This window comes from Mytilus edulis, chromosome 13 (assembly GCF_963676685.1).
Source record: "Mytilus edulis chromosome 13, xbMytEdul2.2, whole genome shotgun sequence".
Classification (NCBI taxonomy): Eukaryota; Metazoa; Mollusca; class Bivalvia; order Mytilida; family Mytilidae; genus Mytilus; species Mytilus edulis.
The window spans coordinates 49,616,024-49,738,963 of NC_092356.1; the positions used below are offsets into that span (position 1 = coordinate 49,616,024).

The 122,940-nt window shown below is 32.3% G+C and overlaps 5 protein-coding genes across 8 annotated transcripts; 3 read left to right on the plus strand and 2 right to left on the minus strand.

The window, feature by feature from the left end:
- Nucleotides 1-2,222: 2,222 nt before the first annotated feature.
- LOC139500377 (uncharacterized) lies at nucleotides 2,223-12,693 on the plus strand. Its single transcript, XM_071289119.1, has 7 exons — nucleotides 2,223-2,355; nucleotides 5,293-5,917; nucleotides 7,952-8,097; nucleotides 8,912-9,074; nucleotides 9,519-9,655; nucleotides 10,541-10,688; nucleotides 12,362-12,693. The coding sequence occupies exons 1-7, from the start codon at nucleotides 2,223-2,225 to the stop codon at nucleotides 12,630-12,632; spliced, it is 1,623 nt and encodes a 540-aa protein (XP_071145220.1). The 3' UTR covers nucleotides 12,633-12,693.
- A 1,965-nt stretch (nucleotides 12,694-14,658) lies between these two features.
- LOC139500766 (uncharacterized) lies at nucleotides 14,659-72,499 on the plus strand. 2 transcript variants are annotated; one of them, XM_071289603.1, is made up of 12 exons: nucleotides 14,693-14,768; nucleotides 19,781-20,493; nucleotides 21,445-21,538; nucleotides 24,227-24,325; nucleotides 24,992-25,051; nucleotides 27,211-27,276; nucleotides 51,262-51,333; nucleotides 52,804-52,875; nucleotides 57,777-57,977; nucleotides 67,005-67,225; nucleotides 69,595-69,802; nucleotides 70,762-72,499. In XM_071289603.1, the coding sequence occupies exons 2-12, from the start codon at nucleotides 19,798-19,800 to the stop codon at nucleotides 71,466-71,468; spliced, it is 2,496 nt and encodes an 831-aa protein (XP_071145704.1). In that variant the 5' UTR covers nucleotides 14,693-14,768; nucleotides 19,781-19,797; the 3' UTR covers nucleotides 71,469-72,499. The 2 variants fall into 2 exon arrangements, with proteins under 2 accessions (XP_071145705.1, XP_071145704.1); XM_071289604.1 differs by lacking the exon at nucleotides 52,804-52,875 and having other exon boundaries at nucleotides 14,659-14,768.
- A 12,932-nt stretch (nucleotides 72,500-85,431) lies between these two features.
- On the minus strand, nucleotides 85,432-88,814 carry LOC139500868 (complement C1q and tumor necrosis factor-related protein 9B-like). The gene is made up of 2 exons (XM_071289761.1): nucleotides 88,443-88,814; nucleotides 85,432-85,920 (listed from the first exon to the last, which is right to left on the minus strand). The coding sequence occupies exons 1-2, from the start codon at nucleotides 88,786-88,788 to the stop codon at nucleotides 85,511-85,513; spliced, it is 756 nt and encodes a 251-aa protein (XP_071145862.1). The 5' UTR covers nucleotides 88,789-88,814; the 3' UTR covers nucleotides 85,432-85,510.
- Nucleotides 88,815-92,595: 3,781 nt separating this feature from the next.
- Nucleotides 92,596-107,399, plus strand: LOC139500003 (alkaline phosphatase-like). Of its 3 annotated transcripts, none has more exons than XR_011658286.1 (10): nucleotides 92,596-92,783; nucleotides 94,558-94,793; nucleotides 96,266-96,443; nucleotides 98,160-98,335; nucleotides 98,743-98,844; nucleotides 99,225-99,327; nucleotides 100,252-100,392; nucleotides 101,582-101,773; nucleotides 103,242-104,290; nucleotides 105,203-107,399. XR_011658286.1 is itself a non-coding variant. In XM_071288692.1 (10 exons), the coding sequence occupies exons 1-10, from the start codon at nucleotides 92,723-92,725 to the stop codon at nucleotides 105,987-105,989; spliced, it is 1,617 nt and encodes a 538-aa protein (XP_071144793.1). In that variant the 5' UTR covers nucleotides 92,596-92,722; the 3' UTR covers nucleotides 105,990-107,399. The 3 variants fall into 3 exon arrangements, 2 of the variants coding, with proteins under 2 accessions (XP_071144793.1, XP_071144794.1); XM_071288692.1 differs by having other exon boundaries at nucleotides 103,242-103,370; nucleotides 105,691-107,399; XM_071288693.1 differs by lacking the exon at nucleotides 103,242-104,290 and having other exon boundaries at nucleotides 105,691-106,093.
- A 204-nt stretch (nucleotides 107,400-107,603) lies between these two features.
- LOC139500004 (heavy metal-binding protein HIP-like) lies at nucleotides 107,604-110,560 on the minus strand. The gene is made up of 3 exons (XM_071288694.1): nucleotides 110,361-110,560; nucleotides 109,254-109,416; nucleotides 107,604-108,054 (listed from the first exon to the last, which is right to left on the minus strand). The coding sequence occupies exons 1-3, from the start codon at nucleotides 110,514-110,516 to the stop codon at nucleotides 107,639-107,641; spliced, it is 735 nt and encodes a 244-aa protein (XP_071144795.1). The 5' UTR covers nucleotides 110,517-110,560; the 3' UTR covers nucleotides 107,604-107,638.
- Between the last annotated feature and the right edge of the window lie 12,380 nt (nucleotides 110,561-122,940).

Sequence of the window (122,940 nt, forward strand, 5' to 3'; positions counted from 1 at the left end):
AAATCAGGCCGTTACTTTTCTCGTTTGAATGGTTTTACCTTATTTTATTTCGGGGCCTTTTATAGCTTACTGTGTGGTATCAATTTTGCTCATTGTTGAGAGCAGTACTGTGATCTATAATAGTTAAATTCTTTGGTACAGAATTTCTCATCGGCAATCATACCCATATTTTTTCTATTATTTAAAGAATTTCCGAGGTCTTGTTTTCCGAACGATCTATGAAGTATATCTGTACTGATCACTAGGATGTCAACATCGAGGTTGTAAATTCAATGTATCTTATTTACTAGGAAGTGTCGGTTTCCGGGCAAATATCGCCATTGCTTTCTCTGTGCACTGCGGCTTCCTCTGCAAATAAAACAAATTTTTGACGCAATTCTTTTGTTTTTTTTCTGTTGGTGTCTTAAATAATGTATTTTATTGTACATGTCATATGCTCTTTGTGGGCCCATTGGATAGAAATAACTTATTCTTCTCCTTCAGTAGACTGATGAAATTGCGTAAATCACCAACACTTAATCAATTTATTTTCGGCTAAAGCGTGGGTAGAGTTAAAAATACTTGTTTACATAAGGGAAATCAAAAAAATACTGAACTTCGGGGAAAATTCAAAACGAAAAATCAAATGGCAAAACCAAAAGCTAACACACATCAAAAGTTCAAAACTTCATACTAGTCTTCAATTTAACCTTTTCAAAACTCTACAAAACTATAAAAAAAACAAGAATGTGTCCAAAGTACACGGATGCCCCACTCGCACTATTATTTTCCATGTTCCATGGACAGTGAAATTGGGTAAATATCTAATTTGGCATTAAAATAAGAAAGATTATACTATAGGGAACATGTGTACTAAGTTTCAAGTTGATTGGACTTCAATTTCATTAAAATTTACCTTGACCAAAAACTTTAACCTGAAACTCCCACTTTCATTTTCTATTTTAAGTGGACCGTAAAATTGGGGTCAAAAGTCTAATTTGGCATTAAAATCAGAAAGATCATATCATAAGCAACAAGTGTACTAAGTTTCAAGTTGATTGGACTTCAGTTTCATCAAAAACTACCTTGACCAAAAACTTTAACCTGAAAATCCCACTTTCATTTTCTATGTTCAGTGGACCGTGAAATTGGGGTCAAAAGTCTAATTTGGCATTAAATTAGAAAGATCATATCATAAGCAACAAGTGTACTAAGTTTCAAGTTGATTGGACTTCAGCTTCATCAAAAACTACCTTGACCAAAAACTTTAACTTGAAGCGGGACAGACGGACGAACGAACAGACGAACGGACGGACGGACGAACAGACGGACGAACGGACGCACAGACCAGAAAACATTATGCCCCTCTACTATCGTAGGTGGGGCATAAAAATTTAACTCTGAATGTGATACCGTAAATATCTTAACATTGTAAACCAAGATTTTTTTTACAGCAAACACACGACTTGATCATGCCACTTATCTGGTTGGATTTCTTAAAGCATATCACAGACCATTGTTTACTCTCAATGACGTATTTTCAAACATGACGAAGGTGGAAGTTATACAATACAACATTTTTATTGTCAATCAAGGACGCCCTAAGAGAGAAGTATACTTGCAAACAATTTATTACAATGATTATTATTAATTCTTAATGATATATAATGACAAAATATAGAAAAGAGAAAATAAACAGAAAAGCAAAATTAAAACCGCAGATATTTATATATATTCAACATATAAACATGTTATTTTACTGTTTATGGATACCATTAGTGCCATATAATTTAAATTTGATCTATGAATGATTCACTACGACCGCGTTTTTAATTCTGTTTAATTGCTCTCGCAAGATGCACATTGAATTAAGTATAACAAAATAATATTATATTTTTCGATAATGTCTTAATAATGTCTTATTTCTTTTTTAAAACTTTCTTTTGCAAATCATTTATAGAATTTGCACAAAAAATAGATAGATATAAGAAGATGTGGTATGCTAATGAGACAACTCTCCATCCAAGTCACAATTATAAGTCAAGGTACGGTCTTCAACACAGAGCCTTGGCGCACACCGAACACCAAGCCATACAGGGCCCTAAAAACACTAGTGTAAAACCTTTCAAACGGGAAAAACAACTTTTCATACACGGTAAATAGTTTGTTTACAAATTCATTTACGCATGAAATTGACAATTCCACCCCAAAAGTTCCTTGTAATCCATCAATGTCAAATACTGATGATTTCATTCGCTAATACTGTTGGCGATTTAAGGACATTTATGTCTTGGATTTACCGAGAAAGGATCAACTATTCAAAAATTTTGAAAGAAAAAATGTTTGTTTATGGAGTTAAAGTATTTTCTTTTATAGGTAAGATAATAGTATTTAAAAAAAGGGGAGAAAGAGATTATCCTTGGTTTGATACACCACAAATATATATTTGTTTAATACATCCGTACACAAAAATTAGTGATGTATTTCACAAAGTTAAAGAATATTAAGCCCTCAGCTTTCTAGTTTTATAGGACAAAGTGTGAGGTTGAAATTAAAAAGAATTATATAAACCATTAGATAGAAAATATCTCTGAGTATTTGTCTCTCAAAACACATACAAAAGAGAAGCAGAATTTATTTCAGAATTCGATATTATTGTTTTCCAACTTTGTAGTTACCGGACTGACAAAGTTCAAGTGAACCGTATTCAAAGTACAGAAATCTGTTATAACAAACACAAAACAATAATTCATTATAATGTTGTATGAAAGTTAAATGATTGTTGTTATAAGTTGAGACAACTTCTTTGAGAGACTCGACAGACTCGCTCGCCAAAATACTCATTAATTGTCCCTTTTCAGTTTTATATCGTCGGGTATTTATACAATCTTTACTGTTAACTTTGCTTGTTTGTTTTTTCCGTCATACTCCTTTTATTCAAATTAGTCCATCAAAATAACAAAATAAAAAGTAAAGCAGAACATTAATGCAAATGTAGAATAAAGTCAATCCTTACACTATAATATTACTTAGCCGTTGTTCTTCTTAAAATCAAAAGCATCGGATTACCATTTGTAATTTGAAGCGATTCGTTTAGTTTTATCAGTCGTAAGTGACCTTCGGCTGTTGTCTGCTCTATGGTCGGGTTGTTGTCGCTTTGACACATTCCCCATTTCCTTTCTCAATTTTATTTGTATTGTTTTGATGTTTGCCGGTCTGTTCTTATATTTTCTTTTTCTAATTATAATGTCTGGATTTTGTATTGCCCTTTGCCATTTTCACCGACCTTTTTATAGTCTTTTTTATTTGGTTAAACATTACTGTGGAAATATTTAGAGGAATAATTCGCAATTTTTAACTTACCATTTAAACATGTTCATTATAACATAAGAAAAACACATTCACAACGTTTGAATGTTCATTCCCTTTAGTAACGGATAATATTGTACATTTGTAATATTTTTGGTTTTAACTCGTTTTTGAATGCAAATTAGCATACCTTTATCTACTGATTTCAAAAACCTACAATTATTGATGCTTTCTATATTTTTTTTGGTAATTGGTAGGACGTTTTTTCATTAAAAGAAGCAGTCATCACACACCTCCTTGGTTTTGTACTGTAACTATAATGAAGTTGTGGTATGATTGCCAATGAGACAACTCTCGGCAAGAGACCAAATGACACTGAAATCAACAACTTTAGGTCACCGTACGGCCTTTAACAATGTGAAAAGCCCATACCGCATAGTCAGCTATAAAGGCCCTGAAATGACAATGTAAAACAATTCAGACGAGAAAACTAACGGCCTAGTTTATGTACAAAAAATGACTAAAACACAAATATGTAAAACACAAACAAACGACAACCACTGAATAACAAGCTCCTGACTTGGGACAGGCATATACATACAAAATGTGTCGGGTTCAACATGTGAGCGGGATCCCAACCCTCCCTCTAACCTGGGACAGGGGTATAACGGTACAATATAAGAACGAACTATAACTGAAATCAGATGAAAAAGGCTTAACTCATCAGATGGATACAAATACAAATACTACAAATGCAAATGGACATTTACTTTCGCGTATACCTTATAAATAGGTTATGTTTCGATTTTACATATTACTATGGTTCTGGCATTCAAGTATACAGGTTGTTTTCGAAACGGTATTAGAGGGACATACACGTACTTCGTTAAAACATGTTTTCGCAAACGGAGATTTTATACAATGGCCTCGCCTCCAGAACTATAATTACAACTTCCTACATGTTATAAATCAAGCGCAGGTATTGAATGAATTTATTAAAAATACATGTTTATCAATTTGTCATATTAATATGTAAACAGCTTGAATGAGAAAATCTCACGCTATTTTTTAATATGAAGTCGTTGAATTCTTCGTGAACAACAAGCCATATTAAATTCGATGTTTCAAACTGTTAAACTCTAAAGGTCATTCCAAAGTAGCCACACATATTGCTTACTACAAATTGCTCTTGTGTTGTACTGTAAATCATCTATCCCAGGTAGGGGGAAGGGTTTGACGCCTAAAAAAATAGTTCAACCCCTTCATATTCTGCAGATGCCTGTCCAAAATCAAAAGCCTGTGATTCAGTTTTTGTCATTTCTTGCTGTGTATCACATGGTTTTGTACATAAAAATACTATTAGTTTTCTCGTTTGAATTGTTTTACGTTTGTCATTACGGGGCCTTTTATGGCTGAGTATGCTGTATTGGTTTTGCTCATTGTTGAAGACGGTATTACGGTATATACTTGTTAACTTCTAGGTCATTTGGTCTTTGGTGGAGAGTTGTCTCATTGGCATTCATACCTCATCTTCTTAATTTTATATAACCTGTTTTATAGGGGTTTTCCCCTCACAATTTAGAAGTACAATAATGCACTTTGAGAAGCAAAAACATAATTGCAGCAATAATTTTCAGATCACTTTATTATGAGCATATTAACTTATCCATCTTATGACTTGAATTGCTTTTTACTGTAATATATATATATATTCAAAGATTTTGTTTTTAAAAGACATACATTTTATAGGGTTTTACTGTTGTGATTCATATCAATTGTTTTATAATGACACGTTATTTGTAACGTTATGGTTGTATGCATGCAACTATGTTACAATTCCAATGCAAAATTCCCAAATTATTTGAGGGTCTCATTTAAAATATAGCACAATATTTTAAAAGCTTAAATTTTATAGGGCCGAAAGCAGGCTTAATTTAGTTACACAAATCACCGGTACACAAATCAGGGATAATTTATCATTAAACTGACATATCTTTCATGCAGGATTTGCAGTAACAACTCTGTTGATAAGTGTTACGAATGGTCAACCTGGTCCACCACCATGGCAAGGAGGATCAATGAATGCTATCCCGGATGCCGATGGTAATTGGCAGTATGTTGGTGAACCGAATGGACAAGACGACTCACAACCAACAGAACCCTTTACAGGAGATAAAGTTCCAATACGACTTAACAGTCCAATGCCACAAGGAGGCAGAAGGCCGAGACCAATGAGATTAAATGGTGTTGGCGCAGTAAACACTGGGGAGACAGGCTTTGACAATCAACAAAGTCCTGGTAGAAATCCTCAAAATTTAAATAACAGATTTGGAGATAGCAAAAGTAATATGACACAATTTATGCGAGGAGTAATGAGGAAAGGCAAAGGTGTCATGAATAAAATAATGCAAGCCATTAAATCTGGGAATAATAGCAGTGTGTTTATCTCACGACAATCTAGACAATTCTTACCATCAGCATGTACACAAGAAATGTTGCAAATTCAAACTGACTGTTTCTCTAAGAATGGCTACACTATGGACTCTTTCTTTCACACGTTACGAAATGGTAGTTTTTCTGACACCAAACAATCGAGTTCCCTGGATGGTCTCAAAGAACAACTGTGCAAGTAAGTGATCATGTTTGTTTTTCTAGATGACCAGCAATATATTCATACATTAATTAACCTGAATCACCCCGTCACATTCTGTATGTATATACCTGTCCCAAGTCAGGAGCCTGTAATTCAGTGGTTGATGTGTTACATAATTGTTTTTCGTTTACTTTTTTGTATATAAATTAGGCCGTTAATTTTCTCGTTTGATTGTTTTACATTGGTCATTTCGGGGCCTTTAATAGCTGACTATGCGGTATGAGCTTCGCTTATTGTTGAAGGCCGTACGGTGACCTATAGTTGTTTAAAATTTGTGTGTTATTTTGGTCTCTTGTGGAGAGTTGTCTCATTTGCAATCATACTACATCTTTTTTTTTGTCGTTACATACAAACGTTCACCTAAATTGTCCCAGTCAATGGATGAATTTAATGTGTCAATCAATGGCCACAGCCACACTGTTTTGAATTTCATTCTATACATTAATTAACCTGAATAGGTATCTAAGATTTATGAATTGATTTAGACGCAGAAATAACGATGGGTGACGCATTTAACATTTAGCAGGTAACATATACTTCTCTAGAACACACGATTTCGCCACTTGTTTTTCTAAGTTTTTTTTTGTAGTGTGTGGTTTACAGGAGTATATATCTTTGTGTCCTTTATAAATTATGTCGAACTCTGTAGCAAAGGTGGACTAGTTATAACACCAGTGTCAGATCCAGAACTTTTCAACCAAATTTTTCCCTCGAAAGGGGGGAGCTCCCACCCTGGATCCGCATATGAACACCCCCATGTTGTAGTAGGATTCTGAAAAAAATGCTTTAGTTTTAATTAAGTTAGATGAACCGTATTCAAAATGCACGGGTTGTGTGAGAGGAAACATTTACGATTTTACTACCGCTTGGTCGTTATAAGTCCCAAAGAGTGCCACCCACCCAATAGACAGTGCTTCAGTATTGATTGAATTAGTTCATTTTGACTAGAGATTCTAGATTATTAAACAGTACTAGTAAATATAAAAATGTGCCGAAATAAAAGTCAATGTCACAACTCCCGCATACAGAGTTGGATAAAAAGACTACATGTATGTTAAGACTCAATCGTTATTTTTTGTCCTTTCCAATGTTTTTCCTTTTGTGGTTGTTAGCATTGCAGTCGCACCGTATATTAATTAGTCTTTATAGCACATTCGTTATGTATGCTCATATAACAACAATATTTGGACAATAATCATCAAAGCTTTCTAATAGAAATATCGTTTTATTTAAGGTGTTGATGACTATCTGTTTGGGTATCTTTTGTTTAACAGCTCAGTCCTCATGTACTTATATAATTATGTTTTCTAGCCTCTTAGCTCGAAACGATTCTGATGAAGGTAGTGATGGACTGAAAGTACGCCATGTATCGGATTTAGCATATTAAAAATTTAAACAGCGGATATTTTTCTAATATATACAAGATTCCAGCTTGCAACCATTTAAGACAAAATTTACCACAAACATTTCTGGCTTTTAAGTTTACATGTACTCTTTTTTTTTAGTTTTGACAATCTAATTAAAATATTGATCTCTGATTACGTAATACTCATATGTAGTATAACGTAATCAGAGATCAATATTTTAATTAGATTGGAGTTTTGATATCATGCATTTGGCATGTATGGATTGGCTTTCCTTATCATTGGCTCGCGATCTATTGACTAATCACAAAAAGCATAACATATTCTATACGTTTAAAATTACTTTTCCAAGGGAAAGGACATATCGATATGTTTGAAAAAAAGGTATTATAAATCTTTTAATCTCTAAGACTGAGACAGGGTTATTCCTAATTTTAGTTTTGCCACAACAAAATGAGTTTAGAATAGTCCTGAAAATTTAAAAAAGAAAGTTTCCACCAAACTAAAATTACTAACATGGTAATAAGTGATTGAATATTTTCTACAACATTGAAGAAAAGGTATCCTAAACCGAATCTTTAATTATTGATTCGTGATTTGAAAGGTTGTTAGGCAAAATTGATTCACATAGCGTTCCTTCTTTCAGAAAAAGACAAGGCATCTTGGATTGTGCCATTCCAGCCATAATAGGAAAACGAGACAAACCGCCATGCCTTGATGTTCATGATTATAATTTTGGACAAGAAATGGCACTGAAAGGTCTACGAATCGTGCAGGACGTATGTGAAACAGGTTGGTTCCAAAAACTCTCATTTATTGCCAATAGGAACTACAGTCAAACCTGCTTTAAGAGACAACTTAAGGGAAAGCGAACAAGTTGTCTCATAAAACAGGTGGTCTTCTAATACAGGTTAAATTCTTATGAAATGTTCTACAGAGGGATCTAAAATTGGTAGTCTTTTGACATAGGATTTTGCTTAATTACAGGTCGTCTTTTAAGCAGGTTTGACTGTAAACTATAAATGAAAGTGACGTTTTCCATATGAACTGAATACCTTTTTATTAGTTTTTCGTTTGTTTTCAATAACAACCATATTCACCTAAATTCACAAAAAAAGAAATATCTGAATTGTTTGATGAATGAAGTTTGCAATTAGCATTGCTAGTGATAGTGTATATTTTAAGTATACAAATTAAATATATGTGACCGTTTTCGGACTTTATGAAGTTAACTATTATTTACACCTTCTAGGCATGTGTACAATTACGTATTCTTAATTTCTTCTACAAGTTTGCTTTCATCAACATTCACGTAAAGTCTCAAGAAAGAAGTGTATGCACAACCAAAAAAGGTAGCTTGCAATTACCAAACTAGTTGTTAGTTTCTGTGTTCTTTTGGTCTCTTGTGGACAGTTGTCTCATTGGCAATCATACCACATCTTCTTTTTTATACTAACAACATTATCTAGTTTTGAAAATTACAACAATGTGAGCAATTTTGATATTCGTAACACTTTCTAAAGCATATATGGGCTTGTACAAATACATATTCTTAATTTGTCCTCCAATTGAAATCTTAATTTCGACACTGTCTGTGTAATTCTAGGACTGTTACCCCCATCACCAATATGTGTACCGTTGGTGAACAGAGAAATGCAAAGATGTTATACCAAAGTAGGTTTTAGTCCCGACATGTTTATCTCGGACGACAAAGATGTGGAAGGAGCAGTCATTGGCAAAGATATGAATGCTGCACAAAAGTTTTGTGGGTACGTAGATATTCAACAACATGCAATTTCCATCATAAGATGAAGAACAGCAATAAATACTATATTTCATTGTGTTTTTGTGACCTTTGTATTTTTTGTGCTGTGGGTGCACTGGCTTCGTGTTTTAGATGAAGACCCCTGGCCATATACTTTCGTTTCTATTATAAGAGACATATTTTTTTTTCAATTGTCACTTAAACGGATATCCTGTTTTACCTTTTTTTGTCATCTGTGCCAGCATCATTTTTTTTTATCTCTATTTTGTATTTTATTGTATTTTTTTCTTTTTTTTATTGGATCATTAACAAAAATACGTCAACTATGTGTAATGTTTTTTTTTGCCCTGATTTAAACTTTTTGATTTAATTATTTTTTTTTTAAATCTTTTTAAAAATTATTGTTTTCAATGATAATAGTTTGAAGTGATTCTTTTTTGGTTTACAGATCAAGAAAACAATTATATGATTGCATGAGACTAGTCATGAAGAATTGTCCTCAGGCAGAGGAATATTTAATGATGTCAGGACATGATCAGACAGCCATTGAAAAAAGTATAGATGTTCTCTGCGACAATAAAAAAGGTGAGTTTAGTCTTCCCTACACGTTTTATCATAATACCATACATGAGTTAAACCCTGTTTGACTGTGCATGATGTTTCTACCTACCTAGTCCTTTTTATGCCCGGAGGCACACAGGGAAAGATGTCACAGAGCAACCAACTTTAAAACATATAAAGTCAAAATACCTTTCTTTCCTTTATGAGCTTTTGAGTTTATTCCATTTTTACAGAAGTTTACTTCTCAAGAACAATTTTCGATATTCTTTTTTGTTATTTTATTAATTTTTTCTTAATCTCTTGCAATTTTCTCTCCAATCTGAGGCGTCTAATGTCCAATTGTATATTCAAAGATCCTTTATTTCTATTTTATGTCTATTTTATATGTCTAATTTTTGCCTTTTACATCTCAATTTGCATAACATCTTCTAAATATGATTCTCTAATGTGTATTGCCTAATGAAAACCATTTTTTTATCTTTTAAATTATCTATTATAACTCCTATATGATACCATTGTTTACAACTATTTCATATGTTTTTACACAATTTCATGTTAGCCTTTTTCTGTGTGAAAATTATCTTATTTTCTTGACATTATCGTTAAATCAAGGTTATTCTTAATTTTGGCAGCGCTGTCTTAATAATGCATTTATTTATGCAGTTAAAATCAGTGGCAGATCCAGAACTTTTCATAAAAGGGGGTGGGGTGCTGACTGACCTAAGGGGGTCCACTCCAGTCATGCTTCATTGATTCCCTATATAATCAATCACATTTTTCCCACGAAAGGGGGGCCCGGGCACCCCAGCCCCCTCCCCTGGATCCGCCTATGAAAATAGTATGTATTAACATGCCTTGAGAGGAAACAACAAAGTGTATACCCTAAACACAATGTATAATATTTTGCAGTGTATGTTGACGGATTAAATTGCTTCCAGACCCCGAGCGAAACTGTACATAACTGTATTGATGTAATGTCATCTCAGACATTAGATCTCGAGGCTAGACAAATGTGGAAGTCCATGAGTAAAGACGATTTCTTAAAGGAATTTTGCAGGTAAATAACATTGCTGTAAACAACAAGAACTTTTCATAATAAAAAAATATTAAAGATATCAACTCCCAATAAAAAGAACGATAGATTAAAAAAAGAAAAAAAATACTTTTCAAAACAAAAAGCTAAATTTACTTTTAACTGTTATATGTATAGAGTCAATGAAACCTGATTGAAATACAATTAAAATATTACTGAGTCTATTTGATAACCTAAACAATACAATGCACCTGTCCCAAGTAAGGAATCTGATGTTCAGTGGTTGTCGTTTAATGTGTGGTTCATATATTTCTTGTTTCTCATTTTTTGAGCCCTTTATAGCTTGCTGTTCCGTGTGAGCTAAGGCATGGCATTGAAGAACGTACTTTAACCTATAATGGTTTACTTTTACAAATTGTGACTTGGATGAAAAGTTGTCTCATTGGCTCTCATACCACATCTTCCTATATCTGTATAGTTTGACGAGCTGTATGCAACCCGCTTATATTATATATCTATGGTGTATTTATCCTTTAGATAACTCTTATATGTGCAACTTCATTTTCCCGCTCTCGGCTAGTTTATTTCATAAAATTTTAGTCAATTCTCTCGATTATCTCCCTTTTTTCACATGACATTTTCTGCCTAGTTATCTAACATATATATGCATCTTGATGTTCGCCGTTGGTTTTCTAAATATGTGTATTAGTATTGTTCCTGTATTTGCACGGACACTGTCTGCTTTTCTATGACTTATTTGCCAGACAAATTAACAGTGTTGTTCAATTCTTCGACTTTGCATGAACAACATAAAAACCCAAAGATTGCTCAGTGTTGAATTTGAGACAAAAAAAAAGCTTTACAATAACTGTTACGTCCCTTTTTCATTAGCTTTTAGTAATTTTGTTTCATGAATTGTTATATCATGCTTTCCATCCCATTATAAAAAAGGGGGTTTGTTTTTATGTTCCTAGTGATTTAGAAAAAAATATAACGATATGAAAGAAGCATAAATCTGATTATATTCACGTACTAGTATTCGTCTAGATATTGTAGAATTTCGAAAATACTGCACAATATACACATTGCAGATCCTCAGGAACACAGACAACAACTTGCTATTATGACTATTATTAAGTCACCTCTTATCTTATTGATTTGAATTTGTATTTACATTGTATCGTAGCTCAACTTTATTCGTTCAGTGTATATTCACTTGTGTTAATAAGTTTCTTTTGATTGAGTTAAACCATTTCAATTGATATTTTATAATGTGTTTTTCTTTTTTGTGATGTTACACTATTGTTTCAGATATGGGTGGACGTTGTTACCTATTAAAACGTTTAAACTGGTGGCATTTGTTTGCACCTGTCCAAAATCAGGAATCTGATGTTCAGTAGTTGTCGTTTGTTGACGTGGTTCATAAGTGTTTGTCGTTTCTCGTTTTTGTATAAATTAGACCGTTGGTGGTCCTGTTTAAAAGGTTTAACATTTGTCATTTTTTAAATCCTTTATAGCTTGCTATTCGGTGTGAGCCCAGGCTCCGTGTTGAACACAGTCCTTTGACCTATAATGGTTTACTTTTACAATTGTGACTTTGATGGAGAGTTGTCTCATTGGCACTCATACAACATCTTCTTAATATATCTTTAATGTTGTTAACCCTTTTATCAAATAATTAATTCAATATTTTATAGAATTCGTGTTCAGCATATGGAGTGCGACACCACTGCATGGAAGGAGAGTTGTCATGAAGTTACTGTAGGGCTGAAAAATGAATTTCAATGCGCCATGTTGCCAGGGATATGTCATAACATCACAGAAATCGATGACATACTACACAATAATGTGTGTAGACGTCAGGCGTTTCTTCAAGCTTTAAGAAGTTCATACGGTGGAGCAAGTACTCCAAGCTCTTGGGTTTTATCAATTGCACTTGCAGTGGGACTTAGTTTATTCCTTCTATAATTGCAATAACTATGGCATGAAAAACTATATTTAAAAATAGATGGTTTGAAATTTTTATGTAAGTGCTTTTGCAGTAAAAAGAATGTGTACTCCATCATTAAAAAATATTCGATGGTGTAATAGTGTTTAGTATGTTGTCGTCATGTCTTACATAACAAATAGAGACACGCAAACATTAGGTCTGAAAAATCTAAATGAATTTTCATCAAATTCAAAAATATCTATGAACTCAATACGACAATATTGCAATTTTGTATATTAGAAAACGAAAAAAATCAAAACGGTTTAGAATTTAGAAGGGAAATATGATGTCTAAGTAATGCAAACATAGTAAAATTAGGTAAACCGAAAGTTCGAATAAGATAACCTTCATATATTTTCACTCTAAGTTGTATCACACACAATTCACAATTCTAATAACAAACACACTATGCTGCAATCACTATCTAACTTTTTATAAATTTTTGAAATGTCTACGATTCAAAAGACTTAATGATTTACGTCCTGTCGTCGTTAAAGAAGTAATTTAAGGTATTACCAATATTATTTTCAACTGATCGGGCGGATCTTACATTTTAATTTGCATAAGGACAGTCTATTTGAAGACGTGTGTGATAAGGAAGATTGTCGTTATAATTATCATTGATTTCTAATCACCTATCAGTGTTTCCAAACGAATTAACAATGACCATAATTGGACACTTCATTGATGAGTTTATCCCGAAACACCGATCAGTAGATGGACTGGTCAATGATGAGCGAATAGTTTTAACTCCGCCCAGTCAAGTGAAATTAATCAAGTAATATCAACAGTTGAAATCATTTTCTTATTTGATGGAAGCATACATTTAGCTTTTGATTAGACCTGTACATATGGTCGAGGAATATAATTATTTCTTTTATCTTATTGAAGTCTTTCTTTGAACAGCTTTCAATCATCTGTTATCATATTAACCACATAGACATACATTCGATTGGTAACTTTTTTTTGTATATATATATATATAATTTTTTCCTATCTATGGAACATTTTCATGTTGTAAACAGTTTTGGAGGTCTTACATGATAGTAATTCTCCAAAGATTGACAAATAATCACTCAGTTGAAATCATTATATTATTACAGTTGTAACAATTCTGTCATTTCTGATATTGTGTAGATCGGCATTATTATTTGTATATTAATTTTGTAATAAAGATGAAAAACGAAATACTTGATCTTAACTTGTTATAAAATTCTTAATATATGAATCTGTGTATGTTAATATTATAAAGAATGCACTTTGGACCCACATATTCATCTCTGAATGTGGATTGGTATTGCGGATAATGCATGCATAGTTGGAGACGTATAATCTGTAGACACAACCGATATCGCTCCTTTTTGCAGTCCACGCGATTCCCTCAGTACTTGTTAGTTGCGTTTTTTGTCTTTTCTGAATTAATTTACAAGAGTTGAACATCAGTAAACTATAGTCACCTTTATCTAACATTCACAGCAAAATGTATTTACTTTTCCAGTACACTGATTGTCACTTAATATCAATCTACTCTCGGGTTTTGGTGGTTAATATTACCTGTAAGCATTCTTTATTTTCTAGAATTTGACTACTATTGTAGGTCCGTACACATGTCTGTTTTGTTTTAATTTGATAGTCTACCTGTTGCTTGTTTATCAAATAAAAGATATAGGAAGATGTAGTATGAGTGTCAATGAGACAACTCTCCATCCAAATAACAATTTATGAAAGTAAACCATTATAGGTAATACCGTTTTATAATGAATTTGTATACCATACCTAGACCACAATCAGAAACATATTTTTATCTAAGCAAAGAACTAGACCGAATCCAAAATGGCGGTATACAGTTTTTGTTTTGTACACTTATATCTCATTGTGCCTTTTATATCATAACGGGTTTTACTTGTGAGATCGACTCCAACCTATTTAATAAGTACATTGCTATTTCAAAGTTTTTAAATTGTATATACAATGGATGAATAAAATTTTCTTACTTGGTTGCATAGACTTTAAAAACTGCTATCGTATATTTTGAGCACTTCCAACTGTGAGTGCAATAATAAAGATGTGAATTATATTTATTGTGTACTAAGTGTAGTATTTTGATTAATAAGGTAAGACAGAGTAGAAATAGTTACAAGTGTTTTTTTTTCTCCTGACAACGACACATTTAATGTTTTTCCCCATCAAAATAGAAATATTTAGAATGAAAATTGGTCGAGTTTTTTTCGGACCCAATCTGGTGACAAACATGGAAAACACATTCTGCTTCGATTCAAGTTTTTAACAATATTTATATTGCAGTGAGACAATTTTAGTACTTTACGAATATAATGATGATCTTTATCGCTATTTTGTTAAAGTTATTTATGACGTATGTTGACTAAAGATAACACTATCGCCGCCAAGTTGTGTATGGGATGAACAGGTACAATGAAAAGATGTCAAACTTTACTGTTTTGAACTAGAAAGTAGAAATCCAGTCAAAACCGGGTACAAATTGACATGACTGGTAGTCACTAAAATTGATGATAGCTTTAAAATTGTGTAGAAATTTAAAATAGGTTGCTAATAGATTTCAATTAGGATTATTACAGTTCTTTTCCATATTTGGATACGCAAAGGTGAGCTAAGACGATTTGCGAACAAGGAGGGAATGTTAATGTATATTCAACTTAATTGTCAACATTTAATTCTATCTACGAGATATATTAGAAAATATGTTTTGTTTGACTGTAATCACTGTGTATCATCGCCACCGGAAATTGGGTACTAACGAAGCGGAGAGAAATAGAAAAAAAAAGTAAACAAGTTAAGAATTCATTCAATTTAAAGCATTTCCACTCATTGGATGAGGGTGCTGCTTAAGAAATGATTTTCTGATATATAATTCTTTAAATTATTAGGCAGATAAGTACAAAATTAATACAAGATTGTGTGTAATACTCCAAAACTTGCCACTTAGTACCGGAAAATTTCGAGGTCGATCGTCCTCTGTCGTCCCATTCTCAAGATATTGAACTGTTTTTCATTATTTTTCCAGACACGTTTTTAGATTATTATAGTGTGGCATCATATTTACTGAAATTTGTTGTCAAAAACATGTTTTTTAAAGAATATGGACAAAAACATTGTTTGTTTGTTGTACGGCGAATTGCAGGACGTTGTACGGCGAATTGCAAAATAACAACTTTTGTCTGTACGGCGTCTTGCAATATATTATAATTTTAAGAGGAAATTAATCACTGTTCAGATAATATCAAATGACGATATTTTGTTGATATAAAAGCTTTACAGGCTTACAAATATACAAAATGTCTTACTTATCAAATATCATTAAACATATGCCGTTAATTCAGTTCAGAAGGCCTCGTTGCGTACCGCTTTTCGATTTTGTACAAAAAGGTTTTTTTCAACCATATTATCCTAAATACATTTACATATCGTTATACTACTAACGACTGTTGTCTTATTTGTTGTTAGGTTGAATTGTGTAAGTTCAATAAAATAAACCGTCCATTCATCTTTTGTTGGTGCTAGCTTTTTTATAGATAAAAACAGTGGAGATGTGGTATGATAGCAAATAAGATAACTATCCATCAGGATAAAATAAAGTGTATGCAAGCAATTATGCTATCCTACGGCCTCCAACAACGAAAACTCGTACCTTATAGTCGGCTATAAAAAGCACCGACAGAAAAATATGGAAGGACTCAACAAGCAAACTAACGGCCTAACTTATATACAGTGTAACAAAACAATTTATGAAAACAACAAATAAGATAGAGATGAAGCAACGACAACCACCGAACCACAGGATCGAGAATTCGGACAGACAAAATTAAGAAAATACTTTGTTTTCATCGAAAGTAAGGAAAAACAAATCGTGAATTGCATTTCGAATTAATTTTCTTGTCAGTTTCGTTTTGATAAGAGTTAACAGCAAATTTAATTACCATTTTTTCCAAACGAACCCAAAAGCAATGAAAAGGGGAAGTGCATAATTATCTTCAATGTATTCAAAAGTTTGAAAACCACTGTTCAAAGTCGCAGAAATGCCAAGCTCCATAAGGAATCTTTTATAAAGCTGACTAGTTTTCAGAAGACACACGCAAGTACCATATTTTTTATTGACACATGGACAGACAACTGAACGGATGGAAAAGCAGACGGAGTGATCGACTCCAAGAAAAAGGACTATGTCATGAATAATCGAAAATGCTTCAAACAGCAAAAGGGAGGCTTCTTCTGGTTATGTATATTGTTGAGTAAATGTTTTATGTCAATCAGTCGTAGTAAACTTGGGTTATCGTCATGACGTAGGAAAGTGTAACAAACAGTTAGAATGAGTGAATACTATAGGGCGTGAACATTAATTTTTTTTATGGCGGGAGCTCTTTTAAATTATGGTTACATCTCAGTCAGGGTATTCATACGACTCATTGCTTACATGATTTTGTTAAAAGGAATTACGAAGGTTTACTCATTTTTATTTTAAATCATCAAAACCGGTGTATAAATCAGAAAGTAACATGTAAGGTGTCACAAGTTAAAGCGCTCTTTCGTCTCCGAGTCCCAATTAAGAACTCTGAGCTGATATAAAAAAGCCTTGGTCCATCTTTACATTTCTGAAGTCTTAGACTAGCAAATTTGACATCAATTTGAGAACCAAGTCCTCATTTTTTGGCCTCTTCTACCAGGCCACACTGTTCAGTTATTTTACGAATTGCAAAATGAAAAGGTACTTTATTTTTCACGATTCCGTCCAGGTACTCAGGGTCAATATAACTTATCAAACATTCCACATACTTCTGAATTATTTTCATCATAGGACTGACCAGGGTTTTAGCTAGATAAGAAGTGGCCTTTCCTTTTAACGTTTTTGATACATAACAAATAGAAGGTTAGGCAGATATAACTACATTGGTTTGACGTATAAAGAGGGGTATGAGATATCCCTAAACATGTTTAACACTGCCGCATTTGTTGCACCTGCATGACCCAACTTGAGTCTGTAACCTTTGATACATTTGTATATAGTCTTGTATTTATTTCATTTTTTAAATTTTGGTTCATTTATATGTTTCAAGAAACAAACATTGAACTTCTAGCCCCTTTTTGTAGTTAAATGATTGATCACTTAGGAGACAGCTTCGGGTATATCAATGCACAGTTACAAGTTTAGTTTCGCATTATAGCCATGGTGAATTTTCTAAATATGAAAGTTTTTGTACAATTGAATTGATTTTTAGATAGTTAAATAACAATATAGCCTTCCTGGTGAGTTTATATGAACATTTAGATTGTTTTTAACATGTTTTAGAAGCCATTTTTTTCAGTTTGAACGTCCGTACGTTCCTATCCGTACCGCCATAGATTTAAAAAAAATTGTATTGTTTTTCAACAAAGATTTGACGCTCGATCTTTTCAATTCAATTTTATGGAGAAAAAAACAGCAGAAATACATATATTTTGTTTTTACCTTTTGATAGATATATGTCTATGGTTTCAGGAAAGGTTTCACTCTTATTGATTGACATTTTCCTTTGGACCAAATTTTTGAGATCTTTGTGACATGTTCAACCCCCTATCTTGCAATATTTGGTATCAAATAAATGCTGATTGTTGCCATGGTTACACAAAAAAAGATTATATTTCACCATTATTACTATTGGAAATCAAATCTATGGACGATTCTCTTTCCATAAATATACACATGCATAGCATAACTCAAATAGTTATTTATTAGGAAGGAAGGGAAAGAGGGTGTTTAAAAATTATGAGTGTCAATTCTAAGTTTTTTCCTATCTGTGAATTGACACCCCATCCTAGTGCATAATCTTCTCGTTGCGTTGGGTAGTTTCTTCTATTTGGCCGGGCGTCAGTTTCTTCGACATTTTCCTCATTTCCATTCTCAATTTTATCAAGGATTAACAATACTCAAAGATTTTTTACTTTGCGGAAGCAACGTAAAAAAGGGAATGGACAGCAAATGTTCATGTGATTCTTGTAAATTACAGTTAAGATCAGTTAACAGAGAAAATAATGTCAAAAACAGTGAACACTTTAAGTATTAAGTAACAGATAACTGGAATCTCAATTTCAAATAAACAGTTAACAACATTGCAAATTTTAACAAAACAGATTACAGACAGTGTTAACAGATTAACAGTTCAGGGTTTTTAAATTTATCAGTCAAATAACAGTTTTAAACAAATAAAAACCTTGAAAAAGACAAAAACAGTTTAACATAAATGGGTAACCCCCCACCCACCCCTTAGATATTTGAACTTAATACTTTATTTTCTTTGAAAGGACGGTAAATAACTATTCTAAAATTAGCAAGTTGCCATACAGTTGAAAACAAGTTGCCATACAGTAAATTTGTCAACACGAGCAAGTTGCCGTACACTAGACTTTATTTTTCATGGTCTATATTCTTTAAAATACATCTTTTTGACAACAAATTTCAGTAAATATGATGCCACACTATAATAATCTAAAAACGTGTCTGGAAAAATAATGAAAAACAGTTCAATATCTTGAGAATGGGGCGACAGAGGACGATCGACCTCGAAATTTTCCGGTACTAAGTGGCAAGTTTTGGAGTATTACACACAATCTTGTATCAATTTTGTACTTATCTGCCTAATAATTTAAAGAATTGTATATCAGAAAATCATTTCTATAGCGGCACCCTCATCCAATGAGTGGAAATGCTTTAAATTGAATGAATTCTTAACTTGTTTACTTTTTTTTCTATTTCTCTCCGCTTCGTTAGTACCCAATTTCCGGTGGCGATGATACACAGTGGTAATATATTGAATCTTATTGTGTGGAGTTGCCCAATCCAATTATACTTTTTAAGATAATATTATTTAAACTTCCGGATCCCATACATCATGAGGTTAAAAACTAGAAACATCGTTTGTGATAGGCAAAGGCAAAGAAACAAAATCATCTGATTTATTGTATATGAATACCAGGTTTTTAGATTTTTTTCTTCTTATTGGAGACCAATTGAAGATCCATGAAAGGTTGGTAAGATAAAAATTAAAGACTACATTAAACTATTTAAAGATTTAAAAACGATACTACAAATTTACCATTTTTCTTTTAAATAAAGCAAGCATAAACCATACAATGGAGGCTTTTGCATCTGATAAAGAGTGCTGTTATTACACTAAACTTTTGACATTAATCCTTGGAATCGGAATGGATGTTTTGCATAATTACTTTGAACGGAAAATTTTAGATACCAAAGATTTTTGCACTTTTTTAAACATACATAAACATTGTCTGTTTCATGAACGCTATCCTAAAATTCAGTGTTGTGAGTGTTCTAAAAAATGTCTTGTCTCTTCAAAAAGAGGAAGTTTAAATGAAACGCAGTTTCAGCAATTGTTTGATATTACTCCTCCAACTGAAAAGGACCATTTTCAAACCGGAAGAAATAATGTAATAACAAAGGACTGTTTGTGCAGAATCAAGGCAAATGAATCTAATGAAGTTGACTGTATGGATATAACACTATTGTGTGCAATTATCAATTCGTGTTTTATAAACAGCAACCAATCTATACATGGATACCCTATAGATTTTGAAACTATCAAAGCTACGAGAAATTTCTTGTCACACCGACCTGGCAATCGCATTTCGGAGGCAGAATTTAACACTAGATGGGTTAACATGGAGCAGGCTATTTTAGGGATAGCTAGCACTGTAGGAAACTATTTTGCTAAAGCGAACAAACGGAAAATATGTGCATTGAAAGAAAAGGCATTATCAATCGAAGGCTTAGTAGAAATTATCAAGAACAATGCTGATGTAATTAAGAAGGTAGAATTATCAGAATATATTTCCTATATAATTTATTTATCAATAAGAAATAATTTATTATAATGTATTTTGCAAATAATTATAGATAATTAATTTTCATATGTGCTTGAAATCTTTCGTGCATAGTTTTGAAATTTTGTTTGATTTTATTTCAGGTCTTATAATTCTCTAAATGCAAAATGTTAGAAGCATGATACGTGTACACTGACATTAATATCTTGCTTTAATATTGTAAATACGCAAAAGAAAACGATTAATAATATGATGACATTAAAGTTATCAATGCGCGCAAATACAATACGCATTTTAGCCATGCATATATCGTAACATCTTGAAAACTAAACGTAAGAAAGTTTTGAGCTAAAAGCTAGTTACTACTCTAAGTTAACCTTAAAAAAACCAGAATTGATATAGGAAAATAAACTTATGTTAATCACAAATTGATATACAATTCCGCTCAGTAATCGATCCCGCAAATGCACACAGTCGCAACTGACATTTATAAAATTTGGTTTTTCGCCGTGGTTCGGTTGTTATGATTTCAATATTGGATAATATACTTTATGGTATTATAAAAATCGATCGGGATTTCGCATACAGGACTATGGAAAATAACAAAAGTGACAAACAGTGCACATTTACCATACACGAAATGACACACACTATGAAATTTGTGAATCAACAAAGATGCATCAAGAACAACTGCATATAGTAAGTAAAACATATGGGATTTCTGATGAAGAAAGGCGTAAGATATATAATGAATATTCAAACGCATAAGTCGATGATAAAATGACAACATTATTGCAAAACACTTTGGGACAAACAACAGTTTACACTACTCAGCATAGAAAACGAAAGACTTAGCAACCTGATGTATCGTGCTATTTTGCATCATGCAATAAACATCCTTTCTAATATAGTACACATTTAATTTGTTATCCATTTTAGAACCTTCTGGACCCTCTTGAAATCCAAAGGAATAATACAGCATTGGTTACAGATGTTAAAGATGAAATCACCCAACTTCTACAAAAATACAAGGGTAAAATTTGTTGTTGTGTTAATTATTTGTTTATCGTTCATTTTTATTTTGGTACATTAATTAGGCCGTTAGTTCTCTCGGTTGAATTGTTTAACATTAGTGATTTCGGGGTCTTTTATGTATAACTATGTGGTATGGTCTTTGCTCATTCTTGAAGACTCTGCGGTAGCCTATAGCTGTTATTTTCTGTTTCATTTGGTCTTTTGTGGAAATTTGTCACGTTGACAATTATACCATATCTCCATTTTTTATACATGTATATCAAAGTGTTATGAAATAATTGCATTTGATTTAAAAAGTAATCAAAAACTAAAACATTTAGGTATGAATGCAATCGAATTGTTACATAATTTCTCCACACAAAACTGCTTTGAGAATTTCTTACATTAGCTAGATTCCTTAAATACCAAGTATTCTTCGAATGCTTCAATATGTTTATCGTTACACTTTGTGACCTGTTAAACCTGCTGTTTGTGATTTTATGCCCCATACCTCAGCTTTTATCAACCTTTTACAGAGTTTTCTCCCCTTATGTATTTCAAATCAGTATTACTCCGCAACCCTACATGTAAATGACCTGAACTCTTTCTATTTGAGATCACCGACCTTTGACCTTGAAATTGAAGTCAAGATCAAAGGTCAATTTGACGTTCTAGATTTTGACCTTTGCTAAAAAATCCTACTGGTTCATTATAAAACAATTTAGTCTTTTGTATTTGGCTGAAGACATTTTATCATTTATCAGGTAAGCCGGAAATAATCGTATTTTAACCGGAAGTAGCCTATTTCAGACTAATCCTATGAAACAGAACATAGAATTTTTCTTTTTTAAATATCAGTAAGAAGTAACAAACTGCATGAACCAGGAGTGACATTTTCCAACACCGCATTTTTAAATTCCATTCTTTTCATTGAGGTGGAATGACCTTCAATTGTTCTCTGAACAATTAGTTTTTAGATATTATCATTATTCTTTCTGCAAAACGTTACGACATTTCCCAAATGAGGTACGCAACATGTTAAAATGATATTAGGTTTCTAGTATCGGTTGACAAAAAGCTATCTTTCGGTTAGGGCACCACATTTTCTTTATAGCGGTTATCTTCCATAACACCGAAAACCTTGTTATCATTCAAACACCATAACCATAAAAGGTAAAAAAAAAAAAACGAATGTGAAATTTGTTCAGGACTAGACACTTGTTCTTCGTTACATTTGGATAGAAAAAAACCAACACCTCATTGCTAGGGTTATACCCCTTTGAAAATTAACCGATGTCGGTCACCAATGATAATCAATTCATGTGACCATGAAAATGGATAAAGTCAAAGGTCAATGTCATGACCTAGTCCTTTACCTTAGCTTGTTATCGGATTTACTCAAAAACCGTAAAAGATGACTGATAAAACGTAATGGAGAAAATGTGTGTGTATTTGAGATCTACATTTGTTATATTGAGTCTAACATTGATAGATCAATTATTATGGACCTGTTTTTCGAGGTCTAAAATGAAGATTTTTTGCTTATAACACAAAAAAGGTTAGAGATAGATAGAAACTGTGAATGCATAAATGTTCAGCATGATATGATCTACAAAGTTGGGTCAAGGTCCCTTGCAACGACGTAAAAAACCTTATCAACCATATATTTTTAAACTTAGATGGCTATAAATAATATAAGTATGAAATAATTTATCCTGGAAGTGACATTTATGACACTATCAACAACATATAAGTCCTTAGCAATCACTTATTATTTTAACGTTAAAGGATAAGGATAGAGCATATGACATTTTTGATACTTAGTAACCACTTGTTTTGAACATAAAAGTACTAAGCAACCATTTCTGTTTGAACTAAGAAGGCTACCAATGAATTGAACAATTGAATTTTAATTACTATATCGTTTTCTTAATTTCGTGTTATATTTTCTTATACAAATTGTGACCAGTGGTATATCGTTTACAGTTGTATTTGATTGTAAACTGTACAATCAAATCTATTCAATTTTCTTCTTTTAACTTTGTTGTAAAGCATTTCTGTGTTTCTTTAATTTAAAATTAGGATATAAAGAGGGGCGAAAGATACCAGAGGGACAGTCAAACTCATAGATCCAAAATAAACTGACAACGCCATGGCTAAAAATGAAAAAAAGGCAAACAGAAAAATAATTGTACACATGACACACCTGTCGTTAGGTCAGTTTATTACAAACCCAGTAAATAGTCTAATTCGGTAGATCACATTCATATAAAAGGGAACGGGATTGTAGTGACGACGTTAGGAAAATATCAGATACCATATGTGAAGCGGTTATTTCCATAACGGTTAACCAACTAGTGATGGCGTCTGCTAAATTTACGAAGGGATGATTTCAACTTCACCATTTAAGACTCTTGGTTCAATAGGTTCCTTGTATGATTTATTTCTAAGTCTATTTGAATTTACGTTGCAGTGATAATTTGAACCCTTTGAACCATAAAGATCTGCGTATTAAAAAAATACTCCAACTGCCAGGTGATTACTAGCTGTTAAAAATGATTCTCAATTGTTTTTTCTTTCGCTTTAGTTATTTTTTGTAACGTTGATTATTCTTTCAACTTTTATAAATACAAGTGCTGCGATCAAACTTTCGATTTGATAATGGCAAATTGTTCTTGAAACTTGAGATATTCGTTTATCTTTCCAGATGAAATGTCAGTTGATATTGGAAATCTAAGATTTGAAGTAAAGCAATTCACTAAAGCAATGTCAAATTCTTGCCCGGAGGTAAAAGTCGATACACAAGGTAATTTTAAAGTAATGTAAGGTATTCGTGGTTGAATATATTATACAAAATTGAAATCATAATGTTTTTTTTGTTAATATCGACGCTGACAGAATTAGATTGCTTATGAACAAACATACATCTGCATAATGTAAGAATCGAACACGGGTAGTTTGGTTCTTGTTACTTACGATACAAGTTAGTCAGCGACTGAGGCTTTATATCACTGAGCTCTAAATACGTTTTTAAATCAGGGGTTACTGCAGTGGAATACATTGTTTTTAGTTCTATTTTAGAGTCTTCAAGTTTAATTATAACAGCATTCAAATTTCCTATAGAATAAGATTAAAGAAAACAAATTAACAATGAGTCTAAAAGGTAAGATGAACATTTTTCAAACCAGTGTGAAGAACATAAATATTTTGATTTTTGATGTCAATGGAAAAAGATGGCAAATTTAGATAGGGGCCAAAACTGAGGTTACAACAGCACACATGAACATTCATTCATGTTTACTTATTCACAAAAACCAAACGGTGTGCACTACGATCCTTTATTGCATAGGTTAACTCCAAAATGGGAGAATTTGAAAGATGATCGTATTTGGCTAAAATTCATAAATAATTCTCGAAATGCAAATTGAAAGTACATGAATCATGTGAGAACAAATGATTGATTTTTGGTTAGGTCAAGTTCCTCACATGGATACTGCAGTTTGCGTTTCTGACGAACAAATGACAGAAGAAGGTAAGAGTGTGTACAAATATTAAACTGCGGATATATTTTTACATAAGGAAACACACCGCTGATAATATTTGTTTCAAAGGATGCTTCAGTTAAAAAAACAAAATTATACTTCAAATTATATCTACAAAAACATTTGACTATATTTAACCTAAACTCATGATCCGCTATCAAACAAAATTAATTCTTTAAAGCACAAGGACTATGGCATAATTACAAATATTTCTGAATATCTTCGTTGATTAGGACCCCTATTTGTTGCAATTGTTATAACCAAATTATATTCTGACGAAATACTTTCAAAGAAATAAGATATTTGAGATCCAAATATTTCATTAATTTGTAGAAGTCAATACAACAGAGGTTATCATTGTCATATTTGCTTTCGTTAAATATTTCATATATAGTGTCTGCAAACGTAATGATAACTCTGTCTGATTATTTTTCGTTTACTTCAAAGTATTTTATGATCGTGTTATCTTCAATCCATACTCAAATATTACTAGTGAGCACATAAAAGTAGATTATAAGAAATGTGCAGTCTTTGAATTGTCCATAGACAAAAAAGATATCAAAAACGTTCTGAAAGAACTCAATTGCTGATGACAAAACTAAACTAACATCTTCTAATGAGAATACAATCACGGGCATTACGTGCACATATATACGATTCCGTGATTTATGATCAGGAGTGAGTACTATGCGATTCATACACAAATAACAACAAGCTTTTATAAGCAACAAAGCAACATTGGCCAATTTAATATCAGATTTAAACAAAGAAAGCTAATTTGACATCTTCAATATAAACACCCTGAGGATTGCTTGTTGCCGTCTCAACGATTTTTGCTAATAAAGTTCAGGTATATTCATGACGAGACAAAGACAATAACAATCAAAACCAAGGACTAAACAAAGACTCACAAAAAAAGGACATTTACATCAACAGTTATAAATAATAAATAAGTAACAACACGAACTCCACAACAAAATAACAAATGAGTTAAAAAAAAAATAGGTTAAGTTGTTTTTTCCAAACTGAAATGAGGAACAAAAATATTTCGACTTACAGTGTCATCTGAAAAGGAGGTAAGAATATGAAACAAAAATCGTTTTACAAAAAACAATATAAGGACTTTTTTATTCACACATAACAAATGAAGTGTTCTCCCTCATCGGATCCTCGAACTAGGAGTCCCTATGGTAATCAGACATAACAATTTAATATCATATGTTAATAAAGAAAAGCTAATATGACATCCTGAGGATTGCTTGTTGCCGTCTCAACGACTTTTGATAATTAAGTTCATGCATATTCATAACGAGACAACATAACAAATACTATTAAGTTAAAAAAAATGAGGTTTAGTAGTTTTAGGTGTCACACCACCAATTACTCCCTCAAATTTAGAACGTATGTGAAAGTAGGCTTACTCGGAAAAAATAGTGCATTTGATGTTTGATGTCATTGTTTACTTAAACTAACCAACAAATTGACAGAAATGAAACTTTTGGTGAAAGAGAAATATATTAAGACCATTTTGAGCTAAAACTTACTTGTTTTTGAGTTTGCATTCAAAATTGAGGATTAATGGACTCCATAGTATACTAATTTAAGATTTCCAGAAAACCAGGGGTTATTTTCATTGGTACCTCTATTCGGAAGACCTTTTCTTTTTTATATGACTTTAAACATCTGTTGAAAATTGGCATGTAGAAAGCTGATACATGTATGATTCAGGATATACCTGGTTTCTATGAAGTTAAACTTAAGGTAAAATATTTAGAAAACTGTGAAAATGGCAAAATTTGGTTGAACATATAGGGACTTTTAATTGGTGGTGTGACAACCGGATTGAGGAACAGATTTGTTTTGATTTTCAGTGTATAAGGATATGAAACAAAAATCGCTTTATAAAAGACAATCTAAGGATTTTTTTATTCACACATATAACAAATGAGGTGCTCTGCCTCATCGGTTCCTTGAATTAGAAGTCCCTCTACTGATCAGACATAACAACGACCATTTATTGCATGGATTAACTACACAATAGGAGAATATTAAAGATGATCGTATTTGGTTTAACATTATTTATCATTATCGAAATACAAATATGCAATACCTGATTCCTATTAAAGCAAAGGCTTGTTTTATTTGTTAGGTCAAGATTCCCTCATAGATACTGCAGTCTGTGTTTCTGACGTGCAAGTGACGGGACAAGATAAGAGTGTGTACAATTATTATTAACATGTTAAATGAGTTTTACATAAAGGCTATACATATATTTCTACGTAGCTTTTTATGCCTCAGTTATGGGCATTATGTTTTCTGGTCTGTGTATCGGTTCGTCCGTCCGTTCATCCTTCCGTTCATCTGTCCTTTCGATCGTTCATTAATTCGTCCGTCCATTCACCTTCCGTTTATCTTTCGTCCGTCTGTTTCGCTTCAGGTTAAAGTGTTTGGTCGAGGTAGTTTTTAAAGAAGTCCAATCAACTTGAAATTTAGTAAACATGTTTCCTATAATATGATATTTCAAATTAAAATGCCAAATTAGAGTTGTTAACCTAATTGTACCGTCCGCTGAACATAGAAAATGATAGTGCGGAAGGAAAATACGTAGGTGTACTATGGATACATTCTTTTTTAAAATGTTTTGTCGCTTTTTTTACTCAAGTAAAACAAACCGTTGATAATATTTGTTTTAAATCATTCTTGCATAAACCAATTGATATGTATACGAAAAGCAATTAAGAGAAGGAGTTAAAATAAATGATAGCTACAATAAAACAGATACATTTTTACAAGTTGCGTCTATTGATAATATTACAATTAAAATCAGAATGCACAACAACAAAAGAACAATCAACAATCAAATCAGCAACAAGAAAGTTTTCTATCGCTCAGTAACATGGAGAATGGTTTCTACTATATAATACGTCTTTATAAATCTCAATTTCTACTTCACATTATATCTTTAAAGACGTTTTACTACATTCAACTGAGACTCAGAATCCGCGACCAAAACACACTTCATTCTTTAAAGCACTAGGGGTTGAAGTCATAAATCTTTGCTCAGTGCTCGGAGCATGAAAATCATGCTCGAAACATGAAATCCAACGTTTTGATTGGTTGATTTTGGAGTATGAGTACAAAAAACTGACTCGAAAAATTTATGACTTCAAGGACTATGACTATGGAATAATTACTAATATTACTAAGATATATTTCTTGATTAAGAATTCCATTTAAGGCAGTTTTTATAAGGAAATAGTTTCCCGACGAAAAGTATTCAATGAAATGAAGTATCTTAATTTCGAAAAATTTCCATAAATGTTTATATGTCGATCGATACTAAATGTATTATTGTAATTTTGCTACATCAGATATTTCATATATAGCGACTGCAAATGTGATCATAACTCTGTCTGATTTTTTTTTAATTCCCAGTATTGAATGTTTATGCAATATTCAGTCCATACAAACATATATAACTGATGTTTATAAAAAAGTAGATAATTATTACCATAAGAAATATGCAGTCATTAAATTGTCCCTCAAAGTACAAAAAGTTATCAAAATGTTTTGATATAATTCAATTGCTTATGACAAAACCTGCATCTTTCTTATATAAGATTTGATCACGTGCACCTTTGGTACATATGTTATACGATTGCATGCTTTAAAAAAACTACAATACGATGCAAACTTTTACAAGACCTATCGTAGGATCTAATAATTGATTCTTAGAGCAGTCCTACTTCATATTATTCCACGTATATTATAACTGTAAGCTGTAATAAGCAACAGTGGCAAATTAAATGTTAGATGTAAATAAAGAAAAGCTTAATCAACGTCTTTCATATGAACAATTTGGGGATTGCCTTTTGTTTTCTTAACCACTTTTTCCAATATAGATCATGAATATTAATGACAAGAACGACTGAAACACAACTTTTAAAAATTGAATAAGGAACAAAAAAGTTTGGAATTTCAGTGTCATTGGAAAAAAAAGAAAGGAATATGAAAAAAAAAAAAAAAAAACAGCTCTACAAAAGAAAATTTAAAAAATGTATCTATGTTTTCTTATTCTGTGACCAAACAAAGTGCTCTCCCACCACGGGTGCTCTAAATAGAAGTCCCTATGCCGATCATACATTACTTCGATCCTATATTACATGGCTTAATGTTGTGTTTCTGTTGTGTTGTAGTTCCCCTTTTAACGTTGTGTTTCGGTTATGTTGTAGTTCTCCTCTTATATTTAATGCGTTTCCCTCAGTTTTAATTTGTAACCCGGATTTTTTTTTTTCAATCGATTTATGAATTTCGAACAGCGGTATACTACTGTTGCCTTTATTTAACTCCCAAATTAGGGAATTTTAAAAGTGATCATATTTGATTTAAATTTATAAATCCTTATCGAAACACAAATAAAAAGTATATGCTTCATATAAGAATAATGTTTGATTTTTTTTAGGTGGAGTTCCTCAAATTGATACTGCAGTCTGTGTTTCTGACGTACAAATGACGGAAAAAGATAAAAGTTTGTACAATTATTAACATGTTAATCTATTTTGACATGAATATATTTCTATTTTGCTTTTTATAATGTTTCGTCGCATATTTGACAACAAAGGAAAAACATCGCTGGTGATATTTGTTTCAAAGCATCCTTGCATCCTTGCATATACACATTGAGACCTTCATTTCAGGCAGTGTTTATAACCGAATGATTTCACGACGAAAAGTAAAGAAATAAACTATTTAAATTTCGAAAATTTATATCATTAATTTGTCAATGTGAATCAAAACAAAAAATGCCATGGTCATTTTAGCTATAGTTTATATGGCGTTTAAAAACGGGATCATAAATCTGTCTTATTGCTTTTTTTAATATCAATCCCATTATGATATGTTCGTGAAGTCTTCAATCCATGCAATAGACTAGTGTGCATTACATTTGAAGTCTTTGAATTTACTATCTATCAATATTCCAATGTAAACATTTCTTGATGTTGACATATTTCAAAACGTCCTGCATCTTATATTATTGATATAAAATTCATGCTTATAGATTAAACTTTAAATCTCATATATTATTTACGAAAACGTATATCAAAATGGCAAAATGTCTTGATAACAATTACAAATGCATAGACTGATTAAAATGTATCGGCTTTTTGTGCGTATTTTAAACAATAGTTGGTGATAACATTCTTTGAGGGAATTCGATGTTTGCTATACCATGGTTCATTTAAGCGCACTTGATAAGAATACCACTATACTAATAAGAATGTCACTGTTTGCAGTGTTGTGAGAAAGATTTTCATTTGTATCCATGTAATATCTGTGAAACAATATATGTTTTAAAATGATGATTTTTCTTTATCAAGTATATAGTAATGTAAACTTTTGAAGCCCAAACTTTCTATTGTCTTAAATTTGCAAATTATCCGAAAAGATCCAAAACTATACCAAAACAGAACGACATGTATTTGAAATTAAAGCAAACGTATTAGTGGACCAATTTGTATTCTTCTGTACAAAAAATGAACTAAAAATATCTGTTGCTTTCGCCCTACCAAGTTTACCCATGTTACTTTATATGATTTCGACCGATCATTAGTTATTGAATCTTACACATTTTGATTGGATTAAGCGATTAATAATTTACTTACAAACTGTTTATTTTCTTCATACACGTATATTGAAAAATTCAGAACCTGCATGCTTGTGTACACTAGCTTCGTTGACATTCAAACTAGACACCGGAAGAGTCCATATTGTTTTTTATCATTGAAACTTAAAGAATATAAGGTTATAAATGCAACTTCATAAAATTATCACTTATAGAGTAAATAAATTATTTTTTACAAGCATTTTCCGAAGAAAAGAAAAGACATGTTTACAATGCATACGTTTTATTTCATAAAAAAATCGAAAAAGGAACTGGAGTATGGAATCTCAAGCCGGTAATGTTTTTGAGTTTATTTGTCAAAATTTAACCAAACTCATTATATAAGGTAAAAAGCAGTTGTTCCCTAAATCATGTTGATACCTCATACACTCTATGATACGTAAAGAAATCACTATAAGATGCATAACATTGAGAACGGAAATATGTGATGTGTCAAAGAGACAAAATGCCGACCAAACAGTAGTAAACAGACGAAATCCACCAATGGGTCTTCAACACAGCGAGAAAACCCCGCACCTGGAGGCGTGCTTCGGCTGGTCCTTAAACAAATTGTACTAGACAATAGTCAGTTATAATGGACATCATACTTAACTCAACAATAAATAGATGAACAAAAAAAAATCACACAAGACTTCAATCTCCGGCGCAGAGTTCATACCCGTTCCATACATGCTCCGCAATACTGTATTTAATATTGAGGGTAGTGTTACAAAGTATTGAACGGAACGGATATGATATCTGCGTCGGAGATTAACAAGACTTAACAAAGTTCAGAGGCTCCTGACTTCGGACAGGCGCAAAAGATACAGCGGGGTCAAACATATTTTGTAAGATCGCAACCCTCCTCCTATACATCTAGTCATGTAGAAAAACAAACACACAGCAATACTGACAGTAAAACTCAGTTTAAATGAAGTCCGAGTCCAATGAATATCGGTACAATCCCTCCCGTAAGGGTTTTATTATCATACAATCATCAAATATATGATAGGAATATAACCCGTATCATGCCAACAACTGTTTAAAGAATAAATGTGTTGATTTCCGATGCAAAGATCCAATAAGTGAATCAATATTAAACCAAAATGTGCCATCTTTATTGATCTCACAACAGTATCGTAACTTTTTCCTTTCTTAATGAGTCTGTTAAAAGGTTTGGTAAGCTTTTAAGATGAATGCCGAGCATAACCACTAAAATGATTCCAAACTCACATGAAATGGAAAGTGATACAGCAAATAATACTAACAGACCGGAAACAATGTCAGATTGACTTACTTGAAATGTGAAATTAATGTATAAATGAGCAGAAACGGTAAAAAAAAACTGGATATCATTGTTCCTAGAAAATTTCAATCTTTGTTCCTTGTAACATTAAAAGTAGTCCTTCATCCCTCATCCTTAAAAACCTTTAAACATTTTTATCATTTTAACGAAACTATAGACAACTGTCATCAAAGTTGGAGGATGAGCAAGCTGTAAAACCAGGTTTAATCAAGTATTTTCTTCGGAAAATGCCTGTACTATGACAGGTACAGTGTAACACGATAGGTTTTTCCTGTCGTTTTGTTGCATTGTGTTTATTATATGTTTTATTGACCTCCTCTTTCTGTATCCCTCGGATCAACTAATGTCAAGGTTTTCATGTTTGATATTGCATAGGCTGTAAGTTATTCAAAACTCCGAGGTGTAACAAAATGTATTTCCTTGCACTTACCCAACAAAAATTTAAGAAATCCAATACGAAATCATTACTTTACAGGGAAAATTAAAACAGGGATACGTTAGAGTCTAAAGTACAAATTATTGTTGTCAAGGGTGAAAGGCATACAGTTGAAACCTAAAGCAAAACAATATAGTTATGTTTATTTTGTTTTGAATTTGTCTTCTGTAGACGTCAAGAAATGTCGTGTGGAATGGAGACTCGAAACACCAGAAACATGGAATTTAAAAGAAATAAAAGAAACTTTAGTGAAGTTTTCAGAAATGTTACAACCATGGTTCGAAATAGAATTTGTTCATGTTGGATCCTTAATTATAAAAACATTAGTACAAAAGAAAGTTCTTGATAATCGGGATCAGATGCGAACATCAATACATTCATTTTTGGAAAAAGTTGTTGAAGTTTGCAAGATCAATTCCGATGAAAACTCAGTAATCAGGGTAGATTTGTTTATTCAGCTCGATGAAATTAATAACAAAGGTAAGATAAATTATAAAATTTCCCGAATTTAGAGTTTGCAATGTATGTTTAAAATAAGTGTTTACAAAAAGTTTACATTTGTAACGTAACCTAAAGCTAGGGTCACACTGCCGATCAGACCAACTCGATCAACCCCGATCAAGATAGATTAAGCGATCGGGAAACTGGTCTGAATCAATCGACAAAAATGTTCGGGGTGGTCTACCTTGATTGTCATCGATCTGATTTTCTACCCCGAGAGTTATTGATATGTCAAAAATATTCGAGTAAGGATCGAGAAGCCAGTCACTCGAGAAGAGATCGAGAATTCGTCGAGTAGAGGTCGAATTGATCGAGAGAGGATCGTGCGGAGATCGAGTTTAGTCGGAATACCAATATTTCACTGATCAGATCATCTCGAACTTTGCTCGACTAATATTCGATCATTTCCCGGAAAGACACATTTTTTTTTGATATCTTGATATATATGTAAAGAGTTTCAGAAAAAGTATCAGTCCTGGGAATTGAACCTCTATTTTAGGCCAAATTTGGGGAATATATGTGTACATACCCGATCAATGCCCGACTATCCCTACAACCCCTTTACGATGAGGTCGATCTGGTCTGGTCGAGATCAGGCTCAGATCGAGTATCGTTGATTTCGTCTAGCTAGTCGAGTGAAGATCGTGTAGAAATCGCGAATAGTCGGAATTATCGAATATGTATACAATTAGTGGTCGGATAGGGGTCGTGATGGAGTCGTTCAGGAGTCGTGAGTGGTCAAATTAGGGTCGCGTACAGCCAGATAGCAGTAGTGTAGAAGTCGTAAACAGGCCCAATCAATAATGTGGTTACGCTTGGTCGTGGAATTTTGACAATCGCGACCATCGAGTTGATCTAATCGGCAGTGTGAAACTAGCTATAGAGAGATACATGTAATTATGTTTGATACTATATATAGACGCAACTGTCGAGATGACCCCCGAAAACCTCAGATTGCCATATAAGCGATATAGACATAAATAAAGATATAAATATATAGCAGACTCGTCTTTTTTTTTTCGAGGTTTGTTTAATTTCATGTTAAAGATGATAAAATATATGTTAATCATCGTTTTTACCTGTAAAAGAATTATTTTTCTGGATCGAATTAATTAATTAAGTGATCTGTCATTGTTTAACTTTCAATGTTGACATTATTTTCCTTTAAATATTTGAACTCGCACAATGAATGCGGTATCCATTTCTACCCATGGGATTAAATTAAAGTTTACATGAATACGGATTCATGAGGTCGAATTATTAATTGAAAGTGAATCATTCATCATCATTGTTTCTAAGATTATTTAGACCAAATCGAGTCCTAAAAACGACATATAATTTCCATTAATTATTGAACAAAATAAATGTTATATTATATTTTTCATATGTATCGTAGCTAGAGCTCCTTTAAGAGTAGAAGATAAATGGAAACATTGTTGTTTGACATACACGGTCATCTCAGTACCACACTTTATGACAAACGAGACGATTCTAATTTTGAAATTATCAGTTTCCCACACCTAAGTTGCAACAAACCAATTTCGCCTGCAAATGAGATATACATTTTCCACTTATTCAAGAGCATGTAGCTCCTACTCAGGCTTTGTAAAACGTCACCAGTGATTGAGCCGAAAGTTAATAAAGTTTATATGTCAAAGAGGGTCTCGTCATTTTCTTAAAGAGTTCATCGGGTGGTACCTAGACGTAGTTGATAAATATCCCGTATCAACTTCAAAATAAATACACGATGGTCTTGAAGTAAAGATTCAGGTAACTGCCGTTGTTTATCATCTTAATTACGTGTTATACATTCTGTTATCTTTCTTTATGAATATTTCTTATATCTGTTTTTATAGATATCCATTTGAGGACGCTCGGTACTTGTACATCCCGTCATTGTGTTATTATTGTATGATAATTCTATTGTTCTTGACTTTTATTTTTCATTTTTACCGTTTGGTGTTTCTTTGTTACATATGACGTTGGTCTGTACATCCCATTATTGTGCTATTGCAAAACATTTCTGTATTTTCGTCTTTCATTTTTGCTAATGCGCTTTGTCTATATGCCTTTTCGTATTTCTTTGATACAGGTTTATCAAGCTTTTAAACTATGATTAATCCAGAAATTTCTACATAAGAGAATGCCTGTGTCAAGAATATGATATTTTGTATCCATTTGTTTGTTCGTTTGATTTTTCCAATTGATTAGGGACTTTCCTTTTTGAATCTTCCTCGGAGTTCAGTATTTATTGTGATTTTGATTTTTAGCATGAACATTTCAACGACAGACTAAGGCTTGAATAAATCGTTGACATTAAATTGAAAACTTGAGAAAGATACTCTAGTCTCACTTACTCACATATTTTAAAATATTAAAATGATAAAAATGTCGTCCCTGATGCAGTGACCAATTAGTTTTTGAAATAAAACATCACGTCAAAACAAGAACATAGTTATAAAATAAAATAAAAAAAACCCATTATCTTTGTACACTGCTCAATGAAAAAGTAGAATTTACTTTTAGTTAGGTTTTTCCATATTTCCGTGGCAAGATCTATTGCTTTTGCTCTGATTAGGAGTTTCAGGATGTTGAGTTTGGTCTTGCCCGAAGTGTTCCGGAGACTGCATATATTCCCCATATGCATTTGATATAGGTGATATGCATTATTAACTAGTAAACCATCTGTGAAACAGACCTAGAGTCGTTTGATTTGAGGTCCTTAGTCACACAAAAAATATAGTTCTAGGTCAAAGGTTAAGGTTGTACTCATAATTTTGTTATATTTTCACTTCTGTCAGAAACCATATAATATATCGACAACACGTTTTAGTTGAATGAGTACGCTTACATTAAAGGGTTTATCCCCCTTATATTTTTTAAATCACGCAAATGGTCATGAACCATATATAATAAAGACCAGTGTCATTTGGTTTGAGGTCCTTTGTGTAAGACCTCCAAATTGAGCTCAAGGTCATAGGTAAATTTGAAGTTTCATATGTTGATCTTTGCTTTTACTTCATATGAATAAATGATAAAAATTGTGGGACGTATCGCCTAAGGTTGCAAATATATGACTTTGAAAAGGCCAACTGGAAGTGGCTTTGTGTAAACCTGAAGTAGCTTGTTTTGTTCTTTTTAATGTAAAAGTATAAAGAACCGTATAATTTGGAATCAATGTCAACAGAACTATCAAGAAAGAGCGGGAATTATTATTTTCAACTATAGTCGCCGTCAGCTGAAATTCGTAGCGGTTATCGGTAAAAATAATCTAAACTATCAATCGCGTTCACTCGAGATATAGTTTTTCACATTCCATTCATAAATCGCATAAAGAAAAAACCACTACTGACCTACCTTTTAAGTGATCGCACTGTAATAATCCTGACCTTCACTTTTCATAGACGATTTTGAATGGTGGAATCAGCCATTGTTTTTACCGGAAGTGTTTCCGTGGAGTTCAATTTCATAAAATTTGCATAAAGCGCGGGAAACCTTATCACATCAATGAAAGGAACATTTCAGGAAACTGCGTACAGTGACGAATGTCATATGTAAACAAATGATCCTCATAGAAACGAAGATGGCGGAATTACAATGGAAAATATTCTGGAAAATGTGAAGGTCAGGATTATTACAGTGCGATCACTTAAAAGGTAGGTCAGTAGTGGTTTTTCTAAATGCGATTTTTGAATGGAATGTAAAAAACTATATCTCGAGTAAACGCATTTGATAGTTTAGATAATTTTTACCGATAACCGCTACGAATTTCAGCTGACGGCGACTATAATAGGAGAAAAAGAGGTAATATCGAAATAAAAAAAGAACTTAATTACAGAAATCGCTCGAATTTTACAATGAGCGTCACTGATGAGTCTTATGTAGACGAAACGCGCGTCTGGCGTACTAAATTATAATCCTGGTACCTAGGATAACTATTTACAAAAGATTTGTTAAAGTACAGCTTATTTAAAAATTATAAAACAAAATATAGGTCCCCGATGAATTAAAAAAATATCTTTCAATGTGTGTGCCAAAAAATGGCATTTTTGCACCAAAGGGAGATAATTTGGAGCTTTTTCAATGATATCTACAGTTTAAAAGTCATATGGAGCCGACACGAATTAATTTTGTTGAAATTTTTTTTGTTCCATATGATAAACTAACAACTACTGAAGGTAATAAATGAAAATGTTTATTAACAATAAATATTTAAATGTTTTCTGAAATTTTTATATCCTCTAACCTCCTTAAACTTGATTTTATTATTTTACAAATCAAATATGTGATATTGATATCTGAACAAATGGTTTTTAGATATTAGAAGATATGGTATGAGTGCCAAAGGGACAATTTTCCATCCAAGTAACAATTTAAAAAAGTAACTCGTTAAAGGTCAAGGTACGGCCTTCAACACGGAGCTTAGCTCACACAGAACAGCAAGCTATAAAGGGCCCCAAAAATTACTTGTGTAAAACCATTCAAATGGGAAAACTAATTAACAGTTTTCATTTTTTGTGTGTATATATATATTTTTTTTTATCTATTCAAAACACATTTAAATCTGAATAGCTATACATTCATTAAAACCTATGGTCCTATATCATATCAGTATTTATGTGGTTTCTGAAGGTTAAACACATCAAAAAATAAAAACATTCCAATAGTAAAGACACCAGGAGATGTTCATCCTTAGTATGTGCTTATTTTTTTTAATAGATCAGTTAACTCGAACGTGACCCATTAGACTACAATTTAAACAATTTTTTTTTATTTAAATCTTATCCGACACTTCAAATAAGTACTTCTTGACAATCTAAGCAAATATCTAATAACCTGTTCAAAGACATACAAAATTTAGTCCTGGTATCTACGATGAGTTTATTTACAACCACTGGGTCGATGCCACTGCTGGTGGATATTTATTTCCCCGAGGGTATCACCAGCCCAGTAGTCAGCACTTTTTGTGGTGACATAAATTAGCACTGATATGGTTACATTTATAAATTAACTGTTTACAAAATTTCAAATTTCTGAAATATTAAGGCTTTTCTACCTCAGGCATAGATTACCTTACCTGGATTTGGCAAAACTTTTAGGAATTTTGGTCCTCAATGCTCTTCAACTTCGTACTTTATTTGGTCTTTTTTACTTTTTTGGAATCGAGCGTCACTGATGAGTCTTTTGTAGACGAAACGCGCGTCTGGCGTATATACAAAATTTAGTCCTGGTATCTATGATGAGTTTATTTACAACCACTGGGTCGATGCCACTGCTGGTGGAGATTTATTTCCCCGGGGGTATCACCAGCCCAGTAGTCAGCACTTTTTGTGCTGACATGAATTATCATTGATGTGGTTACATTTATAAATTAACTGTTTACAAAATTTAGAATTTCTGAAATACTAAGGCTTTTCTACCTCAGGCATAGATTACCTTACCTGGATTTGGCAAAACTTTTAGGAACTTTGGTCGTCAATGCTCTTCAACTTCGTAATTTATTTGGCCTTTTTTACTTTTTTGGAATCGAGCGTCACTGATGAGTCTTTTGTAGACGAAACGCGCGTCTGGTGTATATACAAAATTTAGTCCTGATATCTAGGTTGTATTTCTGTAAATATTGACAATGCAATTTCCCATAGGAACTCCTTTTACGGCTAAAACTGTACAACTTTTACTATGAAGTTTTGAAAAAAATCTTATCCTAGAATTGAAAGTTCATATGCACCACAATTTTTTTCAAAGGTCAAAATATAGGGCTGTGCGGCATATTTTTAACGTTTATATGCCCTGAAAATCTCAGAGTTTAAACTTACACTAATTTTCTTAACTACCCCTACCTCGAATGAAAGGTTACCACAGATTTCAATGTAAACAATATGCACGTGTTTATTTACTGATAACATTCCCAAGTTCTGTCTCTGCGATATGGAACACAGAGAGCATAACTGGGAACCAGTATGTAAACAAAATTAATTTTCTATGAATATTCAATTACTCCCCAAAAGAGGCGTGTTTTGAGAAACAGCTGTATTTACAAAGTGCAACCTATACAGACATTTATTCAAATAGAAAACTCTCTAAAATCAGTTTTTCTCACATTAATACTCATTTATCAGAATTAAAGTCATAAAGAAATCACTGTGTATACGCTAAGGTTTTCTTTACTTTACATTTTATACCCCCTCCCCTGATTCAATTTTTTTTTTATTTGAAAACAAGACTTTAATTATTGCCAGCTTACCCTATTTGCATATTTTCTGATAAAAAAAATGCCTAGAACCTGTTAAAAACTGTTTTGATAACATATTGAAAGCATATCAGAATATCATAAATGTAATGTTTAGCATTCAATCATTACAACATTCAAGATTATATAAAGTATCCAATCCAGCCTCTATCTCCAGTCCACATCTTACTGTATGCCTATTTGTCAATTAAAGAACACATTTTCTGCCTCAAATGGTCAATTTAGAATTCTTGTCACAACAGTATCATCTGTAACCATATATCTGACACAATTTAGCTACTATATATACTAGAAGTGTTCAAACAAAGCCATATTTGCAATAGTTGTATGTATGCAGATACCAGTCTGAGATATAAATTCACTTAAAATGTTGTAGAGATGACTGCTAACATCTGATTTTTGCATAACTTCCAAGCATAGTTATTGTTTTCTATATCAAGAACTTTAAAATCATAAAATCATAGCATTTACAAGTTAAATTATTTGTTTTATGACCCAGGGGGTAGGCAATTTTCTATGATTTTTGCCCCTGGGGCCTCAAATTTCCTAAATCATTCTGCTGTTTCTAGCAATTTGGAATATTTAGTACATATTAAGGATAGAACACACTATTGTAAGTTTTCTTGAGATATTTTTGTTTTTCTAGCTTGTATTTATTATGCCGTGGTGACAAAAAAGCAGATTTAGGTGTTGCGGCTTACTTTTGGGTTATCGAAAGGACACAAATACCCCATAAATAATATTCAGGAAGGATCTATGAGTTTCAAAGACTGCGAAGAGTAAATATAAGCACTTCTTAACAATTTAACTTACAAATATGCAAATATTATGATTTAATTTTGTATCCAGGACTTTAAGTAAACTATGCATACTGTAAACTGTGAATTTATGCTGAGTCATCATATTTAAGGCCCAGGATTCTATCAATCTTCATTAAATATTTATAAAACTTCTTATTTGAGTTAATTTCTTTAAAATCTGTGAAATAAAGCAAATTTGGTTAAATTCTCAATGTTCCCCTTTTTCACCCTATATAGGTTGCATTTCTGTAAATATTGACAATGCAATTTCCCATAGGAACTCCTTTTACGGCTAAAACTGTACCACTTTTACTATGAAGTTTTGAAAAAAATCTTATCCTAGAATTGAAAGTTCATATGCACCACAATTTTTTTCAAAGGTCAAAATATAGGGCTGTGCGGCATATTTTTAACGTTTATATGCCCTGAACTTCTCAGAGTTTAAACTTACACTACTTTCTTAACTACCCCTACCTCGAATGAAAGGTTACCACAGATTTCAATGTAAACAATATGCACGTGTTTATTTACTGGTAACATTCCCAAGTTCTGTCTCTGCGATATGGAACACAGAGAGCATAACTGGGAACCAGTATGTAAACAAAATTAATTTTCTATGAATATTCAATTACTCCCCAAAAGAGGCGTGTTTTGAGAAACAGCTGTATTTACACAAAGTGCAACCTCTATGATGAGTTTATTTCCTAGGAAATACTTTAATAAATATATAGTTAAAAGTAATTAAAATTATTTTTAATGCTATAACATCAAATTATTCACTAAAGGACTTATTGAAACTTCCTTGGAGACAGTCAACTTTAATATGGATTGTTCATTCTGCTTGAATACTTCAATTACTTATTTTTTATAACATTTCTATGAAATTCTTATTCAGAAGACAAAGTTGTCCATTACTGGTATTTATCTTCCTAAAATCCTCTTGTGTATCCTATTCAACTGTTTGTAGGCAGATGAGATAAATATTTTATAATTTATTGGTTCACACTAAATTCTATCTTGATGCGGCTTGGTTTGGATTTGTCGAATAAATTTTGCAAAAATGACAATGATACATACATTAAACTGATGAAAAGATTATTTCTTCATCATATGAATACCACGTTCAACCCTTCTCATTAAGGGTTTAGTATCATACCATCATAAAATATATGAGACAAACCCGTATCATGCCAAGAAATGGTTTTAAAATCAATGTGTTTATTTCCGATGCAAAAAAACATATAAAAAGTAAAGTCACAAAAATACTGAACTCCGAGGCAAATTCAATCGAAAGTCCCTAATGACTTGAAAAAATCATCAAATGACAAAACACATCCAACGAATACACAGCAACTGTCCTATTCCTGACATGGTACAGGCATTTTCAAATGTAAAAATGGTTAATCAATATTAAAGCCAAAATATGCCATTTTTAATGACCTGACAACAGTAACGTAAATATATTCCTTCTTAATAAGTCTTTTTAAAGGTTTTGTTAGCTAAAGAGATTAATGCTAATGTGTTTGTGCTTTGTAAAGAATATTACCATAAAACATTGGATGTTGAATACCTGAACGTATAATATGTCTGCATGTTGGTTTATATTGACGAGTAATTTCCATGTACCGATGATAAAATCTAGAAAACGTTTTGACTAGTTAGTCGTATCGAAAACCCTGGTGTAATAATTTTTCAGTAAGACATAGATTTCTTTCGCTTGAATCTAATACGTTGTTACATACACGAGCGAATCGTACAAGAAGAGATATATAAACACCAAAAGATCATGACAAGGGAACGTCACTATCTAAAAATGGATAATTAACAATAGGATATAAAAAATCATCTCTTTTATCATATATTTTTATATTAAGATTCCCGTTCAGGAAATAGATCTAGGAAAGGACAGTATTCGTCGTTAGTATTAGCTTCTTTTAAAGTTTGTATGACAGATCAATGTCTCGTTTTAGAACATGTTCGCGGTGAGTCACACACACATTAAATACTTGATCTGATCATGTTATAAGAGTTCATGTGAATTCGTCCGTTTTTGTTTGTTACCTTAATTTGTAACCGATTTAAGGAGATTTCTAAAACTAAATGCATTAATTTCATATAAAACTTCAAATTAGAAAAAAAAATGTTTTATATAGTTGAATGGCTGAGTTTTAGTTTTTAGAAATCTACGTAAACTTTTTTGTAAATAAAAATCAATTATAATATCAAATTAGTATCTCAATTGTTTGTAAAACAATTGAAAGGTCTTTCCTGTAAAAGTGATGTTTTCGTAATGTACTTTGTACGACCTTTCGTTTGATATACAACAAGCATACCTTCTGAAACTTTTCACTTTTTACACTTAATGACCTCATCAGCCTACATTTTTGAGATCGGAAGTATGATATATGTAACACAGGATAGATGAGGTTTCATTTGATATGCGACAACGCCATGTTCTAGAAAGTTTGATTTTTGCACTTAATAATCCCATCCAACTAATTTTTGGAGGTCGGGAATTTGATATTTCAAATGTACACATCATGACCTTTCATTTGATATACAACAACCCAATCGTAAAATTTTTTTTTTTGCACTCAATGACCCCATCCAAACAATTTTTGGGGGAGTCAATTTGAAATTTGAAATGTACGCTTTATGTTCTTTCATTTGATATGCGACAACCTTACCATCTGAGAAATTTGAATTTTTGCATTATATGACCCCACCCTTCCCCCTGGGATGAAAAAGAGGTTTAAAATTTTCATTTTTAAGCAGAGTTTATTGAGACCTTCAATTTGATATATCAGTTGACTCCATTTGACAAAGTTTCAAAAATGATGCAATATCAACGATATAAATAGAAGTTATGAAACTTACAAAGTCAATGCAAAATATGAAAATTTCTAAATTTTTTTTTTGTTTTTTTTCCATGGAATGTTTTTGGTATTTGGTCAAACATATACCTATGTGAACCTCTTTAATTTCTTAAACATTTTAAGTGGTAAGCTGTTGTTGATTCAGAAATACATGCCGCCGCTCGCAAAATTTCAAACTGCATTATCTCTAAAACGACAATAGATATCTCAAATCTGTTAAATGGTAAGTGATCTACAGTGAAAGGACAACACTATAGAAAAAGAATTGGGACAATTTCAAAGTTCACCAAGGTCACAATTAATCATCAAATATATGATGCAATACCAAACTTGAGAACCGGAAGTCGAAGAGACATGGGACTATCACCTTTCAACTCAGGACCACTTGACCTTTCAAATATCACAAGGTCAAGGTCATAGTACAATGTGAAGGTCAAGGTGAAATTTCATCAAGACCTGACATTGACCTCAAATTGAAGGTCTTGAATTACTGATCATCTTTGCAGTTTATAGTAGGTTGATATATGTTAACTTTAAAAAGATATACACAAAATACTATACTTTTAAGAATCATCCCGTTGTAACTTTTGAACAGACGGTCGGACATTTTTGGGCTTATCATATAAAATGTAGAGCTCGTCGAGGGGAAAATTTTATACGCTGTATGTAGGCAGCAAAGTCTTATCGTTTTCCTAATATGTAAGCTTGAAATTGCAGCGTAATTTTTTTTTGCACTCTGTGACCTTTGACCTTGGGTGCATATTGAAGGTCACATGCATTTAAGATTATTGTTGAAGGTCCCAAGTCTCTACGACTTACGGTTCTCGAAATAGATTTTTTCTAAAATTGTGTACAATTTTTCAAGGGGATTAACTCCTTATAAGGGTTAATAACAAAATGATTGTATATGTTCATTAACATTGCCATCTGTTCCTGTACACGTTGCCGTTTTCAAATCGATTCTATCTCTAATACTTTTTGAGAAAAATGCAAAGAAAGAAATTGTTTCAAGGGAATGTAACTCTCATAGGGGACGATAAAATCCTATTCAGCCTCATATGGTAATACATCATGATGAGATGTACCTATTGTTTGAATAAGGTCATGATATCTTCAGAAACAATGAGGAGGGGCTTTGTTGAAAAAAATCAATAAAAGGGAGATAACTTCTGAAGGGGATGAGGAAATCCTTAACAATGTCATCTGGTAATACTTCATGATGAGGTCTATCGATGGTCAATATAAGAAAAAAAAAACATTAGAAAAACAATAAGGTCTTTCCTCACGTAGAGGAAAGACCTTAAATATTCATAAATGTATTGCTATTGATTAGTCTACCCATACACTAATTCAATGTCACAATCTGGTAAATAAACTCATCATAGATACAGGAAAACAAAGTTCGGAAAGACAGTTAGCTTGCGACAAACACGCCCTGAATGAAATATCATATGTAGATAATACGCTATATATTGATAATAAATGTAAATAGAAACAGTGGTTCAATAAGTTCGATAACGTTATAATAAAAAGAAACTCGTTTCATATGACTTTTAACTACACGATTTTGTAAATCCTTAGAGCTGCAGCAGGAAGATTGTTATCATTGTGCATTTGCATATAACGTAGGCAAACAGTATGACCAAGCTAAATGTGCTTGTAATGGAAGCTAAAATATCTCAAAATAGTTTCAATATTTCAAAAATATATTGTTAAACGTGTCCACCTTTTTAGCTTAGTCACACTTGTACTGAAACTTATTGTTACTCCTCTTCTGACTAAGTTGTTTTTGTACTCCTGTACTGACTGTTTTGTTGATAATGCAAAAAGTGAAATTACAAAAATACTGACCTCCGAGGAATATTCATAACGGAAACTCCACAAACTAACGGCAAAATCAAAAGCTCAAACACACTACATGTGTCAATTGTAATATTCATGACTTGGAACCGGCATTTTCTTATGTGTAGAAAATGGTTGATTAAACATAGTTATATCTACATGTAGATAGGACCGTGTTCACATTGACCAAAACTCGGTGTTGTGTTAGAGAAATTTACACGTAAACAAAACACAATTACGTTCCAATTGATAAAACTCAAGGTTTACATGTAGTGTAAATGCAGTCGATAGTCACTGTAGGCCTTCTGTAGGTTAAGTGTACACATGTACAAAACTAGGCATTTAGAACATTATTTTTACCATGTATATTTAAGAAAGAAACGATTTTTGAATAAAATTGAAATATTTGTCTAAACTTTGTTATAAAGACAATTTTACGTAGCTTTATTAACCCATTATCAAGACTCAAAGCATCATCATTGCTTTTCACATAATTCATTTAAAAAGGTCTTCCCGAATCGGTTGGACGAACATAGAAATATTTTCCACTGACCTTTACTCAAAGAACGATTCACTTATACATCCACCACTAATAAAAAGTGTGTGGTTAACACTTAGAAATTAAAAAAAACATTACCACCCCCCTTTGCCAAATGCTCCTTAGAGAAGAAATACCATTTGAAACAAACAGAAAAGATAAAAATGTTGTGATCCTTTACATCTTCATCCTTTTTTCTTCGTCTGTCAGCATGTCTGGTATTTTTTTTTCGTGTGAACGTTTTTATTCAGGTTTTTTAAAATGCTAGCAATCAAAATTTTTTCCCAATATTTTATAACACTATAATTTATGGCGAAACTGGATTTAGAATATTTTTTTATCATCTGCATGACCTGAATATTTTGTTTTATCAAATTGGGAATCAGAATATTTTCCAAGAAAAAATCCATTCCTCTCCCTTTTAAAGTCAAATGGTCGTTTCCTTACTTCTAGAAAAGTTGTCTGAAAAATTTGCATTCGGTTCTACGTAATAAACATTTAAATGACATATAGTTTACAAGTGTGAACAATCTTATGTACAGGTAATTAAACAAGGTGTATAGATGTGAACAAATTTAATGTGAAACCAGTGTACACGTTAAACGTATTGTAAACCTGTTTACTGTACATGGCGTTTGGTGTGAACACGACCTAAACCTCTCAGTTTAGTAGAATCGTAGAATCAAAGTCAATAATATTGACATCGATGTGTGAACAAAACAAACAGCCATTTAAAGGTAAAAATATCAAAAATATGTCCACAGCAGTCAACCTTGTATTATAATTATATCTCTATAAATACAAACAAATAGGTAACAAAGATTCACAAAAAGGCATATAGGCAAAGCACATTTATTTAGCAAAAATGACAAACAAGAATACAAAAATGTATAATAGCACAATAACACGATGACGAGATGTATAAGTACAGAGCCATGTCATATATGCATCAAAGAAACACAAAAAGACTTGAAGGCAAAGCACATTAGCAAAAATGAAAGATAGGAATTCAAAAATTAATATCACCAAAAAACAGACTAAACAGCAAAAGCAATATTCATAAAGACAAATGACAGAATGTTATAATACGTTTTTAAGATGATAAACAACGTCATTACTATATTATATTATACTTAGATCATCGTATATTATTTGTGAAGTTGATAGGGAATATTTATTAACAAGGTCTTGGTAGGAGCCGATGAAATCTTTTGGAAAAAAAGACGAAACGTTTAGCATACTCCTGGTTCATCAATTTCTGCTCAGACACTGGGGACGTTTTACAAAGTCTGAGTAGCAGCTGCATGCTCTTGAATACCGAATAAGTTGGGAAAAGTTTATCCCATATGCAAGTTATCATATCACTTTTAAAGCTTGCCAGGTGTAACACATTCGTGTAGAATTTTGAAAACCATCTGGATTCACATTGTATTGGTAAATGCATTACGATGTCGCTCTCGTCGTGCCAGTTCTTTTTTTATTTTTTATATATATATAAACAGCCATAAACATTATAAAGGAGTTGGTGAGTATAATATTCACTCCTGATTCTCTCATTTTTCAAAATTGCAAACAAAAGAGAAAAACAATTATAATAGATATAAGAAGATGTGGTATCAGTGCCAATGAGACAACTCTCCATCCAAGTCACAATTTGTAAAAGTAAACCATTATAGGTCAAAGTACTGTTTTTAACACGGAGCCTTGGCTCACTCCAAACAACAAACTATTAAGGGCTCCAAAATTACTAGTGTAAAACCATTCAAACGGTAAAAATCAACGGTCTAATCTATATAAATAACGAGAAACAAGAAACACTGATGAACCACATTAACAAACGACACTTATTGAACATCAGATTTCTGACTGAGGACAGGTGCAAATAAATGCATCTGGTTAAAACGTTTTAATAGGTACCAACCTACACCTTTAGCTGAAACAATAGTGTTACTTCAAAACAATAGAAAGACACAACTATCATTTCAAATGGCTTTACTCAATCAAAACGAACGAATATATTTGATGATTGATTCAATATAAATGCAAATTAAATAGAAGAAGGCGTGAATAAATAAAGGCAACAGTAGCTTTTCGCTGTGTGATGAAAAACAATAATAAAAAAAACAATAACCTTACAAAAGGCCGCCATAAACAATCATATACTATACTCAACCGACCCCGTGATATAAGATGCTGACATTCTATAGAATATAAGAATATGTTATCAGTTGATGTATATATAGATGTACAAAGTGAAGATTCACGATGACAGCACGAAATCGCGATTCATGTACATGTTACACGAAAATAAATATCCATACATTAGGGTCAAATATAACAAAGGAGATGTGGTATGATTGCTAATGAAACAACTCTTCACAAGATACCAAGCTGTTTACCAAAGGGCTTTCGTTCGTACTCTTTATGTCACACATATTTATGTATGTATGGTATCAGGAACAATTGCTCTATCAAATATTTTATCACAATGTTTCAAGTTTAAATACATTGTCCATACTTTCCCAAACGGTTCATGGCTTGACCTTTGTTGTCGTATCAAGATGCGCCGAGTGCAGCATTTTATTTAACTTACCTTGAAGGTTGGTAAATTTGTAAATGTCTGTCTGTCTGTCTGTCTATAAATATATGTATGAAATGTATGTATGTATGTATGTATGTATGTATGTATGTATGTATGTATGTATGTATGTATGTATGTATGTATGTATGTATGTATGTATGTATGTATGTATGTATGTATGTATGTATGTATGTATGTATGTATGTATGTATGTATGTATGTATGTATGTATGTATGTATGTATGTATGTATGTATGTATGTATGTATGTATGTATGTATGTATGTATGTATGTATGCATGTATGCATGTATGTATGTAGTATGTAGTATGTATGTATGCATGTATGTATGTATGTATGTATGTATGTATGTATGTATGTATGTATGTATGTATGTATGTATGTATGTATGTATGTATGTATGTATGTATGTATGTATGTATGTATGTATGTATGTATAAAATTGAGAAAGGAAATGGGGAATGTGTCAAAGCGACAACAACCTTATCATAGAGCAGACAACAGCCGAAGGCCACCAATGGGTCTTCAATATAGCAAGAAACTCCCGTACGCGAGGCGTCCTTCAGCTGGCCCCTTAAAAAATATGTTTACTAGTATAGTGATAATGGACGTCATACTAAACTCCAAATCATACACAAGAAACTAAAATTTAAAATCATACAAGATTAACAAAGGCCAGAGGCTCCTGACTTGGGACAGGCGCAAAATTGCGGCGGGGTTAAACATGTTTATGAGATCTTAACCCTCATCTATACCTCTAGCCAATGTAGAAAAGTAAACGCATAACAATACGCACATTAAAATTCAATTCAAGAGAAGTCCGAGTCAGATGTCAGAGGATGAAATAAAAGAAAATAAACAAAATGACAATAATACATAAATAACAAAAAAGACTACTAGCAGTTAACTGACATGCCAGCTCCAGAACTCAATTAAACTGATTGAAAGATTATGTCTTCATCATATGAATATAAGGCACAATCCCTCCCGTTAGGGGTTTAGTATCATACTATCATAAAATATATAAGAAGAACATAACCCGTGTCATGCCAACAACTGTTTTTTTTAAATAAATGTGTTTAGTTCCGATGCAAAGACCCTATAAATGAATCAATATTAAAGCCAAAATATGCAATCTTTAATGACCTGACAACAGTATCGTAACTATATCCCTTCTTAATAAGTCTGTTTAAAGGTTTTGTAAGGTTTTGAGGTAAATACTGACATCTTTGTGCTTTGTAAAGAATATTACCATAAAAGATTGGATGTGAAATACCTGAACGTATAAGATGTCTGCATGTTGAGTTATATTTACGAATTATTTCCTTATACCGATGATAAAATGTAGTAAATGTTTTGACTAGTTTGTGAGATCGAAAACCCTGGTGTAATAATTTTTCAGTAATACATAAATTTCTCTCGTTAAAATCTAATAAGTTGTTACAAACACGAGCGAATCGTACAAGTTGAGATATATAAACACCATAAGATGGTGACAAGGGAACGTCACCATCTAAAAATGGATAATTAACGATAGGGAATGAAAAATCATCACTTTTATCATAAATTTTTGTATTAAACTTCCCGTTAATGTTATAGACATCAAGATCCAGGAAAGGGCAGTGGTCATTGTTAGTATTAGCTTTATTTAAAGTAAGTTCAATAGGATAAATTTCTTTAGTAAACATACTGAAGTCGTCATTATTAAGAGCCAATGTATCATCCAAATATTTAAAAGTATTGTTAAATTTTTGTATCAAATGTTGTTTCGATGGGTCTTTGCTAATTTTAGTCATAAATTATAACTCATAACAATACAAAAACAGGTCCGCAATAAGTGGTGCACAGTTAGTCCCCATTGGAATTCCAATAACTTGACGATATACGGAATCTCCAAAGCGAACAAAGATGTTATCAAGTAAAAATTCAAGCGCATATATAGTATCAAAGCATTGACATAGTTCTTTTGTTTGTTGCTACTAAAAAATGAACTAAAGAGTTTGAACATATGTACTCGCATTCTGACTTTTTAAATGCCTAGTTAATTAGGGATGTGATTTTTTTCTTAATGAGAATATGAGGCAAAGTGGTATATACATGTATGTATGTATGTATGTATGTATGTATGTATGTATGTATGTATGTATGTATGTATGTATGTATGTATGTATGTATGTATGTATGTATGTATGTATGTATGTATGTATGTATGTATGTATGTATGTATGTATGTATGTATGTATGTATGTATGTATGTATGTATGTTTGTATGTATGTATGTATGTATGTATGTATGTATGTATGTATGTATATATGTAATCTTTTTATTTTTCAAAAGGGAAAATGTCGATATCGGGTGAAGAAGAAAACTACATGCGTAAAAAGACAAATCCAGGAACTACTCCTAAAGGTAAGAACATTTTAAACTGAGGTATTCAATGCACACCTAGCTGTACATTATTCAGATAAAAGCACAGTAAGACAAAGAAATTTTACCTATGTCATGTGTTTTGAATCTTTATAAACTAATTATAGAAAGAAAGACAAAAAGGAAAGTTTATGAAGAGAGAATTGAAAATTAAATTTTACTTTCTTTGAGACTACACAAAAGTCACATAATAGATTTAATTAACTGACCTAATTACAATTGGTTCATTCATGCGATGACCTCCAACTATTATCAAGGAAAATAACCATTTTGTAAATATCAACTTTCATAATACTAATTAAAGTGACAGATCTATTTTAAAATTTTGTGTTTTCTAAGTCTTGGTGGTGATGACCTCATTTTGGAACAAACATCATATTGGTGCTATTTTTGAAGATAGATGCAGGATTGGGCCTTGTTTAAATGAAAAATGAAATTTTGAATTTCCCCCCGCAAATTTTGGACAAATTTTTCTATTCTTTGACCACATTCATTCACTGTCAGAAATAAATGCTAATCAAATATTTAATCCCAATCCAAATTCAGAAACGTTTCAAGCTTTAATACAGTGTCCATACTTTCCGAAACGGTTCATGCCGTGACCTCTGTGGTCGTATCAAGATGCGCCCAGTGCAGCATTTTATTGAAATTACCTTGAAGTTTGATATTTTTGTAATTTTGTTTTGTTTTATATGAGTTATTTCTTACTATTCACAGTTTGTGTGTATGTTTGTATTTATGTATGTATTTACTGATATTTTTTTTGTCAGAAACAAATGATCTATTGAATATTTTATCACAATATTTCAAGCTTAAATACATTGTCCATCCTTTCCCAAACGGTTCATGGCTTGACCTTTGTGGTCGTGTCAAGATGCGCTCAGTGCAGCTTTTTATTCAACTTACCTTGAAGGTTGGTAAATTAGTAAATACCTACTAATCTTTTTATTTTTTAAAAAGGGAAAATGTCGATGTCGGGTGAAGAAGAAAACTACATGCGTAAAAAGACAAATCCAGGAACTACTCCTAAAGGTAAGAAAATTTTAAACCGTACAATATGATGTGGTAGTCAATGCACAACTAGCTGTACGTTATTCAGATAAAATCACAGTTAGACAAAGAAAGTTTACCTATGTCATGTGTTAGCATCTTTATAAACTAATAATAGAAAGAAAGAAAAAAAATGGAAAGTTTATAAGAGAGAAATTGAAAATTAAATTTTACTTTCTTTGAGACTACACAAAAGTCATATAATAGATTTAATTAACTGACTTAATTACAATAAGTTCATTCATGCGATGACCTCCAACTATTATCAAGGAAAATAACCATTTTGTAAATATTAACTTTCATAATACTAATTAAAGTGAAAGATCTATCTTAAAATTTTGTGTTTTCTAAGTCTTGTTGGTGATGACCTCATTTTGGAATACATCATATTGGTGCTATTTTTGAAGAAAGATGCAGGATTGGGCCTTGTTTAAATGAAAAATGAAATTTTGAATTTTTTCCCGCGAATTTTGGACAAATTTTTCTTTTCTTTGACCACACTCATTCTCTGTCAGAAATAAATGCTAATCAAATATTTAATCCCAATCCAAATTCAGAAATGTTTAAAGCTTTAATACAGTGTCCATACTTTCCGAAATGGTTCATGGCTTGACCTCTGTGGTCGTATCAAGATGCGCCCAGTGCAGCATTTTATTGAAATTACCTTGAAGTTTGATGTTTTTGTAAATACTTTTTTGTCTATTATTTCTTGTGTTTTACATTAAAAGTTTTTATGTATATTTCTTTTATTAACCAATACGTGTAACAATGTACGAATGTGGTTTTTTTAAAATTTTGCAAGGCGTGTAACTGTTTACCAAAGCGTGTTTGTTCGTACTATTTATAAAAATAATGCCGTATAATAGATTTAATTGACTGACTTAATTACAATTAATTCATTCATTATCAAGAAAAAAATACATTTTTGATATCAACATTCATAATACTAATTTAAGTGACAGATTTATCATAAAATTTTGTGTTTCCTAAGTCTTGTTGGCCATGACCTTATTTTGTAGCAAACATCATATTAGTGCCATTTTTTGAAGATAGATGCAGGATTGGGCCTTGTTTAAATGGAAAATGATATTTTGAATTTTCCCCTTGATTTTTTTACAATTTTTTCTATTCTTTGACTACATTCGTTGTCTGTCAGAAATAAAGCCTAATCAAATATGTATGTATGTATGTATGTATGTATGTATGTATGTATGTATGTATGTATGTATGTATGTATGTATGTATGTATGTATGTATGTATGTATGTATGTATGTATATATATGTGTGTGTGTGTGTGTGTGTGTGTGTGTGTGTGTATGTGTGTGTGTGTGTGTGTGTGTGTATGTATGTATGTATGTATGTATGTATGTATGTATGTATGTATGTATGTATGTATGTATGTATGTATGTATGTATGTATGTATGTATGTAATCTTTTTATTTTTTAAAAGGGAAAATGTCGATATCGGGTGAAGAAGAAAACTACATGCGTAAAAAGACAAATCCAGGAACTACTCCTAAAGGTAAGAACATTTTAAACTGAGGTAGTCAATGCACACCTAGCTGTACATTATTCAGATAAAAGCACAGTAAGACAAAGAAATTTTACCTATGTCATGTGTTTTGAATCTTTATAAACTAATTATAGAAAGAAAGACAAAAAGGAAAGTTTATGAAGAGAGAATTGAAAATTAAATTTTACTTTCTTTGAGACTACACAAAAGTCACATAATAGATTTAATTAACTGACCTAATTACAATTGGTTCATTCATGCGATGACCTCCAACTATTATCAAGGAAAATAACCATTTTGTAAATATCAACTTTCATAATACTTATTAAAGTGACAGATCTATTTTAAAATTTTGTGTTTTCTAAGTCTTGGTGGTGATGACCTCATTTTGGAACAAACATCATATTGGTGCTATTTTTGAAGATAGATGCAGGATTGGGCCTTGTTTAAATGAAAAATGAAATTTTGAATTTCCCCCCGCAAATTTTGGACAAATTTTTCTATTCTTTGACCACATTCATTCACTGTCAGAAATAAATGCTAATCAAATATTTAATCCCAATCCAAGTTCAGAAACGTTTCAAGCTTTAATACAGTGTCCATACTTTCCGAAACGGTTCATGCCTTGACCTCTGTGGTCGTATCAAGATGCGCCCAGTGCAGCATTTTATTGAAATTACCTTGAAGTTTGATATTTTTGTAATTTTGTTTTGTTTTATATGAGTTATTTCTTACTATTCACAGTTTGTGTGTATGTTTATATTTATTTATGTATTTACTGATATTTTTTTTGTCAGAAACAAATGATCTATTGAATATTTTATCACAATATTTCAAGCTTAAATACATTGTCCATCCTTTCCCAAACGGTTCATGGCTTGACCTTTGTGGTCGTGTCAAGATGCGCTCAGTGCAGCTTTTTATTCAACTTACCTTGAAGGTTGGTAAATTAGTAAATACCTACTAATCTTTTTATTTTTTAAAAAGGGAAAATGTCGATGTCGGGTGAAGAAGAAAACTACATGCGTAAAAAGACAAATCCAGGAACTACTCCTAAAGGGTTCATTCTGGCTATTCCTACATTATGAATTTTATAGGTAAAATACTAAAATTTTATGTAGGAATAGCCAGAATGTTTATTTAAACAATGGGATTATGTAGGAAAATGTTGTAACAACACTAGACTAATTAATCAAGGTAAATCCAGGTAAATCTTGTGGAAAATAAAGAAAAAGAATAGTTTATATTACAATATTTTATTTAATAATTTCATAGCACATATTTTGTAAATAATATTAACAAAACAAAATGAATTCATTGGCATAATGTTATTTGCAAGAAATTGCAATTATTTAAGTGCACATATTAATTTATGCAAGTAAATAATACCAATTGAAACATAAATTAAATTTTAATGATTATTCTTTGAATCACAGCACTAAATTTGATTTATACCTAACAGAGCACCAAACATACACAAAATTGACATTAAGCATACACTCACACAGTGATGCATTGCACTGTCTTATAAATTGAATATACAAGAGACTACAAAGTCGTAATCGATGTACAGGACATAAAAAGCAACATGCATCTCCATACTCGACTGCAGTAAGCTCACAGTTTTGTAACCTTGTTTCAGTGTTTGCAGTCTGTAATCTATTGCCTTTTATTTTCTTTTTCTTGTAACACGTTTCCCACCGGCTCTGTACTGGATAAGTTTGAGAACATTGAAGGCTTCTTTTTGTCTCAACAACTTGGTCATGCATGCTGAAGATAATTTTGTGAGGTGCCTCAACTAACTTCTTTAGTTTACTATGTCAGCCGTCTAGATGGTTTGTTGTTCTATGACCTTCTGTTGCGTAGTTAGTTGTTTTCTACCCAGGAGTAGGTTTCAAAGTCTGTAAAAATAATGGTTAGGGTTGGTGTTGCTAATATCTGCATCATTGATGTCCCCCAGTGCGTTAAATCAAACATCTTCAACTGTATTGGGTGGTAAAAATGGTAGAACTGCAGCTCTTCGAACAAGTTGGTGAATGTCGCCCTTTTCACTGTATTCAGTCTTTAAACCATGCTTCTGTGCAATCCTCCAGATACACTGAGTGTTGTGGAAAAAGGACCCTTTTCTATTGATTCTTGGAAAGATTGAGGCGACTGTGAAAAAGCTATTTTGTAGTCGAGGAACATCGCGGCTATTTGTAGTAGAATGTTGAAGGAAATTTTAAACCAGTTCAAAGTTAATAGCTTGGCTTAATCTATTAGGCCAATTTGTATTAATAATAATTATGTACTGTTAGCGTTACTTTTGATAATATATTCATTTTAAAAAATCGTATTTTATTAAAAAAAAAAATGGCTTTTACTAATTTTTTATTTCTAGAAATTCTACAGTAATTGAGAAAAAAAAACACTTAATTTTAATATTTGATGCATGTTTGCAAACAAACAAATTCCATTTTTTACATATACAAATACTTTTTATTTAATTTTCACATTTAAATTTACCTTTGATCCAATTAGACATTCATGACTAAAACAATATATCTTTCAATAACAACATCTATTGTTCTTCCACTAATCCCCCATGTAGGAATAGCCAGAATAGTAAAATACAAAATGTAGGAATAGCCAGAAGACACCCTCCTAAAGATAAGAAAATTTTAAACCGTACAATATGATGTGGTAGTCAATGCACAACTAGCTGTACGTTATTCAGATAAAATCACAGTTAGGCAAAGAAAGTTTACCTATGTCATGTGTTAGCATCTTTATAAACTAATCATAGAAAGAAAGAAAAAAAGGAAAGTTTATAAGAGAGAAATTGAAAATTAAATTTTACTTTCTTTGAGACTACACAAAAGTCACATAATAGATTTAATTAACTGACTTAATTACAATTAGTTAATTCATGCGATGACCTCCAACTGTTATCAAGGAAAATAACCATTTTGTAAATATTAACTTTCATAATACTAATTAAAGTGAAAGATCTATCTTAAAATTTTGTGTTTTCTAAGTCTTGTTGGTGATGACCTCATTTTGGAATACATCATATTGGTGCTATTTTTGAAGAAAGATGCAGGATTGGGCCTTGTTTAAATGAAAAATGAAATTTTGAATTTTTCCCCGCGAATTTTGGACAAATTTTTCTATTCTTTGACCACACTCATTCTCTGTCAGAAATAAATGCTAATCAAAAATTTAATCCCAATCCAAATTCAGAAATGTTTAAAGCTTTAATACAGTGTCCATACTTTCCGAAATGGTTCATGGCTTGACCTCTGTGGTCGTATCAAGATGCGCCCAGTGCAGCATTTTATTGAAATTACCTTGAAGTTTGATGTTTTTGTAAATACTTTTTTGTCTATTATTTCTTGTGTTTTACATTAAAAGTTTTTATGTATATTTCTTTTATTAACCAATACGTGTAACTATGTACGAATGTGTTTTTTTTTAAATTTTGCAAGGCGTGTAACTGTTTACCAAAGCGTGCTTGTTCGTACTATTTATAAAAATAATGCCGTATAATAGATTTAATTGACTGACTTAATTACAATTAATTCATTCATTATCAAGAAAAAAATACATTTTTGATATCAACATTCATAATACTAATTTAAGTGACAGATTTATCATAAAATTTTGTGTTTCCTAAGTCTTGTTGGCGATGACCTTATTTTGTAGCAAACATCATATTAGTGCCATTTTTTGAAGATAGATGCAGGATTGGGCCTTGTTTAAATGGAAAATGATATTTTGAATTTTCCCCTTGATTTTTTTACAAATTTTTCTATTCTTTGACTACATTCGTTGTCTGTCAGAAATAAAGCCTAATCAAATATGTATGTATGTATGTATGTATGTATGTATGTATGTATGTATGTATGTATGTATGTATGTATGTATGTATGTATGTATGTATGTATGTATGTATGTATGTATGTATGTATGTATGTATGTATGTATGTATGTATGTATGTATGTATGTATGTATGTATGTATGTATGTATGTATGCATATGTGTGTGTGTGTGTGTGTGTGTGTGTGTATGTATGTATGTATGTATGTATGTATGTATGTATGTATGTATGTATGTATGTATGTATGTATGTATGTATGTATGTATGTATGTATGTATGTATGTATGTATGTATGTATGTATGTATGTATGTATGTATGTATGTATGTATGTGTGTGTGTATGTATTTCAGAAGATTATTTTGAGCCCGCTCCCTCTTTTTGAAAGTCCGTTATTTTTTTGTTTCTTATTAAATGCCATGATTTTCGCGTTTCTGTATACTATAAAGAGGTTTGTAAAGGGTTATTTACGTGAAACGTGTTTTGCCTTTTTTATTTGTTATGCAGCCGTGTAATAGGTTCGTAATCCGCCGTGTTTCGTGAAATCCGTAAAAAGATCAACGTGCAAGGAATTGTTCGTTCATCGTGAAATGGCAATTGTATTTCGCGTTCTACCGATCAAATATCCCCCTTTTTTTACTCCCCTCTATGAACATACGTATATTATAAATAAAGTGTATTTGCTATTAACTTTCAATTCCAAGTTTCTTCTCCACGGCGATCACTGGTATAAAATATTTGTATAAAGAGTCTCTATATATTTTAGGAGTATAATCATAGTACATGTAAACATGCAGAATAACGCGAAAATAATTGTCCTGTCCCCGAGAAACTACTGACGAAAATTATGTTTAAAAGTTAAAAACCGGAAGTCTTATCTTTGACTTAAAAGACGGTCTGATGACGAAAACAATATCTGGACGCCTTTACATAGTGTCTATACATTTATGTAGGACACAGAGGTATGATGAATACTTTATTGCGAAAGGTAGAGAAGCGAAACATAAAATGAGATTTTCTCGTTTAATAGTATAGATATATTTGTTTTAAAGGCAACATGTTATCGGGAGAAGAAGAAAACTACATGAGACTGTTCATGCTGCTTGATATTTGTAAAAAGGCAGTGAAAATATATTTTGATGAAGAGTTTGATCCAAACCATTTGAATCAGACAATAAAGAAAGCAGGGCGCAAATTACTACAGCTGAAAAAGACAAATGTTCTTTCAGAGACACAGTGGATAATATTGCAAGGTAGGCTTACTCATAATATTTTTCAATTTCTGTACAAAAATATACTGGCATTCAGAAACAAGGGCGTTTATATATATTAATGAACTATTCATTGTTGATGTTATTTTGGTTTGTAGAATCTGTCACCCTCGTCTCTTATCACCGGAAGAAAAACCTTATCGGAAATAAAAATTATAATAAATTTTTAACTCGAATCTAAGCTTTCTGATTTTCGAAAATCATACTGTAATCGTTTTTTTTTTATCTCAGAAATGAGAAGCAGAGAGTGATCAGTTTAAGTCAACCTAAAAAACCTAAGGCCCTAAGGCCAAAGATGACGACCACTCTGAAATCCCCCATAAAACTAAATATAGATGATATAATCCAATTAAGAATATATGATGTATGACACATTACTAGACCAATAGAAAGACTGGACTGCAAAATTACATGACCAAATAAGGATGGGCCAGCGAGGAATTCTCCCCACCCAAAATATAGATAATATAATCCGATTAAAAACGTATGACGTATGTCACATTTTTGAACCAATGAATAATCAGTTGCCAAATAAGGATGTTTATCAACCATAAATCAATCCATTTAAGGACATATTTGTTTTATCATATGATGAAATGCTTTATTATGAAATTAAATATATTTGACCAACTAAATCTATTGAATATTGAATAGTGGTAAAAGGAGCTGGAAATTAGGTAAACCAGGTAAACCAGTGGAAAGAGAGCTATCATTTGATTTGTGTTCATTCTCAAAGGAGACTAGAATGGTTCAAACATCAGTAGATAATTCAAGAATTAAGGCAGCACTAAGGAAATCCATTTCATGGTCCATCTTTCATGCTTAAGCTTTATGGTTATCAGATGGGAACAAACTACCTGCAATGGCTGCCTTTTAATCTCTTTTTCACTAGCAAGCTTCATTTATTGCAATGAGACGACATTCATTGGACACTTATCAAAGAGCAATAAGGAAGCTAAATTGAGGTCAAACTCCCCTTGCGGCTTTAGACTAACCACTTTTTAAAGTAGCATCACTAATACAATGGAAGTGGCCTCTGATGAATAAGTGGGCTTGGAGATAGAATTTGTGGATGGACAAGTGTTTAGTATATAACCATGTTACATAATCCGGTACAGTAGATTCATTATTGAGGACTTCTCATTGTACATAATAATGTAGAGCACATCAAGTTACTGCATGCACACTTTACCGTTTATTGTCAAACACTTACTGCTGGTACATATATTCCTTGATTAATGGTAAGGTGATTTAAGAATTTGAAAGGTAGTGCTTGGAAAGTTCTAAAAATCTTTTCATTTTATATTAAAGTATTTTACCATGCGATTTGAATTAACAGTATTGGTATTCGTAAGGTATATGTATGTAATACTACCCTTTTTGTATATATAGAAGCTCTTGCAAATATTATTCCTTGTTTTTTTGCTTTGAATCACACTATAAACTGTGGGACCATTCATTAACGTGATATGCTTTATTTCTCGACATCAAATCAAGAAATTCAGATAGCATTCCTTGACTGAAATTGTGTGTTTTACCAAACAGAGAAAAAAATTCTGGCTTTTGACAAAACCAACGAAAAAAATAAAGCATGTTTTAAAACAGATGGTCGTGATGTTGGATTAAAGCGAAATCCAGGAGCACCTGGATTTCAGTTCATTGATTATGACATGCTCAAGAAACATCAAATTATAGAAAGACTTAACATTCTGCAATGCCTTCACTAGTTGTGACATAGTGTCAATTATTTTTCAGAAGGATAAGAAATCAGAACCGGACCCAATGTCCATTTATTATGAATCACGAGAAGCATTTTTTCAGATTTCAAAAATTCAGATAAAGTTGAAATATTAAACGTGGAAAAAAAATAAAGCAAGGCATGTTGTTCTTCTTTGTGGTCGGTCTAGTTTATTTAATAAACTGAGTGAATATAGAAGAAATCATACACACAGAAGACAAAAACAATTGACAATATTTCTCCGACGCGACATGCACTACTTTGACACAGGAAACGCTGCGATGTAATGTTAAGAACGAATCCACTGTACTATACGAAATTATAATGATGTTCATGCAAATGCTTGAAAGCAGCATTATGTAACCGCTCACCAGACTGTGAGAGGGAAACTGTGCTAAATTTGATTTCCTACATTTGAATCTTATTTGATTATCAATAATTTTAATGTGTTTCTTAAAGTAGTTATGCCAAATAATTATTTTTGATGCACCCGTTTTTATTTTCGCCCCCATCCAAATATAATACTTGTCTTATATTTTTGTAAGGTTTAATATATGTTTTTTATCGATACATTTTCGGAAGTCATGTAAATATTTACTAAAACTGAAAAAAAAATACAGCTTGTCAGAAACGCCATTATGTTAGGTATCGGCAATATGCATTTCATAGTTTATGTCTTCTCTTACATATATATAAAAGATTCGTTGGTATTGGTATCCAAATAAATGTTTTATCATTCATGGAGATATTTGTGTATAAAATTTACGCCTCATTATTAATGTACAAATTATTGTCGGCATTTTTCACGGCGCTATTATGAATTTTGCCGCCATTTTGAAAGCATGTTCCCTGGTATTATTAATACACTGTAAACCTGTGTCTTCATCTCATGATCAGCTTCACAAATCTGTTATCTTTCTATTCATTATTGATAGAGAATATATATAAATTCCCTCAAACTTTGACACGTTGTACTTTGCCATTTTGAATTTAGACGCCATTTCGATTAATTTTATATTTCATGAAGTTTAAAACATATTTATTGATATGTCTTACATGTATTTCCTTAGTTTTGTGTTATCTTCTGGACTCTTACATATTGGTAGACTTTATCAAATGAGTGATGTTGTAATCTCTGTTCCTTATGTCAGCCATCTTTGATTTGGCGGCCATTTTCAACTTCAACTACTGTTTATAAAGGCAACAGTAGTATACCGCTGTTGGAATTCATAAATCGAGAAAGAAACAAAAAATCAAGGTAACAGACTAAAACTTAGGGAAACACAGCAAATATAAGAGGAGAACTGATACACAACAGAAACACAACATTACAAACACAGAAACGAACTATAATATAACAATGTCCATTTTCGTGACTTGGTACAGGAAATTTAAAAACAAAATGGTTTGTTGAACCTGGTTTTGTGGCATGCCAAACCTCCCGCTTTAATGGCAATGTAAAAAATAACATTCAAATGACACCATGATATGACTACAAAAAAATAAATGGGAGAACATAAAGGACAGAGAAACATACAAAAAACAGCTAACAAAAGGTGCCAGGTTTAAAATTTGATACGCAAGACGCGCGTTTCGTCAACACAAGATTAACCCGAAAAGCTCTGATGAAAAAAGTTCCAAAGCAAAAACAAGTACAAAGTTGAAGAGCATTGAGGACCAAAAGTTCCTATTCGGCTAGGGTTTTCTGCCTGGGATAGAATTGAGGACCAAAAGTTCCTATACGGTTAGGGATTTCTGCCTGGGATGAGAACATCCTTTTTATTTAGAATATTTCATACTTTTGCAGACAGAATTTTTTTTATAAAATGACTATATAATTGATATAAATGATAAAACCGGTGGCTGACTTTAAAATAAAAATGTATAGATGAATAACCTAAACCAGCATATAAAAATTCACAGCCACGTTAGCCAAATCGATAAACTCACAAGTTTAAGTGACGTCACATTGAATTTCTAAACATTTCCCAACAATAGGATAGAATTAGGAATTAGGATTAGATTAGTTTTGTAAGGTTGATATAGTTATCAAAGGTACCAGGATTATAATTTTGTACGCCAGACGCGCGTTTCGTCTACATCGTCTACATCGCATCAGTGACGTTCATATCAAAATATTTGTAAAGCCGAACAAGTAAAAAGTTGAAGAGCATTGAGGATCCAAAATTCCAAAAAGTTGTGCACAATACATCTAAGGTTATCTATGCCTGGGATAAGAAAATCCTTAGTTTTTCGAAAAATTCAAAGTTTTTTTAAAAATGACCACATTATTGATATTCATGTCAACACCGAAATGTTGACTAGTGGGTTAGTGGTACACTCGGGGACGAAACGTCCACCAGGAGTGGCATCGACCCAGTGGTGTAAATAGTTATCAAAGGTACCAGGATTATAATTTAGTACGCCAAGCGAGGGTTTCGTCTACATAAGACTCATCAGTGACGCTCAATATTTATAAAGCAAAACAAGTACAAAGTTGAAGAGCATTGAGGATCCAAAATTCCAAAACGCTGTGCCAAATACATCTAAGGTAATCTATGTTATCGCTTTTTTGTTCGTTTTTCCTTTAATCTTTTTTTGTGATAATTTTTCATATCATGCCACTCGCTTGAGATGGAAAATTATCGCTAGAAACTAAGAAAGCACAAGGCGTTGCTAACGAAATTGACATGAAATTGAAAACGTCGTCATAGGTAAAATAGCGATAAACAGATTATCATTGGTCATCTCAACTCGATTGCCTTTTTCGCTTTCGCCGTCCCGGCTCATGCGAGAAAATCAATCTCGTTGAGATGATCAACGATAATCTATAAATATAACATTAATTAAAGGGGCACTAGCTACGAGATATATAAAAAAAATAATATCATCCTTATTTGCTCTACAATAATGAAATGCAAATAGTGAAATGATAATTAACATTTAGCAGCCAGTATGGTTCAATTTTGTTGAATTAAGCTAATAGACAGAAAAAATATTACAGTCATTTCTTATAATTTAATTCTAAATAAACCGTAGAAAACCATGAAAAAACGTTGAAGACGTCACGGTCACATGACTAAATTATGGCTATGGGCTCATAACAAAATAACGTCAGCCAATCAGAATACGCGTTACATCCAAAACTAAATTATATAAAAATAAAAATAAAATTTCTCATTTATATGTAACAATAATTAGTTAAATATTACATGGAAAGGAGACCAAAATTTTTCACACACTTGGACTATTTTTCTCTGCAATATAATGTCCAAGAACTTGGTATTTCTTTATTCTATTCTTTAACCCAACCATATTTGGTTTTATTTCATTTAATTTACATTTGTATATATAATTCTTTGTAATTATGACTAACAGATTCAGTAATAAACTTTCATGTTTGCAACCAAGAAACACATTCTCTTTGTTAAGAACAAAGTTTACAAAAAAAAGATTTACTACATTTGGAAAAGACTGCCACAAATATCACCATTATCAGGCTTATCCAAATCTTACTTTTAACAGTTCTCTTTAAGGCATTTTTTCATATATCGAGGGATTCTTGAAATCAGACCATGATATTTGATAAAATTGTTGATTTTTACTCTTTCTTGAAAATGCTCAAATTTATAAAAATTCATATTTTCTTTATTATTTAAGGTCACTTACTGACTGCACATCTCCTTGTTTCCATTGAATATAATATGGGAAATCATCCAAAGAAGAAAAGTTCAAAATATCTAATGATAAAATGTCACTGACAGAATTCTCAGTATTAGGTTTTGCTATAGAAAAGCATAGTAAAACAGCCTTCCAGAAAGGATTTTTACATCTTTTAGAAATCTCAATCAGCTTTTCTTTCTGTAGATGTAAAACCCTTTCACCCCATACTTTGTGAGGTCTGCCAGTAACAACTTCTGCCAGCCACCAAGTGGGTTTGACATCAGTCTTTTTATCCAACTAATTTTTAAATAGATGTTAAAGGAATGAAGATGTACCATATTAAGTCCACCTTGTGAAAAATCACAAAGTGTGTTACGCTTAATTCTGTCTGGTTTGATCCTTGGATACATGGAAAAGGTCCACAGGTATATGTAATATCCAATTTGGACAGTTTTTGAGGATGTATACCAAACGTTTCGCATCCATATTGGAATAGGACATATATCTTTCCATTGAGGCAACACATCATTTTTTTAATAAATGAAATAAAACCCTTATCTTGGGGATATTGTTTCTAATGGTGGTAACCATGGAAACTAAAAAGTTAAAATTGCACATTTTTCCACTTTCTTGAACAAATACATTTGTAAATGTAATTGAAAGTTGACTTATAATTCATTTACTCTTGAATTACCTTTAAATAATTATTTACAAGAGAAATACACTTAATATCATTTAATAGGTATGTTGCTATGGAAACAAGGCTGCCAAAACAATTATTTTTGTCAAAAAATGTAAACATTTGTAAAATCTGCAAATTTAAAAATTAAACACAAAAATAAAACAAGTTCAGTAACAAAATGGCATCATACTGACTAACGTTTATAAACGTCTATTTCGTTTTCGACGGATCAGTAACAGTGTATGATGATTTTAACACCATAAATGCCAAGAATCATTATTACTTTCTTTCAGGTGTTTATTAGTTTATTTGTTACATAATAAAATAAATAATGATACAGAGTGTAAGGTACGCTAGCACTGTCATTAGTTTATTCTTATAAACAAGTTGCTCATGATAATTCTAATTGAAAAATCGAAAAATCTAAATTTCGGTCATTTTCGTAACAAATAAACTGTAATATTTACACAAAGTGACTAAAGTACTGGTATTCTATTGATTAACTGTTAGTAACACAATGATTTCACTATAACAATATACACTTAATTTTTGTTTTTAAAGTTTTACTTTAAACTGCAACCATTTCAGTATACGCCGAAAAGTTTTAATAATTTCGATTAAAAAATACGCCAAAATTAAACCCGCCAAAATTGTTCGTTTACCTTATTGCCCCAAAATCGCTAAATTTTAAGCCAAAGAAAATAACCCGCTAGACGATAATTCAATATAGTATTGTTTTTATTTGGACTTTGAATAAAACTATCATGGTCGAGTGAGACAACATCTATAAGAATGCAGGATGCGAAATCCAAACCTAAAAGAATTTGCATTTAGACTTTGATTTCATAAATCCTATAATAGATAATTGATGAAAAATGGGAATGTGAACTGCTGGGGTTATCGTTCGTATCACAATTTGAATTACCAACGAGTTGGGTCTCCCTTTGCTTGGATTTCTTAGACCATACGGAAATCAGAGTAACAACTTTTCCCATACCTCAATCAGTAGAAGTTTTGAATGAAGATATCGCAGACATCGTATATTAAAAACCAAGTTACCTCAAAGTAACCAGATACGATCTGTATTTAATCAAATTAATCTAGAGAGACGCAAACTTCAACTTCCATCACCTGAAATATAACCACCAGTTTTGCTTGCTGCACTTTTGAAAGAAACCTATAAAACATTGAATAAAACATGCAGAAAAGGTGAAGATGTTCAGTTTCAACCCTAGCCGTAGCTTTTACTCTTGATCTCACGATCGTAGAAGACATATATGAAAACCAAACATGCCCAAAAGCAGAAGTACCTCTTTTGAGAGAATACTGCGAAGTACCTATGTAGCAGCAACAACAATACTTTGATTTTAATCATACGTTTACAATGATCGTGTCTGCACCGACACGCTACACGTAAAGAGGGTGTGCCAACTATGCACAGAGAGGATCGTGCGGTTGAACATGATATTGCAGCCACTATATAGAGAAATACAGTGCTACTGCGAGTGACATCCATTTTGATAGGCTTCGTCTCAATTTCATACTCTATTAGTCAATCAAAAATATTTGTGTTTTGGTCTGTTTCTTAGATACTTTAAGCAATAGACCTGTATTTTGTGTATTTAATAGTTCTGAAATGTACACGTTTGACTTATATGTTTCATCTGACTTATTGCTTAGTTCATAGTTCAACTGTCAAAGTTCAGTATGCTTGTTTTGGTTCATTTCTCAGTTACCATATTCAATATTTGAACGATATAAAGTGATGTAATTTATAAGGTACACATATGTCACTTACACTTCATTTCCATGGTTCCTTGAACAATCATATTATGTTTACATGGTTAAGTCGGACTTTTGTTTTAAACTTCAAGCAATAGGCAAGGTATAATTCGGGTATGGAATGATTGTAATTTGTATATGTTTATCTATAAGGTATTATTTGAACTTGAACATATTTCATTGTTTATTGTTCAATATTGAGTATTTTTGTTATCATGTGCGATGAACAATAGAAAAACTATATTTAGTATATTGATTGATTGTTAGTTTTAAACATGTTTTCTCCTTACAGGTAATCTGAACTTAAACTCGTTTCTATAGTTCATTGGTCATGTTAAATTAGATGGTTAAGTCTTTTTTCGTAAGAGGTCATTTTCTGTTAGAAGGTTTGAACTGATCTTAAACTCATACCATTGATAACGTTGTATGCTCTAATTCATTTGTCAGATACTTTAAGCTACTACATGTAAGTAAACTATATTTTGAATTATTTTTATATGTGCATGTCTGTCTGTGTGCAATATCTGACCTAAACCGAATTTTCATGTGAAAATTATGAAACAGCTGTACATGTGTAAGGAGAGACATTTTAGGTGTGAGTTCTTGTTATCAGTAAGTAGGTCAGTGACATACTAATGGTTTAGGGAGGCTAAAGGGTATCACTTCCTAATATCACATCTCCCATTAACAAACCAAATTAAAAAGATACACTTCTAGACTACGAATAGCCAATTAATCAACACAATATAAAGACGCCCCTAGATTTTGATCTGTATGTTTTGGCTACATGTATATCACACTACTTATTGTTATCCATATTATTCACTTTTGTAAGATATTTGATCTTCCATACATTTTTCTGGTAACTTTCTGGTAAGGATTTTATTGACCTAAATACAGTTGAATAGCTTATCTTATTTGCGGATTGGTGTATATGGTAATTGAATTTTGAGTTTTGGAAGTTTTTAAAATTTGAATTTAGATATGAATCGGTGTGATTTGAATTGAAAACTTTGGTCCTTGAATCTAGGCGAACTGATCTGTATGTGTGTTAGTAGCGATATCAGAAAAAAACCAGATGTATCGTTAGATAGCTAATGTTTTCATTGACAACATTAGATAACTTGCAATTATTGAATTTCAGGAAACAAGTTAGATTCATCAGATTTTGACATCCCATTGATGATCTGTCTTCTACGAAATTTGGCTGATCTACCTATCAGTGATTTAATGCCACTTGAATCTCAGAGGAAACCAACTGACGAATTGACGAGAATAAAATTCTACAGAAATGCCATCGTCAATGGAAACAGAAGTAATCTTTCAGATGAACGTTTTCTAACAAATTGGAATACTATTTGTAAGGTTAGTTGGTTTTCAATTTAAACGAACGCTTGTACATGCTTTATACAATACTAATCATTGTATTATAAATGCAAAATTGTTAAAATGTATTGTAAAAAAAATTTCAATTTTTCGTATACCTTTGGATTGAGGCGTGGAAAAATAATTAATTTAATGGAAGTATTTATTTTCACCTTCTTCATTCTCTTAACAGGCCAGAGTTATTCCATTGGTTTTTCAATTGAATTGTCAAATATCTTTCATGTTTGGGCCATAAAAACCGCCTAAATAGTATGGGGTTTTGTCATTGTTGAAGGCCGTATGGTTGCATATGATTTCTTTACAAATTCACTGCATTCGTACTTTCACTTACAGTTGTCTCAATTATGCCACATCTTCGTATCTCTATACATGATATTTTATTCATAATCGTTTAAAAAATTATTTAAACGTTGCATCAATAATAGCCGGTAGATAAAATTAAGTATCTTGTAGTAAAATTTAAAGATAGTGTCATTTAAGGTTCAAAAAGTCTTATTGTAGCCTGAGGAGAGAATGCAGGAAGTAAAAAAATAATGCTCTCATATATATTTTGAAGGGTTAAAAGCAATTCTTTAGTACATGCCAATAAAAGCTTAATTATAACCGCTAGAAACACTTATGTTCAGTATGTAACATTAAGGGGGATTTTTCGGGAGTGAACACCATATTAGATCTTCCGATTCTGGCTGGAAATTTTGAAGGTCCAAATATTAGGAAACGTTTTGATAGCAAAATAAAACTTACTGGACAAACAAAATGACAGGATCTTAAGGACATATAATTTATCCTTACCCTGAGGTCCAGGTAAATTAACCCCTAAAGTAAAAATAAGGTATGTTTGTTTTTCTCAATATTGTATGCCGTATAGACTTTACTCTGGTCGCCAGTTGTCTTATTGGCAATGCTACTAAATCTTCATATTTTTATCCTTTAATGTGTCTAACTTATCAGACAGCAAGAAGAGAAATGGTGCTGTTTCATTTTCCAGACTTGAACGAAAATAATGCACATCAAAATTATTTTTGTATTTTTTACAATGCCTAAACTCTAACAGATTCTAACATTTAATTATATCTAATGTACATTTTTGTTGTGAAAAAACACAGCCTTTATGAATGTCAACACCTGATTAAATTATGAAGGACCTAAGCAGGGTTCAGAAGTTTCTCATAAATGGGAACTGTCTCCGTCTTTCGTTATTATACCCAATATTGGGTATCAATTAACTATGTTTAGAGTTCATAATAATTAAGTTCATGACTCAAGCATTCTTAAAAATGGCAATAATTTAAACATTAAGACCAAAATTAAGTTGAGAATGGTATTTAATAATAATTGCTTTTCAAAATGTTACTTTTTGAAGTCTATTAATTTTATCCAGGTGATATTTCATTTATAGTGTGTTTGGGTCAAGATGTTGGAATTTACATAAATCTAACTACCATGGCAGACAATACCTTGAAATTATGTTTTTATCACTGAGTATTGATATCGGTTTTGGGGCATAACCACTGTACATGTACATAGGAATAACACACATTTATTCTTTCCAAACCTGTTAAACCAAATCCCTTTTTCAAATGAAATGATCTTTCTCTCATTAAATGTGAAAACGCGGAAATAAATTATGTGACACTACCTATATGAAATATTTATGGTTTCATATGAAAACTTAATACCCGCTGAAATACTTATAGTATTGAAAGTTTGAGATTCTAAGTCAATTCGATGGGCATGAATTACACAGCAACTACTGCTAAATTTCCACATGCACTACAACATTATGAATTCACGAGAAGAGTTACTTTAATTATATGTGCGATTTGATTGTCAATGTGATCATCATCCACCAGAAACAAATATACGTGGATTTAAGCAACTATAAGTTACTGTATAGCCTTCAACAACATAGGAAATAATTAGAGTACAAGCGATAGCTTCACTCTCAAATGTCTCATTTCACTCACTAATGAAGTTCGAGACATCTGTGATTACTTTTATTGTTAACTCTTTAATAGTTATCAAAGGTACCAGGATTATAATTTAGTACGCCAGACGCGCGTTTCGTCTACATAAGACTCATCAGTGACACTCAAATCAAAATATTTATAAAACCAAACAAGTACAAAGTTGAAGAGCAATATCTTTTAGTCTTATTATTTAATCTAAATGTATTTTATCTTTTCCTTATAAAATGCAACAAACATTATTGAATGGGCTGCCTTATAACAACGTTGTGGTAATACACAGAAAAAAATTCAGAAGGTAAGGTTCATGGTTATTGCATGAAAATTAATCATAAGTCTTATGATATCGATTTATTCCTCTAATGTTACCATTCTTTTAAGTCAATACAAGGGCTATCAGATGAGTTATTTGAAGAATGTGAGAGCTTACATGTCACAGGTCTGGATCTTCTAAACAAAGATATAAAAATCTGCATCCAAAATGCATTTAAAGAATTGTCAGAATTCAATACGTTGCATGAGAAACTTAAGAAAGAATGGGAAATACAAAAAGAAAGGAAAACCAATCCAATTCCTCCAAATCTAAGGGGTAAGTTTAGTTGTTTTTAAAATTTGAATTGTGGTTTTCTCATAGAACAGTTTTTTATTCCCAATGTCTTTATCAAAAGGACTGATATTGTACCCAATGTATGAGTATTTACGATACCAGATGATTTCATGACTTCCTTCTTATCGACTGAACTGTCTTTTTTTTTTTTTTAAAGACTTTTATTATTCAAAACAAGATGAAGATTTTTACATTTTTTACCCGAACAAAATCTAGGAAGAACAGAGCAAAGAAACAAATTTAACATATTTAGCTTATTCTACCTATTAAGACATTTACACAGCTTATAGTATAGACACTTTTTTTTTTTATCAAACAACGTTAGCGCCCAATAATTAAAAAAAATCATTGTAAGACGTTACAAAAGTTGTTCATACTTTCGGAAAAAGTCATGAAAGTAGCCAATTAAAATAATTAAATTAATGTACAACGATATACTATCTAAATCGACGTATGTCTCCGTATTACATGAGATACCAGGATAGAAATATTGCATTTGCGCAAAATGCACTTTTCTTCTACAAAAGACTATTTAGTGACGCTCGATCGAATCAATAAAGTTAAAAAGGCCAAAAAAAGAACGAAGTTGAAGTGCATTGAGGACTTCAAATTCCTTAAAGTTTTGCAAAATACTGTCAAGGTTATCTCTTCCTGAGGTAAGATATACTTTTGTAAACTAAAGAAGTTGCAAAAGTGGTCTGTTTTTAGGTGGAAGGTCAAGTATGTCCGAGGTTCTAATCATGTGGTACTGAGGAAAGAACTAGCAATTTCTTAGATTTCAGATTATTTTCTTTAGACTAAATATAAGACGAAGTATAATGATATTTTAATTTTATTAGGATTAATTAAGATATTGTATTATGCATTGTAGAATAATTGTATACACACTCCTTAATGGTCGTATCTGAAAAAGTTACAATCGTTGAAATCTTCTTTTATAGTAAAAATTGATAAGAAGTTGAAAAGTTGGAAAGAAGAAACTGACAATTTTTTTGTAAGTACTAAAGGATCTAAGGCAGTCATTGAATCGATTAAAGAAGAACCATGTGTAGCTGTTACCGGAAGTTTTGGAATTGGCAAAACTGCAGTCATCCGTAACGTAGCTTTATTAATGCGTTCAAATGGTTATATTGTCGTTCCTGTGACAGATCCTTCGGAAATAAAAAAATACAAACATCCTTTAGAGAAAAATTTATTTGTAGTCGATAACTTTTGCGGTATATGTGATTTAGTGGAGGAAGAACTTGAAGCCTGGAACAATTGCGGTGTTGAGTTTGATGAAAAATGTAAACTATTAGTATCGTGCAAACTTCAGGTTTACAGAGCAATACGACATGAATCACTGAATAACATTACTTTTCATGAATGTAATTTGATTTCAAATGATATATGTCTGTCTCTAGATGAAAGACAATCAATCGCTAGAAAATATGATATCAACATACTTGAAATTATTGACTATATCGAATATTTTAACTGTTTTCCCCTTTTGTGTAATAATTTCACTATTGAAAAAATTGATAACGCACAAGATTTTTTTAAACACCCGTTTGAAGTGTTCGAAACACAGTTTGAAATGTTACAGGCTCTAGGTGCCAATGGTAAAGTTTGTGCATTAATGATCTTATTAATGTTTCCGAAGCTATGATAACGGGAGATTTAAATTGGGACGTGAAATATATAATAGCAAATACAAGCAAAGCCTGTAAATTAGGTACGGAGGATTCATGTATCACAATACACAAAGAACTTGATAACTTGATCGATACATATGTAGTGAAGAAAGACGGAGTTTATCATGCTCTAAATGAGAGGATATTCAATATAGTACTCCATTATTTTGGTCACGATATGACAGTACCACTAATAAGTTATGCTTGCCCAACCTTTATAAGAGAAAGGTTTCAGCTATCAAATCCGTTAACGAATAAGGAAGATTACAAGATTTTACGATGTGCGGATGGGATAGAAAATTCAAATGAGTTATTGTCGTGTAAAACATGGGACAAAATTGGTCTCAATGCAGTTGTTTTATGTAGTATCGAAGATCGTAAACCTTATGTTAATCGAATGCTTTCGGATTGGTCGAAAGGATTTGTGAATGATACTATTAGAAATCCAAATTTCTATCACTTTTTTTTCTTTCAATTCTTAATTGGTAAAGGTGAGATTGAAATCGGTCAGTTATTGAAAAAAAAAGACATAATTGATGGCTCGACACCTTTGATTGCAATCTGTGCGCTTATAGACTTTCATTTTGCAGACAAATGTTACGATATTTATTTGAAATGGTTAATTGACAATGGGTGTCCCATAAATGGAATCAATAAGAAAGGTCAGACGTCCATTTTTTACGCTGCAATACATGGTAAGAGTAAATTGGTAAATATTCTTATCAATCATAAAGCCGATACTAATATATGCACAACTGAAGGACATTCACCATTATTTATAGCCTGTCTGAACGGTTATTGTAAAATAGCAGATATTGTACTCATTTCCGGAGCTAACTGCAATGTGAGAACAACTGAAGGAAATACACCATTGCACGCTGCTTGTTTAAATGGACATATTTCTATTGTGAAAGAATTACTTAAACGCAATGCAGATTTAAGTATAAGAAATAACGTCTGTGTGACAGCACTCGATCTTGCTCGTCTTAATGGGCATCATGATATTGTGCAAGAGATAATTAAACACTCTTATACAAATTAAAAGATATGTGTATGAAACTTAAAAACGTTTTTCATTTTTTCAACATTTGGAACGAATAAGTTTTTAATATACATATACACAAAAGGGATGGTTTGGTTAAATAGACAGACGAAAACATTTATTGATTGGAATTATTGAAGAAAGAAATGATCCAAATGATAAAATATCTCACTGCCATTTGTTAATATCATAATATATTTGATTTGCATGCGAGATAGTTGATTGTTAAAAAAACCCAGGCAACACACTTTATTTTCTTATTTGTAGTTCACAAGAACCAGCATTTTAAAATTAAAAAGATTCAAACGAATGCCATTAGTGTTTTTTTTCAATAAGATGTAATTGATAATGGTAACCATGGAGATATAATTTGCATTAAAAGAGATGTGGAATAATTGACAATGAGATAGCTAACCAACCACACTAATACTTTTGTGTGTAGCCTCTTTAATCATCCCCCGCTTTACACGTTGTGGGAATTGGGGGAAAATACCAGATGTATATCTGTCTTCCCGGTATCATAGGCGCTCTCACATTTTTTTCAACTTTTGCCAGATTATTATGAAATTTTATATCAAAGGTTTATATTAGCAATGTCTCGGACAATTTCGAAAACAGTACCGATTAACATTTTTTGTATCAAAAATATATGCCCCTAGAAAAAATCAATTATATGAACACTTGCAATGCAAGCTATCACGTGTACAATTCTTGCAAGATTTTTATCAAATTTTTATCAAATTTTTATCAAACTTATATCTGTAATTTCTCAGACAAGATCGAAAATCAGTACCGATCAACTATATTTTGAATAGTTCTAACCCTTTGAAATATTAAATTATATTGAAAATTGTATTAATACACATGGTCTCATGTAAACTATTTGCTAGATTTTTCTTAAAAGATTTTCAGTTATGTCTCGAACAAGATCATAAAGCAGTGCCGAACAACTATTTGCCATTTGGAAACATAAATTATACGGAAAATTGCAATGTGAGCGCTCTCATTTGTTCAATTATTGCAAGAAATGACATCGGAGTATTAATAGCAATGTATCGGACAAGTTCGAAAAATTCATGTGTGAATTTAAGTAAAGGGTGATTCGAATTGCACTCCAGTGTTTCTGTTGTTCTGTTGTTTTCCTCTTATAGTTGATGTGTTTCCCTCGGGTTTAGTTTGTAACCCGGATTAGTTTTCTTTCAATACATGTATGACTTTTAAACAGCGGTATATATACCACTGTTGCCTTTATTCAAGTAACTGCGAGTACTCTCAGATCTGTAATTTGTGTCTTTTTGTTGCTGTGAGGGATGTACAAATTCCCTGCAACGTCCGGTCGTGTTTTTGTTAGTAGTTGTTTCTGTTTTTCATCGATCTAATGAGTAAAGCCCTTTTCAATTGGTTTTCATAGTTATTTCTGTAGGGTTTTTTTTGTGTATACTCTATACTTAAATACAGCTAAAATACTCTGTATACGAAAATGATAAACTAAGGCCGTGTTCTCATTGAACTAAACTCGGTGTTGTGTTAGTGTAACTCACAGACGTAAACTAAACACACCTACGTTCCCATTGATTAAACTCAATGTTTACATGTAGTTTAAATCATGTTTTGTCTACATGCAGTCGATAGTCAATGTAGGCCTTGTGTAGGTTAAGTGTATACAAAACTAGGCATTTAAAACTTTAATTTTACCAAGTATATTTAAGGAAGGAACGATTTTTGAATACAATTGATATTTATAACAATTATCAATAAAGTTCTTTACAGAAATATTTGTCTAAACTTGATATATTTATTTGTTATTTACCCCTCATCAAGACTCAAAGCATTATCATTGCCGAACACATAATTCATTTAAAAAGGTCTTCCCGAATCGACGGGACGTACACGGAAATATTTTACTTTACTCAAACAACTATTCACTCATAAATGCATTACTAAAAAAATATGAGGTTAATTGTATTGTTTGTCAAGTATCTCAGATCCGTTAAAATACACTTAGAAATTAAAAAACAACAACATTAACATCTCCCTTTGCTAAATACTCATTGAAGAAGAAATATCATTTAAAAGAAACAGAAAAGATAAAAATGTAGTGATCCTTAACATCTCAATCCTTTTTCTTCGTCTGTAAGCACGCTGCTGCAGCCTACGTTTTTTAATGCGTAATCGAGACATTTTTAGTATCGTTAAAATACTGCAAATCGTCAATATGGCTTTCCTAAAGGAGCAACTTCAAAAAAATGGGGGGTATATATTTTTTTTCTGAGTCAGAATTTGTTTTCGCGCGAACGTTTTTATTCAGGTTTTTTTTTCGATGCCAGCAATCAAATATCTGTTTTTAATATTTAAGACTATAATGTATTGGGAAACTCTGGATTCAGAATATTTTTTTTATAATCTCGATGACCAGAATAATTTTTTTTATCAATTTGGGGAGCAGAATATTTTTTTATTCAAGAAAAATCCATCCCCTTTTTTTGAAGTCAAATGGTCGTTCCTTTAACTGCTAGAAAAGTCGTCATTCGGTTCTACGTAATAAACATTTAAATGACATATACTATATAGTTTACAAGTGTGAACAAATTTTATGTACAGGTAATCAAAAAAAGGTTTATAGATGTGAACAAATTCAATGTGAAACCAGTGTACATTACATTAAACTTAGGCCGTGTTCCCATTGACCTAAACTCGGTGTTGTGTAAGTGTAACTTACACGTAAACTAAACAAAATTACGTTCCCATTGATAAAACTCAATGTTTACATGTAGTGTAAATCATGTTTTGTCTACATGCAGTCGATACTCGATGTAGGCCTTGTGTAGATTCAGTGTACATAAAACTAGGCATTTAAAACATTAGTTTCACCGTGCATATTTAAAGAACAAACGATTTTTGAATAAAATTGATATTTATAGCAATTATTATAATAAAAGTTCTTTACAGAAATATTTGTCTAAACTTGATATATTTATTTGTTTTGTTTAGAAATAAAACTTAACGTAGCTTTATTAAGCCCTTATCAAGACTCAAAGCAGCATCATTGCCGAACACATAATTCATTTAAAAAATTAAGGTATTTCCGAATAAACTTGACTTACACAGAAATATTTGCCACTGGTCTTTACTCAAACAACGATTCACTCATAAATGCATTACTTAAAAAGTGTGAGGTAAATGTATTGTTTGTGCAGTATCTCGGATCCGTGAAATTACACTTAAAAAGTAAAAAAAAAAAACATACCCCCCCCCCCCCCACCCCCTTTGCCAAATACTTCTTGGAAAAGAGTATCATTTGAACAAACAGAAAAGATAGAAATCTAGTGATCCCTAATATATCAATCCTTCTTCGTCTGTAAGCACGCTGTTGCAGCCTACGTTTTCTAATGCTTAATCGAGACATCTTTAGTATCCTTAAACTACTGCAAATCATCAAAATGGCTTTCATAAAGAAGCAACCACTTAACTTTAAAAAAGGGGGGTATTTTTTTTATTTATCTGAGTCAGAATTATTTCTGCGCAAACGTTTTACGGGTTTGTTTGTTTTTTTTGTTTTTTTTTATTTGATGCTGGTAATCAAATTTTTTTTTCTTCAACATTTAACACTATAATGTGTGGGGAAACTCTTGATTCAGAATATTTTTTTATCATCTATAGAACCAGAATTGTTTTCTTTATCCAATTGGGGTTTGGAATATTTCCATCCCCCCTATTCAGAGTCAAATGGTCGTTCCCTTACTGCTAGCAAAGTTGTCCGAAAACTTTTCATTCGATTCTACGTAATGGAACATTTAAATGACATAGAGTTTACAAGTGTGAACGAATCTTATGTACAGGTAATTAAACAAGGTGTATAGATGTGAACAAATTTAATGTGAAACCAATGGCCAGTACGTTAAACTAATTGTAAACAAGTTTACTGTACATGGAGTTTGGTGTGAACACGGCCTAAGTGTTCACATTGAACTAAACTCGGTGTTGTGTTATTGTAACTCACACGTACAACTAATTACAATTACGTTCCAATTGATAAAACTCAATGTTTACATGTAGTTTAAATCATGTTTTGTCTAAATGCTGTCGATAGTCAATGTAGGCCTTGTGTAGGTTAATTGTACAAAAAATTAGGCATGTAGAACATTAATTTTACCATGTATATTTAAGGCAGAAACGATTTTTTGAATAACACTTACATTTATAACAATTACTAATAAAGTTCTTTACAGAAATATTTGTCTAAACTTGATATATCTATTTGTTATAAACAAAAATTTACGTAGCTTTATTAACTCCTAATCAAGATTCAAAGCATCATCATTGCAAAACACATAATTCCTTTAAAAAGGTCTTCCCGAATCGACTGGACGTTCACAGAGATATTTGGCACTGGTCTTTACTCAAACAACGATTCACTCATAAATGCATTAATTTTTACTAACAAAAAGTGTGAGGTAAATTGTAGTGTTTGTCTAGTATATCAGATCCGTTAAAATACACTAAGGAAAAAAAAACATTACTCCCTCCCTTTGCCAAATACTCTTTGGAGAAGAAATACCATTTGAAACAAACAGAAAAGATAGAAATAAAGGGATCCTTAACATCTCAATCCTTTTTATTCGTCTGTAAGCGCTCTGCTGCAGCCTACATTTTCTAATGCGTAATCGAGACATCAACTACTTCAAATCATCAAAATGGCTTTCAGAATGGAGCAACCACTTAACTTTAAAGAGGGGAGTGGGGTATGGTTTTTTTCTGAGTCAAATTTTTTTTATGCTAGCAATCAAATATTTTTTATATATATATAACACTATAATGAGGTGTCCTAATCCCGAAATCCTGGGTTTTAAAGCATGAAATCCCGAGGTCCCGACTCTTAAGAAATTTAAATACCGACATCCCGAAATTCGAAAAAAGAATTTCCGGATGCCGAACGGACCAATCCCGAAATCCTGAGATCAAAAACACCCGATCCCGGGGACCCGATAAAGGCCCTATAATGTATGGGAAACACTAGATTCAGAATATTTTCTTTTACCATCGATATCTGTATGGCCAGAATGTTTTATTTTTTTCATTTTAATACCCCCCCCCCCTTTTCCCCTTTTGAAGCCAGAAGGTCGTCCCCTAACTGCTCCAAAGGATGTCCGAAAAATTTGCATTCGGTTCTACGTAATAAACATTTAATTAAATGGCATATAGTTTACAAGTGTGAACAAACCTTATGTATGTAGGTAATTAAACAAGGTGTATAGATGTGAACAAATTTAATGTGAAACCAGTGTACATTACATTAAACTAATTTTAAACATGTTTATGGTGTGAACACGGCCTAAATGTAAACATGTTTACTGTACATGGCGTTTGGTGTAAACATGGCCTAAAGACTTGTTAAATATAAACGTTGATTACTAAATTTTACATAATTCATATTGAAAACGTAGAGCATGAAATTGCTTTATAATCTTCATAATCATAATGTTTGTTCATTTTGCCGTTTTGGTATTTGTTTTTCACAGAATGCAAAAACCCAAATCATTTCTGTCCCATTAAAGCAGGAATTACCTGTTGTTGTTCCGTTTATATCTTCTCAAAAACGTAATGTCGAGCAGCAGGTGGCCAGTAAGAATTCAAGTAATCAAGGAATCCTGATAAATGATAAATAGTCTCCCCTTACAGAAATCATAGTGCAACGAGCATGCATTATTTTCTATATAGAAACCGGGTCTTGCTTTCAGCGAAATAGGTCGTAGATATATTCAAAACAGGGGCTTTAATTTTTAACATAACTAATTTCTTTCTTTTATGCTTTGAAATACAAATTATGTGGAGAAATAAAAGTAACTTATCTTGCAATCTCCATGTATTTATCTTTCTTTCCGTGGGTTTCTATCCATACAAAGTGCACCGTTTAATGTTAAACCAAGATTTCCAAATAGTGAAATTGAAATCTTCTCTTCGTACACTTTACTGGCGCCATCACGAGTTGGTTGGTCGTTATGGAATATCAGATGATATCTGATATGTTCCGTATGTCATTACTACAATCCTATTCCCTTTTCACGAATGCGACTACCGAATAAGACTATATACCTCGTTTGTAATACCATGAGCAACAATACGGGTGACACATGCAGAACATGATCTCCTTACCTATCCGGGGCACCTGTGATCACCACTAGCTTTTATGGGTTCGTGTTGCTTAGTTTTTAGTTTTCTATGATTTGTCGTGTGTACTATTATTTGTCTATTTGTCATTTTCGTTTAAAGATATGGCGTTGTCAACTATTTTTGATCTGTGAGTTTGAATGTCCCTCAGGTATCTTTCGTCCCTCTTTTAATTGGATATTACACAAATGCGATAAAAGGTTAACTCGATCAATCATTTTGTCGTGTATTTTTTTATTTATTTCTCCATTAATCGAGAACGAATGTCGAAAATGTTACATCTCACTATCGAAAATAGCAATATGTGTATTTTAAACAGTAATTCTGACCTTTCTCTGTAAGGTGTCCGTCCCTGTAAGATATCAATTAATCCAAATATGTTTTTCCGAGATACACTACGAAAATACTCCTATATGCCGATATAATGAAGCAAACTATGTTCAAATGGTTTTACAGATTGTGGTGTGCTGTTTCACAAATGTCCGAGGTTTGGGGTACGCTGAACACTTGTACCTGTCTCTTTCTTTATGTGCATGTCCTGCGTAAGGAGCTTTATATTCGATGATTGTCTTTAGTTGCTGTTTGTCATGTTTATTTTTCTATATGATTTGACATAATTCAAGGCCGTTGTTTATTTTGTTTTTGTTGTTAAAATATTCGTTTAGATAGTGTTGGGTAGTTGCCTCATAATTATAGCAATCATACATTGTACAATGTACGCTATCTTCCCATTTTTATATTCAAAAATGTAATCCTTGTCTTGTGTAACCTTTTTATAAACGACCATATGTCTTATTTGGGATACCGAGCTTATCGCCCTTGTTTTTAATCACAACCAGGAAGAATGATGTACGTCATTTTGCATTGTTTAACCCCAGTCTAGATGTTATATCCTTGAAATGGCCCTAACAATTCTACGTTAGATTTTGATAGTTCTACTTTTAGCCAGGTCTATGGGTGAACTATTTAGAACTTCTTAAACAGTTTAATGACTGCATATTCTGATAGCGGAGAGGTTGGAACTGATCCCAGGTGTATAAACAGAAACATGGTGTTCAGTGGTTGTCGTTTGTTAGTGGTGGATAATTGTTTCTCGTTCCACGTTTTTTATAAAGATTATACCGTTGGTTTCCCCGCTTGAATTGTTTTAAACTAGTCATTTTTGGGACCCTTTATAGCTTGCGTAGTTGCTGTTCAGTGTGAGACAAGGATTCATGTTCAAGACCGTACTCTCACCTATAAGGGTTAACTTTTTTAAAATTGAAATATGGATAGACAGTTGCCTCATTGGCACTCATACTACATCTACTTGTATCTAATATGATATTTATATCAAAGGGAAATATTTCCGCTGTATTAGATAGGTGTAAAAAATAAGCGCCTTTCAGTTATTTTGAAGGGTCATGTTCTTTTACGTTTTCAATTTGGTGGAATTTTTAATCCAATGTATATCACAGGTTTATTCAAGCAATATGCCGGAAGTAAAACGGTTATCAGGAAATCTAAGAGCCAACATTTAGCATCGAAGAGGAAATAGATAAATAACAACAGGTAGAGTAAACTTATGTTTGCATAGGAAATAAACTCATCATAAATACATAGAAATAAACACATTTATTCTAAAACCTATTGCTGTTTGCATGATACGGGTTATGTTCTCATATATTTTATGATGGTATAATACTAAAGCCCTAACGGGAGGGATTGTACTTGATATTCATATGATGAAGACATAATCTTTCAATCAGTTTAATTGAGGTCTGGAGCTGGCAGGTCAGTTAGCTGCTAGTAGTCCTTTGTTAGTTTAAGTATCATTGTCATTTTTGTTTTTTTTTTGTTACCTATTCTGACATCAGATTAAGATTTTTTTTAACTGAGTTATACAGTGCATATTGTTGTGTTTGATTTTCACATTGACAAGAGATATAGGGGGAGGGTTGAGATCTAAAAAACAAACATGTTTAACCCCGCTCATGTTTGTGCCTTTCCGAAATAAGGAGCCCCTGGGCTTTGTTAGTCTTGTATAATGATTTTTAATTTTAGTTTCTTGTGTATCTTTCGGAGTTTAGTATGACGTCCATTATCACTAAACTAGTACACATTTTGGTTTAGGAGTCAGCTGAAGCACACCTCCGGGCGTGGGAGTTTCTCGCTGCATTGAAGACCCATTATTGGCCCTCGGCTGTTGTCTGCTCTTTGGTCAGGTTGTTGTCTCTTTGACCCATTCTCCATTTCCATTCTCAATTTTATTAGACGAGAGATCTGAAATTGTTACAATTTCTATAAATAGGTCATAAATGAAACAAATGTTCAAATGAATGATTTATTTCATTGTGTAGTTTATATGGTTTCCAATAGATGGTCCGTAAAGATAGATAGAGGTGGGTTTACGCCCACAACGATATCTGCGCTTCCAGCTGTATGCGAAATCCACACATTGTCATCAGTATTCAATTTCAGAATCAAAGTCATAGATCCACGGCCATAAATTCCTTTATGATGAATGTCCCCGATAACAGTTGATGCTGGTGTACCATTGTGTTTCAGACTTAACCAAACATTATGCATGTATGTTGCTACTGTGTGAGAGAAAAGTGGTAGTATCCAGGAACAGTTGGAGTAAAAATTCAAGTGTCTGAATTATATACGTTGTGTGTATTTACCCACGTTTTATCGAAAATGATTACCTGTTCAGCATTTGGGTTAGTTACACTCTTGGACAAATAGGCAGAAAACATCATTGCTCCTGAAAAGAATGTTAAAACTTATTGTCGAATTTCATTTGTGAATGAAAGAAGTCCTAACTTAAAAGAGGGGCGCAAGATACCAACTCATAGATCGAAAATAAATTGACAACGCCTTGGCTAAAAAGAGAAGACAAACAGACAACTAATAGTACACAAGCACAAGACACATCATAGAAAGCTGAAGACTAAGCAACACGAACCCTGCCAAAAACTGGGAGTGACAGGTACAGTGAAAAAAAGAGCAAGGCCAATACCGCAATTTCAAGCAATAAAAGGCCCCGAAATGACAAATGTCAAACAATTCAAACAAGAAAACAAACGGCATAATTTATGTACAAAATAATGAACGAAAACCATATATGTAACACAGCAACAAACGACAACCACTGAATTACAGGCTCCAGACTTAAGCTCGGGACAGACACATACATACAGAGTGTGGCATGGTTATATGTCTGTATTCTATTATCAACACGTAAACTTGTCAACTGATAAATGCAGATTCAATACTAAAAAAAATAATTTTCTGTATTATATCCTTCATATTTTATCTCATAAAATACAAAAAAAAACAGGGAAGTTCAGTGCAGATAACCGAGGAGTCCCTGCTTTTATATATTTTTTTACATTAAATCTTACCTGGTAGGGAAGTATTCTTCAATACCAGGTTTTCCGCTTTTATTTTAAGTAAATCTTGCTGCATTGTGTAGACGGTTGATTGTAGACTTGTCATATGTTTTTCCAGCTCCATTCTAAGACTTGATTCCTGGTTTAGAATCTGATGTATATATGCTGCTTCAGTATCAGGGAGTGTTGGTGTGGTCGGAAGTCCTTGTTCCAGTAAGGCATTGGAACATATAAGATATACCGCAAATTGTACCACTGTCAAGACAGTCGCCATGTTGAATTATTTTTATATTGGTTAATGTTTAAAATTCTATATAAGGTCTTGATAAGAAAGTAAAGAAAGTAAGAGTTTCAAGTACATGACGTCTTATCAAACATACAAATACTAGACGCGCCTTCATATCGCCAATTATATTGTACAAACGGATTCTTTGTCGTTTTAACTGTTATCAGCGAGGTTGTACATTTTCATCTTACAAACATGTATATGGAATCATATTCACGTAATAATGTTTTCTTTCTGTATAAGAAATGAGAAACATTTGCGATATACGTTTCCTTGTCAGTATCGACAATTTTTCTATGTAAGTGACTAAAACCTATCTATTGTTATTTAAAATTCACCAAGGATTTTTTTTCTGTTGAAGGATTTACTAGTTTGCTAGGCTCATCGCCCAGTAACAACTAAAAAAGTTCTTTAAGCCGGGGTCATACATTCACAATTTTTACTGCCGTCCTTAATAAGGCAATTCCCGATTAAAAGTAGTCAAAAGCCTGATCAAGATCCTGTGAATCTTTGCTGGAAGTCCAGACTTTAATTTAGATTTGTAAACATTTATTAAATCCGGACAAAATGATATATTATTATGGAAGCGTTCAAAATTTAGCCGTTTCCAGCCGAATGTGTCCCGATTATCCCGTTCTCAATCTGATTCTTATCCGATTTGTATCTTTCACATGGTAAACAATACGACCAAATGTATCCCGACAGCCTCCTCCCATTGCTATCGAATGCAAGCCGACAGAGATCAAACAATGATAATACAGTGAAGTGACGGAAGATGGCAATGGAATATCAGTAATAAATTTCCCCAGAATATACACGTCCCAGAGAACCGTCTAGATATCTGTATAGTGACTCTGAGCTTATGCATCCCATCATAGTTTGAACGACAAAATTATTTTATTTATTTATATTATTTTTACTTATGTATCTTGTCATACTTTGAATGACAAATTTATTTTATTAATACTACTTTAACTGTTAAGTCTGTTTTTTTGTTATATCTATTTTACGTGACTCTGTACTTATGTATCCCGTCATACTTTGAACCACACTATTATTTTATTTATTATTATTACTTTTACTGTTAAGTCTGTTTTTTTGTTATATCTATTTTACGTGACTCTGTATTTATGTATCCCGTCATACTTTTAACGACAAAATTATTTTATGTCTACCTGTGCGAATTTCAAACGCGCAATTTTACACCAGTACCTTCCATCCTTTATGGGTAGATTTTACATAGATAAATAAAATCGTATAACATAAGCAAAATGAGGATGTTGAGTTTGATGTATGCCTTAATTGTGTGCTTCTTCGTTACATTTGTTGTTTTTATAGTGATTAAGATGATAACAGAATGTCGACTGCTGTACCCCTTATTTTTGACCTTGTTACCTATTGTGTCTGTTTGTTTTGTTCACGCATCGTTGACAATATAATGAAATTTGATGCGACTGTCATACAAGTGAGCGGTTTAGCTAGCTATAAAACCAGGTTCAATCCACCATTTTCTACATAAGAAAATGTTTGTACCAAGTCAGGAATATGACAGTTGTTATCCATTCGTTTGATGTGCTTACGCTTTTGATTTTGCCATTTGATTTGGTTCTTTCCTTTTTGAATTTTCCTCGGAGTTCAGTATTTTTGTGTTTTTACTTTTTGTTTCAATGACAATTTCCCTGGTAAATAGTTTTCAATCGTGATTCTTGGAGGATTTTGTGCATTTTTCGTTGACATCCCGTCGAACAATAGTGTATATGTCAAGGTAAACATACCTTTTGTTCCCCTCATTTCATATTAACAAGTTTTTAATTATTCACTTAATAACCAATACCTATTGCTGGCGAATTAAGAGAGACGAATGATTGCATAAGAATTTTTAATCTCACAAGTCGATAATGAATGAAAAACGCCATGCCAAATAAAAAAACCGATAGATACAAAACACAACATAAAAAAATAAACCCTACCAATAAAAGATATATTTTCAACGGAACACTGAATACGAATTAAATCAGGATATTTCCTCTTCAAAGAAGACAAAACCCCATCATCTGGTTCTGTACAAGTTACAAATATTGTTTATATACATGTAATTATATTTTACATGTTATGCACTCAATGTGGTAAAGTTATACCTTTATGTTTGGCATCTTTATCAATTTATCTACGTAGATAAAATTACCAACATTCCACCAGCGCCTGCATACGGAGTATATATCTCCCTATTGATACGATATTTACGGGCTTGTATTTCATTATTTCCTTGATAGAGGGTTGCTCGCAAGGAAGCTATTAAACCATGAGTTTCAAATGGCGAAGTTGAAATCACTCCTTCGTAAGTTTTACAGACGCCATCACGAGTTGTTTGACCGTTAAGGAATAACCGTTTCACAGATGATATCGGATATGTTCCTTTATGTCGTAACTACAATCACGTTCCCTAATCACGAATGTGACCTACCGAATTATTCTATTTACCGGAATTGTAATAACTTGAGCAACACGACGGGTGCCACATGTGGACCAGGATCTGCTTACCCTTCAGAAGCACTTGCGATCACCCCCAGTTTTTGTTGGGGTTCGTGTTACTTAGTCTTTAGTTTTCTATGTTGTGCCTTGTGTACTATTATTTGTCTGTTTGTACTTTTGTTTTTTAACTATGGCGTTGTCAGTTTATTTTCGATTTATGAGTTTGATTGTCCCTTTAGTATCTTTCGTCCCTCTTTTAAGAATGTAAATTGTCTTTGTTCATTAAAATTTGGCTTTAATGGTTCGATAAACATAAATTGCACTTCGATGTTGAATTTTGTTATTTCAATTGTAAAAATATTCAAGTTTTTCCTAGTAGCAATCGTCGTGTTATACCTTATAGATACTTTAACGAATGAAATTTCAGATATGAAGCATATGATGAATAGTAAATCAATGTTAATGTCGCTTGTTTAAACCAGATCATAGCGCAGATAAGAAACAGACGAACAGATAATCAACAGTCCACAAAATACTAACGATGATGGTGACTACTCCTGCTGGGTCTACACTTCACATCTTTAAAACAGTACGAATTAAATTTTTAATTCTTTTATTAAAAGTTTCAGAAGTTAGTAACTGATGGTAAATTTTTAACAATATTCTGATTAGTTTTTACATGTCCTGCAGAAGATGACCAGTGAAGAGGGTTAACGGTGGGTTACGGCCAATTATTCCATTTGTTATCCTATCATCATTACTGGACACCCACATATTGTCGCCGACATTCATTTGATGTATAAGTGTTAAGCTCCCTCGACCAAAATAATTCGCATGATGAATATCGGCTATGAGAGTAACCACACCTTTTCCATTGTAGATTAGGTTAACATGTGTATTAAACGACTGACTGGTAACTGTTAAGGAAAACAGATAATGTCCAGAAACAGGAGCTGTGAATATTCCACTTCTGGTATTGTAAACGTTGTTAGTGTTCGTCCATGTTTTGTCAAATATGATAGTTTGATCAACATGTGGATTATTGATAGTTGTAGAAAGATAGGCCGAAAACATAACAGTGTTTCCTGAAATATTCAAAACATTTTTATCCACTTTTACAAAATATATTTCAGGTATTTACCAGATTAATGCAGTATGTCGTACACAGACATCAATTGATATTTTATAGTGTGTTTTTCTATGTTGTGATGTTACACTATTGTGTCGGTAAGGTTGAAGGTTGGTATCTATTATAAAGTTACTTTAAACCTGCCGGCATTTGTTTGTAACTGTTCTAAGTAAGGAAACTGAGGTTCAGCCGTTGTCGTTTGTTGATGTGGTTCATAAATGTTTCTCGTTTCTCATATTTTATATAGATTAGACCGTTGGTTTCCCGTTTGAATGGTTTTACACAAGTCATTTTTGAAGAACCTTTATAGCCTGCTGTTCGGTGTGAGACAACGTTCCGTGTTGAAGACCTTCTTTGACCTATTATGGTTTACTGTTGTGACTTGGATGGAAAGTTGTCTCATTGGCACTCATACCACATCTTCAAATATCTATGTACATGGTGCACGTAGCCACACTATGTAATATATCATGTATATGCAAAAGAAACTACAATTGCAACATATCGTTTTTTACAACAATAGTTCCACGCCTGTTGTCATGCCTCGGTTACTTCAATCTCATAGTTTGTCATTGGCGTATCTTTATTTACGAAACTGTCTTTTTTTAGTTAAATAATATTAGTCAAGTATTAAATATAATACTATGGACTTGTTACCAAATTTTAAATTCTTACAGTAGCTGTTGATTCAAAACTAGTAAAATTAGTCGGAGTAAACAACTTAGCTTTCAGAATGTTCAATGTCCTTTTAATTGAAACAGAGTTTGTCTGTTTCATAATTAAGATTATGTGAAAGTGTAGTGAAGAGAGAAGGCAATTTTAAACTATCAACAGAACTGAAAAGGCAAGTTAGAGCACGATATATATCTTAAACATCCAAAGAGTTTTTAAACACCAACATAATTAATTCAACTATTATAGGTAAATGAATATAAAAAATAATTGTAACACACTTTCTAGAACCCAAAAATAAATTGTATGTGACCCTTTTGTACTTCAGGGTAGCAATACATAGTAGTAACCGCAAAGTGATCAGAGCAGCGAATCTGTCCCTAAATAAAATTAAGAGTAAAAATGCTCGTAAGCCATATACATTTCGATGTAACTTACGATCATTTTTAATTGTAGGAACTTTGTGAAAAGAGTCGCTGGTCTTTAGATTACATAGGTTACAAATACGTGTATGATTATCTTCTATTTGGCTTGCTTTATATTGATTTTGAGTACGTTATTGTATAGAATTGTCTGGGATTTTTTCCCTAAATAGTCCTCTGATTTATTCTTAGCTAGTACACAGCAAAGTGAAGAAAGTTAAGTTATTACAAGAGAGACTACGTAGAAATACAGTCCCATTAAGCAGCACTGACCGATTTGAACTGGTATGATTCAAAATTTTCAAATTTGCGGAGAGTTCATTAATTACAACAGAGGCTGCAAATTTACACATTCGAAATAAATAGCACTATAAGATTTGAATTGTTTTTCTCATTTCAAACTTTGACGAAGATTAAGTAATTAACATCGTGGCTGCGTACTTGTATTTCCCAAATGAATAGCACCTTGCGATTTATACTGCATGGTACACTAAAATCTTTCAGTTATTGATTACAACCCTAAGGAAAAGCACTGCGCGAATAGAAGAACACCTTTCCATCGTTCTCATTAGGTGCCAACGTTTTAAATTTTCTTATCCAAAATATTTCCTGTGCTAGTCTACCCTCCCTAGACCAAGCTTAAACTGTGTTATGGTCTGTGATTGTAATGATAAGTCGATTGAGATCTGCCTTAGTGTGACCCAGGTATTTCAAATGCCGACTTAGAGGGAGGTCTGGTTTGCATTCATAGTCACTACGGTGGCTGTTCGTACGTTAGTGGAATGAGGCTCCGACAGGGTACCCCCTCAGGTCGCAAGGTCGCTTTTAAAATTCGACGAGAGGTCGTTTTTAAGGGAAATGTACAGGTCGCAGGTCGTTTTTCCCAACACAGAGAACGGAAGTCAGTCGGAGGTCGTTTTTTTCCAAATTTACAGGTCGCAGGTCGTTTTTGACCCTGCGGTAGCCTCTGGAATGACTGTTCTGGCTAACCAACATTCTCTTTTCCGCATTTACACTGTAGAAGATACACAGTATTATAGTCTTGCAATTGACGTTGCAAGATATGTTGTATTCCGTACCAGCACAGTGGTTGATAAGAGTCAGAGCATTAAGGATATGCTTGCAAATAATACATAGTTATACAATTATGAAAGATGTTTTCAAACAAATTCGCTCAACCTACTGCTTTATATATAGTGGTCGTCAAAAACTTGCAGTGAGGTGACAGTTTCTTTATGCCTCACTGTGACTTTGAAATGAAGAACAGCAATATGAAGGGATTGCTTTTTATATCTTTTATGTCTGAACTGTAGTCTAAGACATGTAATTGTGAAATAAAAAGGTGAGAAAATAATAAGTGGGAAACAGTCATACAAATTCAAACCTGCAGAATGGTTTATCGTGGACATATTCCGTAATAAGGCACTATTTTCCAGTTTCAATCTTGACACATCATGTTGAACACTTGAAAGGTTTCCTTTCATAATATTGTTTTCATTTTTCATTGCCAGAAATTCTTTCTGGAAACTGTATACGCTAGACTGCAGACTGGTTATTTGTTTTTCAAGTTCCATTCTCAATGCAGATTCCTGGTTTATGATCTGATGTAAATAGGATGCTTCATCAGCTGGCAACTTAGGTGTCGAGGGAATCCCTTGATCTAGTAAAGCTCGAGAATTTCCATGCCATATGGACAGTATTGTAAGTACTATAAGAACGGACATGTTCATTATAGGAAAAGTTTACTGTTATGACATGTTTGTAGATATATATTCATATATAGGTGATAAGAAAGGGATCCAAGTGCACTATAATACGTAGCTTAATTTTCGAATTATAGCGGAGTTTTGTTTTTATTTAAGAGGAGAAGGATAACTTTTGTTCTCGTTGATCACATATTTTATAGAAAAGATTTTTTTAATGGATATTTTTTCCGTTTTATTGTTTTTAGGGTCAATGCACAACTTCTTATAAGTTTATACATTTAACCAAAACGCTGACATGAGATTGTGTAACTTTTCAGACAAAGTGAAAACCATGACATGGTCTGACGAGTATTACATACATGTCAGTGTATTTGTCTTCAAAGTACTTCGTTGATATAAAAAAGAAAAATATTCAAAATGGAAATTGTAAATTGTAAGTAACTTACTGGTATACTATTTGATAGTTCTTTGACCCTAGAGTCTCTCTTTTTATCTGAGTTCTTCAACAGAATAACCTTCTAGATTCTATTATGTTATGAAAGTACTGCAATATTAATCCATAAAATACAAGAAAGTAGTGGTATATTGATGCACTATTGACAACACAAAGACAAATAGACACAAAATAAAGACAGATAACTACGGTTATGTTTCAGTTATAGATTGAAATGGATATTGAAAATTGTTTCAACTGAAATACTGGATATTGAAGATAGCATGCAGTGTATGGAAAGCATGTATGTAATTTTTCTGTCGTACATTGCATTTTTTTGTACATTTTTGCTAATTGGTATTTAAAATGGATGTTCATCTTTTGAGTATCACGAAAAGCCGTGAAAATGTCGAATTCCGCTTTCAAATTTTCAAATTTTCAATTTAACAAACTAATTGTAATTTAGATATGTTTAGTCGGTAAAAATCATTCCATTTTTTTGAGGGAGTTGAATTCGAAGTGTCACGGATTCATTCTTTCGAGGGCACATCTCGTGCATTTTTCATATAAATACGGAGAATTTCAACTATATTATTACTGCTTAAAAAAAGGTGTGAAAATGAATCAAATACGAAATTCGAATATATCCTAAAGTTATGACCATCTTAAGACACCTAATTTGGTATCTTAAAGTTATGACAAAAGTTCCTTGGATTTTCCTAAATTGTGACATGTTTAATAAACCCACTTAGGACTAAGATGTACATGTAACCTAAGTTGGTCTTAGGACATGTCCTAATCCTAAGAGAGCTTCAATAAACAGGCCCCTGGGGTGGTGTTCTCGAAAGTATCCTAAGACACATCTTAGACCAATTTAAGGATGGACTTAGGATCAACTTAGGACACTCTTAAGTTGTGTCTCGAAGCTATCTCAGACGAATCTTATGTTAGGACGTCCTAAACATATCCTAAGTAGAAATTTTAAATCGTTAAAGACTTTTTTTGATAAAACATTTATTAATGACGAAAAAATTTAATAAAATTGTTTACGAATTTTATAATAACGTGTACAGAATTAAATGCATAATTACCAATGTAATTATATAAAAAAAAATGTTATTCAAACTGGAAAACAATTTGTTTTGAAATGAGAATTAAATTTGTAGTGTAATCGTATCGTGAAACACGAAGTACAAAGTTTAAAATCATGCACAATTTCTTCATATACCGATGATGCGATTCATTTCATGTTCATTTTCAGGCAAAATAATGAGCAAAAAGCGAAATCCAAACTTTATTATGCTAGGATGAAGATATGATGCTCTTAAGACACCTTATTGGGTGTCCTAAAGTTAGGACGAAAAATGAGATATATCATAAGTCAAGAGAGCTTCGAGAACACGACTTAGGGTAAAGATTTGTCATAAGATAGACTTACGACACGTCCTACTCCTAAGATACATGTAGCTTCGAGAACACCATCCCTGGTCACGATGTTTGTGGGATAAAACGTAATGTAAACAATAAAAAAAAATTGTACTTTCAAAAGGGAAAAGTAACCCGAAACTTTATATTTATACTTTAAATTGACGTGGATTGAAACTTTCAAAAGCTACAATCCGAAATTCAACTTTTTTATATTCATTACTTGAGAGATCGCTGGAAATCGGGAAATATAGTTATAAATGATTGTGACCGCTATATGACGGCGTCTTACTGAGGAAAAAAGGCGATAGAACCAAAGGGATATTAGAACTCATTTTGTCAAAAAACAGACAAATACATTGTCATAGAGTTTCATAAGATAACATTTTTTTGTACCTATTTCGCGCATTGAACATGGAACCGCCTATAGACACATTTTTATTTCATGTCCTCGGCAAAAAAATGCTCTGGAAAATAATTTATTTTATTTTGTTTATGCTTTTGTGCAACGAGGAGATTATTGAGAATATAAATATTGATCATTTTAATTTTCTCTGCAAATAACGACATGAGTAGCCTCCAGTCGTAACAAAAAGATAACAGGTTACTTTTCGCGGCTACCTTCTTTTCCTTACAAAGTGCACGAAATAGATCTCAAACGGCGGAAGGTCACTGATTAGAGACGGATCACATTTTGCCCTAAAAGGGACTTCCGGTTGTCCGACTGATAGACAACAGTACATAATAAACATAAAACTAAAGACTATGCAACACGAACCCTCCATAAACCGAGAATTAACTCGTATGCTTCGGAAGCGTTTGGGTTATCAGATCTGAACTGATTGGTATTCTAATATACAAGACCGGAAAAAAGCATGTCGCTTCCCTTCATACGATGACACTTCGGAAATTAAGTCGTATGATTTCCAAAAAGTTTTTTATTGTCATTTTGGATCGTAAAATAGCAAACCACAGTTTCCGAATTTGTCTAGTTGTTAAATCGAGTCAGCAAAGTTCTATTCAACAAAATTTACCAGATTTACATTTAAACTCATGAATTTGAATAAACTGACAACGTCGTGGTTAAAAAAGAAAGAAATAACAACCGACAACAATCGTACACAAAACACAACAAAGAAATCTAAAGAATGAGCAACACGAACCCCATCAAAAATGGGGGTGATCTCTAGTGCCGTGTTGTATAAGCAGGAAAAGGCGTACTATGACCCCTATTTCAGTTGAAACAAATAGAAACTTACTGCTCAATCTATCACATGTTCCTGTACCAAGTCAAAAGATAGTAATTCATTGGTTGTTGTTGGTTGCCTCTTGAATTAGTTCACGTTGATCTATTGTTGTCGTTGGCAGTTGATTTTCATCTTTAACTGATTCACATTTCGTCATGTCTTGGTCTTTATTAACCTACTGTACATGTATATTATCAAGCTTTTATTTAGATTGTGACCATGGTTAAAACGACGGGTGGCACAGTCATTGTAGACGCGGCAGGATCTGATTTCCCTTCCGGAGCACATTGGGAGTCGGGATGCTTAGTCTTGAGTTTTCTATGTTGTGTTTTGTGAACTATAATTGTTTGTTTTCTTGTCGTCTTCTGCTTTAGCCAAGGCGTTGTAAGTTTTATGCAATTCGCGAGTCTCTAGTATCTCTTTAGCCCCTCTTTACAAGGTCGAACGTTCACATATAGTTGCTTACTTCCTCGTGCTATGACGGTGGTGACACGCTTTTAGATGTTGGAAAAGGGGATAAAAAGTGCATTGGATTTGGGTAGTAAGTAGTTGTAAAAACAGGGATGGGGGTGGGGGGTGGGGGAGATACCAACAAAAGCATGATTTGTGATTAATATGCTTCCGCTGTCACCCCTCTTTTTTTGGTTTTGATTGATAGCTGTCTCAGTTGCTATCAATTTATAGTTTCCTTATTTTTCTTATTTTCATATAAGTGCAGGTTGTCTATAACCATTGAACCATGACTATTTTAAAGTAAAACGTAAACTGTTTACAATAACACATTTTTTTCTTTATACAATCTGTGTTGTCCATCCCGAGTTATCTCTGATAATTTACCTGCACCTGGGGAGCAATGGCGTATAGAACTTTGACATCGTTTCTACTTGTCTGTGTTTCCTATTCATTATGCCAAGGTGAGTGATCTTTCATATATATGTAGGTAAATATGTGTCATTTGTAAAAATAATACACATTTTCATATCACTTTACTAAATTCTAATGACTTGTTGTATTGAGAAAACTATTAAGTTTTTATCATAAGTCTATTCTATGATGTTATAGTTCAAATTATCTGTGCATTGAGGGTTATATTAAAAAAGAATAAGCCATTGACTATGCTATAATTTTTTTTTGATTCTTTTCAAAACACTGTTTTTTCCCCTTATATACATATAGATGAATCATGTTATGAATTCAAAACGTTCGCGAGGGGAAAAACTCTGTCAATATCAAACAGGAGCATTTCTGTTTAAAACTTTAATAAATCGTTGAAGACCTAGATAATCTATGAACAATTTATATGTTAATACTCTTCTGGGGGTATTTTAGTTATTTGCGTCGTTTGGTTACCGGTTTATTCCCAAAACTATGTATAGGAAATGTTATATGTTTTGTCATGGGTAATACCTATATATGCATTTTAAGTAAAGTAAGTATACCAGCTGATTACTATACAACATAATGTTCGAGAACTGTAGTTAACATAACCATTAAATAATATTGAAATTGATGCCCCCCCCCCCCTTTCCACCTTTTCCGCCTTTTTAGTTTTTGAAAGCTATCATTTTGTATTAATCATAATATCAAGGTGTAAATAAAATTCACCCAATACTGCTAACGCGCTTTGTTTGTGTATACATCTTTTCAGTGACATATTTTTAAAACAAAATTTAGTACTATAAACGTTGATTTGTAGTGTTAACTTGGAAAGGACATATATAACATTACTTCATAATGTCTTAACAAATACATTCTTGATCGAAATCTTGTAAGAAAGGTAATACATGTACATAAAATTATCACGTAGTAGTAGGTTGAATAATCTGTCAGTAAATGTGTTCTGAATAAAACCTGGCCAGATTATGTTTATTCCTGATTATCAATTTATAAACAATATATAATAAATGTTATTCAGATACTTTGTAGGGTGTGCGAAAAACGACACGGAAAGTAAATAAATAAATTCTATCGCATAGCTTGCCTCGTCAAAAAGCAATTAAGTGTTCAACTGTAAAAAATGTTTGAGATTGTAGACATGCTTTATATTTATTGACCACGTGATTAGAATGGCGAAGAACAAATTTAAAAGCAAATAAACATGCATGATTAGATAATAGATCATTAATTTATCAAAATATGTTTATAATCATCAAAGCAAAGCTACCCAAGTACCCTTCAATAATGGATGGTCAATTCAATCAAAGATGGGATCATACTGTTACACAATAACTTTGAAACAATACCGCTGTCCAAACCAGTGTCCGAACTATTTACACCAAATTTTAGTTTTCCTTCAAACAGACAGGAAGGTTACCATTATTTGTTTTTGATTAATATTTTGTCAAGGGGGGATGGAATAGGTGTCTCAAATATTTGAACAATATGTATAAACGTCCAAAATAAGCCTTCTTAAAAAATTATCGGACGGTGTAATCAGTTTATATGTAATAGTAGCAAACTGTGCTAAACATCAAATGTTGTATGTGGCAGCAATTGGGACTTTCAAAGAAACTTATTCATATTTAAATTGAACTTCCTATATGTTTCTAGTTCATTCCCATACCAAAATTCTCAACAAAAAAAATAGAATGTAAAAAAAAATGTTTGATAAGCAATCATATTAAATATTACTATAAAAAAAGTAGAATTAGCGTGTTTCAATCAGCAAATGTCTTTTGTTATGTATAGGACAAATAGATCCTCCCGAGACAGACTGGGACAAACTAGCAACTGACAGTTTAAACAAGGCACTCAAACAAACATACAATACTAATTTGGCGAAAAACATTATCTTATTCATCGGAGATGGAATGGGCGTGTCCACCGTTACTGCAGCTAGAATATATAAAGGTCAGAAACAAGGCCATCCTGGGGAAGAGACGATTCTGAAATTTGAAGAATTTCCTCATGTGGCATTGTCAAAGGTAAGAACGTGACCAACCTTGTATTGTTGGTCATGAAGATCAACATTCCTACCATTTATACGAAAGATGAAAATAGTTTTGTTAATTCAATTAGTTTTAGAGAATTTTATCGTAGCGGTAAATAAACAAGTCACTATTCAGTATCAAATTATAACACAGCTTTGAGTTATTATATACAAAAATAAGATGTGGTATGATTGCCAATGAGACAACTCTCAACAAGAGACCAAATGACACAGAATTTAACAACTATAATAGATCACCATACACCTTCAACAATGAGCAAAGCTCATACCGCATAGTCAGCTAAAAACGCCCAACTTCTGGTAATTCTGCATAAAAAGTGGGGAACAATCATTATGTATGCTACACTTAAAGTTCCTAGCTTATTTTGTCAGTTATGGTGTATTATTACTACAATAAACATTTAGCTTCGTATAGGTATTGATATCAAACGGGAACATTTTTGACTGGTGTCACAATGTAAAGGAATTATCAATCTTTATATTCGTAAACATTCTTTTACAAATTAATTCACCATGACCTTAGATGAAAACATTCTCTCTTAAATTGCACTTTTATACGCAATATCATTTCATGTGTAAACAACGTAATGAAAACATTTTTGTTGACCCAATTCTTTTCAATATATATTACCATTAAGATCACCTAACATTATATTCGGTTTAAGTTCAAATTGCCCATGCTTTTTATTTTTATTGTAGTAACTCCTTTACCTCGTGTGCGATTTATTTTTATTTTTAAAATATGCATTACTGATAGAAAAAAAAATGGGATGATTATCAAGATATTTATTGAAATCTTGAGTAAAAAATATTTTGATTATACATACGTTAAAATTTAAAACCACACACAATGTTTTTTTACTTTTTACATATCATTGATAGAATTGCAGCTATTTATCAATTATGGACTTTTACTAGGTCAAAACGTTATACACTAGCTGTTTTGTATAATTTAATTCAGAAGTCAATATATATACATATATATATAGTATCAAACAATGCATTTGTGTACTTTCAATATAAAAAAAAAGATGTGATATGTTTGCCAATGAGATAACTCTCCACAAGAGACCAATATGACACAAAAATTAACAACTATAGGTCACCGTCAAACGAGAAAAATAACGGCCTTATTTATATAAAAAAAATAAACGAAAAACAAATATGTAACACATAAACAAACGACAACCACTGAATAACAAGCTCCTGACTTGGGACAGGCACATACATACATAATGTGGCGGGGTTAAACATGTTCAAACTTTCAAATAAAGTTTTTTTTCTTTCTTGGAAAAATGCAGAAGTTTTTTTTTTGTTATATGGATCTTTTTCTCTTTTTAGTGTGTGTACTTTGTCCTGAATTCCTAAACATGTACTTTTACTGATATATCGTTTTTTAATATTGTTTTCTTCTTCATCAACAAACTTTAATTTTAATTTTATAAGACATACGGAAATGATAGGCAGGTTCCAGACTCTGCACAAACAGCCACGGCGCTGATGAGTGGATATAAAACAAACTTCTACATAGTTGGCTTCAATGACAAGGTCACTGAGGGGAATTGTTCTGCTGAAACTGAAGAGAACAAACTTAAATCTATTCTTCATCACTTTAATGATGCCGGTAAGTTTTTGTTTGAGTCAGTAAATGTTATATCTCTAAACGGTAAACCGCTCTTCTGTTAATTCGGCTGCCTTACTATGAAACATTACCTACTTTTTATACATAATATATATTTAAATTCTCATGAACCAAAATTCTCGGTACACAGATATAATAAACATTGAAAATATAACAAAAAGTTTGAATAATTACGAATGTGTGATCTACAGGGGTTAAAAAATATAAAAATGAGTCATATATACGATATTATATAAATGAAATTTTATAGATATTGGAAGATGTGGTATGAGTGCCAATGAGACAATTCTCCACCCAAGTAACAATTTATAAAAGTAAACCATTAAAGGTCATGTTACAACCTTCAACACAAAGCGGAGCCTTGGCTCACACCGAACAGCAAGCTATAAAGGGCACCAAAAACTACTAGTGTAAAACCATTCAAACGGGAAAACTAACGGTCTAATCTATATAAAAACGAGAAACGAGAAACACTTATGAATCACATAGACAGACGACAACTACTGAACATCAGATTCCGGACAGTTACAAACAATTGCAGCAGTTTTAAACGTTTTAATGGTACCAAACCTTCTCCCTTTTCCGAAACAATAGTATCACAACATAGAAAGACACACTTTAAAATATCAGTTAGAAGCCTTAATTCAATAAAAAAATGCTTATTTTCATTTTTGTTTTTAATTTATTGTCTTTTATATATTTTGTTGTGTTGTGTCATTACACCACTATCCCTGTCATTTTAAAGCTGACTGTGCGGTATTGATTTTGAACATTGTTGAAGGCCGTCCGGTGACTTAAGTTTTAAACCTCTATGTCATTTAGTATCTGGTGGAGAGGTGTCTCATTGGTAATCATACCTCTACCTCTACTTCTAATTCTAATAGTTTAAGGTACATGCTATCAAACAATCTTACCTCTTATAGACCAATAAATTTGCACAAATTGTTTGGCATACCAGTGTTAATGTTTCTAGAATTCCTTTAAGTTAGATTCTAAAATTTCGATATGTTACTTCGAGTTGATTCACTTGATGAAACATTTTATGACTAAAAACAGATGATGGTGACAAATTTCTCATAAAAAATGTACTCACCTCGTTACCACAAATTAAAAAAAAAGATAAAGAAATAACAGATTGAAGATACATTTAATCATCATTTTATCAAAATTTATACTTGTCTGAATTTTTGAAAATACTCAGTGGCAGAGAGACGCAAAATATTTGTCCTTTACACATAATTTACACCTAGTAACATAAATCTGTACATTTCTCAATGTTATCGATGCTTGTCTCAAGTGATGATTATCGACTTTGCCAAACCAAGACTTAAAGATTGATATTTGCTGCTTTTACGCTAGGCTCACTGTATTGTGATGTATGAGCAAAACCTGGTCGGCCCAGAATCACAGTAATATGTCCGGGTAGGAAGACAATTCATCTAGCGGACTATTTATTACCTTGTGAACTAGCTCGTTAAAAATTCGGCTTTAAAGTGTCAATCTAGTGCAAAGCAAGTTTCATATTAACTACCAAACTAGTATTAGATAAAACAGGGCAAAATTGCATCTTTTTTATTTTACATTGAAATAATTGTAATGTTAAATATGAAAGTCCCATCATTTTTCAATTCATTTCTTATAATCCAGACTTAGTTATATGCTTGTCATTGAATAACTATTGGTTGTATTGTGTTCTAGGTAGATCAACAGGTGTGGTAACGACTGCACGACTGACCCACGCTACCCCTGCCTCGTCCTATGCCAACAGTGCTAACAGAGACTGGGAATACGATGCTATACTCAGAGAAACAAATGTTGCAGGAGACTGTAAAGATATTGCTTACCAACTTGTTTATGACAATTCGTATATACAGGTACACTACCTTCATCATGGATTTCCTCTATTACATTATTTGGGAAATTTTTCTCGTCCTGATAATACATGAAATATTTGCCAATGATTGTTAAGCTAACAACATACAATAAATGTTATCATGGTTGAAATATGTAATTTCATGAATATTCATAACATCATTTATTTTTATTTTAAAAGAATGCAAAACAAATTGATGTTATGAAGCAAAAGCGAGAAAAAAAAGTGTTAATATTTTTTCTTGTTCAGCACTATTTTTAAACAGTACGTTTGGTTGTGTGTATTTTTTGCGTGTTTATTTATTCATTTAGTAAAGATCTTGACACCAAATAGCTGCAGTTTGATATATATTTTTTGAAAAGTGATATCTATCCCATTTATTTATCAAATTGCGATGCATCGTTTAAGGTTGCCATGGGCGGCGGAAGAACGAGGTTTTTACCTAATACCACTACTGATACAGAGGACGGCAGCAAGGGTAAAAGAACTGATGGCTTGAATCTGGTATCTGTAAGTAATGCTCTTTTTTCATAATTTTCCTTTCAAAAAGTATATTTTCTTCCTCAACTGAATGATTATTTTTGCCGAGTCACTATGAAAATATATTGATAGACTTAGACCAAATAACTTTAAATTTTTGAAAAAACTAAGGATTTTCTTATTCCAGGCATAGATTACCTTAGCCGTATTTTGCACAACTTTTTGGAATTTTGGATCCTCAATGCTCTTCAACTTTGTACTTGTTTGGCTTTATAAATATTTTGATATGAGCGTCACTGATGAGTCTAATGTAGACGAAACGCGCGTCTGGTGTACAAAATTATAATCCTGGTACCTTTGATAACTTTTTACTTATACAATTGAGCAAGAAAGGCTTTTTGAATTTTCAGGAATGGCAAAAGAAACAAAATGAAAAGGGAAGGCGTAATCAATATGTAACTAATAAACTGGAATTTGAAAGGATAGATCCAGCTACCACAGACTCTGTACTAGGTATGTATAAATTATTATGCATACTGAAACCTTTTTTTATTTTACATATAAGAAAAAATAGATGGGGTAAAATAACCATTCTAATGCAACAACGTTTGTAACGTTCATTTTGATTGGATAACGTCACTTTCAGTTTCTTACACGGCATCAATTGACAATTGATGCTATGGGACGTACGCGCAAGCGCAGACGGCATATGACAGATTTTAAATACATGTTTTAACGTTGTTTTCTGTCAGTTTCATTAGAATGGAGATAACAATATTGTATTTTAAGCTCCGACGGCATCAATTGGGGATTTGATGGTCGCAAATACCCGTTTACTGTCTCCGCTAACGCGTCGCCAGTAAACTTAATGTGCGACCATCAAATGCCCAATTGATGCCGTCGGAGCTTAAAATACAATACAGTTATCTCCTAAATGAGACAACTCTCCACCAGAAATCAAAGTACAAGGATGTAAACAACAATAAAGCCATTCAACAATGAGCAAAATGTATACTGTATAGTAATCTGTAAAAGATCCCGTCATGTTAAAATGTGAAACAACTCAAAAAGGAAAAATAATGGCCTGGTTTACACAAGAAAGGAGAAACGAAAATAGCTCAATCTTTTGTGATAGAAATGGGAAAAAAAAACAAATAAAAAACATATAATTGCAATTACCAAATATGAAAAAAGAAGTCTTTACAAATGAGATGAAATGAAATTTGAGAGACAAAAAATATAAAGATTACACAAGCATGCATTTGAATTTCCAAAAAATATTTATTATAGCCACGTGTTTGGTTTTTTTGTGTGTGTGGGGTTTTTTTTTTTGTTTGTTTGGGTTTTTTTTTGTTTTTTGGGGGGGGGGGGGGGGGGTATATATACGTTTATGTATGTGTGAAATAAAATGAATCATATTACTATTTATATAACAAGGCCTATTTGAATCATCACATATGCAGTATGAAGTGGATAGAAATAAAGCAAACGACGGAGAGCCTAGCTTAGAGGAAATGACTGAAAAAGCAATTAAAATCCTTAAAAAGAACACGAAAGGATTTTTCTTATTGGTTGAAGGTAAGACAGTTTCGTAATTAATGTATAGCATAGGATCAGATTCCCCTATAATTGTTATACGTCATCTAATGAGATGCAGATTTTATAGATTTACTTATCTCTGAAAACCCGGATGTTGAGGACAAACACTCAGCATGATTGTATTACTTTAACTTATAACATGTACAGCAGTAATGCATATCAATTTGTAAAATTGGAAAGTAAACATTTACATTGTGTTTAACTATATTAATATATAATAATAAATAAATTAACGAAAAATCTAATAAAATGTACAGTTAAATAGACTTTTTAGTGTTTTATGTTAAGCGTACTTATATTATCAATCTTAGCAAATTTTTGCTTATTCTAATTTTCTCCTATAGCATGTTTAGAGAACAGATTTTACTCTATTTTTTGTTGTTTTATTTACACCTGCTGGAAATGTAAACAATTATACAGTCCATACTATAATGAATAAGTTTCACAATAATCCTAATAAAAAGGATTCTCTGATCAATAATCACTGGCAGATTCAATTTTGAAGTAAATTATCTGACTCAATAGAATATACTTTTTGTATTCTATTTTTGTGTAGATTTTGGCATGGAAAGACAAATTTAACTAAAAATGAATTAATTTTAATCTGAAACACAATATAAGAATTAATATTCCAAATATATGATTTTGGTCTTGGTTAAAAGTGTCTTTGAAATATATATATATATGTATTTGGTTGAATATTTCTGTAACTTAAAAACGAAGTGATTAAAATGTAAGGATGTTTATATTTCAAATTCGGAAAACATTCATTTGAATCAGGTATAAACGAAAACGCAGTTAAAAAAGGTAGCAATTATTTTATTTAAAATTCGTATCATAGGAACGAACTGTGTAAATGTTTTGATATATTTTACTTGTATTTTAGTGATTGCAGTATGAAGCTACAATACTTGCATTGTTGAAGAACTATCCTGCAATAATATATTCTACAAAGTAAATTAAATTGACATTTTTTTGTAAGTAAGAAGGGTTTAAGGTCTCGGAAGAGAGACCCACGTGCTCCAATTCTGGAATTGTGTCAAATTTGATTTCTCCCAGTTTGAGATTTTCTGCTGTTTTTTTGTGTTGGTGTTGGATTTTTTTCTCCAAAAAATGTTAAAAGGAAAAACCTGGAAAATTTAAAGATGATTATACGTATATATTTTAGGTGGTCGTATTGACCATGGTCATCATGACAATACTGCAAAGAGAGCATTAGAAGAAGTATTAACATTCGAGAACGCAGTGAGGAAAGCCATTAAACTGACCAATCAGGAAGAGACATTAATAATAGTAACTGCTGACCATTCACACGTATTCAGTATAGGTGGATATCCGTACAGAGGAAATGATATTTTAGGTAATGTTCCTGGAAAAGTCTTCGGACGATTTCCCCTGTGATTGTTTCGCTCAAAAGAACAAAGCCTGACGCATTATTGTAATCTACTGGATTGAAATATTGAAGTGACTTTTATAAATACAGTAAAATTGCATGTATACCCAAAATAACAAAATGTGTTTCGAAGCTGAATATAATTGTTCTAAACAGTTTCAAATTTTACAAGCTCTGAATGACGGCTTTCAATGCTACGGACTTTTTATGACCCGCAATGAAGTTGTGGATGCCATATACTTTTACCCTTGTCCGTCATTCCGTCATTCTGTCATTCCGTCATTCCACAACAAACCATTATACGGAGTTTCTTTTCTAAACGCCTTCAGATATTGGGCTGATATTTGGTATGTGAGTTAACCATGAAGTGTTACAGATCAAGTTTAAATTTTGTTCCGCTCCCCTAATTTTTGTCGAAATTACGCGCTTTGGACTTTGATAAATTGTTGAAAATCACAGTTAAACGGACTTTTTTTAAAACGCTTTCAGATATTGGGCTGATTTTTGGTATGTGAGTTAACCATAATGAGTTACAGATCAAGTTTAAATTTCGTTCCGCTCCCCTAATTTTTGTCGAAATTACGCGCTTTGGACTTTGATAAATTGTTGAAAATCACAGTTAAACAGACTTTTTTTTAAACGCTTTCAGATATTGGGCTGATTTTTGGTATGTGAGTTAACCATAATGAGTTACAGATCAAGTTTAAGTTTCGTTCTGCTCTGCTAATTTTTGCCGAAATTACGCGCTTTGGACTTTTATAAATTGTTGAAAATCACAGTTATACAGACTTTTTTCTAAACGCTTTCAGATATTTGGCTGATTTTTGGTATGTGAGTTTACCATGATGAGTTACAGATCAAGTTTAAGTTTAATTCCGCTCCGCTGATTTTTGCCAAAACTAAGGGTTGACGGCTTTGAAAATTGTTGAAAATCACAGTTATACACTCAGACTTTTTTCTATACACCTTCAGATTTTGAGCTGCATGATTTTTTATATGTGAGACTACCATCATGTTTGTGTCCACATGTGTTATTGAAATTGCAGATTTTGAAACTTTTTGAGACGTGGCCATTCGTGTCGTTTTGACACCTCTAGTTTTATTTATATTTGAAATTCTAAAAAAAATCATATATAGTTTGTCAATATTCAACTTAATTTCAAAACTAATTAATGTTCGGAAGTAACTACATTGTATATTATTACAAGTTTATAAATATATCCAAGTTTTATATTGATACACTAAAGTTAAAGTTTAAGAAACATGAAATGGACATTTGATTTTAATCAATTATTTTGTACTAAACTAAAAGTAAATACATGAAATTTGTGTTGTTTGAACTCAAAGAACATAACATATGAAGTGACACTGTATTTAACAAAAAATTATCATTTTTAAAATTGTTTTCAAAAGACTGTAATTTTATGCATTACAGGTCTTGCCAATCCATTATTGTATGAGCCCTCGTTAGATAAGTTACCGTATACAACAATATCTTATGGAAATGGACCGGGTATGAATTATACTATTGTAGGCAGAGAGAATATCACAGGAGTTGATACAAGTAAGTATGATATGATTGTGTGAATGTCGTTTATGTTTGTTTTCTTTTTACGTCCCATTTATGGGCATTATGTTTTCTGGTCTGTGCGTCCGTCCGTCACTCCGTCTGTCCCGCTTCAGGTTAAAGTTTTTGGTCGAGGTATTTTTTTGATGAATTTGAAGTCCAATCAATTTGAAACTTAGTACACATGTTTCCTATGAGTATTATGATCTTTTTAATTTTAACGCCATATTAAAATTTTACCCCATTTCTCGGTCCACTGAACATACTAGAAAATGATAGTGCGGATGGGGCATCCGTGTACTTGGGACACATTCTTGTTGTTAATAATTTTAATTATGTAATGACATTTAACCGGTGTTCAAGTGTTTCAAAGTTTCTTTGGTTCTCCCAATCATGTTTTTACTTCTGATGAGAACACACAAAAAACACCCAAAAAGCTTCAGATCAAACCAAAATATTTGTTTAATAAAAATGCACTGGGAGAATACATGTTCCGTCCATCTATGAGACAATATGGTATTAACATATTGAAACAATCGAACAAGACACTAAAAAAAGTAAGATAAATTACCAATAGCAATCAAATCATCAGTATTAACAAAGCAGATAATAACATTACAAAAAAAAACACATTTAAGACAAACCTCAGTCGACAAAATATTTAGCAGAAAATGAAAGAATCTGCAACACGAATCCTATCAAGAACCGTAGTTGAGAGCCGGTGCTTTAAAAGAGTCAGTATCTCCTGATCCACTTGTGATAACTTGTGGCGCACACCTGTATAACCTCTGCATAACAAAAATACCTAACTCCAAGGAAAATTAAAAACGCAAAGTCATTTGTCAAATAGCAAAATCAAAAGCTCGATCAAATCAAACCGAATGGAAAACAACTGTCATATTTCTGACTTGGTACAGGTATTTACTTATGTAGAAAAATGGTATATTTGATATGCGGATTTTATTCTTTTGTTTGCACTTCAGCCAATTGTTTTCTAGAATTTCATGCAGTTTGAGTATCAAAAAAAGAAAACAAAATGTCACGATGCCTTTCAGTTACTCAATTTATTTCTCTTCTGAAAGTAATTCTTAGGTTGAAAAGGTTTTCTGGAATGCTTTTCGAGTACATTGATATTAATTTTCAGATGAATAAAATAATTAGCCTGGGATTGAATGATGATAATTCGTAGTAGATAACCATTAAAATGTTGGTTTTTTTGGTCGAGGTATTTTTTTGATGAATTTGAAGTCCAATCAATTTGAAACTTAGTACACATGTTTCCTATGAGTATTATGATCTTTTTAATTTTAACGCCAAATTAAAATTTTACCCCATTTCTCGGTCCACTGAACATTCTAGAAAATGATAGTGCGGATGGGGCATCCGTGTACTTGGGACACATTCTTGTTGTTTATAATTTTAATTATGTAATGACATTTAACCGGTGTTCAAGTGTTTCAAAGTTTCTTTGGTTCTCCCAATCATGGTTTTACTTCTGATGAGAACACACAAAAAACACCCAAAAAGCTTCAGATCAAACCAAAATATTTGTTTAATAAAAATGCACTGGGAGAATACATGTTCCGTCCATCTATGAGACAATATGGTATTAACATATTGAAACAATCGAACAAGACACTAAAAAAAGTAAGATAAATTACCAATAGCAATCAAATCATCAGTATTAACAAAGCAGATAATAACATTACAAAAAAAAACACATTTAAGACAAACCTCAGTCGACAAAATATTTAGCAGAAAATGAAAGAATCTGCAACACGAATCCTATCAAGAACTGTAGTTGAGAGCCGGTGCTTTAAAAGAGTCAGTATCTCCTGATCCACTTGTGATAACTTGTGGCGCACACCTGTATAACCTCTGCATAACAAAAATACCTAACTCCAAGGAAAATTAAAAACGCAAAGTCATTTGTCAAATAGCAAAATCAAAAGCTCGATCAAATCAAACCGAATGGAAAACAACTGTCATATTTCTGACTTGGTACAGGTATTTACTTATGTAGAAAAATGGTATATTTGATATGCGGATTTTATTCTTTTGTTTGCACTTCAGCCAATTGTTTTCTAGAATTTCATGCAGTTTGAGTATCAAAAAAAGAAAACAAAATGTCACGATGCCTTTCAGTTACTCAATTTATTTCTCTTCTGAAAGTAATTCTTAGGTTGAAAAGGTTTTCTGGAATGCTTTTCGAGTACATTGATATTAATTTTCAGATGAATAAAATAATTAGCCTGGGATTGAATGATGATAATTCGTAGTAGATAACCATTAAAATGTTGGTTTTTTTTGTTTACAGCTTCTGATAATTATGTGCAACAGAGTGCTGTTCCCGTCGCATCCGAGTCACATGGCGGAGAGGATGTACCTATATTTGCCATGGGACCGATGTCACACCTCATTCATGGTGTTCAAGAACAACATTATGTTGGTCACGTGATGCAATTTGCTGCATGCGTGGGGAAGTATTCTAATAATTGCGACCGCAAAGTAACAAATCCACATTCGGCTTCTAGTGCAAATGAGATACAATTTTCCTTTTTAAGAATGATAATATATGGAATTTTAGGAGTAATACATTCAATGTGTCTATTTTAATATTGTACTGTTGTATTAGTTTTTTTTCTATTCTGATGTGTCATTATCCTGCAGATCATATTGCTATCATGTGTAAATGTTTAGTTAATACAAATAGAAATATTTTTTTGTTTACATAGTTATATAAGAAGTTGTTAAAAAAGAAAAATCACAAAAATACTGAACTCCGAGGAAAATTCAAAACCGAAAGACCTTAATCAAAAGGCAAAATCAAAAGCTTAAACACATTAAACAAATTGATAACAACTTTCATGTTCCTTATTTCGTACAGGCATCTTCTTATGTAGAAAATGGTGGATTGAACCTGGGTTTAAAGCTAGCTAAACATCTCACTTGTATGACAGTCTTATCAAATTCAAAGAGACTTCTTGGAAGTTTTAAATGTTTAGAACATCTTTACACGCTTCAGTTTTACATTCTGATCATATTACCTTTTAAACAATACCAGGAATACAATCACCTTGTGGTTTCATTGGAAGTCCATATTACGCGAATTTAAGCTCGCCTTGAGTTTTTTTTTCGCATTGTATGGTTCAAAATCAATTTTGAAGCACTAAATGCGCATTTCAATGATTAAAGTCTCACAGGAAGATACATGCAGATAGAATCTAAGTGAGTGTTCATAAACAACTCTTTAGAAGGATCCGTAGACTACGTTTTGTATCACCCCTTTCTATTGTTACGTGTATCCATTAAACTGTTGCTGTAATTCCTTTCCCGATCTAACCCTCTTTAGATTCTACCTACGAATGCATTGTTACAAACTTCTTTTTCTGTTTATGCATGAAATATTTTCTACTGTCTCAGCTAATAATATGATAGTTTGTCGGAAAGCTGTGGTACAAGGTTAGATTATCTTTCAAAAGCATAAGGAAACAGCAGTGCTCGTATTTTAGAAATAAGCTACAGTAGCCGTATGGTAACCTCTTAGTTCTTACATCTATGTAGATTTGGTCTCGGGTGAATAATAGTCTTGTTGAAAATCATAACGTTTTCTATAGTCATACTTGTTTCATTTACACTCCCTTCAACAAATTAAATTGGTTTACAAGCAATTAAAAATCAAACAAGTTCTTTAAAGACAACATATGCCCCCTTCCACAAAAGCCGAATAAGTAATGTAAATATCATATTGACGTTTTGATTTGATCAAATGTTTTGCAGGACTTTTTACCGATTGCACCTGAATGACGACGTGTAATGGATACTCTTTTGATACCATGGATTTGACATTTCATGATGAAAAACTGACCAGATCATATTTGAGTTCATCTCAATTGACACCTTACTATGTTCAAAAGCTTTCTTTCACAGTGAGATTGTTTGATATTAAGTGTAGTTGACCACTCTATACAACATAGTTTGTCTATATGTTCATGATATACATGCAATTAAATGTTTTAATATAAATACTGCTTTCATTTTTACATGAGAAGTTGTAGAATAAAGGCAACAGTAGTATACCGCTAGCCAACTTAGAGACCTATATAATAGTATAAATGCCAACGTTTCGCAAGAAATTCGGAAATGACTTAACTTTTGTTTGTATGTTACAAAACAGCAGAAACGACAAGAATAAGTTGCGCTGTGTTTTATGAACTAGCAATCAATTAAACTGGACACACATGTTATTCAGTTTACTTATCTCTTTAATTGGCAACAATAAGATGTCCTGTGAAAATAGATACTGGCAAACCATCAACCGATCCAATAATGACTTGGTTAATCTGTCCATCAGGGTCAACATTCCATACTTCATCTCCAATATCCAGGTGTAGTGCTAAGGTTAAGGTGGCTCTGCCATACTGGCCATCATGAAAATGATCGGCGTAGAGAAGACCAATTATATTCCCATTGTGACGAATGTTGGCGTGTGTATTGACAACATTCCCGCCAATTGTCAGTGTAAACTGGTACACCCCTGCCACTGGTGCTCGGAATATGCCTGTTTTAGTACTGTATCCATTTCCTACATTGACGGACGTTTTATCAAAAATGATCACTTGACCATTTGGTACGTTAACCAAGTTGTGTGATAGCAATGCAGAAAACACTACTGCTTTTCCTGAAACGATAGATAGTGGTTTGGTTATTTGCAACACTACAGCTGTTAAAATATTCACCTGTTTTATCAAATAAAAGACTTATCATGGGAAGCTTCTCTGATTAACCTACACGATGTGTGTGATTTAGACCTAATTAAGTCTAATATAAGTTATATGTTATGTATTTGTTTCCCAATTTTCAGTATATTTGTTGCTTTTATTTACAATGATGTAAAATGTCCATCAATGACAATACGACATACGCTAGCTTTTAACTTGTAGCTTATTCTGTATGCTTGATTGATTAGTGTTTAACGCCAATCAGTACTACTGCATAATTTGAGGAGGTCCGTTTTTAATTGATAGTGTGCCAGAACTTCGGCAAGAAAGTTTAAAAAAAATCCAGTCAATTAAATCGAGCCCATCTGCTACGTTCGGATTTAGTGCTGTAACACCACTGCAATATGTTTCAAAGGGTGGAGTGTGCACAATAAGTGTTGTGAGCCAGTCCGAGCTCAGTACCCTGTAATTCAGTGGTTGTTGCAGTTATTGTTTTATACTGTTTTTCGTTTATCGTTTTTTAATGAATCAGGTTTTTGTAAGTTTTTCGTTTTTGTTTGCATTTTTTGTTTGAATAGTTTCAAATTATGTCATGTTGGAGCCTTTTGTTGCTGACTGTATGGTATGGGTTTTTCATATTGTTGATTGACGTACACCTTTCACCTAGTCATTAGGACTCTTGTGGATAGTTAGTTGTATCATCAACAATCCGGCACATTTCAATGTTTTATGTATTATAACTTCTTTGGTGTACTTTTTTATGTTATTTAACATCTTTTTTGAACCACACATTTCGTATGAAAATGAAGAGAAACCGTTTTCCTCTACATACTATGATTTTAATTTTAGTTCATTTATATGTTTTGGAGTAAAGTTTGGTGTCCATTTTAACTGAACTAGTACACTTTTTTTGTTTAGAGGTCAGCTAAAGCCCGTCTCCGGTTACAGGATTTTCTTGCTGTGTTTAAGATCCAAATAGTGGTTTACGGCTGTGTGATGCTCTTTGGTAGGGTTGTTGTCTCTTTGACACGTTCCCCATTTCCATTCTCAATTCTATTTTATCTCAAAATTGTTTTGCTCTCTCTTCAATTTTTGTGTTTAAAGGTTATAAATCAAATATTGAATTAAAATACTTCTAATTAATCATAACCTTCCTTACCTACATTGGATCCCGTATTAGATAAATTAAACTGCATGACATTGTTGTTTGCCTTCAATTCCGATATCTCCTTGTTCTTTTGTAGAAGGTCTTTCTGTATAGTATAAACACTGTTTTGTAGAGATGTAATTTGTTTTTCTAGTTCCATTCTTAAATTCGATTCCTATCATAAAAGAAAATAACATTTGTATTTCACGATATTTAAAGTTTTTATTGCATATTGAATGAAAAATATGACATACATATAGAATAATAGGTAGTTTCGTTTATGATACTGACTATATCATGTGGAATATCTAGACGAGCCCGTTAGGGCGAGTTAAGATATTCCACATGATATAGTCAGTATCAAAACGAAACTACCTATTATTCTGTTTATCGGTAATTATGACGTCACACAATGTATTGCCTAATATTTTCAGTGATACAGCCAGTACGTTGATACTCGAAAATATTAGGCAGTAAGATCAAAGGGAAAATATACGAATTACCGATAAACGGTTGTTCTCTGGATTTCTAAAAGACATATTATGTTTTTAATGCAGGTTATATTTTAACATGGCTCATAACTTTTTAAAATGTGTTTTCTGCATTTATTTTAATCATTCATCATCAATTTCTTATCCGGGCGAAACGTTTAAGATTTTTCCTCGACATCGTGCTGATTATATAATTTGATGTAAAATCACTACTAATTAACTGTGTATTATTAAAATAAACCACGCCAGCTAACCCCATGTCCAATATACCTGGTCTCTACGCAGTCGCTGTTAACCAATGATGTTCCTAGAAATGTATAGCATATAAGATAAGTAGGTATATGATGACTTTATCGTTTGACCGTACACAATATTGTAATAAAATGTAGAGACACGGCAGATTTACGCAGTACTCATTTAATAGTATATATTGTTGATGTCTTCGGTTTACAACAGACCGCTAAGCTAATGTTTTATGGAGATTTCCAGCTCAAAATGGTTGTCCCCTCATCAGAAATTAAGTCATCGTTGTAGACGACTGCATAGCTGTTTTTGTCATAAGTGGCTAAATCTTTATCTTACCCATGTAAAATATGCAAAAGAGATAGCAAACAAATCATAATGTTACCTGCATGAGTAATTGATGTAGTAGTGACGTCTCGCTTGATCCGGCAAGTGTTGGAACAACCGGCTTATCGGTTTGCGGAAGACCTTGATCAAGCAACCCACGACAGGGTTTTGTTAACATCAGAAGACTAATTAACGTAAAAAGAAATTTAAACATGATATAATTCGCAGAATGTTTTAAAATAAAATGTCCTAAATACTGACTTTCCCTTATCTACAAGTGTTGTAATTCAGTAAACTTAACAAGTTTAATCTTGTAATGAATATACATGTATATGTTCAAAGGAGTATAGAAAGTAATGTATCTAGAATCTAAAAGATGGCTCATAATATATCTATAAACAAGAGTGTATTTCATCAAGAATATACCTGTTAAAAGGTTGATACATTATTTTGATCGTGATGTTTTAATTTACGAATGGTCTAGCACCGTACTATCTATTTAATTTCATTGCTTGTACTTATCTTTATAATTATTCGGTCAGGTCGGCAACATCAAGATTTCTTCATGTAACAAGACCTTATTCTGATTATTTTACATAAAAGAATACTTAAATATGCTGGTCTTATTAGTGTAACAGCACTAATTCGGGCCAGGCCAGAAAGCGCACACCAGAAAGTAGTTCATATTTAACACAAAATAGGTCCTACGCATTGGTGGAACTTTCTAGATATGTAGAATATTTAGGTAATTTAGATATCAAATGAAAGCAAAATGACTGGTGATTATTGTGGAACACTTTTTGAATTATAGAAAAATTGCATGAAATTTTTAAAAGAGGGTACATTTTGCAAGTTTGTAAAATATAAAGTACCGGTTTTGGTACATCCGATGTTCCGGAGCCAGTTCTTTCTTATATGCCATTAAATGCATGATGATTTTTTCAGCACAAGACACTATGTAGTGTTGCTTTGACATGCAATGATTGTCACTTGATTTGAACTTAAAACAAAAGAGCTGTGTCTGATTGAAATTGAGGCATTTAACATACTAAGCAATTGAGCGATGAATTAGTGGTGTACGTCCTATTGAGTTGAATAGTTTGCCAAATAATATGAAAGGGACACTAGCTACAAGAAATATAAAAAATCTAATATATTTTGTTTTGCTCAATCATTAATGAAATGCAAACAGTGAAATAATAAATCGATTTTAGCAGCCAGTTTGGTTCATTTCTGTCAAAAAAAGCTGAAAAAAAACATTTATTATGAATTATTCACTTGCAAGTGAATAATTCGACCTCATTGAATCCGAAAGCATGTGAACTTCAATTTAACCCCTTAGCTTGAGATTGATAACACGTGAATTGTATGTGTAAAGTTATTTAATGAAAAATAATGTCAACATTGAAAGTGAAACAATTGTAGACTTTGTTTTTGCTACATAAATTTTATGTCTATCTTTTATGATATGCAAGATGTTTGGCAACAATTACAGTTGTTATCCATCCGTTTGATGTGTTTGGGATTTAGATTTTGCAGTTTGATAATGAACTTTCCGTTATGAATTTTCCTCGGAGTTCGGTATTTTTGTGATTTTACTTTTTACATGAATTTAAATTGAATGTCCTTCAATGGTAATCACCCCTACGTCAATCCGTCTTACAGTTTTGCTGTTATTAGATAAAAATTGTTTGCTAAGCATGCGACATTTTATAGCAAACTTTAAGACTTGTTGGCTCAGTGTACCAATCGTGTGTTAGTATGTATATAACATTAACATTATAGTCGTCAAAGTAATTTTGGTCCTGCTTATCAATTTTTCTTATGTAAATATATAAATATACTGCAGTGACTTGAAAAAAAAATCATAAAGAGAGGGTTCACATCAATCGTTATAAAACCAATAAACTAGCATACTATTCCCAGATACTGTTGTAACAAGATTAAAAAAAACTAAATGAGATAGTTCACATTGATCTGAATAAAAACCAGTTTGAAAAACATTAAATGAGAAACTAACAGCTTAATTATTTGTAATTACTAGTTGAGTTCATAGAAAGGTAACAAAGTTTCTAAACTTCAAAGAAAATCACAGAAGAAAACATGTAAGGCTATCAACACTTGGCATCATTCTAAAATAGACTGTAAAGAAGCTGCTGCTTAATTTGATGAAAAGCTAAAACTTCTTATGAAAATACGGACTGTCATACAGAGTAGTTATCAAAGGTACCAGGATTATAATTTATAATTTCGTCTACATAAGACTCATCAGTGACGCTCATTTCAAAATATTTATTAAGCCAAACAAGTAAAAAATTGAAGAGCATTGAGGATCCAAAATTTCAAAAAGTTGTGCAAAATATAGCTAAGGAAATCTATGCCTGGGATAAAAAAAAATCCTTAGTTTTTCGAAAAATTCAAAGTTTTGTAAACAGGAAATTTGAAAAAATGACCACATCACTGATATTCATGTCAATACCAAAGTGTTGACTACTGGGCTGGTGATACCCTCGGGGACGAAACGTCCACCAGCAGTGGCATCGAACCAGCGGTTTAAATAGTTATCAAAGGTACCAGGATTATAATTTAGTACGACAGATGCGCGTTTCATCTAAACAAGACTCATCAGTGACGCTCATATCAAAATATTTATTAATATATATCGACCCTGAAAACAGCCCATATTACATACATTACATAATATTGATGAACCTATGAACCAACTATGAAGGCTATTTTAATCTTCAGCTATCCACAAATGAATTTTATTCACACTAGCTCACATACTTGAAAAATCCACAGGGGTCAAAATGCGAAACTACACACCTAAGTTATCAATATACTAGTATACTATTCCAAGATACACCAAGATTGAAAAGACTAAATGAGAGAGTTCATAATGATCTGAATATAAACCAGTTTAACAAATTAATCATATGTAATTACTAGTTCAGTTTATAGAAAGATAAGACAATTTCTAAACTGCAAAGAAAATTACAGAAGAAAAAGCATCATTCTAAAATAAACTGTAAAAAGAAGCTGCTGCTTTATTCGATGAAAAGCTACAACTCTATCTAGCTACTGAGAAGTGCTACAACAACGTTTATATACAGTCAGGAATCTACTTCGTTAAAATTATCTCCCCATTACGCCAGTTAATTTTCACAATCGTAGAAATGGAAGCCATTGTAGGGATGACGCGCTGCCAATTTTGCTCTTGAAAACCGATAAATGTATCCGCATAGCACCATTACGATCCTTATATGTCAGTTGTATTTACTATACTATATATAAAAATATTAATTTTCGCGAACCATTTAGGTCACGGAAATTCCAAAATATGGCATCAGTAAGGAGAGGTGTGCAAATAATGTGAATACACAGAACCCCCATCCAAATTATCTTTAGCTAAAAGTATTCATCATTTTCTATTTTATATGTACTAACAACATTCCATTTTTCTATAATTTCGATTAAAATATTCCAAAATCTGAGTTAAAAAAAGTCAAATGCCCAAAATAAACATTGTCTGATTGGTTGAAGTACTGTGGCGTAAGCATAGCAAGCCTCGATGTAAAGCACACGCTTCACATGAATAAGGAGAGTTTTACAAATAATGTGAATACACAGATCCTCCATCCTATTTATATTTTGCTGAAAATGTTGCAATGTTCATCATTTCTGTTTTGATTCTGCTAACAACATTCCATTTTTTCTTTAATTCCGATTTAAATATGTGGAACCCGAAATAAAAATAGATGGCCTCAATGATTTAAGGCACTGGCTACGGTTACATGGAAATGTAACAATAATAAAAATATTATTGTTACATAGGAGACTAAATGCCGGAATGCAAAGGCGGATAAGGAACTGATTAATTACGAATGTAACAATAATTACTGAGGCTACGGTTACATGGCGTTATTGTTACATGAAAAACAGCAATCATTAAACTTAAATCTTGTATAGTTACAACTTTTGTTGCCTTAATCTTGCATATGTACGAAATAATACTTGTAATAACGATAAATAATAAATATCATCGTTAACAAATGGTGTTTAAATTGTTTTTTCTAACGTATAAATGGTTTTGGTGTTTTAAAGCTACTACTTTTTAAATTGTTATTTGGATGGAGAGTTGTCTCATTGGCACTCACACCACATCTTCCTATATCTAACTACTTTAGATAAGTAGTGCCAAAGGCGAAAATATAGACCAATGGTTTGTTGTTGAGAACTCGGGCTGAGAAAAGTGTTCACTTTAAGTATTTAACTGCACACCTACTCGTATTACTGTCATTATACAATGCACAATGGATGAAGAGATTCTTGTGACCAATTTTGTTGTGGGTGAAAAATTTAATACTTATGATTCGTTTGAAACAAAACTGAAACAATATCAAGACACAAATTTCATTCAGCTATACAAACTTCTTGTCAAAGTACCTAATAACTGACTCAAGATTAGTGTCTTTAAGTTCACGATAAAATTCTGAGTAGCTGTCTTCGGTCCTAGCATATGCCATCTTTTGAAGCAATTCAAGAGCCAAAATACGTTCGTCTTTTGAAATTCCAAGCTTCTCAGTAGTCACTTCTCTCTTGAAAGTTCTTAGTACATGGAAAAGACATATTAGTAAGGGTACATTTGGTATTTCTTCCCTAATGACGTCTCTCTCGATCATGTCTTTGTCACTCATTACACATCGAATTTTGGACCAGTTTTCTTTGTACTTTTTGAAGAGTTGCGTTATTTCTTTTATAGTTTCTCGAGATTCGTCAGAAACTATCCAGAATGCTATAACCTCGCTCTCGCCGTTTCCATCAACAGACATAAGTACAAAAAGAGGAAGAGTATCTTTAAAACACCAAAACCATTTATACGTTAGAAAAAACAATTTAAACACCATTTGTTAATGATAATATTTATTATTTATCATTATTTCAAGTATTATTTCGTACATATGCAAAATTAAGGCAACAAAAGTTGTAACTATACAAGATTTAAGTTTAATGATTGCTGTTTTTCATGTAACAATAACGCCATGTAACCGTAGCCTCAGTAATTATTGTTACATTCGTAATTAATCGGTTCCTTACCCGACTTTGCATTCCGGCATTTAGTCTCCTATGTAACAATAATATTTTTATTATTGTTACATTTCCATGTAACCGTAGCCAGTGCCATGATTTAAACGCAACGCAAAAAATTCCGTTGACCCTGAATTCAACGGATCGATAATAGCATCATCACCATCAACAAAATGTTTACCGTTATCTTTGTGAAATTTCAGTTATATAGTTCTTTAATTAGAGAAATTTTGGTAAGTATTACTAATTAATGTTAAGGTTCTACTGATGTGCTTCTCTAGACCTTTTTGACGGTCCGTTTTATCCCATTTATCTCAATATTATCTCCGATGACAGTAATGTCAACCCGACCTATTCGTGTCAAAAGTGAAAATCGCATCGATTTATTGAACTTATTTCTTCTTAAACTGTGCATGCATTATTTCTGTATTATATGATAACCAATCACATTCACGTTGCATGTTTGCATGAAAATGGTCATGTATTAGGGAGCTACCATTTGATTTTTATGGGGGGGCTAGGATGAAATTTGAAAAAAATAGTCAGGACAGGAGTTTTGAGTAAAAAAAAAGGCAGGATGAGAAACTTGTTAAAAAAAAAAGGCAGGATGACAATTTGTGTAAAAAAAGGCAGGATAAACTAGTAAAAAAAAAAGGCAGGACCGAATAGAGTAAAAAATAAAAAGGCAGGACAGAGATTACAACTAAAAAAAAAAGCAGGACAAAACTTTTCATCCTAGCCCCCCCCATAAAAATCAAATGGTAGCTCCCTTAGTGAATTGTAAGGGCGATGCAACTTGAGGTCAGTGCGCGATCACGTGACATTATTATTTGTAAACAAATTTAAAACATGCTCCCCGCGTAACACGTGTCTGAATTATCCTTTCAAAGTGTTATGAATCTTTCAATCACTATTTTATGATATATTTCTAGGTTTGCATATCAGTAGTCAAAGTGAATTAAACGTAGTTCTTAGTTGTGTTTTTTTTTATATAGAATTAGAAGGTAAATCTACATAAGGGGGTCTCATTGGGGGGGGGGGGGGGGGGGGGGGGTTCTGATCCCAGATCCCACTTACTGTTTTGTCAGATTCCCAATCCCGCTTACACTATGTACATGAGCAATTTTCATTTTTTTGTCATTTCCGGGGTCCTGCAGAACCCCATTTCCCGTTTTCACGACAGACCTCATTTCCCGTTTTCATGACACAATAATTTGACTTTCACGTTTCACGCTTACGAAAAATTGTCAATATTGGTTACGCTTAGACCCAATGAGACCCACACGGCACACACTAGTCAGTATTTAACTTCACCCAAAAAGATGACTCAACTTCCCTCTATATTTAAAACCTGCATACTAATTTAAACAGCATTTGCTCCCCTTGAACACTATTTGGCCCCTTCCGTGTCATTTCCCTTTAAATTTGCTGAAAAGTCATACTTTAAGTCCATTTACAGTAACTGCTAATATTTGATTTTACCATCTTAATTTCAATTTTCATATTGAACACATTTGACCATTCAATATGAGTTCCCATGTATTTTTGTCATATATGAAGGAGGTTTAAGGTCATGTTTTCCTTAAAACACCTTATTGCTATTTGTCTGTCTGGATTGTTAAAACCACAAAATCAAATATTGATGAATATGCAAGTTTTCAACAATCCCGGAACATTAACAAAGATGTGTGTGAGAGGGTGAAAATTACCCTTCTGATGAACTGATATTTTTAGCACCCCAAGTGAGAATCTAACTCAGGACTTTCAGCACTGTTGCCATCGGTCTTAACCACAAGATAACGAACTCACATTTGATGAACTAATTTCTTCTATATTAACTGTACGTGCATAAATTCTGTATTATTTGATAACCAATCACATTCACGTTGCATGTTTGCATGATAATGGGTTCTGTATGAGTGAACTGTAGTGTATTGCAAAATTAATGCAAATTGTGACGTCAGTGCGCCTTCACGTGACATAATTATTTGTAACCAAACCGGCTTCTCATGTAATGTAACGGTTTATTTCTTCCTCTGTGATATTTTATCCTGAGGATAATTTGTCCCGGTAATGTTTTTCCAGGCATGGTATTTCATTTCACAGGTTGATTTTTCCCAGAGGAGTGAAAATCTATGTATGTACGGGTATATATTTGCTGTATGATATTTCACAGAACCGTGTGAAATAGAGTTCCATTAACTACTATGTAAGTTACTCTCAATCAATATATACCTGACTATAATTATAAAATGTTTATAAAGGTAAGCAACTGTCTAGGGCCAAGTAAGGGAGGGGAAAAAACAGTATTAGTACTATTTCGCAGAACGATAAACAGATGCATAGACAGACCAAGGGGGTGGGGGAAATTTAGCTGATGACATATATGTAAGAAATCATTGAAGCTTGATGGGAGTGGGCAACCCTCTGGTCCATCAGAGCCCCCACACCTTTTTGAAAAGTTCTGGATCTGCCACTGAGATTTGCAGGTTTTCTTAGTAAAGATACCTTAAAATATCACAAACTGTGTGCTTTCCAGACCATAGTTTACATTTTTTTTCATATTTTGCCGTGTCAAAATGACCTAAATTTAAAGGACAGTATATAGACCCAAAAATGGTATATCAAATTCTACACATCAAGATTTTAGCAGGAAAGACTGCCATTGAAGTTTTTAACCATTGTGACTTTTTAATTTGATCTACTCCACTAATTAAAGTCGTTGAAGTAGAATATTTAATGTAGGTTTGTCCACATTTTGGTATATATTAATACATGTTTAGAAATAATGTTGAGCCTGTTCCTAGATGCCTGTTATAGACTTCAATATTTATTGTTTATTGAAAATAAATGGAATCAATTCTTTCAGAAAAGTTTAATTCTATGGAAATGTATTCCCCCTTTTATAAGTTGAAAAGGCTACATAGAGGTCAATATACAGTCTCCAACAGAAAACCAAAAAAGGAAAAATAAAGTGAATTTTGGAGAATTATTAAATGTACATGCATTTGAAATATTTAAGATATATTGTTTCAATTTTTTTAGTTCTAGGTTCCACATTACTACCATTTTAGAAAACGATTTCAATGCTAAGTCTATTAGAGGGATATTTGATTTTCATTGGTTGTAAATATGGAATCTTATTCAGTGGCAAAGGAAATAGACACTGACAAGTCTTAGATAACATTTTATATAGTTCTGAATTTTTCTTCGTCAGTTGACTAAAATTAGATGGAGGTGTGTTCTAATTTCCAACAGAGGAGCAATCAACCTATATCAATATGTGCATGAAGCAAATTGATAGTTGCTAGATACTGAATGATTATATCCACAATAAAGGTTTAACCTGTGCATATATACTTAAAACAAGATAAAAAAAGTCATGTCTTTTTCAGGACTTCTGAATCCAATCATGTAGTATGGAATGTTATTGAGATATGGTTTGGGTGGATGGATGGTCATGAAGGACCTGTAGTACAAAGTATATCACTGGATTTAGCTCTTTGTCTAAGTGTATTATTAAAGTACTTTGCTTTGAGCTCAGTTCATTGTTATGCAATTCATTCTTTGTGAAATTAAGATTTGACAGACAACTCTAATGGACAAGGATTTGTCAAAGTAGTATCATCTCTATGTACAATGTAAGTATTCAGGAGATAAAAGCATTCTATTTTGATTTGAACCATACATTTTATAAAAAAAAAAAGTGGGAACAAATTTACCGGACAATGCTACTCCCACTACTAGCAATATGATGCTAGGTTGTTTTAATACATCTGTATTGCCTGCTGATGACTCGTCCCTGAGTGTAAATGGTCCTTCAATTAGGAGGGAAAAAAATTATAAGGCCTATCCAGTCTAATCGATTTCTAAAACTATACTTCATTGCACATGTTCAACATTTTTATACAACCACAAAAAATTTGGGGTCGTAAATTGGTATCCTGTCCGAAAGATGGATGGTTTCTGGATAATAACTTTATTATAAGTAAATAGAAATCAACAAAATTATAACACAACGTTTATAACCACAAAAGGAAGCTTGGGATTGATTTTGGGGGTTATGGTCCCTAAGGTTTAGGAATAAGGGGTACAAAGGTGCCCAAAACAAGCCTTAATCTAGTGTCGGTTTAAAAAGTTGTGTATAAGTATTTCAATTGTTCTGAAATTGTACCACAATGTTTAATACCATAAGTAGAAGGTTCGGATATATTGTGTGGGTTATGGGACAAACAGTCTAATAATTACGGACCAAAAACAAACATTTTTGTAAATTCAAGACCCTTAATTGGAGTTTGTCCAGAATGGTTGTTGAATTACCTAATACCAATGCTTTATGAAATCTTCTTTGAAAATTGGAGTTATCTTTCTTTGTTCAGTCGACTTAAATCAATTATACAATATACAATGCAATATTCACTTTATTACCAACTGATAAATTAAAGCAGTCATTAATAACCATTCAGTGATTGCAAGCACTTTCTAGGGTATGCCCTTTTACAAATGGAAAAATTATACATTTTTTTAGTTTCTGATCTCTTAACTGAAGTTTGTCTCCTCTAAATGTTTCTCATTTCAGAAATTAAAAAGAAAATTTCTTCAGATATTTTTGTTTGAAAGGATTAATATTCAACAGCATAGTGAATTGCTCCTAACCCAAAAGCAAAACAAATATTTTAAGTTCATTAGACCACATTCATTCTGTGTCAGAAACCTAAGCTGTGTCATCTATTTAATCACAATCCAAACTCAGAGCTGTTTCCAGCTTGAATGTTGTGTAAATACTAGCCCCAACTGTTCAGGCTTCGACCTCTGCAGTCGTATAAAGCTGGGCTCTGCGGAGCATCTGGTCCATTCATTTGTTTATTTTTCAATTTGTGTGAATTAACATAGTTACAGTAAATGTTAATTACTGCACTTTCATACCACAACAAATATTGTATTGGTACATGTATCACTCAAATGTGTATCCATATAACAAAAAAAATGAAAAGGAATAATTTTGCATTACCTTTTGAATACTATGACTTTTTAGATATGTAGACATATTAAGACTCATTAGTAGATGTTGATAATATTGGCTTAAAATGCTTGAAATTCTATCAGATTACTTTTGGAGCAGTTATGAGTTTTGAAATTAGAAAGATCATATCATATGCAACAAGTGTACTAAGTTTCAAGTTGATTGGACTTCAGCTTCATCAAAAACTACTTTGACCAAAAACTTTAACCTGAAACTCCCACTTTCATTTTCTATGTTCAATGGACCGTGAAATTGGGGTCATAAGACTAATTTGGCTTTAAAATTAGAAAGATCATATCATAATGAACATGTGTACTAAGTTTCGAGTTGATTCGACTTCAGCTTCATCAAAAACTACCTTGACCAAAAACTTTAACCTAAAGCGGGACAAACGAACGAACGGACGGACAGACCAGAAAACATAATGCCCATCTACTATTGTAGGTGGGGGCATAAAAAATTTAATAAATAACACTCATAATGCTCAGATTGGTTGTCATCGTGCAACATAGTTAATAACACCATATAGAAAAAACATAGAACTCATTTTGTCATAAGACACTGTCAAACATCCATACATACTATCCACACTCATCTGTGTCCACACTTGTATAAAAGAAAAATATATCTACCTGCTAATGAGCATCAGTTAATGATCTTGTCTGCATTGATTCAACTTAAAACTAATCGGTTGTCAGGTGGAATTAAAAAAAATTCATAAACATTTAAAAAAAAATCTAATTAAATATTTCGTGGAAGGGCAGATTAGATTTTTTTAGTGGTTGAAGACTATAAACCTTAGTTATCACACACTAAAAAAATATTTTTTTCGAAGATATGCATTTTCATCATCCAACTTGAAAGACTGTCGTCAAGAACTTTTAGTAAAAAAAATAGCTATTCGAACACGACTACTCTGTTTGTATTAAATAGGTATTCACTTGACCCATATATTTCATCTTTTAGTACTGTGATTTTTTTATGTTATAAAGTCAACCTGTAGCTTTATATATATATTTTTTTAAATATTTGAATCTGAAGCGAGATGATGTATCAAATATTCTTGCTTTGTACGTTTTCAAGACAAAATATTCTACTCAAACACACCCTTACATAAAAAGGTGCACTCGATTTTCTCTTTTCGATACAATTGTTACCTATTTTTTAGAATTTTTTCTTGAGTCACATAATGGAAGGGCAGACACGAAAATTACTGAACTAATAGATTAATATGTTCTCCGTCCGTGGTAATTTTTTTTTAAATCGTAGGTTATGCATTTTCTACATCCAACTTGATAGATACCCATGTCGTTGACTTGATATCTAATTGTTTTGCTTAACTGTAATAGATAAATTGAAACCTTATGCAAATGGTGTTTTTAAATAGAACACTTCGTAATTGAGAAGAAAATTGTCATTTTATTTGTTTCAATAAACTTTTAAATTTTTTGTTACTATAGTAAACATTACAGTAAGCATTTATCGCCTTCTCTAACAAAGAGCTTCGATTCTTTTGTTCTGTTTCAACCTGGTTTCCGCCTGTATATAAGCAGCACATAAACAGTAACAAGGAAGGCTGTTAACCTGTGAACTTTTAGACGGCAGCAATTTCAATATTTAAACTTATCAGATTGATGAAGAAAACATAAACTACATGAGACAAAACAAAAATTCTATGGAAAAGAGCTATTATTGTTTTTCGTTATCTCAGTGAGGTCTCAACACAGAGCAAACACGAACTGCCTCACTTCTACTGCAAGTTTAAGATAACATCTAGCAGCGGTTTGAGTGGAATACATTGCAAGATGATTGCAATCGGGTTCGATTAAAAAATGAACATACTGGAAAGGAGCACATATTTTAAAACAAAATAGTTCCTTAACATCAATGTATTATGTATAGAATGATTGTCAGGTGTACATATCTGGCAGATTTCCTCATTTTCGTGGGTTATATTTTATCGATATCTAGTATTCATGATTTGGTCTGTTTGTTGTATACTAAAGCAAAAGGTAAACTATAAATGGTGTTTGTAATGATTTTAATTGGTGTCTTTCTGGCTAGGTTATCTGAACATGACCCAAAACTATCTGCCTAAAATAAATTATAAATAGTATGTTTTAAGCAGTCCAGACATTTCAGCACGTGCTCTCTTTTTTTTCCTTATAAGGATAATAATGTTTTAAAAATTTGAATACCGGGTAAACATGTCGGTTGTTTATCCTTCTTGGACTAGTTAAAAAGAAATATAAGAATAAGGACATTTTGATATGGTCATAAGACACCTACCAATATTTCCAAAGGATATAATGGTGTGAATAGTTGCATGTCACTAATGCCTTCAATAATGCGCAAACCATCTACCTTATAGTTAGGTATGAAAGGCACCTGTGCACCTGTTTGACTGGTACAACTCAAAAGAGAACACCTAAGAGCCTTATTCATGATACAATGGAAACAATAGAAAAAATGCTTGTTTTTGGCCCCTTATTCCTAAATGTTTGAGGCTATCACCCTCCGAAACTCA

Coding starts and splice junctions, on each gene's coding strand:
- LOC139500377 (XM_071289119.1), top strand. CDS start 2,223: ATGATTTCATTCGCTAATACTGTTGGCGATTTAAGGACATTTATGTCT. Junction 8,098..8,911: donor GCAGGACGTATGTGAAACAG/GTTGGTTCCAAA, acceptor GTGTAATTCTAG/GACTGTTACCCCCATCACCA. Junction 9,656..10,540: donor TCTCTGCGACAATAAAAAAG/GTGAGTTTAGTC, acceptor AATATTTTGCAG/TGTATGTTGACGGATTAAAT.
- LOC139500766 (XM_071289603.1), top strand. CDS start 19,798: ATGGAGGCTTTTGCATCTGATAAAGAGTGCTGTTATTACACTAAACTT. Junction 21,539..24,226: donor ACTTCTACAAAAATACAAGG/GTAAAATTTGTT, acceptor TTATCTTTCCAG/ATGAAATGTCAGTTGATATT. Junction 52,876..57,776: donor TCCAGGAACTACTCCTAAAG/GTAAGAACATTT, acceptor TTTGTTTTAAAG/GCAACATGTTATCGGGAGAA.
- LOC139500868 (XM_071289761.1), bottom strand. CDS start 88,788: ATGAACATGTCCGTTCTTATAGTACTTACAATACTGTCCATATGGCAT. Junction 85,921..88,442: donor CACGATAAACCATTCTGCAG/GTTTGAATTTGT, acceptor TGAATATTTCAG/GAAACACTGTTATGTTTTCG.
- LOC139500003 (XM_071288692.1), top strand. CDS start 92,723: ATGGCGTATAGAACTTTGACATCGTTTCTACTTGTCTGTGTTTCCTAT. Junction 98,336..98,742: donor ATGACAATTCGTATATACAG/GTACACTACCTT, acceptor GCATCGTTTAAG/GTTGCCATGGGCGGCGGAAG. Junction 101,774..103,241: donor CAGAGGAAATGATATTTTAG/GTAATGTTCCTG, acceptor TATGCATTACAG/GTCTTGCCAATCCATTATTG.
- LOC139500004 (XM_071288694.1), bottom strand. CDS start 110,516: ATGTTTAAATTTCTTTTTACGTTAATTAGTCTTCTGATGTTAACAAAA. Junction 109,417..110,360: donor TACATCAATTACTCATGCAG/GTAACATTATGA, acceptor CTTTTATGATAG/GAATCGAATTTAAGAATGGA. Junction 108,055..109,253: donor TAATACGGGATCCAATGTAG/GTAAGGAAGGTT, acceptor CTATCGTTTCAG/GAAAAGCAGTAGTGTTTTCT.